General features: G+C 42.4%; 2 protein-coding genes across 3 annotated transcripts; one reads left to right on the top strand and one right to left on the bottom strand.

Moving 5' to 3' along the window:
- Positions 1-37,427: 37,427 nt before the first annotated feature.
- On the top strand, positions 37,428-83,792 carry DRP2 (dystrophin related protein 2). Of its 2 annotated transcripts, XM_070365979.1 has the most exons (24): positions 37,428-37,574; positions 50,590-50,769; positions 53,945-54,064; positions 55,535-55,698; positions 57,450-57,606; positions 59,022-59,142; positions 60,920-61,188; positions 61,814-61,960; positions 62,416-62,494; positions 64,253-64,313; positions 64,628-64,689; positions 66,030-66,104; positions 67,025-67,226; positions 67,450-67,535; positions 69,164-69,321; positions 69,840-70,006; positions 72,196-72,307; positions 73,807-73,943; positions 74,267-74,332; positions 74,595-74,660; positions 75,492-75,635; positions 77,652-77,889; positions 78,994-79,114; positions 79,427-83,792. In XM_070365979.1, exons 2-24 carry the CDS (start codon positions 50,653-50,655, stop codon positions 79,549-79,551), a joined length of 2,994 nt encoding a protein of 997 aa, XP_070222080.1. In that variant the 5' UTR covers positions 37,428-37,574; positions 50,590-50,652; the 3' UTR covers positions 79,552-83,792. The 2 variants fall into 2 exon arrangements, with proteins under 2 accessions (XP_070222080.1, XP_070222081.1); XM_070365980.1 differs by lacking the exon at positions 53,945-54,064.
- A 2,917-nt stretch (positions 83,793-86,709) lies between these two features.
- On the bottom strand, positions 86,710-101,213 carry TAF7L (TATA-box binding protein associated factor 7 like). The gene is made up of 11 exons (XM_005901020.3): positions 101,134-101,213; positions 100,171-100,249; positions 99,117-99,250; positions 98,362-98,488; positions 98,059-98,114; positions 94,559-94,631; positions 94,113-94,226; positions 93,489-93,683; positions 93,175-93,287; positions 91,819-91,878; positions 86,710-87,636 (listed from the first exon to the last, which is right to left on the bottom strand). The coding sequence occupies exons 1-11, from the start codon at positions 101,197-101,199 to the stop codon at positions 87,592-87,594; spliced, it is 1,062 nt and encodes a 353-aa protein (XP_005901082.1). The 5' UTR covers positions 101,200-101,213; the 3' UTR covers positions 86,710-87,591.
- Between the last annotated feature and the right edge of the window lie 3,269 nt (positions 101,214-104,482).

The following is a 104,482-nucleotide window of genomic DNA, read 5'->3' as shown; positions in this document are numbered from 1 at the left end:
AATAACCTCAGATATGCAGATGATGCCACCCTTATGGCAGAAAGCGAAGAGGAACTAAAGAGCCTCTTGATGAAAGTGAAAGAGGAGAGTGAAAAAGCTGGCTTAAAACTTGACATTCAAAAAACAAAGATCATGGCATCCAGTCCCATCACTTCATGGCAAATAGATGGGGAAACAATTGAAACAGTGACAGACTTTATTTTCTTGGGCTCCAGAATCACTGCAGATGGTAACTGCAGCCATGAAATTCAAAGATGCTTGCTTCTTGGAAGAAAAGCTACAACCAATCTAGACAACATATTAAAAAGCAGAGACATTACTTTGCCAACAAATGTCTCTCTAGTTAAAGCTATGGTTTTTCCAGTAGTCATGTATGGATGTAAGAGGTGGACTATAAAGAAAGCTGAGCACCAAAGAATTGATGCTTTTGAACTGTGGTGTTGGAGAAGACTCTTGAGAGCCCCTTGGATTGCAAGGAGATCCAACCAGTCCATCCTAAAGGAAATCCGTCCTGAATATTCATTGGAAGGACTGATGCTGAAGCTCCAGTACTTTGGCCACCTGACGTGAAGAACTGACTCATTGGAAAAGACCCTGATGCTGGGAAAGATTGAAGGCAGGAGGAGAAGGGGACGACAGAGGATGAGATGGTTGGATGACATCACCAACTCAATGGACATGAGTTTGAGCAAGCTTAGGGAGTTGGTGATGGACAGGGAAGCCTGGCATGCTGTGGCCCATGAGGTCACAAAGAGTGGGACATGACTGAGTGACTGAACTGAACTATAGAGCTGCAGTGTAGAGTTTAGATTGAAGAGGATTAAGCAGAGAGAACAGTTAGGTTATTACAGTTTTCGAGGCAAGAGTCCTAGACTAGTGTGGTGGATGATGGGGGAGGTGGGGTGGGTGGGTGGGTAGTCAGATACTGGATTCAAGCTATATTTTAAAGGCTCTGCTGATAGCTTGGATATGAAGGAGGGGAGGGGAGTAAAGGATGACACTTAGTTTTTTGATTCAGCAACTGGGTGAATGCTGGAATGGAGAGATGAGGAACAGATTTGAAGGAGTGTGGAGTCATGAGGGTGTTTTTGGTCATGTTAGTTAGGAGATGCTAAATAGGCAGTTGGATATCCAAATCTAGAATTCAGGTACATTTTGATTCTGACAATTGATTTTGGAGTCTATTTCATGGCCATGATATTGGATGAGATCACTTAGTACAGCTTGCAAAGAGAAAATGGCAAAGGACTAAACTCTGGAGCATGCAAATATTAAGAAGTAGAGAAGAGGAGGAACCAGCAAGAGACTGAGAAGTACTCACTAGTGAGCTAGAAGAAAAGTTAGAAGACTGATGTGCTGGAAGCCAAGTAAAGAAAATGTTTCAAAAAGGAGGGGATATTTAATGGTATGGAATGTTGCTTACATATACCTGGATAAAAGAAGCTTTAGCTGCTTTGAAGTAAATCTGATAGCTTCCCCAGTGCGTAGCCCTTGTCATTTAGAAAATTTGCTTTTAAGTTCATACTCCAAGTAACTTCCCATATTGTTTTTCACAACATATTATTTTGGTCCTTAAGATCATGGAGAAGTTTAAATTGTGAGAAGGGGTTTGATTAGTTTTTATGAAAATTTAACCCCTAACAATCTCATATCATGGAAGAAACTTCTCTAAACTTGAGTTTATATTCTGGGAGAAAAAAAATTTTCCCCTTAGTTTGCGTTTTTGTTCAATAATTATTCCCTGGGTACCTCTTTGACCATATTCTTGATCAATTATTTAACACACTTAAAATTAGATATACAGCTGTGCAAATATGCCAAGTCTAGTTAGTTGAAAAGTCTTTTGAAGAATGTTCACGGCAAAGAAAAACAAGAAAAACAAAATAAGAGTATTTGCTTGCATGCAAAACATGTCTAAGAAAAGAAATAGAAAGTGTGGTTTGTTTTCCTAATTGTACAAAAAGAATACCCAGTATTTGTGTAAAATTGCTGATGTTATAAATATTGACTTAATATTCAATAACAATGCTATTAGATTTCCAACATTTTTTTATCATAACTTCTTCGTCTGGTCTTGGGGACAATCTGGAAAGAAAAAATGATAACTATGGTGCCTCATAAACTTTTATTAGCATAGTAGAAATTCTCTTTATATCAGTTACATTTTATCACAAAATAGTTTATTAGAAGAAAAATTATTCTCTAAAATTTATATATATATATTTTTAGGTGACCTTTTATTTTTAAATATAAATGTATTTATTTTAATTGGAGGCTAATTACTTTACAATATTGTATTGGTTTTGCCATACATTGACATGTATCCGCCACAGGTGTACACGTGTTCCCATCCTGAACCCCCTTCCCACCTCCCTCCCCAGCCCATCCCTCTGGGTCATCCCAGTGCACCAGCCCCGAGCACCCTGTATCATGCATCGAACCTGAACTGGCTATTCGTTTCGCATATGATAATATACATGTTTTAGTGTCATTCTCCCAAATCATCCCACCCTCGCCCTCTCCCACAGAGTCCAAAAGACTGTTCTATACATCTGTGTCTTTTTTGCTGTCTTGCATACAGGGTTATCGTTATGATGTTTCTAAATTCCATATATATGCGTTAGTATACTGTATTGGTGTTTTTCTTTCTGACTTACTTCACTCTGTATAATAGGCTCCAGTTTCACCCACCTCATTAGAACTGATTCAAATGTGTTCTTTTTAATGGCTGAGTAATACTCCATTGTGTATATGTACCACAGCTTTCTTATCCATTCATCTGCTGATGGACATCTAGGTTGCTTCCATGTTCTGGCTATTATAAACAGTGCTGTGATGAACATTGGGGTACACGTGTCTCTTTCAATTCTGGTTTCCTCAGTGTGTATGCCCAGCAGTGGGATTGCTGGGTCATATGGCAGTTCTATTTCCAGTTTTTTAAGGAATCTCCACACTGTTCTCCATAGTGGCTGTACTAGTTTGCATTCCCACCAACAGTGTAAGAGGGTTCCCTTTTCTCCACACCCTCTCCAGAATTTATTGCCTGTAGACTTTTGGATAGGAGCCATTGTGTCTGGCATGAGATGGTACCTCGTTGTGCTTTTGATTTGCATTTCTCTGATAATGAGTGATGCTGAGCATCTTTTCATGTGTTAGTTAGCCATCTGTATGTCTTCTTTGGAGAAATATCTGTTTAGTTCTTCGGCCCATTTTTTGATTGGGTCATTTATTTTTCTGGAATTGAGCTGCAGGAGTTTCTTGTATATTTTTGAGATTAATTCTTTGTCACTTGCTTCATTTGCTATTATTTTCTCCCATTCTGAAGGCTGTCTTTTCACCTTGCTTATAGTTTACTTCATTGTGCAAAAGCTTTTAATTTTAATTAGGTCCCATTTGTTTATTTTTGCTTTTATTTCCAATATTCTGGGAGGTGGGTTATAGAGGATCCTGCTGTGATTTATGTCGGAGAGTGTTTTGCCTACGTTCTCTAGGAGTTTTATAGTTTCTGGTCTTACATTTAGATCTTTAATCCATTTTGAGTTTCTTTTTGTGTATGGTGTTAGAAAGTGTTCTAGTTTCATTCTTTTACAAGTGGTTGATCAGTTTTCCCAGCATCACTTGTTATTATATTTTTAAGATCTTTTTGAACTGATAGTACTTTTCACTTTGTTTAAATTATTAGGTTTTTAAACTTATGAAAGTAGAAGTGTTAGTCGTTCAGTCGTATCTTCTTTGCATCCCCATGACTGTAGCCAACCAGGCTTCTCTGTCCATGGAATTCTCCAGGCAAGAATACGGGAGATAGTTGCCATTTCCTTCTCCATTGGATCTTCCCAACCCAGGGATCAAAGCCAGGTCTCCTGCTTTGCAGGCAGATTCTTTACCTTCTGAGCCATGAATGTATAGAGAACCTCTATTTCTGTCATGTAAAAAAAAATCTGTTTCTAACAAAGGTGGACACTATGGACTGAATGTTTGTTTCCCTGAAATTTATTTGTTGAAGTCATAACTCCAGCCCCTCCCTCAACGTGATGGTGTTTAGAGGTGGGGCCTTAGGTAATTAGATTTTGAGGATGGACCTCTCATGACATGGGGTTAGTGCCTTTATGTTGTTGTTACTCAGTCCTGTCTGACACTTTGTGACCCCATGGACTGCAGCACACCAGGGTTCTCTGTCCTTCACTGTCTCCCAGAGTCTGCTCAAACTCTTGTCCATTGAATCGATGATGCCAGTCAACCATTTCATCTGTCATCCCCTTTTCCTGCCCTCAATCTTTCCCAGCATCGGGGTCTTTTCGGGTGAGTCAGTTCTTTGCATCGGGTGGCCAAAGTATTGGAGCTTCAGCTTCGGCATCAGGCCTTCCAGTGAGTATTCAGGTTTGATTTCCTTTAGCATTGACTAGCTTGATCTTGCTGTCCAAGGGACTCTCAAGACTCTTCTCCAACACCACAGTTCGAAAGCATCAATTCTTTGGCACTCAGTCTTCTTTATGATCCAACTCTCACATCCACACATGACCACTGGAAATACCATAGCTTTGACTATACAGACATTTGTGGGCCAAGTGATGTCTCTGCTTTTCAGTATACTGTCTAGGTTTGTCATAGCTTTTCCTTCACAAAAAGTGTCTTGTTTTATGGCTACAGACACTGTCCACAGTGATTTTGGAGCCCAAGAAAATAAAGTCTGTCATTGTTTCCATTGTTTCCCCATCTATTTGCCATGAAGTGATGGGACCAGATGCCATTGTCTTAATTTTTTGAATATTGAGTTTTAAGCCAGCTTTTTCATTCTCCCCTTCCTCCTTCATTAAGAGCCTCTTCAGTTCCTCTTTGCTTTCTTTCATTAGAGTTGTGTCTTCTGCGTGTTTGCAGTTGTTTCTCCTGGCAATCTTGATTCCAGCTTGTGATTCCTACAGCCTGGCATTTTACATGATGTATTCTGCATAGAAGTTAAATAAGCAGTGTGACAATATGCATCCTTAATGTAGTCCTTTCCCATTTTTGAACTGGTCCGTTGTTCTGTGTCCAGTTCTAGCTGTTCTTGACCTGCATACAGGTTTCAGAGGAGGCAGATAAGGTGGTCTGGTATTCCCATCTCTTTAAGAATTGTCCACAGTTTGTTGTGATCTACACAGTCAAAGGCTTTCATGTAGTCAGTGAAGCAGAAGATGTTTTTCTGGATATCTCTATGATTCAGATGTTGGCAATTTGATCTCTGGTTCCTCTGCCTTTTCGAAATCCAGCTTGTACATCTAGAAGTTCTCAGTTCAGGTACTGTGGATGCCTAGCATGACGTATTTTAAGCATTACCTTGCTAGCATGTGAAGTGAGCACAATTATACAATGTAGTTTGAACACTCTTTGGCATTGCCCTTCTTTGGGATTGAAATGAAAAGTGACCTTTTCCGGTCCTGTGTCCACTGCTGAGTTTTTCAAATTTACTGACATATAGAGTGCTGTACTTTAACAGCATCATCTTACAGGATTTTAAGTAGCTCAGTTAGAATTCCATCACCTTCACTAGCTTTGCAGCAATACATCCTAAGGCTCACTTGACTTCACACTCCAGGATTTCTGGCTCTAGATGAGTGACCACACCATCGTAGTTACCTGGGTCATTAAGACCTTCTTTGTATAGTTTTTCTATGTATTCTTGCCACCTCTTCTTAATCTCTTTTGCTTCTGTTAGGTACATACCATTTCTGTCCTTTATTGTACCCATTGTTGCATGAAATGTTCCCTTGGTATCTCTAATTTTCTTGAAGAGATCTCTAGTCTTTCCCATTCTATTGTTTTCTTCTGTTTCTTTGCATCATTCGCTTATGAAGGCTTTCTTATCTCTCCTTGCTATTCTCTGGAACTTTGCATTCAGTTGGGTATATCTTTCTGTTTCTCCTTTGCCTTTCATTTCTTTTCTCAGCTATTTATAAGGCCTCCTCAGACAACTACTTTGCCTTCTTGCTTTCTTTGGGATGGTTTGGATCACTTCCTCCTGTGCAGTGTTACAAACCTCCATCCACAGTTCTTTAGGCACTCTGTCTATCAGATCTAATCCCTTGAATCTATTTGTCACTTCCACTGGATAATCATAAGGGATTTGATTTAGGTCATACCTGAATGGCCTACTGATTTTCCCTACTTTCTTCAATTTAAGTCCAAATTTTGCAATAAGGAGTTCAAGATCTGAGCTACAGTCAGCTCCCAGCCTTGTTTTTGCTGAGTCTGTAGAGCTTCTCCATCCTTGACTGCAAAGGATATAATCAGTCTGATTTTGGTATTGACCATCTGGTGATGTCCATGTATAGAGCTGTCTTTTGTGTTGTTGGAAGAGTGTTTGCTATGATCAGTGCGTTCTCTTGACAAAACTCTGTTAGCCTTTGCCCTGCTTCATTTTGTACTCCAAGGCCAAACTTGCCTGTTACTCCAAGTTTCTCTTAACTTCCTACTTTTGCATTTCAGTCCCTTCTGATGAAAAGGAACGTCTTGTAGATCTTCATAGAACCGTTCAGCTTCAGCTTCTTCAGCATTAATGGTTGGGGCATAGACTTGGATTACTGTGATGTTGAATAGTTTGCCCTGGAAATGAATCGAGATCTTTCTGTCATTTCTGTCATTTTTGTGATTGCACCCAAGTACTGCATTTCTGACTCTTTTGTTGATTATGTGGGCTACTCCATTTCTTCTAAGGGAATCTTGCCCACAGTAGTAGATATATTGGTCATCTGAATTAAATTCACCCCTTCCCATCCATTTTAGTTCACTGATTCCTAAAATGTTGATGTTCACGCTTGCCATCTCCTGTTTGACCACTTCTAATTTACCTTGATTCATGGCACTCACATTCCAGGTTCCTATGCAGTACTGTTCTTTACAGCATCTGACTTGACTTTCACCACCAGATATATCCACAGCTGAGCGTCATTTCTGGTTTGACAGCCTCTTCATTCCTTCTGGAGCTATTACTCCATTCTTCTCCAGTAGCATATTAGACACTTAACCAACCTGGGGGGTTCATCTTTCAGTGTCATATCTTTTTGCCTTTTCATACTGTTCATGGGGCTCTCAAGGCAAAATGCTGAAGTGGTTTACCATTCCCTTCTCCAGTGGACCACGTTCTGTTGGAACCCTCCACCATGACCCATCTGTCTTGGGTGGCCCTACACGGCATGGCTCATAATTGCATTAAGTTACACAAAGCTTTGGTCCATGTGATCATTTTGGTTAGTTTTCTGTGATTGTGGTTTTCATTCTGTCTGCCCTCTGATGGATGAGAATAAGAGGCTTGTGGAAGCTTCCTGATAGGAGGAACTGGCTGTGGGGAAAACTGAATCTTGCTCTGGTGGGCAGGGCCTTGCTCAGTGAATCTTTAATCCAGTTTTCTGCTGATAGATGGGGCTGTGTTCCCTCCCTGTAATTTGGCCTGAGACCAAACTATGGTAGGGATTGTTCTTGTTCAATCACTGAGTTGCCTCCAACTCTTTGTAACCCCATGAACTATAGCACGCCAGGCTTCCCTGTCCTTCACTATCTCCTGGAGTTTGCTCAAACTCATGTCCATTGAGTTGGTGATGCCATCCAATCATCTCGTCCTCTGTTGTCCCCTTCTTCTCCTGCTCTCAGTCTTTTCCAGCATCAGGGTGTTTTCCAGTGAGTTGGCTCTTCACATCAGGTGGCCAAAGTATTGGAACTTCAGCTTCAACATCAGTCCTTCCAATGAATATTCAGGGTTGCTTTCCTTTAGGATTGACTCGTTTTATCTCCTTGCTGTCCAAGATTCTTAAGAATCTTCTCTGGAACCACAATTCAGAAGCATCAGTTCTTCATCAGTGGTAGGGGTTATGGCGGTAATGGTGACCCCTCCAAAAGAACTTATACCAGCATGCCACACCTCCCAGGACTGCTGCTGTCAGTGTCCCTGACCCCCTGGCAGGCCACTGTCAACCCGTACCTCCACCAGAGACTCCCAAACACTCACAGACAGGTCTGACTCAGTCTCTTGGGAGGTCACTGATCTTTCTCTTGGGTCCTGAGTCCAGGAGACCCAGAAAGTCCAGGAGTGCCTTTAATGGAGAAGACAACAGATAATCTTTCCCTCCCGTTTGTGAAGATCCATCAGGGAAGGCTGCTGTCTACAAGCTTGGAAGAAGATTCATGCTGATACCCTGATCTTGGAATTTCAGCCTTCAGAATTTTGAGAAGTAAATTTGTTTTTTAAAGCCACCCAGTCTGTGATATTTTTATTATATAGCAGCCTGATCTAAGACAATAGGCAGTAGTGTTTAACAGAATGTATCATTGACATTATTAATGCTTTATTTTTATAATACTCAGAAAAGGGTATCTTCCCAAGGAACATAATAGTGTATGTGAATTAAAGTCCACTTTAAAGTAGGTACAGGAATGCAGACTTTCAGCTTGTCAGGAAGAATATTAACTTATCTAGTTTGATTTGGTGCACAGAGCTGAAGGCAGCTGCTGCTCCTGCTGCTAAGTTGCTTCAGTTGTGTCCGACTCTGTGCAACCCCATAGACTGCAGCCCACCAGGCTCCGCTGTCCCTGGGGTTCTCCAGGCAAGAACACTGGAGTGGGTTGCCAATTCCTTCTCCAATGCATGAAAGTGAAAGTGAAGTCCCTCAGTCGTGTCCGACTCTTAGCGACCCCATGGACTACAGCCTACCAGGCTCCTCCGTCCATGGGATTTTCCAGGCAAGAGTACTGAGTGGGTTGCCATTGCCTTCTCCGAGCTGAAGGCTGGATGTTAAGAAAACCTTTCATTGCTTCTAGTTTTTGATTCGTCATTAGTATCACCTTGGGCTTCCCTGGTGGCGCAGTGGTAAAGAATCTGCTTGCAATGCGGGAAACATGGGTTTGACACCTGGGTTGGGAAAGTCTCCTGGAGAAGGAAATGGCAACCCACTCCGGTATTCTTGCCTGCAGTATACCATGGACAGAGGATCCTGGCAAGCTGTAGTCTGTGGTGTCGCAGAAGAGTCGGACGCAACTTCGGGACCGAACAACAAAATGGCCTTGGAAGTCACTTAAGTATTTTGCCTCTTGATTCCTTCTTTGGTAAAATTTAGATTCTGAGATCTATTTTTCAAAGGTTTGGCATGTAAAATGACAGAAAGCCTGTAAAATTTTCATTGAAAAGCCAAAAAGAGGAGAAATGATATACAGGTTTTTCCTGTTTTGCAAGCTGTATTTGATCAAAGTATACTATCTTATAACAATTCAATTAAAGATTTAGGAAGTAGGTTGGATGGCATCACTGACTCAATGGGCATGAATTTGAGCAAACTCTGGGAGACAGTGAAGGACAGGGAAGCCTGGCATGCTGCAGTTCATGGGATTGCAAAAAGTTGGATACAACTTAACGGCTTAACAACGACAGGAGATAGTAGCTTACTGGTATAATGTATTTTCTCTATACTTTACTCTCTGTGTGAACAGAGCTTTCCTGAACCTTTCTGAGAAAAGTGCTGGAAGTATGAATGAATAAGCACCTACTTAATAGTTTGCCATCCTAAGCATTAGAACAAGAGTGAATATTTTATATGCTATACTTTCCCCTTGTATCTATATATAGATGTACTTTCTGTTACTTGGGGTAATGGAGGAAAAAATAGTATATAATTTTTAATTAGATGTTAATTTCAACTTAATAGAACTGAATCCTTTTTTGTAATCAGGTTTGTGAACTAGGTTAAATTCATAAACTTGATCACCAGTTTCTACATAATCAATTGAAAACTGTAATGGGGAGGAATTCTAGATGGCAATATGAAAAGATCAGTGGAAATTCTCCCCAGAAAAATATTTGTCTAGTGGGTATTAAATTTAGCCAAAACCATCATTCAGAGTCTCTAAAGAATGGTAAAGGGATTTGCAGCAAATTGAAAACCGTTTACTAAATATCTGCAAAGCTCAGTAATACGAGTCTTAACATGTGAGCTAGAGGTTACACCCATTTCCCCACCCAGCTCCTTGTTGCAGAACAGGTTACAGCGAGCTTGGCAGCCAAGTGGCAGCTCCTATCTCCCTTAGATAGTGTCCATAATATAGAGGTTCCAACAAGGTCATAGAAAAACTCAAAAACTGGCAACACCATGGTCCTGCCTGAGGGACCATACTTTATTTGGATTGTGTAGCAATTTGTGCCTTCAAGGAATTGTACAAAGTAAAAATCAGCAAACAATCAGTGGAGCATGATATCAATCAAAAGCATGGTATGATACTTATAGAGGCAGGCCAGCCAGAAGTTTAACATGAGAGAAAGAGCCAGCAAAGGAGGTCTGGTGATATGGATGAGTGTACCTAAGGCCCCGCTTTCTCAGGAACAACTGAAGAGGAAACTTATTTGCTATTAGTCCTTGACTAAATGTGAGACAATTTGTAGACTCCCTGAAGTGTGAAAGCAGTCTAAACCACACAGGTCAAGCAGCAAAAGAAGAAAATCTTATTGGCTTTGTTGTACTTAGAGGCTATGGTACAACTCCACTCAATTAGTGGATGACTGCTAAACAATACCTCTGACCCAGGGAATTACTTTAGGAACCTAGGTATCAAGATAAAAATGAAAAATCCAAAAATTAGAGGCTGCACACAAGGAATTAGTCCAGCCAAGTTACTATACAGACTCTGGAGCAGAGACAACCAAATCCAGTACTGCTACAATATGTTACCTAACTTCAGATTAATAAACAGGAGAGTGTGACCTATATGCAGGGGGAAAAAAGATTGCCTTTGAGGGGGAGTCAGATGTTGAACTTAGTGACTAAGGACTTCAAAACATCTATTTTAAATACATTCAAAGAACTTAAACCATGTTTAAATAATTAAAGGAATATGTGATGACAGTGACTCATTGAAAATACCAGGACTTCTTTGGTGGTCCAGTCTTTAATAATCCATTCCTGCCAATGCTGGGGACACAGGTTCAATCCCTGGTCCAGCAAGATTCCATGTGCCACAGAGCAACTAAGTCCATGTGCCACAATTACTGAAGCCCACATGCCAAGAACCCATGCTCCAGCACTAGAGGAGCCACTGCAATGAGAAGCCCATGCACCACATCTAGAGAGTAGCCCCTACTTGCCACAACTAGAGAAAGCCCACACACAGCAACACAGACCCAGTGCAGCCAAAAACAAGTGGGAAAAAAGAAAATGCTAGTAAAGGATAGAATACACCCCCACACCCCAAGTCGAAATGCTGAACTTTTCATTTGAAAAAAGTGAATAAAAATGAACAGAGCCTTATAAAAATGTGGTAAAACATTAAGCACACAAACACTCATAATGGGTATACCAGAGGAGACAAAATATATTTAAAGAAATAATGGCTGCCCTAAATTTGATGAAAAGCAATCTATATGTTCAAGAAGCTCAAGAAAAATACTAGTAAAGCAAATCCAACATATAAACATGATCAACTGGGATTTATTTACCCCAGTAGTGCAAATACAAGGATGGCTTAACATTAATGTAATACACTGTGTCAAAACATTGGGTGTTTTTTTTTTTTTTTTTTGCCATGCAGCATGTGGGAATAATCTTAAATTTCCCAACCAGGGATCAAACCCTTGCCCCCTGCATTAGGAGCATGGAGTCATAACCACTGGACCACCAGGAAAGTCCCAAAATATTGTTTAAAGAAAGTAAAAATGCATCTGATAAATGCAAAGACATCCTATGATCATAGATCAAAAGACTGAATATTGTTAATATAGTAGTACTCCCAAAACTGATCTACACTTTCAATACAGTCCCTATCAAAACCCCACCTGGTATTTTGCAGAAATTGATAAGCTGATCCTAAAATTCAAATGGAAACAAAAAGTACCATGAATAACCAAAACAATACTGGAAAAGAAGAACAAAATTGGAGGCCTCACATTTCCTGATTGCTAAGCTTACTAATCAAGATAGTGTTGTACTGGCATAAGGATAAGCAAAGATCAATGGAATAGAATCGAGAGTCCAGAAATAAACCCAGTTCGTCGTGGGTCAATTTGATTTTCAACAAGGATGATAAGACAGTTCAATGGGGAAAGAAAGTGGTGTTGGGACAACTGGATATATTCCATGCAACAGAGTCTGTGCTGTGCTGAGTCATTTCAGTCGTGTCCAACTATGTGCAACCCTATGGACTGTAGCCCGCCAGGTTCCTCTGTCCATGGGATTCTCCAGGAAAGAATACAGAAGTGTTGTATTCCCTTCTCCAGGGGATCTTCCCAACCCATAGATCAAACCCATGTTGCTTATGTCTCCTGCATTGGCAGGCAGGTTCTTTACCATGCCACCTGGGAAGTAAAGAGTATAGTTGGACCATATATCACATCAAATACAGAGCTTAACTCAAAAGGAATGAGAAACATTAATGTCTAAAACTATAAAACTCCTAGGCAAAACATTGGAATAATCTTCATGACCTTAAGTTAGTCATTGATTTTGTAGCTCTGATAACAAAAGCACAAACAAAAAAATTGATGAACTTCATCAAAATTAAAAACTTTGTGCTTCAAATGAGACCACCAAGAAAGTGAAGAGAAACTTCACAGAATGAGAGAAAACACTTGCAAATCATGTATGTGATGAATGTCTTATATACAGAGTACTTAACAACCCAATAATAAGGACAATACAGTTTTTAAAATGGGCAAAATACCTGAGTAGATAATTCTTCCCAGTAAAGTGTATGAATGGATAATAACATGAAAAAGATGCTCAACATCGTTCATCATTAAGTAAATTCAACCAAAACCATAATGCAATACCACCTCACACCCACTAAAATGACTATTATAAAGACATGACAAGTGAGGATGTGGAGAAATTGAAACTTACATACTGCTGACTGGGCTGTAAGTGGTGTAGCCACTCCGGAATATGATTTGACAGTTCCTCAAGATCTTAAACATAGAGATACTGTATGACTGGGTAATTCCATGCTTGGATATATGCTCAAGAGAAATGAAAACATGTCTTCGCAAAAATTTGTACACAAATGTTCATAGCAGCATTATTCTTAATAGCATCAAAGTGGAATTAACCCAAATGTCCTGCTGATGAATGAATAAATAAAATATGCCATTACCATATAACAGAATACTGTTTAGCAAAAATTAAAAAAAAAGGAGTGAAGAAGTAGTACATATTATGGACAAACCTCAAAAACATTATATAAAGTGAAATAAGTCACAAAAGAGCACATATAGTATGGTCCATTTATATGAAAGTGTCCACAATAGGCAAATCAGTAAAGACAGAAAATAGTTAAGTGGTTATCTGGGGCTGATGGAGAGAGGGTACAGATAATGGGGGTACTATAGACTGAAGTAGGAAGTCAAGGAACACCTGGAGTAACAGGCAAATTTGGCCTTGAAGTACAGAATGAAGCAGGGCAAAGACTAATAAGAGTTCTGCCAAGAGAACACATTGGTCATAGCAAACACCCTCTTCCAACAACACAAGAGAAGACTCTACACGTGGACATCACCAGATGGTCAACACCAAAATCAGATTGATTATATTCTTTGCAGCCAAAGGTGGAGAAGCTCTATACAGTCAGCAAAAACAAGACTGGGAGCTGACTGTGGCTCAGATCATGAACTCCTTATTGCCAAATTCCGACTGAAATTGAAGAAAGTGGAGAAACCACTAGACCATTCAGGTATGACCTAAATCAAATCCCTTATGATTATACAGTAGAAGTGACAAATAGATTGAAGGGATTTGATCTGATAGACAGAGTGCCTGATGAACTATGGATGGAGATTCATGACATTGTACAGGAGACAGGAATCAAGACCATCCCCCCAAAAAAAGAAATGCAAAAAAGCAAAATGGCTGTCTGAGGAGGCCTTACAAATAGCTGTGAAAAGAAGGGAGGTGAAAGGCAAAGGAGAAAAGGAAAGATATAAGCATCTGAATGCAGAGTTCCAAAGAATAGCAAGGAGAGACAAGAAAGCCTTCCTCAGCGATCAATGCAAAAAAATAGAGAAAAACAACAGAATGGGAAAGACTAGAGATCTCTTCAAGAAAATTAGAGATACCAAGGGAACATTTCATGCAAAGATGGGCTCAATAAAGGACAGAAATGGTATGGACCTGACAGAAGCAGAAGATATTAAGAAGAGATGGCAAGAATACACAGAAGAACTGTACAAAAAAGATCTTCATGACACAGATAACAACAATGGTGTGCTCACTCACCTAGAGCCAGACATCCTGGAATGTGAAGTCAAGTGGGCCTTAGGAAGCATCACTACGAACAAAGCTAGTGGAGGTGATGGAATTCCAGTTGAGCTGTTTCAAATCCTGAAAGATGATGCTGTGAAAGTGCTGCACTCAATATGCCAGCAAATTTGGAAAACTCAGCAGTGGCCACAGGACTGGAAAAACTCAGTTTCCATTCCAATCCCTAAGAAAGGCAATGCCAAAGAATGCTCAAACTACCACACAATTGCACTCATCTCCCATGCTAGTAAAGTAATGCTCAAACTTCTCCAAACCAGGCTTCAGCAATATGTGAACCGTGGACTTCCAGATGTTTAAGCTGGTTTTAGAAAAGGCAGAAGAACCAGAGATCAAATTGCCAACATCTGCTGGATCATCAAAAAAGCAAGAGAGTTCCAGAAAAACATCTATTTCTGCTTTATTGACTATGCCAAAGCCTTTGACTGTGTGGATCACAATAAACTGTGGAAAATTCTGAAAGAGATGTGAATACCAGACCTCTTGAGATCTGCCATATCTGCCTCTTGAGAAACCTGTATGCGGGTCAGGAAGCAAGAGTCAGAACTGGACATGGAACAACAGACTGGTTCCGAATAGGAAAAGGAGTACATCAAGGCTGTATATTGTCACCTTGCTTATTTAACTTATATGCAGAGTACATCATGAGAAATGCTGGGCTGGAGGAAGCACAAGCTGGAATCAAGGTTGACGGGAGAAATATCAATGACCTCAGATGTACAGATGACACCACCCTTATGGCAGAAAACGAAGAAGAACTAAAGAGTCTCTGGATGAAAGTGAAAGAGGAGAGTGAAAAAGTTGGCTTAAAACTCAGCATGCCAAAAACTAAGATCATGGCATCTGGTCCCATCACTTCATGGCAAATAGATGGGGAAGCAATGGAAACAGTGACAGACTTTACTTTTTTTGCTTCAAAATCACTGCAGATGGTGACTTCAGCCATGAAATTAAAAGACACTTCTTCCTTAGAAGAAAAGTCATGACCAAACTAGACATCATATTAAAAAGCAGAGACGTTACTTTGCCAACAAAGGTCTGTCTAGTCAAAACTTTGCTTTTTCCAGTAGTCATATATGGATGTGAGAGTTGGACTAGAAAGAAAGCTGAGTGCAGAAGAATTGATGCTTTTGAACTGTGGTGTTGGAGAAGACTCATGAGAGTCCCTTGGACTGCAAGGAGATCCAACCAGCCCATTCTAAAGGAGATCAGTCCTGGGTGTTCATTGGAAGGACTGATGTTGAAGCTGAAACTCCAATACTTTGGTCCTTATGCGAAGAGCTGACTCATTTGAGAAGACCCTGATGCTGGGAAAGATTGAAGGCAGGAGGAGAAGGGGACAACAGGATGAGATGGTTGGATGGCATCACTGACTCAATGGACATGGGTTTGGGTGGACTCTGGGAGTTGGTGATGGACAGGGAGGCCCGGCGTGCTGCAGTTCACAGGGTCACAAAGAGTTGGACACTACTGAGCGACGCAACTGAACTGATAGACTGAAAGTTTGTGTTCCCTCAAAATTTATATGCTGAATTACCAGTATGATGATATTTGGAGTGAGGCCTTTGAGGGTGATCAAGTCATGAGGGTACACCTCTTATGAATGGGATGAATGCCCTTATAAAAGAGACCCCAGAGAGCTTCTTTGCCTTTTTCATCAGGTAAGGTTATAGCAAGAAGATGGCTGTCTATGAGCCAGGAAGCTCGTCCTCACCAGACACACTGCATCTTTCAGCACATTGATCTTGGACTCCCCAGCCTCCAGAACTATGAGAAATAAGTTTCTTGTTTATGTGCTACCCAGTTATAGCAGCCCCAAAGGACTGAGATGGGAAGTGACTGCTAATGGATATGAGGTTTTCTTTTTATTTTAATTCTTGTTTTAAAAAAACTTTTAATTGGTAGAAAATTGCTTTACAGCGCTGTGTTGGTCTCTGCCACACAACAATGCGAACCAGTCCTAATTATATATATATATATATATATATATATATATATATATCCTCCCTCTTGAGACTCCTCCTTTTCCCTCATCCCACCACTCTAGGTCATCACAGAGGGTGGGACAAATTGAGAAAGTAGCATTTACATATGTACACTATCATTGTAAAATAGATAGTGGCAAGTCGTTATACAACACAGGGAGCCCAGCCTGGCACTCTATGAGGTTTCTTTTTAAGATGATAAAAGTGTTCTAAGCTCTGTAAATATGATAAAAACCACTGAATTTTATGTTATTAAGTATATCACTAAAGTTCTTTAAAAAAAGCTTTTGGAACTGTCTTAAGTCCTGTTTTTGAAAAGGATGAGATAAGTAATCTTAAAGATCTCATGTTTGGATAATGATTATCTTAACTGTATAATAACGAATTTGAAAAAATTATAGTCATAAAATCACTATTTGTGTCTCTTCTCATACCTTCTTCTCTTCCAGTCTAGGAAATTAGGCCTATGCAAAGAGAATTTTATATGATAACTGTGTAGCTATCAAATATTTTAAAGATTTTTTAAAGGTAGATATTAGATTTACATGTTTATTGAAGATATTTTAGGATCAGCAAGGAAAAAAGATAAGCTGGAACAATTTTCTAAAGTATAGATAGGTAAGTGGAAGTAGGTTATGAAATTGTGGGTAAAAATCACTGTAATATTATTTCTCTTTAAAAAAGGTTTTGATCAATTTTAGGGGTATTTGCATATTTTTCTACCAAAAATAGAATATATAATATAATTATAATGGATATATTCAAATTAAAGACAACTGAGTTTCTAACAAAATATTTAATTTTCTTTATTCTGAATGAGGATACAGTCAGAGTGAATGATATTTTAAATAGAAATGGGAAATTTTACATTTCTATATGGATAATTGTGAAGAAAAATTTATTAACCTATTTAATTTCAGGTGAGAATTGTAAAAATTAAGTTTATTTCAATTACTTAACCTGTTTTCTAAGCTGCTCTGTGTAAGAAAATCTTAGTTGTGTTTCTTTTCTTTTTAAAATTTTTTATTATTATTATTTTTTTACTTTACAATATTGTATTGGTTTTGCCATACATCAACATGCATCTGCCACGGGTGTACACGTGTTCCCCATCCTGAACCCCCCTCCCACCTCCCTCCCCATACCATTCCTCTGGGTCATCCCAGTGCACCAGCCCCAAGCTTCCTGTATCCTGCATCGAACCTGGACTGGCGATTCATTTCTTATATGATATTATACATGTTTTAATATCATTCTCCCAAATCATCCCCCTCTCCCTCTCCCACAGAGTCCAAAAGACTGTCCTATACATCTGTGTCTCTTTTGCTGTCTCGCATACAGGGTTGTCGTTACCATCTTTCTAAATTCCATATATATGCGTTAGTATACTGTATTGGTGTTTTTCCTTTTGGCTTACTTCACTCTGTATAATAGGCTCCAGTTTCATCCACCTCATTAGAACTGATTCAAATGTATTCTTTTTAATGGCTGAGTAATACTCCATTGTGTATATGTACCACAGCTTTCTTATCCATTCATCTGCTGATGGACATCTAGGTTGCTTCCATGTCCTGGCTATTATAAACAGTGCTGTGATGAACATTGGGGTACACGTGTCTCTTTCAATTCTGGTTTCCTCGGTGTGTATGCCCAGCAGTGGGATTGCTGGGTCATATGCCAGTTCTATTTCCAGTTTTTTAAGGAATCTTAGTTGTGTTTAGAATTCCATGTTACTATTGAATTTAGAATAACTTAGCATCTCCCCCTGCTGGATGTTTACCCCACTACAAGGAATTTGACCTCTGCTAGATTCCTGGGTTGGGAAGGTCCACTGGAGAAGGAAATGGCAACCCACTCCAGTACTCTTGCCTGGAAAATCCCATGGATGGAGGAGCCTGGTAGGCTGTAGTCCATGGGGTCGCTGAGGGTCGGACACGACTGAGCAACTTCACTTTTACTTTTCACTTTCATGCACTTGAGAAGGAAATGGCAACCCACTCCAGTGTTCTTGCTTGGAGAATCCCAGGGATGGGGGAGCCTGGTGGGCTGCTGTCTATGGGATCGCGCAGAGTGGGACACGACTGAAGCAACTCAGCAGCAGCAGCAGCAGATCCCTGGGTTGGGAAGCTCCCCTAGAGAAGGAAATGACAACCCACTCCAGTACTCTTGCCTAGAAATTTCCATGGGTGGAGGAGCCTGGTGGGCTACAGTCCATGGGGTCGCAAAGAGTTGGACATGACTGAGCGACTTCAATTTCACTTTCACTAGCCTCTGCTAGTGCAGAGGAAGGAAAATGAGTGTGTTGAGCTGAATGGGGGAGCTAGAGTACAATTCTGATTTCTGCCCTTCTTGACTACAAAGATCCTTTTCCCTTGTGTCTGGAAATAAATTGAGCTTCCCTCAACTTGAGGATTCTTGATATAGACTTAGGGTCGAGGGGTCAGACAGTAATTGAATCTTGCTGGGTTCTATACCTCTTGAAACACCCTACCCCTATTAGCCATTTCCTTGTGGCTCAGCTGGTAAAGAATTCGCCTGCAATGCGGGAGACCTGGGTTTGATCCCTGAGTTGGGAAAATCCCCTGGAGAAGGGAAAGGCTACCCACTCCAGTATTCTGGCCTGGATAATTCTGTGGACTGTATAATCCATGGGGTCGCCAAGAGTCGGACATGACTGAGTAAATTTCACTCAGACATACTGACTAATAGCTACATTAGATCATTTTACTGTAAACCTCAAATTTTTGCTTGACATTAATAAGGATTCTTTCTTTTCTTAGCATTTTATCATTCTAGTACCAAATACCTTTGACAGCTTTTCATATTTTGCATTTTTGTGTTATCAGGTTTATTTAAGAACTCTGTAAGACTAGTTTTGGTAAGATAACTTTTATATTTGCTGCTTTTTTCTTATTCTATAAAATACACATGATACTTGCAACCTTAATCATTTTAAATTATACAATTCAGTGGCAGTAAGTATATTTGCAATGTTGTGCAATCTTCAGCAATATCTACTTCCAGAACTTTTTATCATCCAAAAAGAAAACCCTACACCCATTAAGCAGTTGCTCCTCACTTCCCCCTCTTCTCTCAGCCCAATATGCTGCATAGTTCACATAAGTAGAGTCATACAGTATGTGGCCTTTTGTGTCTGGCTTCTTTCACATGCATAATGTGGCAACATGTATCAGAACTTCATTTCTTTTCATGGCCGAATAATATTTCACTGTATGGACACACCACTTTTGTTTATTCATCAGATGATGGACATTTGAGTTGCTTCCACCTTTGGCTATTGTGAATAGTGCTGCAATGAAAATTCATTTATACAAATTTTTATTTTAACACCTGTGTTTCAATTTTTTCGGGTGTGTATTGCAGAGTTATATGGTAATTACATGTTTAACTTACTGAGGAACTGCCAAACTGTTTTCCAAAGTGTCTGTACCACTTTTCATTCTCATTAGCAATGTATGAGAGCTCCATTTTCTTCCACATCCTTGCTAACACTTGTTATTTTTCATTTTGTAAAAAGTGATCTTACTTTAAAAAAAAAAACTTTAATTTGGCTGTGATGGGTCTTTGTTGCTGCACAGGCTTTTCTCTAGTTGTGGGGAGTGGACTTCTCATTGTAGTGGCTTCTCTAGCTGTGGAGCACAGGCTCTAGGGCAGGTGGGCTTCAGTAGTTGTGGCATGTGGGCTCAGAAGTTACATTCCCAGGCTCTAGAGCACAGGCTTAATATTTGCAGTGCACAGACTTAGTTGCTCTGTGGCATGGATCAAACCCGTGTCCACCACATTGGCAGGTGGATTTTTTTTACCTTTTTAACTTTTTAACACTTTTAACCTTTTTAACTTTGACTATACAGAATTTTGTTGGCAAAGTGATGTCTCTGCTTTTAATACACTGTCTAGGTTTGTCATAGCTTTTCTTACAAGGAGCAAGCGTCTTTTAATTCATGGCTGCATTCACCATCTGCAGATTTTGGAGCCCAAGAAAATAAAATCTGCCACTCTTTCCACTTTTCTTTATCTATTTGCCATGAAGTGAAGGGATTGGATGCCGTGATTTTAGTTTATTGAATATTGGGGGGTTTTTTCCCAATGGTTTAAAAAATATCTATTTATTTGGCTGCACCAGGTCTTTTTTAAAATTAATTAATTTATTTTAACTGGAGGCGAATTACTTTATGATATTGTGGTGGTTTTTACCATACATTGACATGAATCAGCCACAGGTGTACGTGTGTTCCCCCATCCTGAACTCCCCCTCCCACCTTCCTCCGCACTCCATCCCTCTAGGTTGTCCTAGAGCACCGGCTTTGAATGTCCTGCTTCATGCATCAAACTTGCACTGGTCATCTGTTTTACATATGGTAATATACATGTTCAATGCTATTCTCTCATCTGTTTGCCATGAAGTGATGGGACCGGATGTATGATCTTAGTTTATTGAATGTTGAGTTTTAAGCCAGCTTTTTCACGCCTCTCTTTGATTCTTCATCAAGAGGCTCTTTAGTTCCTCTTCACTTTCTGCCATTAGAGTGGCATCATCTGCATATTTGAGGTTGTTGATACTTCTCCCAGCACTCTTGATTCCAGCTTGTGATTCATCTGGCCTGGCATTTCGCATGATATACTCTGCACAGAAGTTAAATAAGCAGTAGTATCACTTTGCATGCTTGTGCTAAGTTGCTTCAGTCGTGTCCGACTCCCCCCCAGGCTCCTCTGTCCATGAGCTTCACCAGACAAGAGTACTAAAGTGACTGCAGCCCTCCAGACTCCTCTGTCCATGAGATTCTCCAGGCAAGAATACTGGAATGGGTTGTCTTGCCCTCCTCCAAGGGATCTTCCTGACCCAGGGATTGAACCTGTGTCTCTTATGTCTCCTGCATTGGTAGGCAGGTTCTTTACCGCTATCACCACCTGGTTAGCCAGGGCTAAAAACTATTATTTCTGCAACTACATCTTCTATCACCAATTGCTACCCATTAGAGCCAAAAGCAGGAAGCATCTCTCTTTCTCCACCTTCTGTTCTCCTGTCACTGCCTCTTATTTGCAGACCCGAACAGCAAGCTAAGTTAGCAAAAGAGCCTGGGAAATGCACAGAGCAAAGTCTAGAATAGTAGGAGCAGAGTTGCAGGGCAATGAGTAAATTACTGGCACAGGTCCAGTAAAATAGGAGAAAATAGGAGAAAAATAGATAGTGGGTAATTCTACTTTTTCTATTCCATTCTTAAAAGCTTGAGTATCTAGAAACTTTGAATAAAAACTTGACCTAATAGTATGGTGGTTAAGAGAGTGGACTCTGAGGCTAGATGGCCTAGCTTAGAATCTAGACTCTGCCACACTCTAGGTGAGTGGCTTTGGGCAAGCTGTTTAATCTCTCTGTGTCTCAGTTTCCTTATATGTAAAATAGGGATAATAATATCACCTTCCTTTTAGGACTGTTGTAAGAATTATGTGAATTAGTACATGTAAAGCACTTAGAACAGTGCTTAGTATATAATGGTCACTTGATGAATGTTAACCATTATTATTTCTTCCCCCAGGTTACTACCATTAAGTACTATGGAGAAAGCAGTAAGCTTTCATTTTTCCTATATCCTGTTGGTTTTCAAGGAAATATTTTGCTTAACATGATAATAATTGATGAACTCAGAATCCTTACCCAGCAATTTTTCTTTGAAGTGAGAATCTTTAATCAAGAAGAAGCTGAAGATTTGCAGGGAGGAGTTGTCAGATAGAGAAAAAAGTTGTTTGTTCTTGCTGATGGTTGACATTGATATATATTGTCAGAAAAACATATACAGTGAAAGTAAAACTGACAATCCAGTGAATAGCTACTAAGATAAAAAGGAAAGAGAAGCATTGGGAAAGAAATGGGATGAGATGTCAGTAGTCCACTCTTGTTAAGTATCTTTCTATTACAAACAGAAAAGGGATTTGCTCCTGGAGACTAAGTGTAGGGATAAAGATGTCTATGGGAGTGTTCTTTGAGACAAAAAAAAAAAAGATGTCTATGGGATCCATGGGCTTCCCTGGTGGCTCAGATGGTAAAGAATCTGTAAGCAATTCAGAAGACCTGGGTTCAGTCTCTGGGTCAGGAAGATCCCCTGGAGAAGGGAATGGCAACCCACTCCAGTATTCTTGCCTGGAAAATTCCCTGGACAGAGGAGCCTGGTGGGCTATGGTCCATGGGGTCACGAAGAGCTGGACATGAGTGAGTGCCTAACACTATCTTTTTTCTTTTACTCTCATGGTTCATTTCCACAGCACACATACATAGTATAGCAGAGTGGTTTTGGAATCATACAGGCTTGAGTTTGAGTTCCAGATGTATGCCCTTGTGCAAGTTACTATCAATTTGTGTCTCCTTTCTCTTATTTGTAAAATGAAGAAAATAAGACTACCTAATTCAGAATTTAGAAAGATGGTAACGATAACCCTGTATGTGAGACAGCAAAAGAGACACAGATGTATAGAACAGTCTTTTGGACTCTGTGGGCGGGGGGGATGATTTGGGAGAATGGCATTGAAACATGTATAATATCATATAAGAAACGAATCGCCAGTCCAGGTTCGATGCAGGATACAGGATGCTTGGGGCTGGTGCACTGGGATGACCCAGAGGGATGGTATGGGGAGGGAGGTGGGAGGGGGGTTCAGGATTGGGAACACGTATACACCTGTGGCGGATGCATGTTGATGTATGGCAAAACCAATACAATATTGTAAAGTAATTAGCCTCTAATTAAAATAAATAAATTTAAAAAAAACTCATTTAAAAGATATTTGTTGTGTAACTACTATTTGACAGCTTTTCTACTAGATCCACAGGGTTGTGGCATTACTGAAAGATCATAAACATATATAATGTGCTTAGCACAGTATAAATATTTCATCAATGTGAGTTATTATTATAAGGTAGAGCCTCAGTGAAAGTTGAATTCCAGGGCTAAGACTTCCAAACCAACATGTCCAAAATCAAAGTCACAATTCCCTCATGATATGCCTTTTAATTATCCCCTACTCCAGACAAACAGATAAATAAACAAAATCTGTTTTTTTTCCTGGGTTCCATTTATCTGTTAACATCTAAGGAGTCATCCATATTAGACATGTTCATCACATTTGGTTTTTCTCTGTCTTCACCCACATTGAACTGGTCACTAGATAGTGGTACACCAGCTCACACTGGCCCGAGAGAGCTGACTGAGCACACGTCTTCCCAATTTCACATCCAGTGATGTCTAGTGGATAGCTTAAAATCAGCCATGATAAAGTGTTTACACTATGGAAATCAATGAACACTATAAATTGGGGCTTTTTTCCCCCTTTTCTTTTCTGAGCCAGTTGTTTACCAGCACATGACTGCTTCTTAGTGCATTCAAATCTGCCACCTTTCAGTTCCCACTACCACTACCCTAGACATGGCTCTCATTTCTTATCCAGCCCTTTGCCTAAAGCCTCCTCAATGGTCTCTTTACCTCTGCCTATCAAGTTTCAATACTCCCACAGATCTCCCTTTGTAAATGTGAGTTGGATTGTGTTTCACCTGCTTAGAACACCTCATGGCCTAGAGGAGTAAATCCACCTGCTTAACCTGGCATTCAATGCCCTGCATGTTCCGCCCCACCCTACAGTGTTCCAGTCTCTCAGGCATCAGTCTCACTTCACTGATACCTTCCAATGTGTCCCACTCAGTTATTCATTTTCTTTCTTTCTTTAAAAATTTTATTTATGTATTTATTTGACTGCCCTGGGTACATGGGATCTTTGATCTTCATTACAGCATGCGAACACTTAGTTGTGGCATGTGGGATCTAGTTCTCTGACCAGGGATCGAACCCCAGCCCCCTGCATTGGGAGCTTGGAGTGTTAGCCACTGGACCACCAGGGAAGTCCCTATCCACTTTCTTGAACCCACCATGCACTTACAGAACCCTGCATCTTTGCTCATGTTGCTCTCAGCCTGGAATGCCCTTCCCTGCCTGGTGACCAGTTTAAGTATCAGTCCCTGTTGGAAGTCTCACAGACTCTCTCCATTTGTAGTCAGAGTTAATTTTTAGTGACTGTGCTATCAGGCTGAGCTTCCCCGAGGAGGAAGCAGTGATGAAAGGTGTAGTAATAGCAGTAGCAGCATGCTTTCAATAAGCAGAGATCTTTTGTATAGCTTGGCCCTTGCTAGGTTTGAATATAAAAAAGGACTATACACAGCATGGGTGCTAAACGTGGCTCATTTCTGTGGGGGTCAGGAAATATACCCAGAGATTCACATGGCTGGAAGAGGCTATCTCTGCTTTCAGCAGAACTGCACCTAACCCACCTTAGACCAGCGAAGGAGAACTCTTTGAGAATGTCTTGTAGAAGAGAAAAAATAATCCTAACAAATTGCTTGCCTTGTCTAGTACCTCCCTCTCACTGTGAGCTTTGTTACCCTAAGTGGGAGGTGCAAGGAACTGGGACATAGGAATCCAGAGAGTGTACCAATGCATGGGTTGGTAGCTCATTGGAGCTTCAGGTTCATTCTGCTCAGTCTGCCATTGCCCTGATTTCCTCACAATTAGATTGTTCACAAATGGTTGTTCACCTGTCCACTGTTTCTGAGGTTCAGCCCATCAGGAGTGAAAAACAAAAACGGGGCCTTCAAATGGCAAAGGGACTTGAGAGAAAACAGCAGAGTTGGTACTGGAATGCCCAATGATATTAACTCACTGTGTGAATGCCTTTGAGTTCCTCCAGTCCTTCCCTGGGAAAACCAGAGACATTTCACTGGGTTGTTGTTTAAAGACTATGGAATGCAAGTCCAGTGAGAGACTGGTGCAGCAGAGAACATAAACATAGAATTTTATACAGTTCTGGCAGCAATCCTATAACAAACAGAAGCGCCCACGCATGATTTTTTGTCACTTTGTGAATTGAGTTCAAGAGGTTCTGACTCTAAGCGCTGTATGTAAAATAAAAGCAGTTAGTGCAGCTGTTACTATTGTACTCTCCAATCTGGAATTAAGTTACAGGCGGAAAATATAGACTATTTTTTCCCACTTCAGTTTAATCACAGTTTGGAAGCAGGAAGCCCATTTGTTGCTTCTTTGGGGTCCCTTGCAATGCTCAGTGTTACTCTGCACACATGAGAGACTCAATAAACATGAAATCCAGGAATGGGGTTTAAAGATTCCCGCTTGGGACTTCCCTGGTGGTCAAGTGGTTAAGAATCTGCCTGCAAATGCAGGGGACACGAGTTTGATCCCTGGTCTGGGAAGATTCCACATGCCACAGAGCAGCTAAGCCCAGTGCACCACAACTACTAAAGCCTGAATGCCATCTAGTCAAAGCTGTGGTTTTTCCAGTAGTCATGTACAGATGTGAGAGTTGGACCATAAAAAAGGTTGTGTGCCAAAGAATTGATGCTTTTGAACTGTGGTGCTGGACAAGACTCTTGAGAGTCCCATGGACAGTAAGGAGATCAAACCAGTTAATCCTAAAGGAAATAAACCATCACTATTCATTGGAAGGACTGATGCTGAAGCTGAAGCTCCAATACTTTGACCACCTGATGTGAAGAGCCGACTCATTGAAAAAGACCTTTATGCTGCCAAAGATTGAAGGCAAAAGGAGAAGGGGGCAGCAGAGGATGAGATGGTTAGATAGCATCACTGACTCAAAGGACAAGAGTTTGAGCAAACTCTGGGAGATAGGGAAGGACAGGGAAGCCTGGTGTGCTGCAGTCCATGGAATCTCAGAGTCTAACGTGACTTAGTGACTAAACAACAAGCGCACTCTAGCGCCCATGCTCCATAACAAGAGAAGCCACCCCTACGAGAAGCTTGTGCACTGCAACTAGAGTAGCTGCTGCTTGCCTCAACTAGAGAAAGCCCATGCACAGCAGTAAAGATCCAGAGCAGCCAAAAATAAATAAATAAACTAATTAAAAAGATTCCTGCATGACAGCAATCAGCATGGTCAAAACAGTATTCTCACATTCACTCCCCACCCTCCTTAAGTTTCTTTTGAGCTTTGTCCCAGCAAAAGACCCTCTACCCCTTCAAGATAGTCCTAATTCAAACCTCTCAGTTAGCTCATCAACTGGATCTTCTCTTCTGCATATTTGTCTTTTCTTGGGGTCAATTGGGGTACCCCAACTCACAGGACTAATTCCAGGAAAAGTGCTGCTGGGAGGAAGTTAAAATAATATTAGGTTCCAGACTTTGCACCTAACAATCACTTCCCTAAATTTTCATTGTCCTCTGTCATGTGATGGAAAATGAGAGTGGGAGGGGCTCAGCTGTGTTAGCAGGAATCATTTACCCTAGAACAGAATGTATTGATGTGCAATAATTTCCTCTTTGGTGCTGATCTTCTTCTGAAACTTCTGTAGTGCAAGTGGCTCCCTGGCACCCAAGTATGGTTTCTACTTTACTTCCTCCAATCATGGCATTTTTCCTACCACTCTTCTCAGCACATTGACTCTTCCCCAGAGCAGTTCCAGCAATGGGCCCGTGAAACTGGCTTAAGGTCTGTCAAATTTTACTCCCACCCATGGCTCCCTGACAGGTTTGCTCTGATTCTGTGTGAATAGCAATATTAGATAGTATTTATTGAAAATTTCTTACAGACCAGGTAATGTACTAGCCACTTCAGATAGGGATCTCATATGGATATGTCCTCATGTCTACGCTTATGGCATGAGTAATTTTATTATTTTCATTTTACCAAGAGAGAAACTAAAGTCACTAAGCAGGCATTAGAGTCAGGATTTGAGCACAGGCAGTTGACCTTCAGAACCTGTGCTGATGACCCCTATGCTATTACCACTCTGAAGTATTCAAATTAGTAAGTACTCAATAAATATTTGAATAAAGCAATGATGAGAGGTCTTTATTTTCCAAAGGGCTTCCTCCAAGGCCTCCCTCAGGCAGAATCACATGTCCCATTGCTCTGAGCAGGGTTTAGACAGATGGTTGAGGGTGATTAGGTTGTGCTTGACTTTTTTGAGCACAATTGAGTCCCACTTCAGAAAAGTAAAGAGCAGTTCAAAAGTGAAATTGTGTTCTCTGGTCTGTGAATATGAATTAGCTGTGCTCAGGCAGCCAGCTTACTCTTAACTACTCTCAGGAGAAAGTCTTGAGACCTGGGGAATAGGTATCCCAAACCCACAACCTCAATAGCTGCAGTTTTCTCATGGCTAGAGGTGGGCGTAAAACAGGAAGGACACACAGAACATCAGTCTGATAACATGATCTCTTTTAAATTATTGGGTCACAATCTTCATATGCCTCAGCCTCTCCCTGATGAAATGGGAGCAGTCTCTTGGGCTTGCTTTCTATTTCCAAAGCAAAATTCAGAATCAAAGTGCTTCTAAGACTGCAAGGCTCTCTGAAGGCTTAGTTGATTGCAAGCATTATCTCCAGAAGTTAGGGTGTACTGATGCAAAGAGGTATAATGGGAACAATTCAGGTAAAATGGTAGATTGGGGAGAGGGCAATGAACTGCTGGAATAGGATTTGTTTGTTGTTGCTGAGAAGGTTGCAATGGGAGATTATCATTAATAACACACTTTAGAATTACAAAGCACTTTACAAGCATTCTTCAGTGCAGTCCTACAAATTGATGTAAGACTGAAAATAATGAGGGCAAGTCTGAAAGAGCCAGCCAGTGGGTAATAAGTATGATTGATAATTGAAATGAGATAATGACAAATATACCTCTCAGGCCCAGTACAGTATATCTCTAAGAGCCTTGTTCCCTTCCTTTGTAACTGTTTCCAGGAAGACTCTGGATTCACACTGTAACTGGGTAGGAGTGGAGAGTTAGGCTTCTCTGGTGATGTTTGGGGTTGCTTAGCATTGTATTTTGAGAGAACTGCATCTGGTTTGCTCTGATACCCCTCTGTGCTTCCATTGCCTTATTATAGCACTTCCCTCATTGTACTTTTTTTTTGTAGTTGACTGAGTAGGAGACTGACTCCTCTATTAAACAGGAAGTGTGTCTTAGTCATCTTTGTGTCTTAGTTTGGTGTTGGAAATGTTTTACCTGGCAGGCCCTCACTTATGTGCCCTCCAACCCCAGAAACCAAATCAATTCTAGTTGATCTCAGTCCTGGGCAAATCAAGTATATGCCTGGAAACCAGCTACATAGAAGCACTAAAGGTTTTTTTTTTTTTTTTTTTAAGAATTGGATATTGGATATTTCAAAAAAGGATTGACACAATGAAATGTAGCTTCATGCTCTCTAAGATGCTGCTGCTGCTGCTTAGTTGCTTCAGTCATGTCTGACTCTGTGCAACCCTATGGACTGCAGCCTGCCAGACTTCTCTGACCATGGGATTCTCTAGGCAGGAGTATTAGAGTGGGTTGCCATGCTCTCCTCCAGGGGAACTTCCCTACCCAGGGATCAAAGCCAGGTCTCCTGCATTGCAGGCAGATTATTTACCGCTAAGCCTCTAGGGAAGCCCACTCTCTAGGATAGCTATAATCAAAAAGACAATAACAAGTATTGGTGTGGCGGGAACATAAAATCATATAACCACTTTGATAAAGAGTCTGGTAGTCCCTCAAAAGTGAAATATATAGAGTTACTATATAACCCAGCAATTCTATTCCTAGATATATACTTAAAAGAATTTAGAACGTATGTGCATACAAAAACTTATACACATATGTTCATAGCAGCAATACTCAATAATAGCCTAAAAGTGGAGGCAACCCAAATGTCTATCAACTGATGAATGGCTAAACAAAATGTGTTATCCATAAAAGGGAATATTATTCAGCCATAAAAGGAGTGAAGTGCTGATACATGCTGCAACAAGAAGGAATCTTGATGTCATTATGCTGAGTGAAAGAAGCCAGACACAAAAGATCACACATTGTATGATTCCATTTATGTAAAATGTCCTGAATAGGAAAATCTACATAGACTGAAAATAGATTAGTGGTTGCCTAGAGCTAGGAGGATGAGGGAAATAGAGAGTGACTGATAAGGTATTTTGTAAGGGGTAGGGTGATGAAAATATTTGATAATTGATGATAGTGGTCATTGCACAACTTTGAATATACTAAACGCCATTGAAGTGTATACTTTTGAAGTATGAATTGTATGGCAATAGAAAAGAATTGCAGTATAAATTATGGGAAAAATCAGATTTAGTTAAACCATCTTATGCCTGCTTTATAGGTTAATATTATTTTTATCTTGAATTATATATTGGCTTATAGGATTTGTGGGGCTTCCCAGGTGGCACTAGTGGTAAAGAACCCACCTGCCAATGCAGGAGACATAAGAGACGTGGGTTCGATCCCTGGGGTGGGAATATCCCCTGAAGAAGGACAAGGCAACCCACTCCAGTATTCTTGCCTGAAAATCCCATGGACACTGGAGCCTGGTGGACTACAGTTCATAGGGTCTTAAAGAGTTGGACACAACTGAAGCGACTTAGCACAGCATGGCATATAGGGTTTGTAACGTTACGACTGAGCGACTGAACTGAACTGAACTGAACGTTACCTCTTTGGTGCTTGAGGTTTCTAACTGTCTTCATCTGGACTCACTGGACTCTAGCTGTCCATCATACATCATACTGAAGCTTCCTCTCTGCCTTCCTCTTTGATATAATTTGCTCTGTATCCCATACCTGTCTGGTGATCAGAATGAAAGTGATAAACTACTGATTATAATGTATCATGACTGAAGATAGCACTTACATTTTGACAGATGCCTTAACCTGAAAGAAGAGATTAGTAGGGAACTGCAGGTCTCATGACAGGGCCAGCAAGGGAAATCATTTTGATTAGTGATAACATTTCAGTCTTCCTCAAGTCATATCAAGTAGATACCCACTGACTTTATTCACCCTTATAAGACTGCATTTAAGATCAAATCTAAGGGGGGGCCCATGCAGTAGCTGTGAGTTGTTTGGTTATTGGCCAGAAAACACTGTGTGAGGTATCCTTTTATCACTGACAGAGTCTCACTTTGAGTGAATGCTTAGTCGCTCAGTCATGTCTGACTCTTTGCGACCCCGTGGACTATAGCCCTCCTGGCCCCTCTGTCAATGGGATTCTCCAGGCAAGAATACTGGAGTGATTTGTCGTTTCCTCCTCCAGGGGATCTTCCAGACCCAGGGATTGAACCCAGGTCTCCCATATTGCAGGCAGGCAGATTCTTTACCATCTGAGCTACCATTGTGTTGTATATCCTAGCCTAGAATTGCATATGTGAAGGTTGTTACTGTGTGTGTGTGTATCTAGCCTTCTCAGCTGGAAAGAGGATGAGAATGTTGATAATGTGAAGGATGATAAATTATCTGATGTGCCTTGTTGGTATGTCTACTTAAAGCATATAGTATCTGATCTATTATGGAGACAGAGAGCTAATTACATTTCTGGCTCTGCTTATTTAGCTGCTATAATCTATTCTGAGTCTTTATGTCTTTTGCAGATAGGAGAACCACCAGAACCTTGAAGCAATGGAAATAATCTCTTATTTTGAGCAGCATTTTATAATTTCAGTATATTCAATATATACTGATATCCATTATTCTGTTTGATTCTCAACCTAATCAAGTGAACAGAGCAGATATTATCCTCTTTCTGGTGAAGGGGAAAAAAATCCAAGGTTCAAAAAGGTTAACAGCAATTTGGTAGCAAAATTGTACTATAACCTTTGTCTTCTGACCCCTAATTCTGTGTTCTTTCCACTATACCACCTTTACTGTAGCTTGAATGGTTTTGGTCTAAATGGAATACATTTAAGAACATAAATAGAACATAATAGTTGGTTATATAACATCCCAGCTGCTGGGTCTGGTGTAGCAGAAGCTTGAAAAGCAGAAGAAGAGGGTGGGAGTTAGCCAAGTGTGTAAGATGAGTTCTACATTTTGAGATGTTCAGCAGAAAGAGCAGAGGGTGCTCAGACTATTGACTGGGACAACACTGATTCTTCAACCCTTCTCTGTTGTGGTTTCACCTTATTCATTACCAACTTCAGTGACAAAACCCAGCCTTTTCAGCAGTGTGTCCCTACATTTCAAATGTGTTCCTCCAACATAGCACCCAATTTTCTGCTCCCTTGTCTATGTCATACACACTTGGTGAAACTCCCTCCCTCCTACTGTCTGACTCATTCTCACAATCCCAACTTCTTCTGAGGCATTTCACCTCTGTCTCTCTACTTAACCCTTTCAGTTTTGCTGCATGAAATTCCCATTCATTGGAAGCAATTTCTTCTAGGTAAATAAAATAATGTGGCAAAAAACACTGCAAATTCTTTATTTTAAAATTTTTATTGAAGTATAGTTGATTTATAATGTTTCAGGTATACAGAAAAGTATACCTTTTGCAAAAGTATATCTTTTGCAGATTCTTTTCCATTGTAGGTTATTACAGGATATTGAATGTAGTTCCCTGTGCTATACAGTAGGTCCTTATTGGTTATCTACTGTCTATATAGTAGTGTGTATGTTAACATCCCAAATTCCCAATTTATCTCTCTTCCCTTTCCCCTTTGGTAAAAAGTTTATTATTATTATTATCATCATCTGCATCTTCTTTAAGATTTATTTATCTACTCATTTATTTTTGTCTGCACTGGATGTTTGTTGCTGTATGTGAGCTTTCTCTAGTTGCAGCTCAGCTCTAGAGCACTGGCTCAGTAGTTGTGATGCATGGACTTAGTTGGCCTGTGGCATGTGGGATCTTCCCAGATCAGGGATCAAACCTGTGTCTCCTGCATTTGCAGGCAGAGTCTTTACCACTGGGCCACCAGGGAAGCCCTCCTCTGCATTTTCTTAGTGAGACTTTTTACTTCACAGCCTTACTGGAAACCTAGTAATTCTTTACCCTGATGATGTTTCTTCCCTTCAAACTTTCTCTACCTTGTTGATAAGACAACTTGTTGACCTAGTTGTGTGTGCAGTGGTTTCCTGTAGAGTGAATTGGAGGGCTTTCTCTAGTGGGGAAACATTCTTCCCATTTCCTAGCCCACAGGAGTCAGCAATCTTCCTTCTCCTCACATGTTTTTGGATAGCAGGCGAAAGTGTCAGAAGCAAGGAAAAGACTGAAGATGAAAACCAGAGAAAAACAAAAATTCATGAAGTTCCTAGAGAAGATAGAGAATTGTGTGAGGTCATGAGCAGAGGTATTGACCTTGGTGAGAAAAAAGTGAAGGAAGGTCCTTTGTCAGGGGATGGTGGAAGGGGAAGAAGATGGGATGAAATTCTGAAGTAGAGAGGACTTTTACAGGGATATCTTTCACCACTCAGCCAAACAAAAATGTGGTTATTTGCTGAGGTAAGTGAGCTTGGATTGGGTGTTGGAGAAGAGTAGAAACAATTTCAAGTAGTACTTTTGGTAAACATGGTTGGGGGCCAATAATAAGGTTGTGGAATGACAATGGGAGTGACCTACACCACCTCTCCCCCACCTACAATATTCACAGTTTATTTCTCTTTTAGGAACTCAGCAAGTAGTAAAGCTAGGAAGAAATGATAAAAGGAAAGGATAATATGAGGAAGATCCATTAGGGATGGGGGCACTGTTCCATCCTCACTACCAACTGCTCTGTTTTCAGGTCCTCATCAGATGAGTACTACAACTGCCTCCTACCAAGTATTCAAGCTTCCAGCCTTCCTCCCCTCCAATTCATCCTTCATTGCAGTCGACTGTATTTCTGTTTAATTAGTTGTTTCACCCATTAGGCTGTGAGCAACCTGAAGGTAGTTTCCAAATTTTCTCTGTGGTCCTGAGTTCTAGCACAGATCTAGTGTGCAGCAAGCACTCAATAATTGTTCTTCACAAATGTTGGCAAGGATATGGAGAAAAGGGAATCTTAAGACATTGTTGGTGGGATTCTAAATTGATACAACCACTATGGAGAACAGCGTGGAGGGTCCTCAAAAGCCTAAAACTAGAACTACAATATGATCCAGCAATCCACTCCTATGTATATAACCAAAAGGGAAAAAAAAAAACACTAATTGGAACATACACCCTTATGTTCATAGCAACAGTATTTACAATAATCAAGATATGGAAGCAACCTAAGTGCTTATGAACAGATGAATGGATAAAGAAGGTGTATATACAATGGAATATTACTCAGTCATAAAAAGAGTGAGATTTTGCCATTTGCAGAAACATGGATTGACCTGGAGGGTATTGTACTAAGTAAAATACGTCAGATGGAGAAAGGCAAATACTGTATGATGTCACTTATATGTCGAATCTAAAATATACAACAAACTAGTGAATATAGCAAATCAGATAGAGATTCACAACTACAAAGAAGAAACTAGTATTTATCAGTGAGGAAGTGAGAGGAGTGAGATAGGGGCAGAGGATTAGGAGACACAACCCCCTACATATATAATAAATAAACAACAAGGATATATTTTACAGCACAGGGAAATATAGCCATTATTTTGTAATAACTCTAAACAGAGTATAATCTATGAAAGAAATTGAGTCGCTATGTTGTACACATGAAACTAATATTGTAAATCAGCTATACTTCCATGTAAAAGCTTGTTTTTTCCATGGAAGCCATTAGAATGATATTAATACTTCTAAAACATAAATCTGACCCTGCCACTTCACTACTTGAAGAAACAACAAAAACACAAGTGACACCAGTGCCTTCATGTGTGCTTGCAAAGCTTCATCTCCTGCCACTCCCTGCTGTTTCCCACCATAGCCCCATCCTAGCTTAGTGCTCTAGTACTTAAAATCTCTTAGCAAGCAGTGCTATGTCAGCTTTGTAGCTTTGCACATGTTTTATCTCTGCCTGAAATGCCCCACCTATCCTTGTCCACTGAGCAAAGCCCTGCTCAGTGATACCAGGATGGGTCTCAAACATCCTCCTACAGGTTACCAGGGTGGAGCTACAATCAAAGCTTGTGGCCTGATGTCCTTTGATCTTTCTTTGTCCTCCTCAGAAAAATAGTTGAAGCTAGCCTGTGTGCTTGCTTTGGTTTGTCCAAATGTAATGAGTGTCCCTGGGATTTAAATGGGCTTCCCTGGTGGCTCAGGGGTAAAGCATACACCTGCAATGCAGGAGGCTCAAGTTCGATCCCTGGGTCAGGAAGATCCCCTGGAGATGGGTATGGCAACCCCCTCCAATATTCTTGCCTTGGAAATCCCATGAACAGAGGAAATTGACGGGCTACAGCCCATGGGGTCACAAAGAGTTGGACATGACTGAGCAACTGAGCATGCATGGGATTTAAATGTCAGAGTGAAATTTTCTCTCGAATTGCAATGTTCAAGCAAAGATGTTACCTCTCCTGAAACACAACTATAGAGACTATCTCAACACCCTCCAGGAAACAAAAATCAAACAGTCCTCCTCCAAATACCCACAAAAGACCAACCACAGTAAAGAGTGCACCTTGGGTAGCCTATGAGATGGCACCCATTGAAAAACCACAGGAGCTAAACAGGAAATATAAATGACTAGAGTACAGTGGGCCGTGTGGGAACTATAGCAAACTGGAGCTATCCACCTCATCTCAAGGTCACTTGTCTTTTCCCTTTCATACTCCATTCATAGTTTTAATCAAAATTTGTGTGGAGTCTGCTCACTTGGGACTTCACAGAGAGAGAAGTCTTATGTCTGAGGTCCCTTGTGTTTCTGACCTCTAAAGGGAAGGTAGACATTTTGAGTAGAGAAAATAGCTTGAGAAAAGCACAAAAAATTAGAAAAACTATCTGGGGATTTTGTCCTAGTCACAGTTTTCTCAATGACCTACCTAGGTTTGACATCTGATCAGGCCACCACTAGAACATAGATTCAGGCAGTATAGCATCATGGTTAAAAATGCGGGCATTGTCTAGAGAGATCTAGTGTAAGTCTTAGCTCCATAATGCATGGCTGTGTGACCTTGGGCAAGTCATGTAACCTCACCATGTTATAGAGCTTTATCTATAAAGTGGGGCAAATAATAGAACCTATTTTTAATCTACTATGTGGATGAAATGAGCTAATAACGTATGCAAAGCACTTTGAACAGTGCCTAGCCTGAAGTAAATTCTCGATAATGTTAACCATTATTATAATCCAATAATTAAATCTTAATTGTTGGTCGCTGATAATACCTTAATGTTTTTTGTCTCATGGTAATATCCTCATTTTTCACAGGAGGTCTGAGTGCCTGAAGTAAAGGAACAATGATTCCATGATGATTGGGTCAGTGGGAAGGAGATCTGGGGAAAGATTTTGTTGTATCCCGTGAAAGAAACTCTATGGGTTTATTTTCCTGGAGGCTGGTACTGTCTTTTTGTATCTGCTGCCTGAATGTTTTCTCTAGAGATAGAAAAATGAAGAAGGATTCTGAGTGCTTATGGTGATTTGGGCAGTTCCAAGTGCAGTCAAGGTGGGGAACAAGTATCCCATCGGTTCATTCTCCTTCCTCCTTCTATATCTAAGCTCGGCTTTGGATTGACCCACCAGCCTACTGGTGCCAGGGGTGAGATTGAAGTTAGGTTGCATGTGTTTGGTGTGTGTTCTGCACTGTGCCAACCCAGTTTCTGAGAGTGTTTCTCTAATCTTTCTTCAAGCCAACTCCCCCTATCCACAAGTCATTCCAAGTGAGGTGTAAAGCACTCCTAGGGCCCTGGGTCAGGATGGTGCTGAGAAAACCTGCATGCTGGCAGGGCTAAGACTGGGGCCAGGCAGGGCAAGGCTGGGGAGCTCAGAAATGGTCTGTTGGGGGTGTGTAGGTTGAGAAGCTGGGATGTGCTTCCAAAAACCCTTCAGAAATCAAAGGCCTTTTCTGCACTGGCATGGGGGCCTGGCTGCTGCTGTTTCGCCAGGCAGGAGGGGTCACTCACTCAGCTCTGAAAGCCTTGTTTGCTGGAGGGAGCAGTTGGTTCCAATTTTGTTTGTTTGTTTTAAAGAGATCAGGCCTATGGCTAATCTTTCACTGAAACCAGCAGCTTAAGTTTTTAACATTTTATCTCAAAAGAAAACACACACACATGTGCTAGTTATTTCCTATCTGAGAATTTTCTCTAACAATCATAATAATGGTATTAATTCTCAGTCTTTGTAGAAACTTTGTCAACACTAGTGCCAAGTCCTTTGAGCCAGGAAGTGTACTCTCTTCTAAATTGCAGTGCCATCAGAGCCTATAAAGTTCTTAGAGGCAAATGAGTGAAATTAAGCAACCCACCCCCAAACCAGTCTGTTTCTCCCTGTCATACACACCCTGTTCTCAGAAATGAAGAGAGGAAAAAAGAATGCTTCTCTTATTCTTTGCCCTGGTCTGGAGCTACGGGGGCTTTAAGTATGAGTGTGTTTGTGTAAGAGGATGGGGTTGGGGGCCTTCTGACTGCCATTGATCCATCCATCTACCCCATTTACTCATTCGGTAAATCTTTATTGAGTTAATGTACTGTGCTCTGGGCACCCTATAAAGGGACATAATTGTCTCCACCTCTTCAGTTGTTTCTCCCATGTCTGGCAGTGTGTTTGGCATTCATACCCTCTTCTCTTAAACAGAGGTGACAGCTAAAAGAGTAAAGCCTAGTATGGACAGAAGGAAGGAGAGTGACCGGGGTAGTGGCTGAGTGGAGGCACGAAGGAAGGAGCTGTGTTTTCTCAAATCATTCAGGGTGCATTTTGCTCTCCTCATGGGCAAGGATTTCTCCACCTTTAGATCTAAGAGGAGGTGAGGATGGAACATAACGGGTGACTGGCAGACTGCCCTGGGCCCAAGGCTCTACCTTGGGTACCAGTGACAATTCTAGAGCAGAGTGTTTCAACCTCCAACACAGAAACTGAATCCTGGACTGGCTACCAAGGGATCATGCCAGCTGCTGGCTCTGAAGTTGGCTTTGGCTCTGAGCTCGATCTGTGGAAGTTGGGGCCCAGGCTCCTGGCTCAGCAGCTTGTATTGATCTCCCAGCCTCTTTTGTCTCCTCCTCCCCAGTGGAAGCCTCTCCCCCTCTGCCTCTCAGCCTCTTCCGCTTTCCTCTTCAGCTTCTAATGAACTGAAATCTCCCAGAGCTGCCAAGGCTCTGGTAGTTTCACAAAACTGTCCTTGCTATTCCTGCATCTGCCCGGTCAAGGGTATCTTTGCCTGAGGTCGGATAGATGCTATTAGTGCCAATGATATGATTGCATAGCAACACAGAGCAGCTCTGAAAGAGGGGAGGAGGGGCAGGAGAAGGAGGACAGGGAGGTGGGAGAGACGGAGGGAGAGTGTGCATACAGCAGCTGTCGGCATTCCTGTCTCAGGGACTTCTTTGCTGATTCACAGAAGCAGCCCAGCTCCAGCCACCCAGCTCCCAGTTGCCGCCTGATCCTCAGACCTGCCGGAATCAGAAGGTAGGCCACAGAGAAATGATTTCTGAGCCTCGCCCTTTTTCAGCCCATAGGGGGAATGAATGAGGGAGGGGAAGCTCCAGAGGTACTCTGTGTGTGTGTGTGTGTGTGTGTGTGTGTACCTGCCTGCTAGCCATCTGCTTGTGCCTTTGGGGGAAGACTTACATTAAAAAATGCCCACAATGAAGTAGCTACCGCTTACATTCATAGAAGGAAAAAAAAATGCCCAGGAATAGAAACTCCAGCCAATTTGAGCAAGTAGGGTCTAAAAATGAATAAGAGGAAGGTCCACAGTTTGCTGCTTTGAGAGGAGAGGGGTATTTATTTATTGACTTGTTTATTTATTTATTTCTGTCTGTTCTCAATGACAGGCTTTTTGTCCATGGATGGATCTCCTGGTGGGAGGGAAGGGAAGGGGTGTAGAAAGTATTGGCTGAAAAGGGAGGACAGAGGAAACGTGAGACCTCAGAGCAGATGCCCTGAACAAATCATTGTCTGGCCAGCAGACAGGACACAGGAGCGCTTCCTTGGAGCAAACTGGGCTCTGACCTAGGAGGCTGGGGTTGAAGGCACATCCTAATCTCAGCATTTACTTCCTGGCTCAGTCCAGCTTTCTCTCTTGCAGTTTTCCCCCTGGCTGTTCCCCTTGATTTCCTTTCTACCCCCTTGTAACCAAGAGGCACCTCTCCACTCTTGAGAGTGGAGCTTGGAGAGCTTTGAAACCAGGCTCACCTCTACCTGGAATCGAACACCCTGTTCCTTGTGCTCTCCTCAGCTTTCCCCAGCTTCAGGCCCTGTGCCCCAGCCTGGTAAGTGGGCCTGAGACTGTGTGGGTTAAGGCTTATCTTGCTTTTTTTTGGTAGGAAGAGCCAGGCCTCAGAAGGATTGGGTCCCAGCCGGTAGCTGGGGCTGGGTCAGGCTGGGGTGGAGCGAGGTAGAGAGGGAGGAAGGGTAGCTCCCACAGCCTGGAAAAGAACATACTTTTCTCTTATGTTTTCTTTTTGATTGTTCAAAAGAGAAAAAAAAAACCTTTTAAAAAAAACCTCTCTGTCTCGTCCACCTTAGCGCCTGACTTTTCCAAATGGAATCCTTGTTTCTAGATTAAAGGCCCTCAAGTAAATCACCTTTTAAAAGGTCCAGTGGGGGCCACAAACCTCAGGAGATTTCCTCTCTGGGCTTAGGATGGGGAGATGGTTCCAGAAAACCCTGGTACCATCCAAGGAACCCCTCCCCCCAAAAGGCAGTGCTGCCAGTGGAAGTGATAAGTGTCCTGTCCCTGAAAGAAGAAAAGAGCCCCTCTTTTCCTGGGTGGGCTGGCTTTGACTCTGCAGTTCTGCCTCCTGTAAACCAGTGCCGTACAATGAGGGCACTTGGACAGGGCTCCTCTTCCCACAAGACTTGTCCCCCAGGCATTCAGCCTGAACTGTGGGTCCAAGCACACTTCAGCTTCACCGTCACCCAAAGGAGGGAGCATGGCTCGAAGCAGTGAAGTTAGCAAAGGTTCAAGAGCCAGGTACAGAGGGGACATTCAGGAAGCACTTCTAACCACAGACGTACAAAAGTTTCTAATGTGAAATCTGCCACAGTGTCAGAGAGGATCTGTTCTTGCTCAGTCGTGTCTGACTCTCTGTGACCCCATGGACTGCAGCACACCAGGCTTCCCTGTCCTTCACTATCTTCCAGAGTTTGCTCAAACTCATGTCCATTGAGTGGGTGATGCCATTCAACCATCTCATCATCTGTCATCCCCTTCTCCTTCTGCAAAGGAAGAATGGAATGGCAAACCACTTCAGCATTCTTGCCTTGAGAGCCCCATGAACAGTCAGAGAGGATAGGCTCTCACTAATGAAGCCTGAGAAGACAGCCTTCTACACGGGTCAGGGACATTCATAGGAAACCCATTCTGGAAGTTAAACTAGGAAACTACATTCCTGTCTTAGGAAAGATTCTTCTACACACATCAGTGACTGAAAGAGCAAGTGAGAGAAATCCTTCTAGGATGACATTTACCAAACTACTGATGTTCCACAGAACACTGTTTGCAGAGAATGTTAACAGATTCTGTTTTAAAATAAGGAGTGGTGGTGGGGGGTGGGGTGTATTCTATGGTCCAATCTTTTTCTTTTTTTGAAAATGCTTCGTAACTGAATTCTCCTTCTGGAGAGTCATCATGTATGTAAGTGTATTAAAGACTCTGAGAAGTACTGCTGTAAAGAAATCTGTTTAATTCTGTTCAACCCAGTGAAATCCACATGGATTTGATCAGGGACCTCTTTTCTCCATGGAAAAATTTTGTATCTTGCACGTACAGTGTTAGGAATTGCTGCTCAAAAAAAATCCTGGAATTAATTGACATATGGAAAAAAACTTATAAAATAATCTAATCCAGCACCACAGTTTGAAGGGTAAAAATTTGAGAAGTTTAGTGAAATTGTTCTTTTTGAGTATCTGAGAGACTGGAACCCATATATCCTGATTCTCAGTCCTTTATGCCCAATTGCTGTCCTTTAGCAGGTTCCCTGGGCTTCCCTGGTGGTTCAGTGGTAAAGCATCCATCTGCAATGCAGGAGACTCAGGTTCAATCCCTGGGTCAGAAAGATCCCCTAGAGAAGGGCACGGCCACCCACTCCAGTATTCTTGCCTGGGAAATCGCATGGACAGAGGAGCCTGGCGGGTTACAGTCCATGGGGTTGCAAAGAGATGGACACGACCGAGCGACTGAGCACACATGCAGCAGTTTCCATTCTGTGAAAATAGTCCCAGGGAAAAGAAGCAGGTTGAAGGAACTATCCTGTCATTTTTAGTGAGACATTTGTACCTTACAGATTTCTTTCATTATTTTGTTGTATCTGAAAATTCTGAATTTCCCTTTCAGCATGTGATTTGTTGCATTTTTTAAAACAATGTGCTAGAAAATTTGGGGGCATTCAAAGAGATGTAAAGAATAACGAAAATCAGGATATTCACCACCTAGCTTAACGAAAAAACATCACCAATAGACTTGAAATCCCCTATCCTCTGTGATCAAAGTTCCTCTCATGCATTTATTTATATTTGTACTGCATATGTATGTGTCTTTAAGCACCATATGCCACTGCTTTATGTTTTAAAAATGTATATCAATGGTACGTATCCTTCTTCAATTTTTTTTTTTCTATTCAATGTTATATTTGTGAAATTCATCCACATTGTGACATGTGGCTCTGGTTCATTCACTTTTCACTATTATATAGCATTCCATTTAAGAAATATGCCACGATTTATTTATCCATTCTGCAGTTGATGGACATTTAGGCTGTTTCCAGTTTTGGGCTCACAATTAGGGCTACTATGATCATTTCTGAGGAGATATTCTTATGTGACTATTGCTATTGGGTATATATTTAGAAGGGAGTTGTCCTGTCACAGGATATGAGAATCTTCACTTTTGGGAGATACTGTCAGTTTGTTCTCCAAAATGGTTAATAATTTATACTCCCACCAGCAGTGTATAAAGGTTTCAGATACATTGCATTAATTGTTTCTTTTTTCCTTTCCAATTCCTATATCTTTTATTTCATTTGGTTTTCTTTCTTCTTTTTTTAATTGGAGTATAGTTGATTGACAATATTGTTTTAGTTTCAGGTGTATAGCATAGTGATTTAGTTATATACACACATATACATATGTATTCATATTCTTTTCCATTATGGCTTATTATAGGATACTGAGTATAGTTCCTTGTGCTATAAGTAGGTCCTTGTTGGCCATCTATTTTGTATATAGGTGTGTATATGTTAATCCCAAGTTCCTAATTTATCCCTCCCCCCTTTCCCTGTTGGTAACCATAAGTTTGTTTATTAATTGGTTTTTATAATAAAATTCTCCTCATAAGGATGCATCTCTGACTTTTTTCCCAATGGAAAAGAAATTTTCTTTCTCGAAATTGCTTGACAGCTACCTTCTCAGAAACACATCTCATTGTTTCCATTTGTAAATGAGGGGGTTGGCCTAGATAATCTCTAAGGTCTCTACCAGCTTGACAATCTGTGGCCCATGATTTATTCATTGAGAGCATCTGAAGCAGAAACTTGGTTTTTGGCTACATTGCAGGAATTATTTTAGGAACACATAATAAGGTTTGGTACGAATGAAATGTGTCTCATATCTTAGTGCCATGCTGTCAGGTAGAAAGGCAGTGCTGTGAGAGGGAGAGCCGTCATGCAGTGTCACCTTGGATTGGAAAGAAGAATCTGTACTCACAAAAAAGGGTCTTCTTTTCACTGCCTTGTTCTTTCCTGAGCCTCCCTATTTATTTTCATCCAAGAACAATAAATCCTTGTTATAAAAAACTTTATACACACAAACCTACAAAGTGTATAAAATCAACATGAGAGTCCCCTTAATACAACTCTCCAGAAGAAATGTCACTGAACAATTTGTGTATCCTTGTAGGGTTTCTTGGAGAAGGCAATGGCACCCCACTCCAGTACTTTTGCCTGGAAGATCCCATGGATGGAGAAGCCTGGTGGGCTGCAGTCCATGGGGTCGCTAGAGTCGGACACGACTGAGCGACTTCACTTTCACTTTTCACTTTCATGCATTGGAGAAGGAAATGGCAACCCACTCCAGTGTTTTTGCCTGGAGAATCCCAGGGATGGGGAAGCCTGATGGGCTGCCGTCTATGGGGTCGCACAGAGTCGGACACGACTGAAGCGACTTAGCAGCAGCAGCAGCAGTAGGCTTTCTTTCTGTGCATACACAGAAAGAAGAGATTTTTTGTGTTTTTTTTTTTTTTTTTTTTACAAAATTAAAGTTATACCAGACACATTCACTTTGAAACTGTTTTAAAACCTAAAACACATATCTTTGGCATCTGTTCAAATCAGTGGGTACAGACCTACCTCCTTCTTTTTTTAACAGCTACATAATATTTCATGGCATGGTGGTTTAGTCACTAAGTTGTGTCTGACTCTTTTGACCCCATGGACTGTAGCCTACCAAGCTCCTTTGTCCATGGGATTTTCTAGGTAAGAATACTGGAGTGGGTTGCCATGCCCTCCTCCAGGAGATCTTCCTGACCCAGGGATCAAACCCAGGTCTCCTGCACTGCAGGCAGATTCTTTACTGACTGAGCTATCAGCGAAGCCCCTGTCACTTTATGGCATGAGTGACTGCAATAAGAGAAAAGATTTGAGTGCTTGCTAGATGGTAACTATGAACTAAGTCCTTACAACAAGGTTTGAAGTACGTCTTTCTGTTATTCTTGTTTCACAGATGCAGGGACTGAAATATGAAGTCAGGGATCTTGTCCAAACCTGCACTGATAGGTCGAGGAGCCAGAATGCAAACCCAAGTGTGCTGGTTCAGAGCCCACACCCTTCACTGTCAGGCTGTGCCACCTCTCTGACACAGTCCACTTAACTAGTCCCTTGCTGATGGACATCCGAGTTGATTGCAGTCTTGCTATTGCAACCAAAACTGCAGCAGATACCCTCATCCACTTCTGCAGATATTTCTGTATGATAGGTTCCTAAACTTCCCCAGTTTATAGGTAGAAAGAGTTTATTCATTCATTCAAAAAATATTTACCTAGCTCTTAGGCACTGGGGAAGCTCTGAGGTCAGACTGGGAGAGTTGACCAGAATTTTACTTCCCAGATGTCCTAGGAAGGTCATTTAAATGGTCTGTAGGATTTGCCAGCTGGGTGATACCCCAGACCCACTGCATCCTGTCCATTCTTAATTGCTTGTGTCTTTGCCTGGGTAGTGGCATGTCTGAGTCAGCCCTTGGGCTCCCAGCTGGTGGCCCAGAGCCATGAATTTTCTCTACTTGCTAAGTGTTGGTGACCACAGTGCCTCAGAGCCCGAGTTCTAGAATTTACAAAGGCAGAAGAGTATAGTAGTAAAGAACTTGTATTCTGGCCTGGATATAAATCCCAGTTCCCTACCTCATAGTCACAATATCACTTTGAACAAGCTACTTATTGCTGTGTGCCTCCATGTTCTTATCTGCACAATATAGACAGCAGTAGTAACTACTTCATAAGATTGTCCTGAGGATTCCATGACTTCCTGTATGCAGACTGATTAGTTAATATATGCAAAACATAGAATAAAGTAAATTTTAACTGTTACTGCTTTTTGGCTATGGAAAAGCTGCTATATCAACCTTTCCATAAAACAGTTGATGATGTCTATGGCACTTTGGTGAGGAGTGGGAAAGAAGGGAGAAAGTAGCTGTTAAATAGCTAATGTATTCACACACCTCAAAATTCCAAAGGTACAAAAGGATATTCAGTAAAAACTGTATCTCCTCTTGGTGACACAGGGATTTTTAATTGTATTTATTTATTTATTTTTATGTTTGGCTGTGTGGGGTCTTTGCTGCTTTTGCACAGACTTTCTCTAGTTGCAGTGAGTGGGGCTACTCTCTAGTTGTGGTGCATGGGCTTCTTTTTGCAGTGCTTCTCTTGCTACAGAGCAGAGGCTCTAGGTATGCGGGCTTCAGTAGTTGCGGCACTCGAGCTCAGTAGTTGCGGCATGCGGGCTTAGTTGCTCTGCAGCATGTGAAATCTTCCCAAACCAGGGATCGAACCTGTGTTCCCTGCATTGGCAGGCAGACTCCTATCCAGTGCACCACCAGGGAAGTCCCCGAGACACAGGGCTTTTGTGGATGTAAAGAATTATTCTATTTCTTGACCCAAGCAGTGATTACATGGGGATTTGCCTTGTAATAATTCAGTATATTTTACACATATATTTTATGTACTTTTTGTAAGTTATATTTCTCAGTTTTAAAAAGAGGGCAAATAAGGGAAAAGATTTCAAAAGAGTGGAAGGAATTCTCCCATCTCTGTTTAGTAGCCACTTGGTTCCCTTCTCCAAAGGCAATCAACGTTAACAGGTTCTTTTGTATATTTCCAAAGGTATTTTATTGTATATATAAGCACATGTTTTGTTTTAAAACAGATTAAACTGATAGAGTTTAGGGGCCAGAGTGACCCTGCAGGGAGGTGGCAGGAAAAGCTGAGAACAGCTGCCGGAGGTGACAGAGCGGTGGCCCCGCCAAAAAAAAATAAAATAAAATAAAACAGATTAAACTAACCGCTTTTTTATTTTCTTTTTACTTAAAACTTTACCTCAAGAGATCATTCTATATTGGCACATAAAGAGTTCTTAATTCTGGTTTTAATAGCTATATAGAATTCCATTGTATGCATACACCATTATTTATTTAACAAATCCCCAAGTAATGGACATTTAGGTCGTTTGCAGTTTGTTTTTTTCATTTCGAGCCTTGCTTCAAATGCTAACATTCTGTATACATCATTTCACACAAACACAAGAAATGTGTATATCCAAAGCCTTTCGCTTCATGTTCCCTGGAATTTGTACCTACAAAATTGAGGGACTGTACACTCACCTAATTGGAGTTCAATTCAATACATCAAGTCAGTTTGTGTCTCTTCCTGATTCCCTTTCCCCACTGGTAACCACTAGCATTTTCTATATCTGTGAATCTGGGGAATCTGTTTTAGTTTTCTTATATATACTTGTTTGTTTTATTTTTTAGATTTCACATAGTACTTGTCTATGCATAAAATAATCAACAAGGATATATTGTACAGCACAAAGAACATAGCCATTAGTTGATAATGACTTTAAGTGCAGGATAATATATAAAAATACTAAATTACTATGTTGTATACCTGAAACTAATGTAATATTGTAAACCAACTAAACTTCCATTTTAAAAAATCAAGTCAGGAGACATTCACTGAGTACCTGCTCTGTGTCTGGCTCTGTGTTTAAAAATGTGTGGAATAGATGCACGATACTGGATGCTTGGGGCTAGTGCACCGGGAGGACCCAGAGGGATGGTATGGGGAGGGAGGAGGGAGGAGGGTTCAGGATGGGGAACACGTGTATACCTGTGGCGGATTCATTTTGATATTTGGCAAAACTAATACAATTATGTAAAATTTAAAAATAAAATAAAATTAGAAAAAAAAAGAAATTAATAATGAGCATGAATTTTGTCCTCCACTAGCCCACAATCTTGTTTTCATGCTAAAACCCTGGTATTCCCCCACATGTTTTTAAAACTTTTATCTCTGCCCAAGTTAAACAATGTCTCCCACTGAATCCTTCTGGAAGGGCCTGTGTATGGTTTTGAGAATTAGGAAAAGAGTATTCCCAGTGGGAAAAAGTCACAGCTGGCTATCTAGCAGGATCCCTAGGGGAGAGCACAGATGAATGAATTCTACCCCAAAAGCATCCTCCATACTACTTCATACATCCAAATCTTCCTCTCTCACCTTAGCTCAAAAACATCTCTTCCATAAATACATCCTAAATCCCTTCAACTTGAAAGGAACAGTTCCTGCTCTGTGACCTCTCATAACTTGATGTCTGTGTCCTGCAGAAGGTATGAATCATTTCTCCCTTAAGTGATACTTTTTTTGTTTACATGTCTTATTTTCTACACTTGGCCATTTGGGGACCAATTCAGATTCATCTCTAATTCCTCACAGCTTCAGCAAGTAAAAAGGAGGAGTAGAAAGAGAATCAATATGTTCAGGTGGTAATTAGGACAGAATGGAGATAAATAAAGAGGCAGAAAGAAGAATCTTTGTGTAGAACAAAGAGCACTGGCCAGAAGTCAGGAGGTCCAGGTTCACTTGGGTCTCAGCTTCTTCATCTGTCAGATGGAATCATAATTCTGGTTGGGTCCTTTGAGGACCAAGAAAGACAGACAGTACAGCAGGCTACAAAAGTATGTTCTACTAAAACAGCAAACATTTTGATGTGTGGCAACTGTTAACCATTAACATTTTAGCAAATCAAGGTCTAGGAGGCGAAATGACTTGAAGTCACAGTCAATGGAACAGTCTGAAAAGAGCAGAGGATAGTCATGCCAGGATGAGAAAGAATTTATTCCTTTTTTGCCGGCATTGGGATTAGAAAATCTGAATTCCCTGATACATGGATTTGTTATTTTGTGAAGCATCAAACTCATATCAAGTCAGTAGAGGAGAATATGAAGGAAGGAATTTAATCTGTACAGAGGTGAACCTCAAAAGAGAAAAAGTTTATGAAAAAATAAATACAACTGGCCACTAAAAATGTAAGGAAAAAGTTAAGCATTTCAAGTAACTAAGGAAATACAAAGGAATTCTCAAGATGCCATCTTCACTTACAAAATTGGCAAAAGATATTAAAAAAAAAAAAGAATACTCACTGTTGGCAAGTGTGCTGGGAAACAGGCTTTCTCATAGATTGTTGAGGGTGGTATAAAGTGATCTAATTTTTGTTAGGGCAATTTAGAAGGATGTATTATTAATACAGGGCTTCCCTGATAGCTCAGTTGGTAAAGAACCTGCCTGCAATGAGGGAGACCTGGGTTCGATCCCTGGGTTGGAAAGATCCCCTGGAAAAGGGAACGACTACCCACTCCAGTATTCTGGCCTGCAGAATTCCATGGACTGTACAGTCTATGGGTCACAAAGAGTTGGACACAACTGAGAGACTTTCACTTTCATTATTAATACAAGTCTGAAATTGGTTCGTGCCCTTTAATCCAGAAACTCTCCCTTCTAGAAAATTATCTTAAGAATCACAAATATGCACAAGGCTACAAACTGCAGTGTGACATGTTTTACTGTTAAATTGTGCTTTGTCTATTCTGTGGAATATTATACAACAATGATTAAAGCTAACATTTATTGAATAGTGTACTATTGCCAGACACTGTGCTATAGTTATTTAAATACATTATTAATTTTTAATCATTAGAACAAGACTACAAGGGCAGTCATCCCCATTTTACAGATGAGGGCCCTGAAGCTCAGAGAGGTTAATTTCTCCCAGGCCACACTGCTAATAGGTTGAATAGAGTGGGTTTGACCCTAGGTCTATCTGATGCCAAAGCCCATGGCCTCAACCACAGGACTCTATAACCTTTGCAACCATTAAAAGTCATATGTTAGAGGAATAGTTAATGAAATTTTAAACTGATCCTGATATAAATGGCAAATTTAAAAAGCATGATATAAAATTATAACTATATAATTAATATATAATAATATGACAATATATTATTTAATATATAAATTAATATATAAATAATATGACAATACTTCCAAAGTGCAAGTATATATTTTTCACAGAAAAACTACTGTAAGGACTCATACCTGTTAGTAATGGCTGGCTACCTCTGGATAGTAGTAGTATAGGTTATTTTTATTTTTAGTTATGATTTTCTGTATTTTCCATTTTTCTATAAAGAACAGGTATTGCTTATATAATCAGCAAAAATTAAAAATGTTAATGTAAAAAGAGGTCTGAAAGCAAAACTTTTGTAGCCTTCATGCTTAGAATATGTCCATAGCAATACTTCATTTTTTATCTGAATGATTAATTTTTTAATTACATTAATTTTTTCTTGGCTGCACTGGATCTTCATTGCTGAGTGTGGGCTTTCTCTGGTTGTTGTGGCAAGTATTAATTCTTTTATATTGGTGTTGGATCAGAGAGGAGCCATCTTTTCAATCATTCTTTGGGGTAATCTCTTTAGGGATGAGGAATTATGTAGCTGTGTGATATCTGGGGACTTTGGTCACAATAAATGTCCTTCAGACCGTAAGTTCTTGCATTTGTGTGATCTGTAATAGTCCCCAGTTTTTGGACCATGGACCCATGAGGACGAGGGAAGGGTAACTTAGTTCAGGGAGTCCACAGATCTTTAAATGTGTAAGTGTTTTTCTCACTCTGTAAGTACTAAAAGTACAGCTCCTTTGTAGGTGTGAGTGGGTGAAGTGAGATTTTTTTTTTTTTATCTTTAAGAAGGGGCCCTTATGTTCGGAACCAGTGAAGTAGAAACTAAAAATGGTGGTTATTTAATCAGCAGTATCAGGAATCATCACTTATATGTAGGGTCTAAAAGGACATAATACAAATGAACTTATTTACAAAACAGAAACAGATTCACAGACTTCAAGAACAAACTTATAGTTGCCAGGGAAAAGGATGGGGGAAGGATAGTTTGGGAGTTTGGATATGTACACACTGCTATATTTAAAATGGATAACCAACAAGGACCTACTGTGGAGCATAGGGAACTCTGCTCCAAGTTATGTGGCAGCCTGGATGGGAGGGGAGTTTGGGAGAGAATGGATACATGTATATGTATGGCTGAGTCCCTCTACTGTCCATCTGAAACTATCACAATATTGTTAATCAGCTATACTCCAATAAAAATTAAAAAGTTAAAAAAAAGAGAGATGTTCACTTCTTGCCATTGGATCAAAGTTTGCACATCTTTGTCCAGCACTAAAAGATACCACTTATATCACCTGCAAGCATTGTCTTAGCCACCCATCCTAATCAGACGTGTGTACATTCACCAAACTGTCAATTGGTTTGGTACATTTAACTTTTTCATTCTTGTCTTAGCTGTTGACTTCAACAGCTGAACATGTCTCAAGAATAGCTTATTACAGAACACTGACCTCACTCCCCTACCACACCAAATTTGCTTCTTCTGTTTTCCCCTCCTGCTGTAGGCAACATTATTCATCCAGTTCCCAAATTATAAGCCTTTAACTCCTTCACCTCTCTCACTTTTCATATCCAAGTGATCACCGAATCCACTGTGTTTTACCTCTTCAATGTATCTCAATGCCACGTTCTCTGCTCCCTCCTCCCTGCAATTGCCTGCCTGTTTTGACAGCTTCTAAATGGATTCTTCCTTTGGGAGACTGACTCCACAAGGTAGACAGAGGGCTCCTACGAAAATGCAAATCTGGTTGTGTCACTCCCCTGCTGAAAATCCTCAGTACCTCCATATTGTCTATAAGATAAAGCCTAGAATCCTCTGCTTATCATTCAAGCCATGACCCAATCTGGCCACAGCCTCATCTGGTACTCCCCGACAAGGCACCTACCTGTACTCTGATCTGCACCATACATTTGATTTTCTGCTGTTTGGAATGTTCCTTTTTTGTTTTATCTTCTCTGTCTAATGGCAATCCAATTTCTGTTTCATGACTCACCTCAAGAATATTTCCTCTAGGGAGACTTCCTGACATGACCAGGTAGGGCTCACTTCATCCATCCCTTCACTCCATCCCATAAATACTTCTGCCATTAATGCAGTAACACTTTATGGCTTGATTTTCCCCATGTCTGTTCTCTCTGTATGTGAACTCCTCACCACGTCTTTTCATCTCCCAAACTCCAGCCATACTGAACTTACTGTTCTCTGAGCATGCTGTGCTTTTTTGGGTGACATCCACCTTTGCACAGGTGGCTCCCTCTGCTAGGAATGCACTTCTCCCTTTATCCCCTTCTCTGCATAGGCAAATATCTACTCACCCTTCAAGACTCATCTCAAATGCAATCTGTCTGAAATCTCTGCATATGCTCAGATAGAGTTAATTATTCCATATTCTTTGCTCCCCTAACCTTCTGGTGAAACCTCATTTGTAGCATCTGCTGCATAAGTATTTTATTATCATTATCAGCTTACATGGGCTTCCCTGGTAGCTCAGTGGTAAACAATTTGCTGGCCAATGCAGGAGATACAGATTCAACCCCTGGGTCAGGAAGATCCCCTGAAGAAGGAAATGGTAAACCACTCTAGTATTCTTGCCTGGAGAATTCCATGGACAGAGGATCCTGACACTCTGCAGTCCATGGGGTCACAAAAGAGCCAGACATATTGACTAAACGACAATCAGCTTACACAACTGTCCCCCTCCATCTCCCACACTTTATCCCCATGCAATGAGATCTCAGACAGCATATCATCTTTTTGTGTCTAGCACAAAGCACAATAGAGAAACAATAGATACTTCCTTGATCAATTATTAACTCAAGTCTTTTATGGTGCTTTATGGCCTGGGAAAAACTATTGGATAGGTCAGTAATCTTTGAATACTTACTGACATAACTGGTCAAGGCACCCCTGGGTAAGTGATGCATTTACAAGCCTTTTTTATATTTTGACTCTAAATCTGTCCTTGTTACTCTTCCAGGTGCTTATGCTCAACAGTTGACGTACTGCCTGTCCCCACCCACCCCCATGAGCCTCGGTTCTGATGCAACCTATGGTCATGCAGGGATGCCCTTACACCCTCCCACGATGTCATAAGTGGCGGGAAGCTGACAATTTCCATCATAGCCACAGCCTCCGAAGCACCTGCCCCCAGCCTCAGGTAAGAGGCTCATGGCAAAAGACAGAACCGTGGAGAGAGGGTGGACGTAGGATCTGTGTGTGTTCTTGTGGGTATCCATGCTTCTTAAGGCTCAAGGGTAGTCTTCATACACATGAAACCCCTTGCACAGAACGAGGCCTCCTCTGGCCCATCCCTGTCATTCATGAGGCCTTTTATGGGGCAAAGGAAGTGTGTTGATCTGGACAAGCCAAAGAGCCCACAATGGTTAAGGTGGCTGGTTTCATTTAAGCTTCCAGGGGAGGTCCCGGAAGAGTGTGCTCCTTTAGGGCATAGCCTAGGACAAGGCAGGACCTTCCATTGCCTTGACTTCTCTGTGGTTTCCTCATATTCTGTACCTGCAGAATATCTCCTCTCCCTCCATTGGCTCTTCCTCTCAAGTCCCTGATCCTACTCACAGTTCCTGGGTTAACCCCACTAAGGATCTCCTGAGCTTCCTACTGGCCTGTCCTCTCTCTCTCCTCCCCTACGACTGGAGTGGTGGGGCTGAGTGTGCCAGCCTGTGTGTGGTGCCAGGTGGGCAGAGGGTGTGTGAGAGGCAGTAATCCCAGAGGGCAACCCACTTTTCTGGCAATGAGGGAAGTCCAAGGGAAAGTTGACTAGACAAGGGAGACGTCTAAGCATATTTTGGCTTGCCCTATAATGCTTAACCTTCCCAGGTGGCTCAGTAGTAGAAAACCCACCTGCCAGTGCAGGAGACACAAGAGACTCAGGTTCAATCCCTGGGTGGGGAAGATCACCTGGAGAAGGAAATGGCTACGTGCTCTAATAGTCTTGCCTAGAGAATTCCACGGACAGAGGAGCCTGGTGGGCTACAGTCCATGGGGTGGCAAAAAGTCAGACATGACTGAAGCAACTTAGTACACATAATGCTTTGGGGTTCAGAGGCTATGGGAGTGTGTGAAAGTACTATGGTTCTTAGGATCTCGCAGATGGGCTGCGATGCTGGGTCACTATGGGTGGTGTGAACAGCCACTGAATGTATATGGTGGAGGAAGAGAGATACCAAGGTGGCAGGGATGGAGAATGTAGGTACTGGGGAGCCCATGTAGGCAGAGAATGAGAGACAATGAAGGTCCAGACAGTCATAAGCTCCAGGCCTCCCAAGCTGTTTTGACACATCTAACCATAGAGAATTCACTGCTTGTAACATATTTTCAAAGCCAGTGTCAGCTAAGAGTCCCCCAGCAAACTTATCCCTTCCCTAGAGTGGGACTTTCAGAGGGTCGAGGGATTGAAAACCGTGGGTCCTTCCAGAAGGCTTGTCCTGCTCGTTGCCCACTCCCTGCAAGCTTCACTACCTAGGCAGTGGGACATGAGGGCTTAATTTTGTGACAGAGAATGGTGACATCAAGTTCTCTTGGTTACCGTCGAGTTTCTTCTCTTCTTTCTCTACAGCTCTGACTTTGTCTTAAAGTTTCAAGAGATGAGGAGAAAGTCCTATGGGGAGCGGGGAGACCAAACATCTTGGTCACAAAAACAGAAGTAGAAGGCTATTGATAGGGAAAGAAATCAAGGATTAGTCATCATTTGCTTGAGGGCCTGGCTCTGCTACAGGGGACTGTGATTCGTAGGGGGAACTCCGAGGGGAGAACAGGGTGAGGGAGTCTATTAAGGAAGCCAAACTGGGGGGTGGCATTTAGGAAACTAGGGCTTCCCTGGTGGCTCAGATGGTAAAGAATCTGCCCTCAATGCAGGAGACCAGGGTTTGATCCCTGGGTCAGGAAGATCCCCTGGAGAAGAAAATGACAACCCACTTCAGTATTCTTGCCTGGAGAATTCCATGGACAGAGGAGCCTGGTGGACTACAGTCCATGGGGTCACAAAAGAGTCAGACATGACTGAGTGATTAACACTTTCACACTTTTCACATTTAAGAAACTAAGAAGGCTGGAGGGACTGAAAGGCTAACATGGGTGGAGCCCAGTTCATCATGGGTGCTTCCATCAAACCATGACAATTTCATTGTGGCTGGATCACAAGAGGCCATTTCTAACTCTAGGGCATTCCCAGCCCAGGGAACTCTGTGAGGATGGCTTGGAACCAACCAATTACCCCAGCATAAACCAAGCTGCGACCCGGAGCTAGAGCTGCTCCCTGCTCTTTGCCTGCTGTCCCCTGCCATTCTGCCATCCACCCCACATGGCCCCACCCTGGACCCCAAGAAAGGCTCAGGCAGCTGCTCTAACTATTCCTGTAGGTGGGCCTCAGCATGGAAACAATGTGGAACTGTGGAAAGCCCAGAAGACTCTGTGGGAGATAAATGAGGATGGGAACAGAACCCTTTTTGGTCGAAACGAAGTGTTTTCCCTCAGTGCTGGGGCGGGGGGTGGGGGTCAGCTTGGGAATGTTAACCTTTCCCCAGGCAAGTCTTCTGGAAAAGGAGCGGCCAACTTCAGAAGCGCCCCTCAGGCCAGTAGCCTAGGACAGCAGAGGCAGGGTACAGGAGGCTCCATGCACCAAGCTCCTGGGTTCCCTCTTGCCCTCCCCAACCCTGCGGAAGTCCAGGGCACATGCCCAGAGACCATGTGTTTCCCCCTGGCCTTAGAGTGCAGGGGGAGGTCTGTGGGGACAAGGCTCTCTGTCCTTTCTTCCCAAAGGCAGGACAGAGCCCCCCCTCATTTTCACTGCTGGCTTGAGTCAGTCTTCTCCTGCTCACCATCCCACGGCTCTGTCCTTGCATACATCCCTCACTGTCTCTGAGGACGCTTATATGCTAAAGGACAAGGCTGATCCTCAAGCTCATTGTCCTTCCAGGCCTTGGTGAAACTGCTTACCAAAGGTTTGTCACCAAAATGATCTGATCTTTTCCTCCACCTCAGGGTAGGGGAGAGGGAACTAGAGGCAGAGTGAGTTCTTTGTGTCTTCCAGGCAAAGGGAACATAAATCAACAGAAGCTCCCCTCTGCGCACCCCTCCTCAGCACCATGGAATGCCCAATCCCACTCTCACCATCCTTGCCAGCCTGGGAGGGCCCTCCTGGCCCCGGTGTGGCGGGCCCAGTTGGGAGCAAGCCGGAATTCCCAGGGACAAAGCCCTGATTCACTGTCCCCAGTCCTGACATAGCCGCCCCCTCTGGATTCCTGGGGGGTCAGTAAACAAACAGGGTGACAGATCCCGCCTCCTGGCCTGGCTCAGCTCTGCTCGCCCTCCCTTAGGGAGCCTGCTCAGAGGCTGTCTGGACTCTGCCTGCAGCTCACCAAGCGCTGAGTCTGGGTTCATTCGGAGGAGCATCATGGGGCTGCCCAATCCTGCAAGCGGGTCCCCAGGCGGCACAGGTAGGGTCCACTCATGGGAATGCAGAGCAACTGACTCTAGAGCTGTGCCCTGGAGCTTGGCTGTTCTCCCACTTCTCCTTCTGTGTATGGCTGTGAGCTGTGGGAGTTTTTTTTTTTTTTTTAAATCTTGAATATTCTTTATTCTATAGATTCATGTGTGCTGAGTCACTCAGTCATGTCCAGCTCTTTTCGACCCATGGACTACAGCCTGCCAGGCTCCTCTGTCCATGGGGATTCTCCAGGAAAGAATGTTGGAGTGGGTTGTCATACCCTTCTTCAGGGGATCTTCCCAACCCAGGGATCGAACCTGCATCTCCTTTGTCTCCTGCACTGGGAGGCAGATTCTTTAGCACTAGTACTAAAGAAGCCGTCTCTTAGTACAGGTTGATTATGTTTAACTGCTGATTCCTATGATTATCACTCTTACTATGACAAATTCTGCCAGCACTACTGCCCAGATGAGATCCTGGAAGTATTTGTGTTAAGTTAGTTAAGTTCAAATTGCCCAAACACTGGCAACCATGGCATTCAAGGTAAGCCGTAGGCTCATAGTTCAGTGTTCCAGAGTTTACCCAGCCTTCTAGAAAAGAAAGCTGAAGGGCTGTCCCACAAATTCAGAGAGAGAGACCGAGAGAGAGAGAGAGCTATCTGTAGTAGATGTCCTACTTCCAAGGGGGCCTTGGTGCCCCCTTCTCCCTCTTCACCACTCGTATTTCCCACCACAGTCAGGAGAGTCCTAAAGAGCACTGCTCATCTTCAATGGGTTGAGAAAAGGCTAAGGCAGCATTCGGGGTCCTGATCTCCAAAGAACTCTGACAAGAGTCAACAGCTAAGAGGCTCCCATCACTTGCTCACCCTGTAGGGTATTATGGGGTTTGGGGGAATGGGGGTTGTGCCAAGTAGCCCTTCAGGAGTTAGCTGTTTCCCTCGCAGTTCAAGACATGCTCAGGCAGAAGCAGAAGGGAGTGAAGGACAGGGGAGTGTGGAGAGGAAATCTCAGCCTGGGAAAACCCACCTGCATGCCTGCCTGTCTACCTGCTCCCCTCCTGTGGAAGGAAAATGGCCCTGCTGGTGGCTGAGCTTCTTCTAGTCTCTCCTTACCCCTAAACCATACATCTTTCTCACACAAGACTCGCCAGGCAAGTTGGGAAACCAATCTTCCCATTAAAAGCACAGCTCAAAGTGCTTAACATATGTGTTAAGCCCGTGTGTGTGGGCTACAGTCCATGGGGTCACAAAGAGTTGGATATAACTGAGCACAGCACAGCACTAAGAGAGGACCTTGCCATGAACAGAACCACAGAGTCTTTCTTTCTCTCAACCACTCAAACACATCCTAGAACCAGCCCCTTCTCCCCTCCCCACCCCCATACCCCCTCGCCCCGTTCACACTTGTCCTATGCTTGGCTTGGCACAGACCAGGGTGTGGCACACTCCAGGGATTGTAGAGGTGTCTGTGTTTCTGTACAGGTTAGAGCTGCTGCCGCCACCCCTGCGCCTCCTCACAATGGTGCTGGGGTACCCTGCCTAAGTCCAAAGCTATTCAACGGGTCTGTTGTTGCCGCCAGAACCCTGGAACCACCAGCCATGAATCTGTGTTGGAATGAAATCAAAAAGAAATCTCACAATCTCCGGTAAGGCCTGGAGCCTCAAAACAGGGGCTTTGGGGCATTGGTGGGGATGATGTTGGGCTCCTCTTGCTCGTCACCCTCTTCTCAGACTTCTTGTCAGCTTCATCCTCTGTTTTTCCTCCTTTTCATGCACTGGTGCTGGGGGAAGAACCCTGGGTCAGAAATCAGGAGACTTGGATTTGAGTCTTGGTCTTTTTCCTTTATTTTTATTTATTTTTTAACACCAAAAACATTTTGTTTTGGGTTATAGCCGATTAACAATACTGTGGTAGTTTCAAGTGAATAGCGAAGGGACTCAGCCATACATATACATATATCCATTCTCCCCCAAACTCCCCTCCCATCCCGAGCCTCAGTCAGCTGTGTCACCTTGGAAAATTGGTTTCAGTAATCCCTGAATGTTGGCTTCCACTTGTTTGGATTTTTTAAACAACAACAACAAAACGAGTAGAGGAATAATGCTTGTTCTATTTCCCAGTGTTGTTATGAGGACTCAAATGAGATATGAAAACACTTTCTGCACTTAAAAGCGCTGATGTATAAATGGAGGATTTGATTACTGCCCGCCTTCCTCTCATAACTGTCTTCTATCTTAGTAGCTCTCATCTGCTTTTTCACATCTTTTAAAAAATTTTATTTATTTATTTTAATTGCAGGATAATTGTAGTGGTTGTTAGCCTTCTCTTCCCATCCACTGCTTATCCCCCACCCATGCCTCCCTAAACTAACAGCAAATCAGTAACTCAGTTGTCCCTCTTTCCTCTACCCTTCTCTATAACTCCCCTCCCACTACCCCACACCAAACACACACTTTTCCTCTCTACTCTCTGTCATCAAAGACCAAACTCCTGGCTTCTGGTGGGTTCTAGTGGAGATGAGGAGTGTACAGAAGTTGAAGGAATGCAGGCTCTGAAATCAGACAACCCTGAGTTTAAATCCAGTGACTTTACTGTCTGACCTTGGTAAAATTACTTAACTTCTCTGGTCAACACCAGTGGCTACCTCTCAAGGTTGCTCTGAGAATTAGTAGAAGCAAAAATTTATGTAAAAGCCTTGGCCGAAGAGGTAGGGATGGAATAACCAGTTACCAGTCATCTAAGGGGAATGGGTTCAATGGCTGCACACAGCCTGGACTGGCCTCTGGCTTCCTACCACTTGGACTTCAGTTCATGGCTCATTCGTGGGGAGAGGGGAAGGCAGACAGAGATGATTATGCTGCACATGTTTTCCTCCTTCTGTATGTCAAGCTTCTAGCCTATTTTGCCCTCATCCTTTGGGACCCCTGGGCTGCTTGTATTTGTATGCAACCTCACACACATGTGTGCCCACACTCAGCCACCTGGCACACCCTTTCCACCCACTGCATCGCTCCTGCTCAGAAGGCAGCCTCTGGGAAGCCTCTGAGGATGAACAGTTTGGCATGACTTGAGTTCCTCCAGGACAAGAGGGCAACACGACAGTGTCTCCACTAATGCTCTTGCTTACTTCACCACCTTTCACAGCCTGATTCTGGGTGCACAGCTGAATGAACTGAAGTCCACCAAATGTTTTGGTACTGTGCTCTATGGGGAAGTGTCTTGGGAGGCTCTGAGGGTGGGTCAGAGGCTGGGTTCTGGGCCTTCTCCCACTTCAACCAGAGCAGCACCTCTTTCATCTGTTTATATAGTAAGATTCCACTTACATATCTGCTGGGGAAAAATGTTTTGCCGCTTAACAAGAGGACTGAAAATCACTGGTCTTACCATTGTGTGCAGTGCCCGGCTAGAGGCCTTCTCAGACCACAGTGGAAAGCTTCAGCTCCCTCTCCAAGAGATAATTGACTGGCTCAGCCAAAAGGATGAGGAATTGTCAGCTCAGCTGCCTCTACAAGGGGATGTGGTCCTGGTGCAACAGGAGAAGGAGACACACGCGGTAGGTTAGAGTTACAGAGGCTGTGGTGTGTAGTCTCTCGGTTGGGAAGGGATGTCTTCTGCAACGCCCTGACAGACGGATGCTCAGACTCTGCTTAGATGCTTAAAGTCACTGGAAGCTGTATGCAGTCCTGCTGGTCTGTGGATGGCACTCCAGAGAATAAGTCAAATCTCCCCCCTTTTTACATCCCATCCAATATTGGCCTCCCTTAAAATGCTTCCCTGATTTTTAACGAGGACATGGGAAATGAAATGAACATAAAATAATATTCAGTGAAAAAAACACATGATACAGAACTGTTTATAGGTAGATCTCAATTGTATAAAAATCAATATAGATGTGTAGATGTGTATGTGTGTATACACACATAAAAAGGAACTCTATCAAAATCTTCACAATGGGTAACTCCAGGTGATGAAATTAGTTCTTTTTAATTTTGTTCTTTTCATCCTTTTCTGAAATTTCCAAGATTTCTGTGACATATCTTTCCTCTATAATCAGAAAATAACAACAAATGCACTGGAAGAAATGATCATTATGTGATGTGATGTGATGTGACAGAGGTGTTAGCTCAAACTACAAAGGCAATCATATTATACAAATGTATCAAATCAGTGTATTGTACTAAATCAAATCAGTGCATTGTGTTAAATTTACACATTGTTATAGGTCAATTATAGCACAATTTAAAAGATGAATACAATACAGCAAGAAAATAAACAAACTATAAATGAGTACCACAGTATGGCTGAATTTTAAGACAATATGTTGAGTGAAAATAAGAGTCAAATACAAAAAAGAGTACATACAGTGTGACTCCATGTATATTAGTTTTGCCAATCAAAACTAATCAGTGGTGGTACAAGTCAGGATAGTTGTTACCTTGGGGAAGGGGAGGAGGAGAGAGTGACTGAAAGAGGTCACGACAGGGCGTTCTGGGATGCTGGTGGAGTTCTGTTTCTTCATCTCAGTACTGGTTACAGATATGGAATCACTTTATGAAAATTCATCAAGCTGTGATGAAAGTACACTTTTGATTTGCATACACATGTATATTTCAACAAAAATTTAATTAAACTTTTCATATAAATCTAGCCCATCCTGGTTTTGATTTCTTAAAGCCCCTTTCAGAGGACTTTCTGAGTCTTCCAGAGAACCAAGATTCCTAGCCCCAAGTCCCCATATTTCTCTCTACCTTGTGGCATAGACAGATCCATTTCAGAGTAAATAGACCTTCCAGTATCAAAGTTATTCTTTTGCCTATAGAGAAGACTGCTCCTCTTTTAGTCAGAGTAGCCCAGAGGTACAGGATATCAAACTGCACTGAGGAGAAGAAAGATTGTCAATTGTAGGATGGAATTCAAAGCAATTGAAAGACTTTCCTTCCCCACTGACCATGTTGCTAAACTTCACAGGCCTTTATGGAAGATGTCAAGTCTCGAGGCCCCTATATTTACTCTGTGCTGGAGTCAGCTCAGGCCTTCCTGTCCCAGCACCCATTTGATGAATTAGAGGAGCCTCGTTCTGAGAGCAAAGGTGGGTGGTCTTCCTCTCTTTCATCTTCTTCTTGAGCTATGAACCATTAAACACCTTTATGTCCATCCCAAACTCATTTTCTCAGCTGTTACCTAGGAGGATAATTTATTCCTAGGAGTCCAAAATTGGGAAGGAACAAGATTCATACTCTAAGAAAAGCAAAGAGAAGACCCTGGAGCAGGGGAGTTGAGTGTTTGGCCCAAAGCTGTATGTGGCTGTCTGGAGCATCGTGTGTGGCCATCTAAGAAGACATGAAAAAGAAATAAAGAAGACTCAAATGCATTAAACAAACTCAGTAAATAAAAGTAGTAGTGTGTTCTTTTAAAACGTACTGCTTTATTCCAGTATAGAGAGGCATGTGACACTGCTCCAATCAACTAGCAAATAAAAATCCTTTCAAAAAATCTTTAAAAATTAGGTGATGGTACTTGAGAAGAAAACTGATTGTGGCTCTTTAATTCTGATCCTGATGATTTCTGGTTCTCTTTCTCTGATGGAGTGGGTCACTGTAGGTCTAAGTTTAAATAAGGCATCAGGGTGGGATCCATGGTGTTTAGCTCCATGTGATGGCCCAGCAAGCCTTCTTCTTCAGATAAAAGCTTTGACACTCTGAGACTGGCTATGAATGACCTGACAGGACCCTTCATTAATGGAGCCCTTTGTTGAGGCTGTTGACCCTCTTAGTTTGCCTTGAGCCCCTGCTACTGAGTACTAACCAGTACTCAACTTACCACCCAATGGGCCTCAGATAGAACAAGCTCAAGAGAGCAGGGCAATTCCAATTAGCCTGGAGTTTGGGGGCTCTAAATCTACTTTTGAGGGGAGGTCTGAGGGAGGAGAAGGAAAATTACAATTTAGGAGCCTAGGTTTCCACCTAGGCTGGGGAAGTTATACTAACCTCTCCTCTGCTAGACCTTCATAAAATGCCCCCCTTCTTTGGAAGGAACCGCACAACAGACAGTGGGCTTCCCACATGGTGCTAGTGGTGAAGAACTCACCTGCCAATGTAGGAGATATAAGAGATGTGGGTTCGATCCCTGGGTCAGGAAGATCCCCTGGAGGAAGAAATGGCAACCCACTCCAATATTCTTGCCTGGAGAATCCCATGGACAGAGGAGCCCGATGGGCTACAGTCCATGAGGTCACAAAGAGTTGGATGTGACTGAGGCAACTTAGCACACACACACAATAGACACTAATGCAAAATTACATTCCAAGGTCATGTGAATAGAACTCTGGATTATTGGCCTTACTGTGCCTCTTAAATATTTTACTTACTCTTTACCTTGCCCATTTCTTAAGAATATGAGGAAATCCTCATGATACTATAGGTGGAAAATACCAATATGGTCTCTTGACTGTGGTGGTGGATCCATGAGCCTACACATGTCATAAAATCACATAGAACAGAACACACACATATACACAAATGAGTAAAAGTAAAATTGGGGAATTTGGAAAAAAATTTCTGGATTGTGTCAATGTCAATATACTATAATTTTGCAATATGTTACTATTTGGGAAAACTAGCTAAAGGGTACATGAGATCTCTATTATTTCTCACAATTGTATATGAATCTACTATGAACTCAAAATTAAAGTTTTAATTTTTAAAAAAGCCGCATTTATAAAAGGAACTCAGCCATAAAAAATATGTATTTGTGTGTGTATGAAAACACACACACAGCACACACCTGTTTACAAAAGGCTGTCTTTGTCTTTCTGTGGGCCACCCTTGCCTGGCTGGCCTGACCTGACTTTATGACTGCCCTTGCAGATACCTCTCCTAGACAGCGGATCCAGAATCTTAGCCGCTTTGTGTGGAAGCAGGCAACAGTGGCCAGTGAACTCTGGGAGAAGTTGACAGCCCGCTGCGTGGACCAGCACCGCCACATTGAGCGCACTCTGGAGCAGCTGTTGGAGATCCAAGGGGCAATGGAGGAATTAAATGCAACTCTGACCCAGGCCGAGGGAGTCCGAGCCACTTGGGAGCCCATCGGGGATCTCTTCATTGATTCACTTCCCGAGCATATCCAGGCTCTTAAGGTATGCAGGCCCTCTCCCCTGGCTACCCAGAGACCAGATACTCCACCCAGACCCTGATAGTGTTCCTGATGCAGAGGCTCCATTGTTGCCCTGGACTTCAACAGAGTCTCTTCCAGTTTCTCTGCTGGATTTGGGGGCTGGTTTAGCTGAGGGCTTCCCTGGTTGGGGAAGGGCTTCCCTGGTGACTCAGATGGTAAAGAATCCCCCTGCAATGCAGGACACCTGGGTTTGATCCCTGGGTTGGGAAGATCCCCTGGAGAAGGGCATGGCAACCCACTCTAGTATCCTTGCCTGAAGAATCACATGGACAGAGGAGCCTGGTGGGTTGCAGTCCTTGGGGTCACAAAGAGTCAGACATGACTGAACAAATAACACACTTAGCTGAGGTCTCCTCTGTCCTACTGTCTTCTCTTTCCCTGGTGTTTTCTGAGAGAAGAAAAGGAAGTAAGGACAATGCCCACCCCCACCCCCCATACACACACATCTTAGTCTGGTTGCCCTAAGCATGGAAGCTGCGCTACTAAAACAAAATCTGTGGGTAAAGAGGAAGGAGTTGGTGTGAATGACTAATGGTTCCTCTTTCCTACTATCTACCTGCTGTGGGACTTGGATCCTGGTTCCATAGCTATTCAAGGAAGAATTCTCCCCCATGAAAGATGGAGTGAAGTTAGTAAATGATCTGGCCCATCAACTGGCCATTTCTGATGTGCACTTGTCAATGGAGAACTCCCGGGCTTTGGAGCAAATCAACATCCGGTGGAAACAGCTACAGGTAAAGGAGAAGCCTAAAGTGAGCTATGGGAGAAAGATTCGGTATAACTAGGCTTGATGATGGGGGGACTTCTCCACGCCTTCAGGAAGTAAAGGGGCATTGAAATGGGATCTATGTGGGGAAAGAGTTGTATAGAATTTGGGGCCAGGAAACGAGCTTCTCAACCTCTAAACTGCAGGAAGTAATTAAAATAGTCTGAGAGGGGCCTGTCTGCATTTGAGCACTCAGAGTAGACGGGCAGATGAAGAGTGACTGTGACCTGGAGTTAGAGATGCTCTTCTCAGACCTCTTGGAGTGACACGGGAGAACTAAGATTTGGGTGAATGGTGGGAGGATCTGGAACTGGAGAAAAGGCAGCCTTGGAGGGAATTCACAAAGATGGTCGGAGGCACCTGGAAATCCCACCCTGGATATATGGAATGAGGCCACTGACTTCCTGCATATTCTTTCCATAGGTGTCAGTTGGCGAGAGGCTTAAGCAGCTTCAGGATGCTCACCGGGACTTTGGGCCTGGGTCACAACACTTCCTCTCCTGTATGTGAGACAAGCTGTACTTCACTTTGTAGAACCTCAGACACTTTCCAAGAGAGTCTACTGTTGTCTGTTGGGGGCCTGGTGGGAGCCCAGTGTACCTTGGCATCTAAGAAGCAGTAGAATAAAGCAGTGTAGGATAGTGATTAAAAGGACAGGCTCTTGAGTCAGAGAGACCTGGATCTGAGTCAGAGCTCCTCAACTTTATAGCTGTGCAAGCTTGAAAAAAATAGCTTAACCTTTCTGAACCTCAATTTTCCCATATATAAAAAGAGGGGGAAATATGGCCTAGCTCATAGAGTTATGGGAATTAAATGACTTTATTGTTCCAAAAATATTTATTGATGGCCTACTATGGGCCAGGTACCATTCTAGGCACTGGGGCTACATTAGTGAACAAAACAGAAATTCTTGGACTTGGAGAGCTTACATTCTGCTAGAAGAAGCCAAACCATAAACAAATAAGTGTGTGTGTGTGTGTGTGTGTGTGTGTGTGTGTAAAATGTCAGTTGGTGACAAGTGTTCCAGAAAAAAGTAAAGCAGGCAAGTTATGGGTTAGGGAGTGCTGGACTTAATGGAGGAGGCATTGCAATTTTGAACAGGGTGGTTGGGAGTGTTGTCACTGAAATCATGGCAACTGAGTAGAAACCTCAAAGAGGTGAGGGAATGAGCCATGTAGATATCTGAGGGAAGAGCAGACTGGGCAGAGGAAACAATACCTTCCAGGATCTTAAGGCAGGGGCATACCTGAGAAACAGCAAGGAGACCAGTATAGAAGTGAGTGAAGAGGAGAGAGAGCAAGAGATCAGAATGGGAGCAGAAAGCCAAAGCATGGAGGGCCTGGAGGGCTATGGTAAGAATTAGGATTTTATTCTGAGTAGAATGAAGAACGCTTGCAGGGGTTTGAGCAGAGGGATGACATGATCCAACTTCTGTTTCAACAGAGTGTTGGGGGGCAAGAATAGGAGGAGGGAGACCTGTTAGGGTACATATTGTGATAATCTAAATGAGGGACGATGTGACCCAATCAGAGTGGAGATGGTGGAAATGTAACTAGATATGAAAATTAGATATGCACACAGAGCATTCAGCAGAGTATCTGGCACATAGTAGGAACTCAATAAATGTTAATGGCAATTCGAACTATTGAATTATAATGACTGGCATGCAGCTACACCTGCAGAAGGCTCTTGTACCCAGGAAAACTGCAAGGAAGAGATTGACCAGATGACTGAGCCTCTCCTGGAACATCTGGAAGTTAAAGACATGGAACAGAGAGAAGCATCATTTTCCAGAGTTTCTCACCATAGATGAGTGGGCAGTCCTGTTCCCCATTGTCTCACAGAACTGAGAAGCTGGGCCTTCTGGGGGAAGGGCTTTGAGTCCCATGAGGAAAGTAGGGTCACTTCATATCCACAGTAGCACACCAGCTGCTTGCAGCTGAATGGACAAAATGACAGCCTGCTCAGGGGAAAGATTGCCAGGATGGCCAAGGCCACATGTTCATGCCCTTGTTCTTTCTCTGGCACATGAAGGTATCAGTGACAACCTCTTCTCCGTCCCTCACCTTAACATCAGGGAGCGAAGTGTCTTCATTAGAAGTGTTTGCCCCATGCTCAGGTCCTGTTAAGAGCTGCAATGAGACTCGGGCATCCCCTTTTGGGCTTAGCTATTTCTTTGGGAGGATAGTACAGGGGAGTAATCAGGGGTCTGAAGAACATTAGTGGCCAGCTCCTTTCTCTTTCTCTTCTCCCTCACCAGCCTCTGTTCAGGTTCCCTGGGAAAGAGCAATTTCACCCAATAAAGTTCCCTACTACATCAAGTGAGTGACCATCTGAATCGGAAACAGGTCAATCATCTGCCCACCCTCTCCCTCCCCTGTCTTTTTTTCTACCTATCCCTTTCACCCCTATCTGTTGGGATTCCTGAATCCAATCCAGTTTTTCCTCTTACTCATCTCAAGAGCTCAATATTCTACCTGGGTAAAGGTGAACCCTTGTGCTTTGGGATCTTCAGGGTTCACCCTTAGATCCTGCTGCTCCTTGTATCCAACCTATCAGTGACGGATATGTGCATGTTTGTCTGTGGGGTGGGGGGTGATATGGACCCTGGTGCTATTGATGCTTTTATTTATAGCCACCAGGCTCAAACCACATGCTGGGACCATCCCAAGATGACCGAGTTATACCAAACTCTAGGTAAGAATTCAAGGTTTCTGTATAGGGTGGAGATCTATACAGTTGCCTTTGTCCTATAAGAATACAGGGGAATAGTATTCTATCGTGTGTACATATACCATATCCTCCTTATTCATTCATCTGCTGATAGTTAGGTTGTTTTCATGTCTTGGCTATTGTAAATAGTGCTGTGATGAATATAGGAGTACATATATCTTTTTGAATTAGTGTTTTTATATTCTTTGAGTAAATACCCAGGAGTGGGGATGGCTGGATCATACATAACACCCACACATGCACGCACACACACATACACATGGTAGAACACAATCATAAAAATGGATGAAATCTTGCCACTTGTGACAACATGGATAGACTTTCAGGATATTATGCTGAGTGATATAAATCAGATAGAGAAAGACAAATACCATATTATTCCATTCATATGTGAATATAAAAAGAAAATAAATGAACAAACCCAACAAATACACATAGATACCAAAAAACAGAGTAGTGGTTACCCGAAAAGAAGGGGTAGGGGAAAGGCAAAATAGGTAAGGGAATTGACTGAATGGTGACAGATGGAAGTAAAATATTGTGTACATGAAACTTATATAATGTTATAAACCAATGTTGTCTCAATAAAAATAAAAAAGAACACAAGGGAATCCCATCCAACAAGCAAATGAGGGTGGAAGTGAGTCCTTGTCCTTTTTCCAGTAGCTTCCTTCCTGTCCTCTCTGCACCCCCCTCAACAGGAAGCTCTATTCTCCCCCTGAGCAATTTTATCATCACATCAGGGAATTATGCTTATAGATATATGTTATATCTGCTTTGAAAGACATTATCAAGGCTAAGATGAATGTGACTCTCATGTGCCTTATCTTTCACTGCTAAGAGAGACTCACTATTATGTTGTAGATTTTACCCATGTTGATGCACGTGACTATATTTCATTCATTTTTACTGCCATTGAGTGTTCCATTGTACATACCACAGTTTCCTCATCCATCCTACTGTTATGGACATTTGGGTCATTTCTACTTTAGAGCTAACAAAAACAGTGCTGCTTGGTAAAAAAAAAAAAAAAATGTGAAACTCACTGCTCTAGAATATATACAGCTGGCTGGGTTGTAGGATATATGAGTGTTCAGTTTTACTAGGTAATACCAAGTTGATTTCCAATATGATTGTGTCAGTTTACACTTCCACTAGCAATTCTCTTTCATCCACATCTTTGCTGACACTTGCTACTGTCACACTTTTATTTTTTTGTCAATCTGACAGGTGTAACATGATATATTGTTGTGGTCTTAATTTGCATTTCCTGATCTGAGTGGATCTCTTTCCATTCTTTGCAGCTGATTTGAACAACATTAAGTTCTCAGCTTACCGCACTGCCATGAAGCTACGCAGAGTCCAGAAGGCACTGCGTTGTAAGTCTCCCATCACACTTCCCTTATGGCCTTCGTCCTTCCTCATCCATTGGCTGTTTCCCACTCCCATCCCACCTTGGCCAAGGTTGTTGGTCAGCTTTGTGGGGACTCTCCAAAGGCTGGGATATGCTGGCTGTGGATACCTGATCTTTCTAGGGTGCTTCTATTTTCTCCAACCTCCAGACTTGTTTCCAAATTAACCCACAGCTCTCCTCTTCCTTGTCCCTTCTTCCCTGCCCTAGACAATCAATCTAGTGTTTTATGGCAAGAAGTATCCAGCAAATGGTTTGGAGCCATTGAAGGCTTGTGTTCTTTCACCATCTTGGGGTTATTGGATGTAGCAGCAGAACAGTTGAAGCAAATGCCAATGGTTAGGGGACAACATGGCTGCAGATATAATGTGCCTTCTGTCTCCTCTCCAAGACACTGTCCATCCAATCTTCCTGGACCAAGTGTATCTGGCTAGGCTGATACCAGCATTTGGGGTAATTAAAAAATCCTCCTGAGGTATGTCACATTCACACAGCCATACACAAGCCTTCATAACCAGTGTCTAGGTTTTTAGAACAAGGTTCATGGACCCACCTATTTGCAGTTGAAATGCATGCAACGACAGAGAAACTGAAAAAATGGTATGGTATTTGATCCCTGAGAGTTTACCCAAACCCCACCATCTTCTTGAAACTGATGTCAAGGATCATTTGGGTATAGAAATATTTGAAGTTAATTTAGGGGGTTTTCTGCTGCTTTCTCCCTACTTGGGTTGTGTGTCTTGGTAAAGGGCAAGCTTATTTCATACTTACAAATGGTTAGTCTGGAGATGGAGTCAGATTTGGTGATGCTGGTGTCTGTATCTCCCTGTCTAGTCCCTGGGCTTCTACTTTTGGCTTTACTTTCTCTTTCTCTCCTTTCCTCCCCAGTGGACCTGGTAACTTTAACCACAGCCCTGGAGATCTTCAATGAGCATGATCTGCAAGCCAGTGAGCATGTGATGGATGTGGTGGAGGTCATTCACTGTCTGACTGCCTTATATGAACGGCTGGAGGAGGAAAGAGGCATCCTGGTCAATGTGCCGCTCTGTGTAGACATGAGTCTCAACTGGCTCCTCAATGTTTTTGATAGGTAAGGCCTTGCTGCCCTGGCAGCCTCCAGGATGAAGTTCCAGTGGGATATCTGGAGTGGACACAGTGGGAAGGGTTTGCTCCCCTGGTGGATCTGGACTCAGCTCAGCTTGGGGTATGGGTGGCACCAAGCCCTGCTGGGATCCACCCCTTGAGGGAAATGACTGCCAAGATGTTAACCCTTTACAGATATTCAAGTTCTCAGTCTCTTCTTTTAAACCTAGTGGTCGCAGTGGAAAGATGCGGGCATTGTCCTTTAAGACTGGCATTGCCTGCCTGTGTGGCACGGAAGTGAAGGAAAAACTTCAGTGTGAGTACAACTCCAAAGTCTGGAAGAGGAGTTGGGTGGAGGGAGGGTTGTGGTGGGAGAAAGAAAGGTGCAAGATAAGCAGAAGTCCAGTCTTATGACTCAGCACAGGGCTACTCAGGCTACATTGTAATGCTTCCTGGTACAGGCTATTGCAAAGAATCTACAACAGCCAAAGGCCAAGATGGGTCTAAGGCCCGTTATCATTCCCACTGTCACTCCAAGGCCATTGTTTCCTTCTGATCTGGTGTAATTACTTTATGGGGATCTGAGTTGGGATCCTGGGATACCCAGGACCTGGACTTTCTAGTTCCATTTCCCGATGGATCACCAGGCTTAGCCCTCTCCCAATCTGATGCTCAAACTATGTCACATGTTCTGCTGGAGACTTTCCATAGGATAACATGGGTAGTATGCAATAATCCCATTATCTGGGGGGTGGACAGCATGTAATTCTATAAGTTTAAACCTCTCTGGTGTACAGTATCTTTGTTTTCCCTTCCATCCTCCATCATTTGTACAGCATTTTGCATTTTTCTGCAGCAGCATCATTAGTTGTCAGGTATTTAATGTTCACTGACCACTGTGCTAAATGTGGTGAGTACAAGATCCAGTTAGATGTGGTCCCTGTCTCAAGTGTGAGGAGACAGAAGTACAGAGAAAGCACTTCCTAGAGTGATAATTAGAATAACCTGAATGGGAAAGGATATGTGCTATATAAGATCACAGAAGAGTGAGGACAGCAATCTAGGAAAGCTTTACAGGGAAGGAGACTTTTCAAAGTACATTCATAGCTATGATGTAATTTATTTCTCCCAACATTCCTTTCAGATGGGATGGACAGTGATGATGTAGTCTTCATTTATAAGTAAGGAAAATTCAGCATAGAGAGATTCATAAGCTACCCAGGGTTTCCCAAGCTAGTTAGTAATGGGTCAAGAACTAAAGCCCAGGCCCTCTGCCTTCTAGTTTTAGTTTTCTGGGCCTTAGGTGAGGCATGAAGCAGAGAGACAAGAAACTCTGGAGGAGGTTTTTTAAAATTGGGTTGGAATAGGGGAGTTTCCACAAGGGAAATGTTCAAATATAAGTCCCATAGGCTGTTCCACAGTCATTTAGAGTGAATTCTTAGATGACCAAATGGGTTGAATTATGTCCTCTTTATAGAGTATCTGTGCAGTGTTTCTTTTCATTTGTGTGGATAATTGAGAGATTGCTGCAGTATGAGACTACATGGGCTACATGAACAGGAGGGGATAGGGCAGACAGACCTTGATTCATATTCAGGCACCTTTGAACCCTCAACCCCTTGATCTTGCTTCTTGAGACTCTGTTTTCCAGCAGTGTATTTGTGTCTGGCACTGCTCTCACACACAGCTCACTCTCTCTTCACCCTTCCCTCCTCCTCTCTGTGTTCAGAGAGAAAAAAGTGAGACAGACACAAAGAGGGAGAGCATTAGAATGTTCTTAGAGGGCTTCTAGAAGATCAGGGACCTTTAGGTATTCCAGTTTCAAAAGTCATTAGCTAAGTCAGTGCACTCTTACCCTCTCTTCTTTTTCTCCTCTTTCTCCTCACACCATTCCCTGGCCATTTCTGTTGTGGGCTTGGCGATGACTTATGGTGGGGCCAGCAGACCTCTTCAGCCAAGTGGCCAACTCAGGCAGCCAGTGTGACCAACGCCATCTTGGTGTCCTGCTTCATGAGGCCATTCAGGTGCCCCGGCAGCTGGGGGAAGTGGCAGCCTTTGGTGGCAGCAACGTGGAGCCCAGTGTCCGTAGTTGCTTCCGTTTTGTGAGTATGGAGCTAGGGAGGGAGGAGAGGAGGGATGATGAGGCAAAGATTGGGAAGAAGGGAGGGAGGATTCAAAGCTGGGCTTCTGTTCTTGTTTTTTTTTTTTTTTTTTTGCTTCAGATATTTGTTTCAAGTTTTATTGGCATATAGTTGCTTTACAATGTTTTGTTAGTTTCAGGTGTACATTAAAATGATTCAGTTATGCACATTAACCCATTCTTTTTCAGATGCTTTACCCATACAGGTTATTACAGAGTACTGAGTAGTTTCCTGTGCTAAAGTACTCAGATGGAAGGGAGTTTGTTGGGCTAGAACAACAGGGCAGAGGGTTCTCTGGGCTTTTAGGATCAGAGTCCACTAGGAGCACCAGGTCTACTAGGACAGGGTAGAAGGTGGACACCTCTAAAGAACAGGCAAACCCAGGCCCTGCTGTTTCTCTTCTTCCCATGAGGGCTGCCATGCTAGGCTCAAGACGCTTTGGGCCTCAGACATTGCCGTCGGGCTTCTTGTTTCCCTAGAGTACTGGGAAGCCAGTCATTGAAGCTTCACAGTTCCTGGAATGGGTCAACTTGGAGCCCCAATCCATGGTGTGGCTGGCTGTTCTGCATCGGGTCACCATTGCTGAACAAGTAAAGCATCAGACCAAGTGCTCCATCTGTAGGCAGTGCCCCATCAAGGGCTTCAGGTAGGGAAAACAATACCTGCTGGAGTGATACTAATAAAAATAGGCAATGTCACATATAAATCATATATTGCAAAACGATGCAGTATGTAGTTATATAATTATAACTAATCCATTGTTTGTGTGTGTGTGTGTGTATATATATGTATGTTGTTGTATATGGTTGTAATTCTTTCTATTGCATTCTGTTTAATTTTTGAAAAAGAAAAAAAGATGGAATATTTTTTCAGTTATATTATGAAGTATTCAGACCTAGAAAAATGTACAGATAAGCAAAGTGGGGGCAGAGTGGGAGAACAGCCCAGAAAAGGAAGTAATTTGTTCTTTGTTTCCCAGGGAGCATTAAGTAGAACCCAAAAGCTCCAGCATCCTGACCTATGAGAACACCTATGTACCAAAAGGTGTGCTGGCAAATGGTTCACAGCCTACTCTCCAGAAAGCAGAAGAGAAACCTGATAGAGCATTGGCTAATTTCCATGATATAGATACTCCCACCGTGGCCAAAGTCAGTCTACCCACAGGACGTCAGGAAGAGATGCACAGTTGTACACCATTTATAGTATTTCCACCTCAGGGTACAATAGATGTAGACAACCTCCAGAGCATAAATGAGAGAAATAGGAAGTGATAAGCTTGAGTATTTATCACCTTAGTTTTTAATACTCTTTGCTTAATTGTGAGCTTATATGATTTAATTTTTAAATAATAGCTATAGTTAACAACCGACTTGGAAAATTCCTGAAATGTTAACAACTGACTCCCATGAGCTGGTATGAGCTGGCTCCAGTACCCCATGGTGGGCACCCATCACCAAGCTGAAGAAATAAACAAGATTTTACAATATATTTATATATACATTATATATTTATATATTTTATGTCTACTAATTTACATATTATAAACATTTATATAATATGCAAAACAATATATTTGAAGTTTCCTTGATGAAATTTCCCTCCTACTCCCACAAAGATAACTACTGTCCTGAATTTGGCTTTCATCATAAAATGCTTGTTTTTATCCCTAGAGGCTCAGCAGTAAAGATATGCCTACCAATGCAGGAGATGTGGGTTCGATCCCTGGGTCAGGAAGATCCCCTGGAGAAGGAAATGGCAACCCACTACAGTATTCTTGCCTGGGAAACCCCACAGACAGAGAAGCCTGGAGGGCTATAGGGCATGGGGGCACAAAAGAGTTGGACATGACCTCTTGACTAAATAATAACTTTTTTGTGCTAGAGAAAAAGCTCTAGCACATACTCTTTTTACAACCAGTCTGCTTTCTATAAGCAAATGAGGCACAGAGGCGGAGTTTACACCACTGGCTGGTGTCGCTCTAGGACAAGATGTCAGACCCTCTAACTGCTCTAAGTCTAGATACTTCACCATGCTATGCTACTGGGTCTGGGCAGTCCAGGAAGGCTTTGGAATTGGATCTGAATGGCTGGTCTGTATTCAGTCATAATAGAGTTATTATAAATCACTTTGAGGAATAACTTTTAGTCAACATGCCCACAGCTGATAGAATCAGTTGTCTTCATAATGAAGGTGTACCTTCTCCAGGGAAGCTGATCATACCTGTGAAACTGTACCCTTTCAGGCCACCATTGTTTAGAAGGCCATTTGATATAATGAGCTCTTTACCCCTGTCCCACCCTCCCTTTTATATATTTTTAATTAAAATATAACTGATTTACAACATTAAGTATAATTGATTTACAACATTGTGTTAATTTTTGCTGTACAGCAGTGACTTGGATACATTATATATATATTCAGAATGTATATATACACATCTATGTATATATGTGTATATATACATTCTTTTTTAAATATTCTTTTCCATTATGGTTTATCATAGGATATTGAATTTAGTTTTCTGTATACAGTGGGATCTTGTTGTTTATACCACCCTCCCTTTGAAAAAAGATGGTGAGACAATGCTATTTCCCAAACTTCCTGTAACTCTGAGCATGTGATTTCATGGAGATTTATGGTCTCTGGAGTAAGACTAGTCAGCTAGTGAGGACTCTGCCACTGCTATGTATAGGAGGTTAAATGCTCCATGTACAGGAGGTTATAGTTCCATGCTTCACCCTCTTCTAATGTAGGTGTGAATTTGGATGTTTGGGGGAGGGGAAGGTCACTAGAGTACATCGTATCCTCTTTCCCACAACCTCTCCTCTCCCCAAGGTACCGGAGTCTGAAACAGTTTAACGTGGACATCTGCCAGACCTGCTTCCTGACTGGCAGAGCCAGCAAGGGCAACAAACTTCATTACCCCATCATGGAGTATTACACCCCGGTATGGAGCCTCTGGGCTGGGTGGGAGGGGCCGGCAGCTCTCAGCTTCTGGGTGCTTGGTCCATTTTGCCCAGCACTGGCTAACTGTATTGTGCTCTCCACTGGGGAGCATCCTCCATACAGGCCTGGTGACTGACTGGTTTGAGGGATCCAGGCCTGTTCTTCTAGCAGAGCTTGTCCTTCATCCTCACCTGGGCTGCAACTGGTTGGAGCAGCCCAGGACATTCTTGGTCATCTAAAGGCACTCACTATTCTCCTGCAGAGAAAAGTCTAGGAAAAAAATAGAGCAAGGCAGTTCCTGGTGATTAGCCTTTGATCCCTCTATTTAGTTTTTCCTGCTTAGCTTCCTGGATCGTTCCTGTTCCCTGGTCTTTACTTGCTACTTTGTCATTGCTTCTATCCCTTTTAGTCAACACCGAAGTTTAAAGTTTGTGCTCAGATTCATTACTCAGTCTCTTGCGGGAAAGGGAGGGAATGCTCTTTACCTGGGTCTCCAAAACTGACTTGGCTTTCATTGAAAACTGGGCCCTTCATAGCCTCCTGAGACCAGGTTGGTCAGCATCCCTGAACTCTAGCCACAGAGTTTCTCCTCTGCTGTGTTCAGGACCCACAGCTCCAGGCTTAGCTTCCTGAGCTAACTCTGCTTCCTAAACTCTTTTATCCCTCTCCCCACAGATAAGACCAAAGTCCCAAGCATATCCCTAGCTCTCCCCACTGCTCTCTCCCATCTCCTCTCCTCATCTCCATAATCCATCTCCATGAGCTGTCATTTGTTCTCTATGTTTTGTTGGCACAGAAACATGTGTGACCCAATGGAAGCAGTGATGTTGCCCTTTAAATTTTTTCTTTTATTATCATCTAAAAATAAACATTCGGCTTCCCAGGTGTCGCTAGTGGTAATGAACCTGCCTGCCAATACAAGAGATGTAATAGATGCGGGTTCAATCCCTGGGTCAGGAACATCCCCTGGGGGAGGGCATGGCAACCCACTCAGTATTCTTGCCTGGAGAATTCCATGGACAGAGGAGCTTGGTGGGCTACGGTCCATGGAGTCACAAAGAGTCAGATACAACTGAAGCGACTTACCATGCACTGCAAAAATAAACATTTATTAAAATCATACACGAAAACTGGCTTGAGATGGTAGACCGATAATCCGCTAACTCCTGCTCATCTTCTGCATCTCTAGAATTTATGTAAAAGATATCTAAAAGTTAACAAATATATGATCATTGTAAAAGATTCTAATTTTTAGAGGTGTTTAAAGTATAAAACAAAGTCCCCTTTTCTCAGTATGTTTCCCACCCCTCCAGCCCAACTTCCCTTAGGCAACCAGTGTTCATAGTTTGGCACATATCCTTCTAGATCTTTTTCTAGGAGTGAGATGTGGTAAAGATGAATGAGAGTTGATTACCAGTCACGTTTCCTGCTCCAGTGGAGCAGCCACACCTCCATAGAAAAGCCCATTAGGGTGAGTCCCCCTGTCTTGTCTCCCCCCAGACCACATCCAGTGAGAACATGAGGGACTTTGCCACTACCTTAAAGAACAAATTCCGCTCAAAGCATTATTTCAGCAAACACCCTCAGCGAGGTTATCTGCCTGTTCAATCGGTGCTGGAGGCTGACTACAATGAGACGTGAGTACCAGAGGCTGAGCAGGGGCTGCAGGCATCCTCACTGAGCGTAGGGTGTGCTGTGAAGGGGCCGAGTCCTGCGTGGGCTAGGGCAGTGCTCCAGGACAAACCCAACTAGTGACAGCACAATTCAGTTGGGGCTTGACCAGGAATCTGACCCGAGAAACAGATTTGAATCCAGTCTCTGGATCTTGTTCCCATCAGCTCTTGCCCAGCTCTCTAATTCGGTGGTGGTGATGGGGTGTGTGTGGATGGGTGGTGGTGAGGAGACAGGCTGCCCAGCTACGCACTCTTTGGTCTTCTGAGTCTTTGCTGCTTTTTTCTAGGCCAGCTTCTTCCCCGATGTTGCCACACGCTGACACACACTCCCGAATTGAGCATTTTGCCAGCAGGTACCACCACATTTGGGGGAGGAGAATTGTAAGGAGTCCAAGGGGGAAGGGGTTTTCAGGTGGGGCAAGAGAATGGCACCATAACCAGGGGGACGGGCACAGTGAGGATATGCAGCAGCCAGCAAGGCCCAATGTTTGGGGGGAGGGAGAGTTGGGACAGCCCCCCAAACTCCCTGATTATCCCCTTGTGTGATTAGAGTCCTTGAGATGAAAGCAAGCTTCATATTCTGTGTTCCCTTATGTTCCTGCTCTTTCTTCCCAGGCTTGCTGAGATGGAAAGTCAAAATTGCTCCTTCTTTAATGACAGCCTGTCCCCAGATGACAGCATGTGAGTTTTCACAGCTGCTTATTTGCCAAAAATAGCTCTCCTTGGCCACTATTTGGGAAGGGTATATCCTCAAGGGAAGAGGGGTGTGGTGGTTAGGGTCCTTGACACCCTAAGGAAAGAAGGCTGCTTTCTGGGCAGTATTTAATGAGAGAAGCAGTGTGTCCTCTATCAGCTGAACTGGGCAGTGAAGGATGTACTACCTCCCTGCCATCCATTAAGGTCCCTTCCTGTTGTAATATCCCATCCTTCTATTCCCAACTCTGAGGGAAGAATAATATGCCCTCATCTAAAGTTGCACAAATGAGCCGTATCTTATGCTCAAAATGCCAGTGCCCCATCTTGGGTTACATCAACCCTGGGGAGATATCAGGGGCTTGACTGAAGTGTGGCCAGAGAGATTCCTGGATGCTCTAGCCCAGAGAAGGGACCTGTCATTTCTAGGGAGGTTCCCAGCTTTCTCAGAGGACCTAGGAACTGTCAGTTACATGGATAAATCCAGTCCTGGAACTGGGACTCAGGCAGGCCACAATTCCCTTGGGGATGGGAAAGCGAAGGGGGATGGGGTGGGGGAACATCACAGAAAGGGAACTGATTTGCTCATTGTTTCCCAGATCACTACAAGTAGAACCCAGAAGCCCCAGCATCCTGTCACCCCCAAGCATGACCCTTGCACCTTTGAACACTTTGGTCCCTCTTCCTGCCGTGTGCAACTTAAAAAGGGACTTCCCCAACATGTGTCTTGGGGCTTGAGCTGGGAGCTGAGAACTCACACCCTGAGCTGTTTCCCTGTTCAATGCCCGGCCCCTCTTTCCTCTCCCCACACGCACACAGAGATGAGGACCAGTACCTGCTACGGCACTCCAGCCCCGTTACAGACCGGGAGCCAGCCTTCAGACAGCAGGCTCCGCACAACATGGCCACGGGGAGCAAAGGGGAGCTTGAGAAGATCCTAGCCCACCTAGAGGATGAGAACCGGTGGGTGTGACAATGGCAGAGATCTGTGTGGTTTCTAGAGACAGACAGCTTAACTCAAGTCCTGGACTTCCACATCCTAACTCTGTGGCCTCGAACAAGTGACTTATATTCTGTGATCTTCCATTTCCTCATCTGTAAAATGGGGATGAGGAGCTGCTGTAAAATACCTATGTCTGAGAGTCATTTGTGAAGATAAAATGATCAAGCATATAATGTGTTAGCCAGTGTCTGTCTTATTGAAAGGGTTCTAAAATAGCCCTTTCAATAGCTAAAGTAAAAGCTAACTATACTAATAATTGGTCTTCCCTGTTGTAGCTCAGCTGATAAGGAATTTGCCTGCAATGCAGGAGACCCCAGTTCAATTCCTGGATCAGGAAGATCCTCTGGAGAAGGGTTAGAATACCCACTCCAGTATTCTTGGGCTTCTCTGGTGGCTCAGATGGTAAAGAATCCACCTGCAACATGGGAGATGTGTGTTCAATCCCTGGGTTGGGAAGATCCCTTGGAGAAGGGCATGGCACCCCACTCCAGTATTCTTGCCTGGAGAATCCCATGGACAGAGAAGCCTGGTGGGCTACAGTCCATGGGGTCACAAAGAGTCAGACATGACTGAGCAAATAAACACATACACACACAATACTAATAATTATTTGAATCCTTTTAACTCAAGCTGAGTATCTCCAAGTACCCAGGAGATGCCGGCAGAGAGAATGCAAACACAGAGAATACAGAAGAGATGCTGCTTGTCTCTGCCCTCAAGGAACTTTCAGTTGTTGGAAAGAAATCCTTATCACTTAGTGAAAGTGGTAAGAGGAGGATGATATTTCATAGAGCATGTGAGGACTGGAAGAGCGAAGGTGAAGATGATTACAGGGATGACATTGATCTCCCTAAAGCACAGAGGGCAGCAGGAGTCTGAAGAGCATCTAAGCCACTTTGGGGGTGTGTCCTAGAATAAATATCACCCCCTGGAACAGTGCTTCTCAAACATCAATGTGCATACGGGCCACTTGGGAAGCTCGGTGAAATGCAGGTTCTGATTTGCAGACCTGGGGTGAGGCCTCAGTTCCTGCTGTTCTAACCTAGAAGTTGCCCATGCTGCTGGCCTAACAGACTGTGTCTGGAGTCGCTAGTCCTTAGAACAGTGCCTGTTTGCAAAGTATCTTTTACTGGTTCAAGACAAGATAAATACATAAATACAGAGTAAGCTTTTAGAAACTTTCATAGCAATTTGACATTGCCATGATATCCAAGCATATAATGAGTGGACTTGTCTTCATTGAATAGGATGTAGACCAGTTTGAGTATTGTTGAACTTTGTGTGGCAAGTGCTGTGTGGCATGACCAGTGTACTAGCCATATGCATTCAGACCAAACACTGATCCACAATGGATTGAAAAATCCCCCTGTTTTTTCCTTATGGGTGTTTTGAGAAGTGCTGTGCTAGAGCAGTGGTGGGGAGGCCCTGGGAAGCACCGGAGAGAGAGTGATTCTATTGTAAAAAAGGGAAAAAAAAAGTAATATCTCCCAAAGGAGACCATCTCTTTGGAATCTGTTTCCTTGATGACCCAATGTGGGTGTTTAAAGTGGGCCAAAGAGGAGGGTGGCAGAGAGAAGAGGAAAGATGGGTGATCTTTTGTTTATGTCTTCCCCTGTAATCTAAAAATCTAAAAGTGGAGTAGGTGAGTCAGTGACTCGAATGCCTCATTTTTTTGCAGAATGTGTTTCTGCCTGGCTTTAAGGTCAGAATTAATCCCCAAAGCAGCACATCAAAGTGCTGAGAAATTTGTTATACTAAATGTCAGCTCTCTGCGCTGCAGCCTAAGAACAGCAGAGTAAATGACACATACGCTGGAGAGGAAATGGATATGGCCATTAAGGCAAGAGCACGGCTGGAGTGGGGATGGGAATGGGAATGCAAAGGGATTATTCACGCATGGCTCTGAGGGGACACTGGGCCCTGGACAGTCAATACCCCATGAGGACGTTCAGCCTTGGCTTCTCCATCCTTGACAGGATTCTCCAGGGAGAGCTGAGGCGCCTGAAGTGGCAGCATGAAGAGGCCACTGAGGTACCCGCCCTGACTGAGGGCTCTGCTGAGGTGGCGCAGGGCCACTGCAATGAGGAGCTGCTGGCTGAGGCCCGGATCCTTCGGCAGCACAAGAGCCGCCTGGAGACGCGCATGCAGATTCTTGAAGACCACAACAAGCAACTGGAGTCCCAGCTGCAGCGCTTAAGGGAGCTGCTCCTACAGGTGGGTCTGGGGCCAGGGGAAGAACCTGAGCAGCTTCTGGGCACGGGAGGGCTGGGAAGGCTTTCTAAAGAGCACTGAGCTGACAATCAGAAAAGATGGGGTAATGAAGGAGCCACTATATCACAGCACTCGGCCAATTTTCTTGCACTGAGCTTCCACTCCATCCTTCTGTGTTACTTTCAAGTCACCGTGGGGCCTTGGGCAGAGGGAGGGCTTTTGGGGGCTCATGTCCCCAACCCCCGTTTGAATCTCGTATTGAAAGAACGAGTTCAAAGAACCATCCAAAAGGTTGATTTTGCTGCTTTGATGTTTGCTGGAAAGAAGCAAATTGGCATGCTTGGGGAAAGAAAGATTTTAGCTATGGACAGATCACTTGTTACTTTTTATTCCTTTTCTCTTTGAGAGGGAGTGTATAGGATGTAGTGTGGTTCTGGAGTTCAACAGCCCTGGAATTGAATATGGTTCTGCCAATTAGTGGCCTTAGAATGTTAGGCAACTTCCTTAGCCTCACTAAGCCCCAGTTTCTTCATCTGTAAGACAGGGATAAAAATATACCAACTTCACGGAATTGTGGTAAAAATCTAATGAGATAATACATTTATTGAATTTAGCATGATACCAGAAATATTAGTAAACACTTCATAAGTGTTACCTATTGTTGTCATTATCCATACCAGGGAATACCACACCAGATCTTCCAAGGGATGACCTCTGGATCAATTTCTGGAGGTCTTAACAAATGATATTATGTCATGAACCAAGGATCAGGGGTGCAACTCTATATTTCCAGATGGAATTGGGTTCTAAATAGTTTAATTATAACTGAAATGACAAGCAAGAGATCTTCTGGGGGCAATGCCATCCTTATAAGAACTGGGAGCCTTTGATACCTGGTGTTGAAGGAAGAAGGTATTTAGTAATTAAATATTCTAAGAAGTTTCCTGAAAGGAGAAGCCACTGACTGGGGCACCATCAAAAGTTTCTTCAAGTCCTAGGGTAAAGAGATGGGCATGAGGTCTCTAAGGACCTTTCTAAGCTCAAGAGTCTGTCAAAGTAAGGTCAGGAAGGCAAAAGTCACTTAAGTTATGCCTTACCTCTTTCCAGCCACCTATTGAATCCAATGGCAATGGCTCTGCAGGCTCGTCTCTGGCTTCCTCTCCACAGCAGTCAGAAGGCAGTCACCCCCAAGAGAAAGGACAAACTACTCCAGACACTGAAGCTGCAGGTGAGTTCCCTCAACCCCTTCCTTCATGGCTTTGTCTTGCCTCAGGTCTCCTGCCCAAGGTTCTGCTAGGGCTGGGACTGGTTCCTCCTCATGTCTTTGAGCTTAGGGTCAGGGATGATTGGATTATTGACTGATTCATTCATTTCTTTATTCTACAAATGTATATTGATTACCTCATACGTATCTAGGCATCTTGCTGGGAAGATACACATGCTATAGGTTTATCTTTCAGCAGGCAGCATCCTACCTCGGCCCCTTGACCTCATAAGGGGATCTCTAGTTGTCTTCCCAAATCTCTCTTTTCCAATTCAGATGATGTGGGATTGAAGAGCCAAGATGTCAGCCTCTGCTTGGAGGACATCATGGAGAAGCTCCGCCATGCCTTCCCCAGTGTACGAAGTTCTGATGTGACTGCCAACACACTGCTGGCCTCTTGAGGGAACCAGAGCCCCATCCTATAGTCCATGGTCCTCTCCTGGTCTGGCCAAAGGCTTTCCTCAGACTTCACCCAACCTTCCCAGTCCCCGCTGGCCCCACTCTCCTCAGCTGGAGTTATTTGTGCTCGGGGCAGCAGCAGAGATTTGGTGGTATGCGAGGTGGGGGTAGAGGGGCTGGGGGAGGGAGAGGCATGATTCCTCTGATTCTAGAAATGTGCCCTTTACTTCAAGTTTGAGGTCAGTCCCTTCAGTACGCTTCTGTTGCAGCCCAGGCTAATGGCACTTGGAAGCCATTCAGATGGGTTGCCTTGTGAAGCAGTGCCCATTGGTCCCTTTCCATTCTCTATGGAATGATGGAGATGGAGGGCACCTAATGACCCCAAGGCTCCAGCATTATGAATACACAGAACTTAGCCCTACTCTCTGACCCAACACAAAGGAGGTGAAGGGGTGGCCTGAAGACAGTCCCACCCCCCAAAGTACCCCTGAAAAATCTGGGCAATGTGTGTCAGGTAACTTCAGCTCGAGGGTGTAGCTCTAGTCCTCCTGATGCTACCTAGATGTTGTTTCCTCTGTGAATATCTTCAGTTTCGTCTGCCTCAGTCCCTGGCAGACCTTTCTCAAGGGGGAACAGTTCATTCAGGTTCCTATTTTCACCTTACTTTTGGAAACAGTAAAGAAATATGTAGGGGCTTAGATATTTTCCCCGGATCCTCCTCTTTCCTGAAAGGCTCAGCATCCTGAGAGACCAACTCTTCTGAGTCGGCCCTCACAGCCCTGAGGGAGGGCTGGCAGCTTCTCAGCAAGGGCGTCTTCTCCTTGGGTGAGGAAAGGAAAGCCCTCCTCTAGACCAGAGGAGTATGACTGTCCCACACCCTTGACGGCTGTGACCCTTCTTTCTCTTAAGTTAAATCAGATGAGGTGGCTGATATCCCTCAGCTAATCAGAAGGCAGATGCAACAGTCCACCCTGAATAGTAGCCCTTTCCTAGGGTCCACAGGCTTCAAATCAGCAAGTTGGCCACTTTCCACACAGACAACAGCAAGGCCTTCCTTTGCATAAAACCTTTCTTTCTAACTCTGGAAAATGAACCTAATTCTCAAATTTCTTAGGCAGATTTCTGGATAAATCTGCCTAGGCAATTTTACCTAACTTTTCCTAGGCAACACATACCATGATCCCTTTATCCAGAAACTATTCAGAGTAGATAATGGGAGGGGGGAGCATCAGGGGAGCAGGCTTGGGAACTTTGAACAGAGTCAGGTCTCATTTAGGCAGATTTCTGTCAAAAGGAACTTTATAACTTAGAATCCTGCAACTGACTTAATTTGCCTAAGTTTATATAGATACTTAGCTATCCTTCATATCTACTGTACATCAGTACTACCCCAGCCTCATTTACACATTAAATTCTAATACCTCTTGAAGTATTAATGTTCTGCCTTGCTCTTTGTTAGTCCCAGCCTCTGGATGGACAGATAAGATGCCTCCTAGCTGCTCATTTAGGATGTCTCTCCATTCATATTTGAGGTGAGCCATCCTCAAGACCAAAGCAACAGAAAGCCTGTGGCCACAGAGGAATCTAACAGGAAGAGTCACTCTGTTCTCTTCATTCATTCCAAATCTTGTTCCCTGAAGACCTGGTCCTGGGATGAATTTTTCTGGGCTTCTCTAAATAATGGTTCAGGGGCCAAAATAGAGCAAATCCAAGCTCTACCCACCCTGTGCATAAAGGGAGGAACAAATAGCCAGGCTAAGACACAGAGTACATCTTCTTGCCCCTTCCAATTTCTAAGTCTGACTCAGGGCTTTAAAGAAAGTAGAAATTGCCAACAAGGTTAGAAGGGTGTGAGGTGGTTGGAGTGCTGTCTTATAATCAAGCAGTAGCCAGTGGGTAGAACTGCTGGGAAACTAGATTTATCTACTGCAGGCCATGGAAGGCAGTGGCTTTGGTCCAGAAACCTAGGATTGCCTCCTTCTAGAATCACCAAGGGGCACTAAGCCACAGGTTCAGGGTGTCAGACTTTTTCATGACAATTGCCTTGGTGCTCATGAGGTCTCAGGGCAGGAAAACTGGTAATATATGGTGAGCAGGTGGCAGGTAGGCATCAAACAAAGAGCCTGGACATTGGTTAGCAGGCTTGGCAAGGGACCTATATTTGTAGGTGCCTAGAAAGTGAAGTTGCTCAGTCGTGTCCGACTCTAGCAACCCCATGGACTGCAGCCCACCAGGCTCCTCCGTCCATGGGATTTTCCAGGCAAAAGCACTGGAGTAGGGTACCATTGCCTTCTCCAAGATTATAGGTAGGGGCTTCTCTGGTGGCTTAGACAGTAAAGAATCCACCTGCAATACAGGAGACCCAGGTTCGATCCCTGGGTTGGGAAAATACCCTGGAGAAGGGAATGGCAACCCACTCCAGTATTCTTTCCTGGAGAATTCCATGGACAGAGAAGCCTGGTGGGCTACAGTCCATGGGGTCTGTAGTTCAAAGAGTCAGACACGACTGAGCAACTGAGCACATTAAGGATAGGAGAAATTTTCTATGGGACTGAGAGCTCAGGATCTATGAGGCATATGCCTGCCTAAGCCTGAAGAAAGCACATGTTATGAAACAATCTTACCAGGAAAGTTCTGCAAATTCCTTTTCCATAATCTCTACTCTGCCTGAGAGATCTCGGGCTCTTGAGGGCCTATGACAACTGCAGTGGGTCATGGTAGAGAAGATGTAGATCTCGTTATGTAGGATTTGTGTTATAGGTGGACTGAAGCAGCAGGTCAAGAGTTGAATTCTCAGTAATGGGTCACTGACACTTTGTGGTCCTGTGTTTACCTTGATGCCTGAGGTGAGTATATGGCTCAAGGGTCCAGTGACAGTCACGGCAGCACAGTTTGCCCACACTACTTCACAGTTTGCCCACAGTGAGGTACACAGATCTTTGGGCACTGTAAATTCAGATGAAGGTGAGATTTCCTGAGATGTGTTGTGTGTTAGGCCGTCTGTTGTGTGTCTTATCTCCTAGAGGTATAGCGTGTGATGCTGCGTTGTTTATGGCCCCACACTGGAAGGGTGGTCAAGGGGGTTGCTGGTTCATTAGGCGGCCTAATGAAAACCTTTGACTTGTGGAATTAGCATCAGTGGTAAGGAAAGTGAGTGTTTGCTGGGGTTGTGGCATATAGTACGGGGAACAGTTAGGATTGATAGGTGATATATTCTCGACAGAATCTGACAGAGGCCAAAAAGCCATTAGGAGGGTACCTCTACTTCCAGTGAGAGCAGAGTGGAGTCAGGTTGACTGGGAAATTATTGAGGAAGGCTGACTGGTTGGAGGACATCCGGCTGTTTGTTGCATGGTTCCCTAGAGAGGGTCCAACCCAGGATATGCCCCCTTCCCTCCAGGATGGAAAGGCTGAAACCAAGGCCCTCAAATGCCCATTTCCTTCAAGGTCCAAAGTTTGGAGATATTTCCTTGTAGAGAAACTTGCTTGAGTTTGTCGTACTTTAGGGGCTGGGCTGGCAGGCCATGGTAATGAGAAACCCTGAGGTCAAACAGAGGCCAATCCTGGGTGATGATTTCCTTCCGGATAAATTTTAAGGAATACCTATGATGCTTGCGGTGTGTGTTTGGGATCTGGGCTCCATATTCAACTTCAGGCTAGAGCATTCCTTGAACAAGCATTCTCAATGACAGAATCATGGCCTCTGAGACCATTTCAAGCCAGGACTCTCATCAAAGTTCTGTTGACGTAAGTGACAGATAATTAAGAATGTAACTGTCCTGAGACAAACAGTTCTGGAGGAGAAAGGTGGGGGCTTGCCCTAGGGCTGTGGAGACATAGTTACTCAGCTGGGCACCTCTATCTCTGGGCCTTCCTGCCAAAAGCTGACTCTGAGAACAAAGGAATACATCAGCTCCTTGTTGTTCTTTAAACACCAGTGACTGTGGGAGAGCAAAAGGCTCAAGGCCAAGGCTAAGCTCCCAGGCTTCATCTCCTCCCACAGCTGCCACATTTGGAAGGGCACCTGCTCAATGTCTTTGGTGTCCCTAGGGCAGTCTTGAGGCCAGATTGAAGCCTGTGATGCTGCTCGCTGGCTACAAGAGCTGGTGGTCACAAGGGTGGTATTCGGGGAAGCAGAAAGGGTGGCATACTAGTCTAGAAAAATTTGGGATGAAAGGGCGGGGCTGGGAACAAATTGGTTAACTTTGCCACTCACCGTGGTGCTTTTCTCCCTTTCCCTTAAATTCTGCTTTGAAAGAATAAATTCGTATTTGTTTACTTTGGTTCCTCTGGTTATGCTCTTTGACTCTGACACTCTATATTGTTCCCTTATTTGCGCAGAGGAGGAGAGGGTGGGGCCACAAACCCACAAGAACACTGCAAAACACACCAGAAGAGTCCAACACCTACAGGACAAAAAGGACACACCCCGCTAGCCTCATCCACCACTGTCACCTGGAGTGGTCACCTCTAAAGGTCCCATAAAAATTAGCTAGTTATTCACTCGTGGAATTAGCTCTTTATAGCAATGGTTCTTCAACACTGTCCTCATCAGTCTGAGGAATATTTCACCACCCTAAAGCAGTAAGAGAAAAATATGGACAATGCAGTGAGTTTCCATAAAGTTACATATATTCAATTTAAAAATATATCCTTTATTCTGAGATTATGGTTATATATTTTGGGGGAATGTCTGTGTTAAATGTCCCTGTGAATTGGTGGTAAGTTTTTTTAATACACTTTTCTGGCAAAATAAAACCCCGTCAGTCCCTCTTCCCCACCACCAATCTTCTTTCTCACCAATCTATGACTTCATTGTCAATGAAGTTGACATGAAATATGATGTGAGTCACATATGCAGCTTAAAATTTTCTAGCGGCCATAATAAAAAAGGCCCAACAAACCCAAATGAAATTAATTTTAATAATAGCCCAATATATCCAAAATATTTTCATTTCATCATGTAATCAGTAGAAAACCATTACTGACATATTTTATATTGTTTTTTTAATAAGCCTTAAAAATTGTCAGGGGCTTCCCTGGTAGCTCAGCTGGTAAAGAATCCACCTGCAATATAGGAGACCCCAGTTTGATTCCTGGATCAGGAAGATCCCCTGGAGAAGGGAACAGCTACCCCCTCCAGTATTCTTGGGCTTCTCTGGTGGCTCAGAAGGTAAAGAACCTGCCTGCAATGTGGGAGACCTGGGTATGATATGTGGGTTGGGAAGATCCCCTGAAGGAGGGCATGACAACCCACTCCAGTATTCTTGCCTGAATCCCTATGGACAGAGGAGCCTGGTGGGCTACACTCCATGGGGTCGCAAAGAGTCGGACACAACTGAGCGACTTTCGCTTACACTTTCAGAAATTGTCAAGCAGGGTACAAATTCAGCTGGTAAAAAACTAGAAACCCACATAGAGCCAGGCACTTTATTACTGAAGAGACAGTAAAAGCAAGGCCAGCAATGGGATCCGTTCTCTGTGTCCCTGTTGCACAGGATGACACTGAAACAAAAGGGGCCAGATGACATGCAACAGGAATGGCGGCACACTGCGTTCCTGAGTAGCAACTCCATACCTCCGCTAAGCAGCTCTATGGCTTGCAGCAGAACCCTCTGGGGCAAGGACAGGGGAGAAGGGAGGCAGGCAGAAAAATCCCATGCCTCACCAGAATGAGGGAGGCAGACGATAAACTGCCCCATGACAGCCTCCCTCCAAACAGAAAGCTGAGTGTCTCGAATCCCCATGAGATTGCCTATCTTTCCAGGTTCCAGGAGGCTCATGGAGCATTTTGCCAAGGCCTAGGGCTTCCTGCAGTTGAGCCTTGCCTACGTGGAAAGACACACCTCAATTTTGCCTAGCCATAGGTCAAGTGCTCAAAAGCTGCATGTGGCTAGTGGATATCATATTGGACAGTGCAGTTGTGTAACATGCCAAAGTCAGAACCACTGGGCTGTAGAGAAGGAAAACTTCATGATGTATCATGTGTGTGTGTGTTGGGGGTGAGGAAGGAGTCAGGGCAGCTTATTGCTGCCGTCTCGGGGGGATTGGAGGACAGTGGTGAAGCAGTTACCCAGGGTTAGGAGATGTGGTGGTGGAGGGAACAGAAGGGCGCCACAGATGCATGAATTTGCTCCTTCCTGTTGTCTTCTCTTCCCCACGGCCTCTCACCAGAGCTCTGGCTGCTCTTGGGGTGCAGTATCGGACAGAGGCCGGAACAAGGCTCTTCTACTCCCACACGATGGCCCCATATGTGGCATATGTGCCACGTTCTCTGGCTGCAGTCTCTCCAGCCATGTCCCCAGGGCACTGTTTATATTTCTGCCCTAGTCCTCTGCCATCTTTCACCTGGAAAGGCCTACCTTCTTTTCAAATCCTGCCTCTTCCCCCACAGTCTGCCTATGACAATTCCTTTTCCCTATTCTTTCATCTTTTAAATTCTGGGTTTCTGAAAAAACATCTTGGTTTTCAAACTGTCCTCTAACTTCTCTCCTAAGCTTGGCTTCATTTTCTCCTTCCCTTTAGTCCCACTTTTCTCCTGCATTTTCCCCCAAGCATTCCTTGTGTCTTCATCCCTTCTGCACAGGCCCAGCCCATACATACTGACTTCCCCTTCTCTGCCCTTGGCTTATTACTTTCAACTTGGAATGGGAGCACTAAAAGTGGCAGAGAAGACTTGGGGGCTCATTTCCTAGAGTGGCACCAACCTCATCAATTGAGACCAGACCTGGGTCAAGCTGGGCTACTTCCAGAAAACCTTCAGCTACCTTTTGGTGATAAGCATTATCACCCTTAATTTCCACATAAGGACACAGAAGTTCTAAGAGGTGTAGGGACTTGCCCAAGTTAGGTAGCAGAGCCAGGATTCTAACCTTGTGTTCCTTCCACTACAACATAATTCAGTGCAAATATTGGAGCTGCCATTTTTAATCACTTCTCTGTACCTTTTCTCAAAAGCCCAATGATGTATTGTGAATATGAGACAATTTGCTTAGTTCATTAGGAATCATCCTAAGAGCTCTTTAGAAGGATGCCCCAGTGCTGACAGCATCTTCTGTCATTTCCTAACTGCAGAATTTATTGCTTGTCTCACCAGTTTCCTTTTGGATTTGAATGTACTTCTCGTGGGAACTGTTTTAATAAAGTGACAGTAATCCACTTAAAGAATTTTATTGCTTAAAAACACAGACTAGAAAATCTTAATACAGCTAGAAATAAATGAACTGGCCCAGGGTTTTTAAGGATGTTTTCACAGGCATCTGTTTTTGGTTTGTGCCATGTAGCTTGCAGGAGTTCCCAGACGAGGGACTGAACCCTGGCCACGCCAGTGAAAAGCCTGGAATCCTAACCAGTAGGCTACCAGGGAATACTCACAGGTATCTGTTTTTTCCTAACCTTTTCTGGTGGGGGTTAGGATGAAGCGGTTCAGCATAAGGATAACAGCTCAGAATTTCACCTCTGTTCTAACTATTCCCATAGCTGCCAAATAACAACCAGGCACAATTCTAAAAATATTAACAATGGAAAGAAGACGGTGGCAGCAAGAAATTTCCCCTGAGCAGGAAAACAGCTGCTAATGCCTGAACAAAGACATCTCACAATTTAGTATCAATTGCTGCCAGGAAGGCACTTAAATTCACTGTGGCGGGTTCTAGCACTTGGCAGAAATGGTTTGACTTTGTTCTGTTTCAGTAAATATTTGAAACAAGCAGAAGAAAAAGTAAAATCTATGCAGACTGGCTATATAGCCTTCAGATTTAAGACTGTCTGCCTTTGGCAAGCATGGCCGAATTATCTGATGGCACCATAGTAGAGAAGCATTTAAGAAATTCTTAAAACTTTATAAAAAGAAGCCAAGTCTCATAGTTGAGCTGGGTCTTCAAGTCCTACAGAACTAGCCAAAAAAAAAAAAAAAAGGTTCAGAGAAGCAAATACAAATGATTTGGCATAGGGCAATGAAAGGAAAAGAAACAGACACAGTTTATCTAGACTTCAGTCTGGATGGTGAATCGAAGGCCTGGGTGCCAGATTGAAGACTCTCCTCACTTCTTCAGGAAATAGTTCAGTTTTTCCTGTAGATAACTGAGCTGTAGGGAGAGGGAGAAAAAACATGAAAAATTCATCTGAAATCTTAAGTCCCATTACTTGATCTAGAATTTACTTATGTAAACCAAATGGAAAGACTGTTATTTGGCATTTAAAAGGTTATCTCATGCAAAGAGTTGACGCATTGGAAAAGACTCTGATGCTGGGAGGGATTGGGGGCAGGAGGAGAAGGGGACGACAGAGGATGAGATGGCTGGATGGCATCACTGACTCGATGGATGTGAGTTTGAGTGAACTCCAGGAGATGGTGATGGACAGGGAGGCCTTTGTGTCCATGCGGTCACAAAGAGTTGGACACGACTGAGCAACTGAACTGAACTGAACTGAACTGAACTGAAGGCTATGTTACTTAGTCTTAAAATGTTAAAAAAGAACAGTGCCAGTCAACTTTTAAGTTCAGATTCCATCACTTGCATCTTCCTCTAATCTTTTCCTACCTCAATTTCTCCTATATACTTCTAGCACAGAAGTTTTCCTGAGTTACTGTCCAGGTGAAAAAGCTTTTAAGGTTTATTATGAACTACACCAAAAATCTAAACTCTTAAGCCTGGCATCACCACCTCTGAGCCATTGTGCATGCTACTTTCTATACAGAATGCTTTTGTTTCTCAGTCTCTTTATTAAACCCTGTGTCTGTGTGTGCTCAGTTGCTCAGTCGTGTCCGACTCTTTGTGACCACATGGACACAAAGGCTCCTCTGTCCATGGGATTTTCCTGGCAAGAATACTGGAGTGGGTTGCCATTTTGTGCTCCAGGGAATCTTCCCGACCCAGGGATCGAAACCCAGTCTCTTGCATTGGCAGGCAGATTCTTTACCACTGGGCCACCTGGGAAGCTTATTAAAACCCTACCCACCTCTTAAGGCCCTAAACACCATCTCTCTATGAAGTTTTCTCTAATATCCATGGAGAAAAGTGAGCTCTCATTCCTTTAAATTCCTATCCCTCTCATGATTTCTCCCCAACTGGAGGCAGAGATTGTGTCATAAGCATTTTGTAGTTCCCTGCAGAACCTAGCTTTAAGTAGGAACCCAATGAATCTGTGTTGAATAAATGAGCTAACATAAAGGGCTTCCCTGGTGGCTCAGCTTGTAAAGAATCCATCTGCCATGTGGGAGACCTGGGTTTGATCCCTGGGTTGGGAAGATCCCCTGGAGAAGGGAAAGGCTACCCACTCCAGTGTACTGGCCTGGAGAATCCCTATGGACAGAGGAGCCTGGTGGGCTACAGTCCATGGGGTCGCAAAGAGTCAGACATGACTGAGTGACTCAGCACACATCACACAAAGGACTCTAAGTGAATAAAGAGTACAGCAATAGTTCTATGTTGAAAATAGCACTTCCCCAATATTAACTACTTATATGGAGGAAAATAAAGATGTTTAGTGGGTGTTAAAGCAATCGTGGCATTAACTGTTCACATGGTTGTATATAAGCAGTACTTGGGTGAGTGATGTGCCAAGGGGAAGGGCATATACGGAACGTGAGAATTCTCCTGACCTTGTTGGTATGGGGATGGACATGGGGGAATGGCATCACTACCTTAAGAGCCCCATACTAGGGAATTCCCTGGTGGTCCAGTGGTTAGGACTCTGCACTTTCACTGCTGAGGTTCAATGCCTGGTCAGAGAACTAAGATTCCCCAATCTGCATGGGGCAGCCAAAAATAAATAACTAAAAAGAGCCCCATGCTAAGTCCATCCTCATAATAAGACCACCAGTCTCTTTAAAACCATTATCCTACTCTTAACCAGCATACATTTCTGTACAGCTGCTTGACCTTCACTAATCCCACACTGCTCTCTTCTCTCTGCTCACCCTTTGGGGGCTTTAAATAATGGTCTTTCAAGTTAGAAATCAAGCCTATGCCCTTAACGCTCCCTTCTCCTTCAAAGCCCAGAAACTGACCTGAGTCCCATCAATTCTAACTTTAAAATATATTCTCTCATATATAAATGTTCACAGCAGCATAATTCGTGATAACCAAAAGGTGGAAACAACCCAAGTGTCAACTGATGGATAAGCAAAATGTTGTATATCTGTACAATGGAATATTATTCAGCCATAATATAGAATCTAGTACTGATATATTCCACAACATGGTTAACTTTGAAAACATTATGCCAAGTGAAAGAAGCCAAACACAAAGACCATGTATTTTATATTTCCTTTTATATGAAATAATCAGAATAGGCAAAGTAGGCTAGTAGAAATAAGATTAGTGGTTACCTAGAGCTGGGGGGTGGGGATGGGTATGGAGTGTGTGGGAGGGTCAGAAGACAAGTGACTGCTAATGGGTACAAGTTTCTTTTGGGGGTGATGAAAATGTAAAATTGGTTGTGGTGATGAATGCACAATTCTGTGAACATACTAAAAGTCACTGAATTGTACAGTTTAAATGGGTGAATTGTATGGCACATGAATTTATATCCCAATAAACAGTTATAAAACATCTTATTGCATTTACAAATATATATATTCTTTCTGAATGAAATAATGCCATTTTCAGCAACATGGATGGATCTAGAGACTATCCTATTAAGTGAAGTATTAAGTCAGAGAAAGACAAATATCATATCACTTGTATGTGGAATCTAAAAAATGGTACAAATGAACTTATATACAAAACAAAATAGACCCACAGACATAAAAGCAAATTTATGGTTACCAAAGGAGAAAGAGTGGGGAGGGATTAATTAGGAGTTTGGGATTAACATATACGTGTTTGTTGCTGTTTAGTAGCTAAGTCGTGTCTGACTTTTGCAATGTCCATGGGACTTCCCAGGCAAGAATCAAACTCACATCTCCTGTTTGGCAGGTGGATTCTTTACCACTGAACCATCAGGGAACCCCATATATATATTACTATGTATAAACTAGATAAACAACAAGGACCAACTGTATGGCACAGGGAACTATACTCAGTATCCTGTAATAACCAATAATGGAAAAGAGTTTGCAAAGAGATGGCTCCAGTGGTAGAGCCCACCTGCAATGCGGGAGACTCAGGAGACTCAGGTTCAATCCCTGGGTGGAGAAGATCCCATGCAGCAGGAAATGGCAAGCCACTCCAGTATTCTTGCCTGGGAAATCCATGGACAGAGGAACCTGGCGGGCTACAGTCCACGGGGTCACAAAGAGTCAGACACGACTGAGCACATGATGGATGGATGGATACACACACACACACATATATATATACACACACACATACACACAAATATAACTGAATCACTTTGCTGTACACTTGAAACTGACACAACATAGTAAGTTAACTATACTTCAGTAAAAAAAGAAAAAATATTTATTCTCCGTTTCCACCTCCTTATTTCAAGTTACCATCATCTTTTGTTAGACTACAACACAGCCTCCTAACTGCCCTCTCAGCTTCTAGTCCTGTCCTCCCACAATCCATTCTCCAGATATCAATAATCAAAGGGATCTTTAAAACTTTTAAATTAAATGTCACTTTCCTGCTTTAAACTCTCCAAGGTTTCCCATTGCATTCTTAAGACTAAAACCCATCCTCCTTATCATGGCCTACAAGGGACCATACAATATGGCCTCTGCATACTTCACCAACCTCACGTTGAGTCACTTCTTTGCTTTAAATACTTGAGGTCCTCAAAGAGACCAAGCTCTTTCCCACTGTGGGACCTGGCATATGCTCCACCCAAGAAGCTCTTCATATCCTTTTTGCTTGGACTTACCCTTCAGGTCTCAGCTTAAATATCACTTCCTCAGAAAGGCTGATTATGATCCCCCCTCCCAATTTAATGCAGGACTCTCTTTATTCAAAGCACACCCCAGACTCTCCTTCATAGCTCTCCTTTATTATTTGCACCTTTATATTTGCATTATAATTTGTTTACTGTTGATCTCCCCTGCTAGACTGTTCGTTCCATTAGGACAAGTACTGTATCTGTCTTACTCAACACTGTGTGTACATCCAGTGCTTTTCACTTAATAGGCATTTAAGACCTGCTGAATGAGTGAATTTTCACAAAGACTTTGTTTCAACCTGCTACCTTCATTTAGAAGATTTGGGCCACTACTATTCCTATGAAAAGAACAGCCAGAAATGAGATTGGGGGATTCTTTCTATCAAATAATTTATTGTATCAAACAAATAATTTTCTGGTTGATGTGAAAACACACTTCTCACCTGCTCAGTTTTTTCTTCTTCCTGTAACTTAAGCTGCTCCAGCACAGAGTGTAAATGATTCTGGAAAGCAAATCATATAAATGATGAATGCTGAGTCTCAAAGGAAAAGAGAACCAAGAGAGACAAAGAGTTTGGCAAATAATTTGATAAATTAAAAAAAAAAAAACTGTTGTAACAAAAGGCTTTTAAAAAGGATTTAGAAAAAGACTGTCTTTATGTGTGTAACTGAATCACTTTGTGAAACAGAGACTGGCACAACACTGTAAATCGACTATACTTCAATAAAAAAATTTTTTTTAAAGGATTTAGAGTTTAAAAACTATGCTCTCCAACTACAGGGCCATTTGATTTGATTTTTTGACCCTACAAAGCAGTTTTTTTCTTGCCCTAAAACAAACAGTTGGAATGCCTCCATTTTACCTTTCTCTAGCTTAGCACAAATCCTTTGACTGTGGTGAACCATTTAAAAAGCTGGCCTGGAATTGGTTGCTGACTCTTTCATTCCCCTGCACTCGGACAGAATATTATCATTCTTAACTAATACTGCATGCAATAGTAATCACGATATCTGTATCTTTCAGAGTATGTCCACATCTATTATCTCACTTGGTTATTCTGAAGGACAACACTCTGAATAAGTACAGTTCTGTATCAAGTTTCTCCCCTTCAATGAGAAAAGCTCTACAGAAAAACAATCTGGCAAGAAATTCCCCGAATGCTTCAGAATTTCCCTCACTATAAAAGGGGAAGAAACATGGCCTAGACATACATTTTCCTTTTGCTGAAATGTGTATTAATAAAATATGCATTAATTTGTATTAATAAAACTCAAGCATGATATTAATTCTTTATTCAAGCAGGCATCATGAAATTTAAAAATTAACTTTAATTCTCTTTCATTGCAATGAATACATTTTGATACAGAGGAATAGAATTCAATCTATGCTCTACCACTTACTGTGGTCCCTGGCAAATTACTGAACTTTGAATTTCAATTTCTTATCTATTAAATGGGAATAGGGACAGTACCTGTATTTCAGGGATGTCAGGATGAAATGTAGTAACACATGTAAAATGCTTAGCTCTGTGTATGCCTTTCACATTGTTAAATGTTTAATATTGGCAATTATTATTTCAAGTCTGCTGGTCCCTTCCCCCAAATGCTTATATAGGATGAACAAAATTACTCAGGTAAAACAAAATATGGCTATCTTTTATTAGGGATTCCTAAAGCGGTTGCTCAGGTTCATGAATGAACTAGAATGCTGCGCAGAGATGAGATGAGTGGAAAACACAGAGATGGGATTTTGAAAGTAAGATATCAAGATATCTTTATACCAGCCAACAAGAATTTACCTTGAGTGTCAGGTTTTCCACTTTCCTGATGAGATCCTTCTGTCTTTGTGCCCTGCGCTGAATCTCATGGAGCATTTTCTCTGCGTATTGAGTGTACTTCTGAATTTCCATGACTAACACAGATAGACAAAAACCTCAGGTATCTATTAAACAAGGCCTAAACTAGTGGACCAAGGTCCAAATCAACTAAAACTCCAGTACATATTTGAGCAATAATTTCTCAAACTTAACTTTGCATCTAATGCAAGTTCAAAGTCAGTCTTTAGTACTGGCACCCACTCTGGCCCACCCTTTTGTTTTTCCCTCTAACTTACCCATTGAGCTGGTTCCCTCCTTTGCCTCATACTGGTCATATTCAGTGAACCTGGTCTGTAGCTCCCTTTCCATATCCTCGTCATAATAATCTTCCTCCTCTTCATCATCATAGTCCTCCTCCTCCTCCTCGTCTTTATCATCCTCCTCAGTGTTATTGCTAGAATCATTGCGCATCTCCTGAAGCACATAATATTCTAAGGGTTTTAAAAAAGAGGAAGGTGAAAACATTTGAAGCTTTTCAAATGACTCCCACTCCAGCTGCAATTATACTCCCCCTCAAGTTTACTGGGCAACCAATGAATTTCATAAATAATTTTTCTCACAGGAAGATGATTCCCTTTATAAAACAAGGACAGAAAATACAAAACAGTGTAAGATTCATCCATGTATTCAATGATCAAAATATTTAGACAACCAAGGGCCCATAGGAATTTTAGAATAGCAGTGATGGATGGGATATTAGAACCCCAATATAAAACCCTTTAACTTGAGGGACCAATAAGAGGCAAGAAGGGCAAAGGGATCATTTTTTTGTGATTGGCCTGTGAGTCTGTGGAGAATGGGCCCACACACAGTCAACACTTGCTCTCTCTGAATCTTCTGCTTTGCCTTTATTAGCGTACCTGGTAAGGTATGACGCTGCTTATAGTCGCTCATTCCTGAGGCTATTGCATAGCCAGGAATGGAGCCTTGACTTTCTATTTCCTTGGTTTCATCTTCAGCAATGACCTCCCACCCTAAAAGCAGAGGAAGTCAAGGAAAAGGCAGAAAGAAAGAAGGCAATGTTGAAAGGGAAAAGCCTCCCTATCTGAAAGTGCTATTTAATTTAGTCCAACTTCAGGCCATTTGTAGCTGGATTCCTAGTATGGATAAATGTTTTATATTGAATTACACAAGTAGATTATTTCTATTATATGAATGTACTGTTCCTAGCTAGAAAGTAACATTACCCCCAATTCTAAGTTCTATACATTAACGTCAGCACACAAATACCAGAAATGAGGGCTTGTCACCAAGTGCATGTGAGGTGGAACAAACTGCACAGAAAATATTTAGTATAAAAGGATACGGGCATTGACAGCTTCAGCATCTGAACACAGCAGTCTTTTCACTTCCTTTTCCACCTCAGGAGATTCAATGTGCTGAACCACAGTAGGGAAAAAAGGGATACCAATAATGTTATTTAACACCCTGTGTTTTGCAGGAATGGCCTTTTCCTACATATGAATGAATTAAAAAATTTAGGCTTAAGATACATCCAATCAAATTTCTACTTTAAACAATGCTGTTTATGAAGGAAACTTTGATCAGGGTCTATATTTTTGTACAGCAAGCTTATTTTTCCCAATCAATTACTTGAGACATTTAATCTTTTCAATCTGCAACTCTAAAGGCTCTCTCAGAAGTACCACCCTTAAGTCGCAGTTATTAATTATTTGCATTGACCCTTACTAGCAAAAAACTACGATTTTTTGCTACTTAGACATAATTTTGTGTAAAGACCCAAATTCCCAGATTCTACTTTCCCACATCTTTATTAGAGAGTTTCCTATAAAAACAGGACCTTAGCCTGTTTTTATACACATTCTCCCTTAAATCCAGTTTTAGACAATTATCTCCATGGCAACCAATTCAACGTGCCACAAATAGAAATTAGAACTTTGAGGGGGAATAAGCAATTGCAAAAAAAAAACTGCTGGTAAAAGTGAACTCTGGCTTCCAAGAAAATTTTTTAAAATAAATATCACAGAAAAGAAGCAGATTAAGATACCAAGACTACTGATCAAATTGCATCTTCTGCTCTAGGAGCTGTCAAACATTAAACAATGAATTCTTCATTTTTCAGTGAATCAAATTCAGTCTATGTGTACGGGAGTGGGGGTTACAGGTGAGAAGGAAGGCTCAAAAGTAAACTTGATAATTTTTTGGGTTTGTTAAAAGCTGCAAAATAAAATCCACTCTAGATAAACAATAAGGTTATATTATGATTTGTCTACCACAGGAAGGTCCATTTCTTCAATTTGTTTGAAATCAGCAACCTATGAACGAGAAGACAGTAAACGATGAAGTTGTTCTATCTTACTAAAGTTTAAAGAGTTCTAGACCCATTCTTAACATAGTTTTCTATTTAGTAGACACTCAATAAATGCTCTAGACTAACAGTATAAAGCCAAAGCAACTGTGTTCATAGATTAAACATAGTAAAACTATCAATTCTTCCCCAATTGTTCCATAGCTTTAATGCAATTCCTATCAAAATTCCAACAACGTTTTATGTAATACATGACAAACTTATCTAAAATGTATATGGAAAGGTACAGGCTCTAGAATGGCTATAATAATCTTGAATACAAAATAAAATAAAATAAATCTTCCTGATTCCAAGACTTATTACAAAGCTACATTGTGGAATTGGTGATCAACACACGGATCAGTCAAACAGAATAGGGAACCCAGGAAAAAAACTCACACAAATATGCTCAACTTTTTTTTTTTTTTGCCCAACTTATTTTTGACAAAGGTGCAGAAGCAATACAATGGACAAAGGGCAGCCTTTTTAACAAATGGTGCTGCAAATTTTGGACATGCAAAGAAAAAAACAGGAAGAATCTTGAACTAACCTTCAAGTACAAAAATTAACACAAAAATAGATTGCAAACTTAAATGTAAAACTTTTTTTAAAAATAGGAGAAATCTGGGCTAGACAAATAGTTCTTATAATTGACATGAAAAACAAGATCCTTAAAAGAAAACAAAATCAATAAATTGGACTTCATCAAACAAAAATCTTTAGCTCTTTGAAAGACCCTGTGGAGAATTTGAAAAGACAAGTTACAGACTGGGAGAAAATATTTGCAAACCACATATCTGACAGAAAACTAGTATTTACAATATAAAAAAGAACTTCTCAAAACTCAACAGTAAAAACAATCCATTTAGAAAATGGACTAAAGGCATGAACAGACACTTCATTGAAATGGACATACAGATGGAAAACAAGCACCTGAGAAGACGCTCAACATCATTAGCCATGAGGGAAAAGTAAATACCACAGTGAGATCACTACACAATATCAGAATGACTAAAACTGAAAACTAGCGACAACACCTAATGCTGGTGAAAATGGAGAACTGGATTGTGTGAACATTGCTGGTGCTAATGTAAAATGGTGCAGCCACTCTGGAAAATGCTATGGGTAGTTTCTTATAAAACTAAATATGCAACATATCCAGTAATTGTACTCCTGGGTATTTATGCCAAAGAAATGAATACTTATGTTCACACAAAAATCTGCTGGCAGCTTTATTTATAACAGTCAAAAACTGTAAACAACCCAGATGTTCTATGAGTGAACAATTAAGCAAATTATGGTACATTCATAACACAGCCTACCACTCAGCAATAAAAAGGAAGGAACTATTCATACATGCAACAGTCTGCATGGACCTTAAGGGAATTAATCTGAGTGGAAAAAAAGCCAGTTTCAAATGTTATACTTTGTATGATTCCACTTATATGACATTTTCAAAATGACAAAATTATAGAGATGGAGAACATAGTAGTGATTAGCGGGGGTTAGAGCCTGGTGGTGGGGGTTGGAGGGAGGTGGGTGTAGCTTTCAAGGGCAAGATGAGGGATCCTGGTAGTGACAATACTGTTTAGTATCTTGACAGTGTAGGTAGATACACCAACATACACATGGGATAACTGCATAGAACTAAACACATGCAAGGACTTCCCTGGTGGCTCAGCAGTAAAGTATCTGCCTGTCAATGCAGGAGACATGGGTTCGATCCCTGGATCGGGAAGATCCTCTGGAAAATGAAACAACAACCCACTCCAGTATTCTTGCCTGGGAAATCCCATGGACAGAAAAGCCTGGCAGGCTACAGTCCATCGGGTTGCAAAGAGTCAGACATGCATTAGTGACTAAACAACAACAAACACATGCACACACATACAGAGGAGTACAAGTAAAACTGGAGCAACTTGAAAAAGATTAGTGAATAGTGATAATGTCAATTTCTTGTTTGTGATATTGTACTACAGTTTTGCAAAAAGTTACAATGGTAAAAACTAGGTCAAGGGTACATGGCGTATCTTTTTTATTGCTTGCAACTGCATGTGAATCTACAATTATTTCAAAATAAAAAATTTAATTAAAAAAGAAGCCAAGGCATAGTACTCTTGTAGTTTTTCCAGGGTTCTACAAATCTGAGGTAAGGTTAGGAATACAACCACATTTCCCAATTCTCAGGTTCTGGCTGGGTTCACTTTAAAATAAGATTTTGAAGCTGGAAACGTTTGAAAGCATTAGCAGAAGTTTCAAATTCATGACACATCTTTTCCTAAACACTAGCCTATAACTTCAAGAGTCCAGTCTGTTTTTGTTCATTACATATTTCCATTTGTTAGCACACAGTGCCTGGCATGTTGCTCACACTCAATAAATGTTTACTGGACATATAAATGAGTGAACAAATGAACATCAGACTGACTGTCTCCCTCCTCCCCCCCGTAATCCTCTTCCAATCCACCCAGAAGACACAGAAATTGCATGCCACAAACCTTTTTTATTGTTTTGCGGAACTTTCTCTTTCTGACATTCCTAAGTGGTGGAGTAACTGAAATAAATTCAACATGGTGAAATGTATGTATGATTGATGGTAGTCACATATCTATCTGAATTGGACAGAGAAAGCTCACACTATAAGCTACAGACTCATGACACAACTTGTTCTTTTAAGAGTGTCTAGATGCCTCCTGAACCAAATACCTAAGTGTGACAACAGATCCCTGGCTCACAAGTAATCAGAACTCAGCAGATAAATATAGTTAGCCAGAATGAGCAAGGGACTGTTGGTGACTTACTGCCATGCTTCCAGGTATATTTTTTCTTTCTCTGCTTTTCAGCTTTCCTGATTGCTTTAGGATCAGTAGAGGTTACTGGTTCTTCAGGAGAAGGCTGAACATCAGCATCAGCAGTGCACACAAGCATCTACATTTGACAAAGACAGAGAAGCTGACCATGGCCACAAATCTTCAGTTAGTAATAGATCATGATCATTCTTACCACCAGAAATCCTGGGGCACAGAAGGAGAATGATACTTGGCATTTCCAGAAAACCAAGTATTACATACTCTCATATTCATTCCCTCTCTATCTCAGCAGCACTGCATATGGACGCTGAGGGGTTTTTGTTTTGTTTTGTTTTTTGCTCAAGTGCTTACCACTGCAGAAGGAATACGGCTGAGAAAAAAGATATATCTTAGCATTTTGATTTAGAAAGAAAATAAAACAATCAACAGTAGAGATGATGAACAAGAACCAGTGTAAACCTCCAGAGTTAGCAGGAAGTTCAGACGAAGATCCCAGATGTTCATATTTTTCAAATAATGATAAATGGCAAACAGGAGGCTTTAAAAGCTGTTTGGATAAAATTAAGTAGTGAAAAGTGATGGATCAAACACCAAACTAGCACATGACATTGTATTCCTGTGCAACTGAGCTGGAAATTAGAAATGACAAACAGGTGAAAGGAGAATTGAAAGAAAGAAAGAAAAGGAGGAAGAAAGGAAATCCTAAAAGGGTATGAGGGTGAATAGATAAGAAAGCTTGTCCATACCTGGGAAACATCTGCCGTTTTATAAAAACTTTTTCTATCCAGAGTTTTTAGGCTTCCAATAACACAAGGCAAATCAACCAGCTTAGCAGCTAGTGAGACATTGTCTACCTCAACAATTGCATGACGTGTGTCAGCTAAAGAAAAGTAGAAAAAATTAAGGTTCACATCTTCCCAATGTACTCTTAAAACTGATGGTTTGAATAATAAAGACTTATGTGAGACAGATGAGTCTTTCATTGAAACATTATTTCTCATAATGCTAGAATTGGGTACACAACTAGCAACTTCCCAGAGCAAAGAAAATGGAGTATATGGAGCTCTTTTTTTTCCAGTTTTATGTCACTCAGTCAAAAGTAGATAAGTTTCTTGGTAATGGTTGTGAACTAAAAGTGAATGAAGCATTAAATCTTCACTCTCATCTTGAAAGACCAACTCCATTCGTTCAAACCCATTCATTTGGACACCATTAGGAGCACTAGATCATGTCACTGAACGTGGGTGTTTTCAAAGGGAAGAGTTGATTCTAGAATAGTACTAGTAAGTCTCAAGTTATAATCTCTAGTTGAAGTCACAAAGGTAAAATTCTATACAATAGCCAGAGAGAGAGAGAAACAATATACTACCTGAGTGCTGGGATTATGGGCCATTTAAAATTTTATTCTTCATATACCTTTCCATATTTAAAAATCTAATAAATACTATAAAGATATGTCACTTTTGTGAACAAAAAATAGTAAATTCACTTGTTATTCCCCTAGACAGTCAGAAAAACTTGCATCTAGAAGACAATCACCAGTATGTAAATCCCACAGTTGACCTCCAAGTTCTTTCTTATACACACCATGATAATTACCTCAAGTTTTATGCAAGTTCTATTTTCTTTCCTCTTAAAAAGAAGAGATGGGAGTGACTGAAGCCTCTCTTTGAGTTCATCAAGGCAGAGACCACATTGTATTCTTTGCCACATCCTTGGCATCTAATACTATGCCTGACACACAGCAATCCCTTAATGAATTACTGTTCAATGTATGGTGAATGGATATTAACTACTTACAAAATAAGTCAATTTTTAGTTTATTCTTCATGGAGGAACTTCCAGAATGCACCATCTTTCTGACAGTGGAAGCATGTTCCTAAAAAGGAGGTAAATTGAAAAATCAGAAGGATCAACCCTCAACTTAGCAGCTAATAGAAAGATATGTCAGAGACAGTCCTCCTTTAAATAAAACCTTAAACTTCTCAAACTTTAGGAAGAGTGCCATATACCATGTGATACTGTGCACTGTGAAGTCAAGTTAGGAAGAAGTTGACTCTAATCTCACTATTGTCTCTCAGTAGCTACAGATAATGCCTTCTCCTAGCTGTACATTCCTGGTTTTCACTGTTCCTTCAGTGGTAGTTGCTAAGGGAAGGCTTAGCTGCAGTTTACTGGATATATTTGTTGTTGTTGTTGTTCAGTTGCTCAGTCATGTCTGACTAATTATAGGGTATATTAATTAACCCTAAGTGAGGAAATACCTTTCTGAAGCCCATCCTTAATATACCTTTCTTAGACTAAATAACACTTGAACACAGGTATCAACAGGGGAAGAAACCCTAACACAATGTTGAGGTGAGCTTCGACAGCCTCGCATGGTGATGAATCTGAGGAGACAGTGCTGACCACTCGACTGCCCCTTTTGAGGTGACAGAAAAGAACTCTATTTTAGGAGAGTCCTGTCTTGGCTGTCCAGTGATCAAAGCTCTTAGCATCAGTGATAAGTGACTGAGTCCATCATCGTCCTACCCGTTTGCCAGGAATTCAACCAGGAAGATAAGTGGCATGTGCAGGATGAAAAAAAAATACTGCTTAAAAGAGTACCTGCTGGGATAGAACTGCCAATAGAACATGACTCCTGGGAAACAAATGTTCTTGGTTTTATAGCCTATCTTAAATAAACAGAAATATTTAAGAATCCAAGCAAAGCTAATACCTATGCAGTGAAGATAATTGGTCTGAGATACAAGGGTTTCTTACCATAGGCAGACGCAATATAAACTGGTTCTCAAGTTCGTGAGGAGGTTCATCCTGGCTGCTACTCATCTCTTTTTTTTCGAGTTCTTGAAAACAGAAATAAAACCAACAGAAAGTTACTAAAAATTCCTCTTGCTCCCTCTACCGACCACTTCTGGTAGTAATGGTTAAATTATACGATATCTTGCTAATAACCCTCACTGGAATGATGTGTATACAGCTTGGAAACACCTTATTTGATATATCTTGATTATTTCTAAAAGCCATCTTGCGAGCATGTGAGCTAAGTTGCTTCAGTCGTGTCCAAAGATATGGGACCCTATGGGCCATAGTCTGCCAGGCTCCTCTGTCCATGAGATTCTCCAGGCAAGAATACTGGAGTGGGTTTCTATGCCTTCCTCCAGGGGATCTTCCCCACCCAGGGATCGAACCTGTGTGTCTTATGTCTCCTGCATTGGCAGGCAGGTTCTTTAACCACTAGCACCACCTGGGAAGCTACACACACACACACACACACAACGAAATATGGGCTTCCCTCGTGGCTCAAGTGGTAAAGTATCCACCTGGCAATGCAGCAGCCACAGGAGATGTGGGTTCAATTGCTGGGTCAGGAAGATCCCCTGGAGGAGGAAATAGCAAGCCATTCCAGGATTCTTCCCTAGAAAATCCCATGGACAGAGGAGCCTGGCATGGGGTCACAAACAAGTCAGACACGACTGAGCAACTTTCACTTCACTTCATACGCACATAAGGAGAAGGCAATGGTACCCCACTCCAGTACTCTTGCTTGGAAAATCCCATGGACCGAGGAGCCTGGTAGGCTCCAGTCCATGGGGTCGCTAAGAGTCGGGCCCAACTGAGCGACTTCACTTTCACTTTTCACTTTCATGCACTGGAGAAGGAAATGGCAACCCACTCCAGTGTTCTTGCCTGGAGAATCCCAGGGATGGGGGAGCCTGGTGGGCTGGCATCTATGGAGTCGCACAGAGTCGGACACGACTGAAGCGACTTGGCAGCAACACACATATAAAATACACCTTCTGTAAAGTGAATAATCTCCAAGTTAATCTTCATTTTTAAAATCTTATTTTAACTTCTATTTGAGATACATCTGTAATAGCTTGCATTTTGGGTTTCAGGATCCACACTACTTCTGAGGAATTTTTTCTCAAAAATGGAAATAAAGCCATGTACATATATGAAATCTGACAAAGTTTTCTTATGTTCTAAGGACACTATGCTATACACCAAGTTATGAAATCTTATACTTTTAAGTTAGACAAAAAGCTCCAGATAATGTACAGTTCCTAATATTCTGTAAGCCATTAATTGAGTTCTGAGTTTTCTATTTAAATCTCACTTAAAAGCAATGGGAACTTTTAAAAAAAACACACACACGTGAATATAACAAAAAAGAAGCAGACTAACAGATACACAGAACAAAGTAGTGGTTACCAGTGGAGAGAGGGAAAGGGAAGGGGAAATTTGGAGGTAGCACATTAAGAGGTACAAACTATTAGGTATAAAAATAAGCTACAAAAAAAAAAAAAGCTACAAGAATATACTGTACAACACGGGGAATGTACCCAATATTTTATAATAATAAACAGAACATAGTCTTTAAAACTGTCAATCACTATATTGTACACTTGTAACATATAGTACTGCATATCAACTGTACTTCAATTAAGACATTGGAAAGGAGGGGACAAAGAATATTTAACATTATCAGTTAACATAGAGAAAAAGGGAAAAAAAAAAACAACAAAAACCAAAAAAAACAAAAACAAGTGAGTCTGAGACCCTTTTATAGGTAAATCATTCACTAGTTATGGTTTCAGTCCTTTAGGTTGACTTCAGAAACTACCAGAATAGCACAGGAGCACAAGAGAAATCAAGAACTGAGATGAGACATCCAGGATGAGACAGCAAGGGAAGGGGGAGGGAGAGAGAAAGAAAAAGGGAAAAAAAGGGACTGATGATTTGTGATAGTCATTTCTCTCTTTTTCCTGCTTCATACAGTTATACAAACACATGCAACTCATAAATACAAAAACTAAATGTAAAGGTAAGGGGAAAAGTTAATTTAAAAAATCTTGGAACTGGGTACACTGCCTAATATAAAAGCAACAAACATTTATGATAGGGAGCAGAAGTACAGATTCACAGAAGTAGCAGAAGTACAGAAGAACTAGCTGCTAAGCAAGATTTTATCAGATCAGTAGTAACTTTTAGATTTCTCAGCAGAACTAAGGCTAGGGCATTTTGTTCATTTCAGTGCTTCCTGGCAACTCCTCTCTTATGAAAGAAAGAATGTAAGAACTTGGAATCATTTCAAAGAAGGTAATCACCCTTAGTTGAAATGAGTTTTAATGATTTTTTTTTAAAGATCTGCTACCTGAAAATTTGGCTTAGACAGTAAAGAATCCGCCTGCAATGCAGAAGACCCGGGTTCGATCCCTGGGTTGGGAAGATCTCCTGGAGAAGGGGATGGCTTACACACTCCAGTAGTCTTGCCTGAAGAATTCCATGGACAGAGGAGCCTGGCGGGCTATAGCCCATCGGGTTGCAAAGAGTCAGACATGACTGAATGACTAACACACTTTCACTTTATACAATGAACTGGTTGTATCATCTTCAAGAAAAGCATCCACTTTTTTGCAGCAAGCACTCTTTGATACCGAATTAAATTAACAGGACCGCTCTTCACCATTCTCTCTCACGCGCGCGAGCACACACACACACACACACACACATTTCACCAGCTCCACCTCATTTCACCAGAATTAGAATTGGAATTAGAATTATAGCTAGATGGAGAGTGCCTGATCGCGTGCTCCCAGCAGCATAACTCAGCACAAGCCTAAGCTGGTACTTTCTCAAGTTCATTGCCGCTGGCTGCAGTTTGGAGGCAATAACCACTCCATCCTTACCCAAGGGGGGCACTAAGCTCCCAAGGGCAGAGCGCGGCTCCGAGTCTTTGATCCCATTTCCCTAGAAAATCTCTCTCGGGTCCAAGGGGCCCTAAGCCTTAGCGTCACCCCAGGCCAGCTTGGAAGGGTAGCACAGCACGAAGCCCTTTGGTGCCCATCATGCGCCCTTCGATCGGCGGACTCACCCGCTCCTCCGCTGATTGGCGCTGGGACCGCCTCTCTGCCCAGAGGGTTTCCAGAGGGCGAGCGGGCTCCCAGGCTGCGTCCAGCGTTGGCGGGATGCAGGCGACCGGCTGACTTTGTAGCCACAGGTAGGAGCCTCGCGCGCCACCCCTCCCCACCTCGCCACGCCTCCTCCACCGCCAGCCCAGCGTACTGGAGGGTGGCCTCGAGGCGGCGGCGAGCTCGCCGCGTGCCTG

This window comes from Bos mutus, chromosome X, assembly GCF_027580195.1.
Source record: "Bos mutus isolate GX-2022 chromosome X, NWIPB_WYAK_1.1, whole genome shotgun sequence".
Lineage (NCBI taxonomy): Eukaryota > Metazoa > Chordata > Mammalia > Artiodactyla > Bovidae > Bos > Bos mutus.
The sequence above is the reverse complement of the archived record's forward strand: the minus strand, read 5'-3'. Positions and strand labels throughout refer to the sequence as shown.

Bases quoted from the DNA above. Each gene is read 5' to 3' on its own strand.
- DRP2 (XM_070365979.1), top strand. From the start codon at position 50,653: ATGCAACCTATGGTCATGCAGGGATGCCCTTACACCCTCCCACGATGT. The intron at 59,143-60,919 runs GTGGGTGGTCTT...CTGCCCTTGCAG, and splicing joins GCCTCGTTCTGAGAGCAAAG to ATACCTCTCCTAGACAGCGG. The intron at 61,189-61,813 runs GTATGCAGGCCC...CTGGTTCCATAG, and splicing joins AGCATATCCAGGCTCTTAAG to CTATTCAAGGAAGAATTCTC.
- TAF7L (XM_005901020.3), bottom strand. From the start codon at position 101,199: ATGAGTAGCAGCCAGGATGAACCTCCTCACGAACTTGAGAACCAGTTT. The intron at 93,684-94,112 runs GTACGCTAATAA...TAAAACCCTTAG, and splicing joins GCAGCGTCATACCTTACCAG to AATATTATGTGCTTCAGGAG. The intron at 91,879-93,174 runs GTAAATTCTTGT...TTTGCTTTCCAG, and splicing joins TGGAAAACCTGACACTCAAG to AATCATTTACACTCTGTGCT.